Source organism: Ascaphus truei, chromosome 7 (assembly GCF_040206685.1).
Source record: "Ascaphus truei isolate aAscTru1 chromosome 7, aAscTru1.hap1, whole genome shotgun sequence".
Lineage (NCBI taxonomy): Eukaryota > Metazoa > Chordata > Amphibia > Anura > Ascaphidae > Ascaphus > Ascaphus truei.
Window position 1 is genome coordinate 14,393,002 of NC_134489.1, and position 144,179 is coordinate 14,537,180.

Here is a 144,179-nt window from a genome sequence, read left to right on the forward strand (position 1 = left end):
TGCATCATTTACAGTATACAATGTACTGTAAATGCAATGTACTGTGTGGATTGTAATGTTATGTTTTATACTGTATGCTATTCATTAACTTCATTGCTCTACACATCTAGGGATTTCATTCCACCTTACCACCTTTCCTACACATGATTTGTGCTGTAGGCATTGGTTATATTACTGTATGCTAATGCAGATGTGTGATGCTTTGAGACTGTCATTTATACTTTCACAAGTCTACCTTTTGGTGTGTAGTGTGCATTATCCTTAGCGTTGTATAGGTGCCTTTGAACCCAGTAACCTATTGTGATTCACTTTGATTCTCCCTAGTGTTTTTTGAGTCACTATCCTTTTCATGTTTAGGGTTGACAGTGTGTGTCGTTCCCTAGTGCTGTTCATTAGTGTTTAAGGGTCCATGCCTCTTTTTTAAGTGTTTTTAAATCATGTACTGTTTATTCATCCCTTTTTGCACTGTGTCAAATAAATAAACAAATATATCAATTGCATACCTGAGTGCTCCCATACGGGTTACTTTTTTCTCTTTTCACTCACATACAGTATGTATATATATATATATATATATATATATATATATATATATATATATATATATATATATATATATATATATACAAATATAGCTGTATGATATATATATATATATATATATATATATATATACACAGTGTATATATGTATACTGTATATATATATATATATATATATATATATATATATATATATATATATATACAGTGTATATATATATACAAAGTATATACTGTACAGTATATATTTATTTCTCTTCATGTCTTTATTTATTTAGATTTATTTATTAATTGTGGGGCTGCTGTGCGTGAATTTTTTTTTATTGGGGGTGAGGGGGGTGTTTGGCCCTTGGTGTGAGTTTACGACTTGCAGCAGCAGCACAATTAATAAATAAATCTAAATAAATAAATAAATAAATGACAATAAATACATTTGAAATACATTTTTATTGATAGTGTACATGTGCAGGGGGTCTCCGGAGCTGAAGCGCACAGGTTTCAGGTCTGGGGACCCCGTGCCCCCCGAGATACAGGCCCCTTTAGGGGGTGCCGGTATCCCTCTGCTCTGCTTGGTTTACAGGCCGCGATCACGTGATCGGGACCTTTAAACGCAGAGCACTCAGCACTCAGAAACACAGGCCAGGCAGATTTAACACACACACACAATAGGGGGAGGTTTTTTTACATAGCTTGCAGGGAAGCTTAACGCACACACACAATAGGGGGATAGGGGGAGGGGTTTTTACATAGATTAGAGAGAAGGCAGGGCGTTTTAAAAGCGAGAATAGGGGGAGGGGGTTTTACATAGATTTTATTTATTTATTTATTTAGATTTATTTATTAATTGTGGGGCTGCTGTGCGTGAATTTTTTTTATTGGGGGTGAGGGGGGTGTTTGGCCCTTGGTGTGAGTTTACGACTTGCAGCAGCAGCACAATTAATAAATAAATATAAATAAATAAATAAATAAATGACAATAAATACATTTGAAATACATTTTTATTGATAGTGTACATGTGCAGAGGGTCTCCAGAGCAGAAGCGCACAGGTTTCAGGTCTGGGGACCCCGTGCCCCCCGAGATACAGGCCCCTTTAGGGGGTGCCGGTATCCCTCTGCTCTGCTTGGTTTACAGGCCGCGGTCACGTGATCGGGACCTTTAAACGCAGAGGGATACCGGCACCCCCTAAAGGGGCCTGTATCTCGGGGGGCACGGGGTCCCCAGACCTAAAACCAACGCGGTTCAGCTCCGGAGACCCCCTGCACATCTACACTATCAATAAAAATGTATTTCAAATGTATTTATTGTCATTTATTTATTTATTTTTTGGCGGCTGCTGTGTGTATTTTATTGTTGTGGGTTGCGGGAGGGTGGGTGAATGGGGTATTCGCCCCAACGATGGTTGGGGAGGGCTTGCGGGGGGGGGGGGGGTAGCGGGAGGGCTTAACCCCTTCATGACCGTAGAGGTATTAACTGCTACGGTCGTGAAGGGGTTAAGTGCACCCGCAACCCCCCCCCCTCCCGCAAGTCCTAAACTCACACCAAGGGCCAAATACCCCCCTCACCCATCCCCACTACACACAATAAAGCGGGCACGGTGGGTTAACCCCTTCATTGCCTTAGCGGCTATCCGCTATGGTAATGACGCAGCATCATATTTTAATAATATTGATCAGGAGCAGGGGGGGGGGTTCCCTGAGCATTAATTTCTGGCTCAGGGAACCCCCTGCTCACTTTACAATATTATTAAAATAATGCTTCTTTACCATAGCGCATAGACGCTAAGGTAAAGAACGAGTGTTTATTTATACTGTATATTGTATGTGTTTTATTGATACTGTACATGTGCAGAGGGTCTCCAGAGCAGAAGCGCACAGGTTTCAGGTCTGGGGACCCCGTGCCCCCCGAGATACAGGCCCCTTTAGGGAGTGCCGGTATCCCTCTGCTCTGCTTGGTTTACAGGCCGCAGTCACGTGATCGGGACCTTTAAACGCAGAGGGATACCGGCACCCCCTAAAGGGGCCTGTATCTCGGGGGGCACGGGGTCCCCAGACCTAAAACCAACGCGGTTCAGCTCCGGAGACCCCCTGCACATCTACACTATCAATAAAAATGTATTTCAAATGTATTTATTGTCATTTATTTATTTATTTTTTGGCGGCTGCTGTGTGTATTTTTTTAATAATATTGATCAGGAGCAGGGGGGGGGGGGGGTTCCCTGAGCATTAATTTCTGGCTCAGGGAGCCCCCTGCTCACTGTACAATATTATTAAATCTCTCTCTGCTGCAAACACATCTCGCCCCCAGTATGTGCAGTAATTTACTGAACATGTACTGTAGAATAAATGCATAGTTTTATTTATTCGGGTTTATTACACAGTATACTGTTCGGCTGGAAAACATCAGCATACTGTACTGTACAGCACAATATTATCCATCGAAATCCCCCCATTAGCCGTTTTCTTTTCTGAGGAAAAACAAAATGAAAAGTTTTAATGTACAGTAATGGTCAGCCCCCTAAAGAAGTACCCAGCCAGCCCCACCAAAATAATAGTACTCACCATACTGTATTACTGAATTTCCCATTCAGCTTGCGCCGGCGCCGGCCCACTTCCAGTCCAGCTTTCATCATCACCCACGTCGATAGTTTGCAGATGGACTAGCCCACCTGTAGTCAGCGGGAAATCGCTTAGGTACATGCAAGCTTCATCAAAACTGGCTGCGAAATCCATCTCAGGGTTGTCACCGATGGCGAGGGCATCATGATAAGCTGGTGCTGCTGCTGGTTCTGGTTCTGGCGCATTGCTTGGCAGGGACTGTCGCTTCTTATTTCGTTTTAACACGACCCTTCGCCTTTTGCCGCCTCCATTTTCATAGATACGGGAAAAACCCTGTGATACACACCAATACCCTCCAACAAATTGGGGCTCAATACGGTGAAAACAGGGGTCACTACATAACCTTTTCCTTATTGCATGCTTCCACAAATGAGGAGTTGGCGAAAATCTGTAAAAGTCATAGTTTTCGATAAAATACTGATAAATTTGAACAACTGTTGCCATCTTATCCTCTGTTGCATTAATAGCGGCCCATATCAAATAAGCATAACTTCTGTCAAGTTTTTGGAAAGCGGGCTCCACTTGAACACTCATGTCTCTGTAGAATAGTGTAAGCGAAAATGATCTTTGTCTTTATTTAATACAGTACTGTATGTAAAGCCTAAATTGATACATTTTTTGCAACTCTTCCTTCAGTCTCAAGGACAAGTTACAATACTGTAGCATACTGTACTGGGATAAAGTAACTTTTTTTGTAAACGAAACAACTTGCAAAGCCCACACATTACTTAAGTCATGAGTTTATGCCATCTGGTGGACAAACGAAACATTGCAGCCTAGTAAATTATTCTCGTTATCATTTAACAGATCAGCCGCCCGTCAGCCAGGCATGAACCGTGGCTGGGAAGGCAAACGCAACGCAGCATGCAAGAGGTGAGCAGCGGCGTATTCCAGGTATCTGCCAGGTACAAACCGGGCATTTGCTCAAATAAAGTGTGTCGGTGCAGTATGAACTGTCTCTGTTAAGACATAGATCCGGAATGAAATAACAGGAAATAACAGGAAGAATTGACCATTTGTTAGTTAGAAAATAAGCATAGCATAAGCATAAAAATAAGGGAAGTAAAGCTTGGCATGGATTCACCTTTGTTTGCTCGCCTATAACACTGACTGTAACCTTTTAATAAACAGGAGAGATTTTTGGCAACGATCATTGGTGTCAGACTCAATTATTTCTCCTCCGAGCTGCTCATCTACTTTTCCAGCGCCATAACAGTGGGGAAAGTCCTCCGGAGGTGTAAAGAGAAATCTATCCGAGTACTGGAGAAGGTCCCTACGTATACCGAAGTAGAGGATAATTTATTAACAACATCATTCCCCATTTTCCCTAGCATCCCTATTATCTTCCCATTGTTCCCCATTTTCCCCAGTGTCCCCTATGATCTTCCCATCGTTCTCAATTTTCCCTAGCATCCAACATGATCTTCCATCGTTCCCCATTTTCCCCTGCATCCTCCATGATCTTCCCAACGTTCTCCATTTTCCCAAGCGTCACCCATGATATTCCCATCGTTCCCCATTTTCCCGAGCATCCCCCATAATTTCCCCATCGCTCCCCATTCTCCGCATTGTCCTCTATTATCTTCCAATCGTTCCCCATTTTACCCAGCATCCCCCATGATCTTCCCATTTTCCCCATTTCCCCATAGTCCCCCATAATCTTCCCATCGTTCCCCATTTTCTCCAGCATCCCCCATGATCTTCCCATCATTCCCCATTCTCCCAATCATCCCCCATGATCTTCCCATCATTCCCCATTTTCACTAGCGTCCCCTATGATCTTCCCATCGTTCCCCATTTTCCCCAATGTCCCCCATGATCTTCCCATCGTTCCCCATTCTCCCCATTGACCCCTATGATCTTTCCATCGTTCCCCATTTTCCCTAGCATCCAACATGATCTTCCAATCAATCCCCATTTTCCTCAGGGTCCCCCATGATCTTCCCAACGTTCCCCATTTTCCCAAGCGTCCCCCATGATCTTCCCATCATTCCCCATATTCCCCAGTGTCCCCCATGATCTTCCCATTGCTTCCCATTCTCCCCATCGTCCCCCATGATCTTCCCATCATTCCTCATTCTCCCCATCATCCCCCATAATATTCCCATCATTCCCCATTTGCCCCAGCATCCCCCATGATCTTCCCATTGTTCCTCATTTTCCCCAGCGTCCCTCATGATCTTCCCATCGTTCCTCATTCTCCCCATTTTCCCCTATGATCTTCCCATCATTCCCCATTTTACCTAGCGTTCCCTATTATCTTTCCATCATTCCCCATTTCCCCAGCGTCCCCCATGATCTTCCCATCGTTCCCCATACTCCCCATCGTCCCCCATGATATTCCCATCGTTCCTCATTTTCCCCAGCGTCCCCCATGATCTTCCCCATTTCCCCAGTGCCCACCATGATCTAGCCATCATTCTCCATTCTAGCCATGGTCCCCTTTGATCTTCCCATCGTTCTCCATTTTTCCCAGTATCCTCCATGATCTTCCCATCATTATTTTTTCCCCAGCGTCCTCCATGATATTCCCATCTTTCCCCATTTTCCCCAGCGTCCCCCATGATCTTCCCATCGTTCCCCGTCTCCCCATCGCCCCCATGATATTCTCCTATGATCTTTCCATCGTTCCCCATTTTCCCTAGCATCCAACATGATCTTCCAATCATTCCCCATTTTCCTCAGGGTCCCCCATGATCTTCCCAACGTTCCCCATTCTCCCCATCGTCCCCCTTGATCTTCCCATCGTTCCCCATTATCCCCAGCATCCTCCATTATCTTCCCATCATTCCCCATTTTCCCCAGCATCCCCCATGATCTTCCCATCGTTCCTCATTCTCCCCATTTTCCACTATGATCTTCCCATCATTCCCCATTTTACCTAGCGTTCCCTATTATCTTCCCATCATTCCCCATTTCCCCAGTGCCCACCATGATCTAGCCATCATTCTCCATTCTAGCCATGGTCCCCTTTGATCTTCCCATCGTTCTCCATTTTCCCCAGTATCCTCCATGATCTTCCCATCATTATTTTTTCCCCAGCGTCCTCCATGATATTCCCATCTTTCCCCATTTTCCCCAGCATCCCCCATGATCTTCCCATCGTTCCCCAGTCTCACCATCGCCCCCATGATATTCCCATCGTTCCTCATTTTCCCCAGCGTCCCCCATGATCTTACCATCGTTCCCCATTCTCCCCAGGGTCCCCTATGATCTTCCCATTGTTCCCCATTTTCAGCAGTCATCCCCATGATCTTCCCATCGTTCCCCATTCTCCCCATCGTCCCCCATGATCTTCCCATCATTCCCCATTTTCACAAACGTCCCCTATGATCTTCCCATTGTTCCCCATTTCCCCCAATATCCCCCATGATCTTCCCATCGTCCCCACTCTCCCCATTGTCTCCTATGATCTTTCCATTGTTCCCCATTTTCCCTAGCATCCAACATGATCTTCCCATCATTCCCCATTTTCCCCAGTGTCCTCCATGATCTTCCCAACGTTCCACATTTTCCCCTGTGTCCCCCATGATCTTCCCATTGTTCCCCATTCTCCCCAGCGTCCCTCATGATCTTCCCATCATTCCCCATTTTCCCCAGCGTCCCCATAATCTTCCCATCATTCCCCCTTTTCTCCAGCTTCCCCCATGATCTTCCCATCGTTCCCCAATTTCCCAAGCATCCCCCATGATCTTCCCATCATTCCCCATTCTCTCCATCATCCCCCATGATATTCCCATCAATCCCCATTTTCCCCAGCGTCCCCCATGATCTTCCAATCTTTCCCCAGAGTCCCCCATGATCTTCCCATTGTTCCCCTTTCTCCCCATCGTCCCCCATGATATTCCCATCATTCCCCATTTTCTGCAGCGTCCCTCATAATTTTCCAATCGTTCCCCATTCTCCCCATCGTCCCCTATGATCTTCCCATCATTCCCCATTTTCCCTAGCGTCTCCAATGATCTTCCCATCGTTCCCCATTTTCCCTAGCGTCCCCCATGATCTTCCCATCGTTACCCATTTTCCCTATGGTCCGCCATGATCTTCCCATCGTTTCCCATTTTCCCTAGCGTCCCCCATAATCTTCCCATCATTCCCCATTTTCCCCAGCGTCCCCCATGATCTTCCCATAATTTCCTATTTTCCCCAGTGTCCGCCATGATCTTCCCATTGTTCCCCATTCACCCCATCATCCCCTATGATCTTCCCATTATTCCCCATTTTCCCCAGCGTCCCCCATGATCTTCCCATCATTCCTCATTCTCCCCATCGTCCCCCATGATATTTCCATCGTTCCCCATTTACCCCAGCGTCCCCCATGATCTTCCCATCGTTCCCCATTTTCCCCAGTGTCCTCCATGATCTTCCCATCGTTCCCCATTTTCCCCTGTGTCCCCCATGATCTTTGCATCGTTCCCCATTTTCCCCAGCATCCCCCATGATCTTACCATCGTTCCCCATTCTCCCCATCGTCCCCTATAATCTTCCCATTGTTCCTCATTTGCCCCAGCATCCCTCATGATCTTCCCATAATTCCCCATTCTCCCCATTTTCCCATCTGATCTTCCCATCATTCCCCATTTTCCCTAGCGTCCCCTTTTATCTTCCCATTGTTCCCCATTTTCCCCAGTGTCCCCATGATCTTGACATCATTCCCCATTTTCCCCATTGTCCTTCATGATCTTTCCATTACTCCCCATTTCCCCAGCATCCCCTGTGATCTTCCCATCATTCCCCATTCTCCCCATCGTCCCCCATGATATTCCCATCGTTCACAATTTTCCCCAGCGTCCCCCATAATTTTCCCATCGTTCCCCATTCTCCCCAGTGTCCTCCATGATCTTTCCATCGTTCCCCATTTTCCCCATCATCCCCTATAATCTTCCCATTGTTCCTCATTTGCCCCAGCGTCCCTCATGATCTTCCCATTATTCCCTATTCTCACCATTTCCCCCTATGATCTTCCCATCATTCCCCATTTTCCCTAGCATCCCCTATTATCTTCCCATCGTTCCCCATTTTCCCCAGTGTCGCCATGATCTTTCCATCATTCCCCACTCTAGCCATTGTACCCTATGATCTTCCCATTGTTCTCCATTTTCCCTAGCATCCAACATGATCTTCCCATCATTCCCCATTTTCCCCAGCGTCCTTCATGATCTTCCCATCATTCCCCATTTCCCCAGCATCCCCCATGATCTTCCCATCGTTCCCCATTCTCCCCATCGTCCCCCATGATATTCCCATCGTTCCCAATTTTCCCCAGCGTCCCCCATAATCTTCCCATCGTTCCCCATTCTCCCCATCGTCCCTTATGATCTTCCAATTGTTCCCCATTTTCCCCAGCATCTCCCAAGATCTTCCCATCATTCCCCATTTTCCCCAGCGTCCCCCATGATCTTCCCATCATTCCCCCATTCTCGCAATTGTCCCCTATGATCTTTCCATCGTTCCCCATTTTCCCTAGCATCCAACATAATCTTCCCATCATTCCCCATTTTCCCCAGGGTCCCCCATGATCTTCCCATCGTTCCCCTTTTTTCCCATCATCCCCCATGATCTTCCCATCATTCCCCATTTTCCCCAGTTTCCCCCATGATCTTCCCATTACTCCCCATTTCCCCAGCATCCCCCATGATCTTCCCATCATTCCCCATTTTCCCCAGCGTCCTTCATGATTTTCCCATCATTCCCCATTTCCCCAGCATCCCCCATGATCTTCCCATCGTTCCCCATTCTCCCCATCGTCCCCCATGATATTCCCATCGTTCCCAATTTTCCCCAGCGTCCCCCATAATCTTCCCATCGTTCCCCATTCTCCCCATCGTCCCCTATGATCTTCCAATTGTTCCCCATTTTCCCCAGCATCTCCCAAGATCTTCCCATCATTCCCCATTTTCCCCAACGTCCCCCATGATCTTCCCATCGTTCCCCCATTCTCGCAATTGTCCCCTATGATCTTTCCATCGTTCCCCATTTTCCCTAGCATCCAACATAATCTTCCCATCATTCCCCATTTTCCCCATGATCTTCCCATCGTTCCCCTTTTTTTCCATCATCCCCCATGATCTTCCCATCGTTCCCCATTTTCCCCAGCATCCCCCATTATCTTCCCATCGTTCCCCATTTTCCATAGCGTCCCCCATGATGTTCCATTGTTCCCCATTTTCCCCAGAGTCCCCAATGATCTTCCCATCATTCCCCATTTTTCCCAGTGTCCCCTATGATCTTCCCATTGTTCCCCAATTTCCCCAGTGTCCCCCATGATCTTCCCATTGTTCCCCATTCTCCCCATCGTCCCCCATGATCTTCCCATCATTCCCCATTTTCACTAGCATCCCCTATGATATTCTTATCGTTCCCCATTTCCCCAATGTCCCCCATCTCCCATCGTTCCCCATTCTCGCCATTGTCCCCTATGATCTTTCCATCGTTTCCCATTTTCCCCAGCATCCCCCATGATCTTACCATCATTCCCCATTCTCCCCATCGTCCCCTATAATTTTCCCATTGTTCCTCATTTGCCCCAGCGTCCCTCATGATCTTCCCATTATTCCCCATTCTCCTCATTATCCCCTATGATCTTCCCATCGTTCCCCATTTTCCCTAGCGTCCCCTATTATCTTCCCATTGTTCCCCATTTTCCCCACTCTAGCCATTGTACCCTATGATCTTCCCATTGTTCTCCATTTTCCCTAGCATCCAATATGATCTTCCCATCATTCCCCATTTTCCCCAGCGTCCTTCATGATCTTCCCTTCATTCCCCATTTCCCCAGCATCCCCCATGATCTTCCCATCATTCCCCATTCTCCCCATCGTCCCCCCCGATATTCCCATCATTCCCAATTTTCCCCAGCGACCCCCATAATCTTCCCATCGTTCCTCATTCTCCCCAGTGTCCTCCATGATCTTTCCATCGTTCCCCATTCTCACAATTTTCCCCTATGATGTTCCCATCATTCCCCATTTTCCGCAGCGTCCCCCATAATTTTCCAATCGTTCCCCATTCTCCCCATCGTCCCCTATGATCTTCCCATCATTCCCCATTTTCCCTAGCATCTCCAATGATCTTCCCATCATTCCCCATTTTCCCTAGCATCCCCCATGATCTTCCCATCGTTACCCATTTTCCCTATGGTCCCCCATGATCTTCCCATCGTTTCCCATTTTCCCTAGCGTCCCCCATAATCTTCCCATCATTCCCCATTTTCCCCAGCGTCCCCCATGATCTTCCCATCATTTCCTATTTTCCCCAGTGTCCGCCATGATCTTCCCATTGTTCCCCATTCACCCCATCATCCCCTATGATCTTCCCATTATTCCCCATTTTCCCCAGCGTCCCCCATGATCTTCCCATCATTCCTCATTCTCCCCATCGTCCCCCATGATATTTCCATCGTTCCCCATTTACCCCAGCGTCCCCCATGATCTTCCCATCGTTCCCCATTTTCCCCAGTGTCCTCCATGATCTTCCCATCGTTCCCCATTTTCCCCTGAGTCCCCCATGATCTTTGCATCGTTCCCCATTTTCCCCAGCATCCCCCATGATCTTACCATCGTTCCCCATTCTCCCCATCGTCCCCTATAATCTTCCCATTGTTCCTCATTTGCCCCAGCGTCCCTCATGATCTTCCCATTATTCCCCATTCTCCCCATTTTCCCATCTGATCTTCCCATCATTCCCCATTTTCCCAAGCGTCCCCTTTTATCTTCCCATCGTTCCACATTTTCCCCAGTGTCCCCATTATCTTGACATCATTCCCCATTTTCCCCAGCGTCCTTCATGATCTTTCCATTATTCCTCATTTCCCCAGCATCCCCCATGATCTTCCCATCATTCCCCATTCTCCCCAGTGTCCTCCATGATCTTTCCATCGTTCACAATTTTCCCCAGCGTCCCCCATGATCTTCCCATCGCCCCCACTCTCCCCATTGTCTCCTATGATCTTTCCATTGTTCCCCATTTTCTCTAGCATCCAACATGATCTTCCCATCATTCCCCATTTTCCCCAGTGTCCTCCATGATCTTCCCAAAATTCCACATATTCCCTTGTGTCCCCCATGATCTTCCCATCGTTCCCCATTCTCCCCATCGTCCCCCATGATATTCCCATCGTTCCCAATTTTCCCCAGCGTCCCCCATAATCTTCCCATCGTTCCCCATTCTCCCCATCGTCTCCTATGATCTTCCAATTGTTCCCCATTTTCCCCAGCATCTCCCAAGATCTTCCCATCATTCCCCATTTTCCCCAACGTCCCCCATGATCTTCCCATCGTTCCCCCATTCTCGCAATTGTCCCCTATGATCTTTCCATCGTTCCCCATTTTCCCTAGCATCCAACATAATCTTCCCATCATTCCCCATTTTCCCCATGATCTTCCCATCGTTCCCCTTTTTTTCCATCATCCCCCATGATCTTCCCATCGTTCCCCATTTTCCCCAGCATCCCCCATTATCTTCTCATCGTTCCCCATTTTCCATAGCGTCCCCCATGATGTTCCATTGTTCCCCATTTTCCCCAGAGTCCCCAATGATCTTCCCATCATTCCCCATTTTTCCCAGTGTCCCCTTTGATCTTCCCATTGTTCCCCAATTTCCCCAGTGTCCCCCATGATCTTCCCATTGTTCCCCATTCTCCCCATCGTCCCCCATGATCTTCCCATCATTCCCCATTTTCACTAGCATCCCCTATGATATTCTTATCGTTCCCCATTTCCCCAATGTCCCCCATCTCCCATCGTTCCCCATTCTCGCCATTGTCCCCTATGATCTTTCCATCGTTTCCCATTTTCCCCAGCATCCCCCATGATCTTACCATCATTCCCCATTCTCCCCATCGTCCCCTATAATTTTCCCATTGTTCCTCATTTGCCCCAGCGTCCCTCATGATCTTCCCATTATTCCCCATTCTCCTCATTATCCCCTATGATCTTCCCATCGTTCCCCATTTTCCCTAGCGTCCCCTATTATCTTCCCATTGTTCCCCATTTTCCCCACTCTAGCCATTGTACCCTATGATCTTCCCATTGTTCTCCATTTTCCCTAGCATCCAATATGATCTTCCCATCATTCCCCATTTTCCCCAGCGTCCTTCATGATCTTCCCTTCATTCCCCATTTCCCCAGCATCCCCCATGATCTTCCCATCATTCCCCATTCTCCCCATCGTCCCCCCCGATATTCCCATCATTCCCAATTTTCCCCAGCGACCCCCATAATCTTCCCATCGTTCCTCATTCTCCCCAGTGTCCTCCATGATCTTTCCATCGTTCCCCATTCTCACAATTTTCCCCTATGATGTTCCCATCATTCCCCATTTTCCGCAGCGTCCCCCATAATTTTCCAATCGTTCCCCATTCTCCCCATCGTCCCCTATGATCTTCCCATCATTCCCCATTTTCCCTAGCATCTCCAATGATCTTCCCATCATTCCCCATTTTCCCTAGCATCCCCCATGATCTTCCCATCGTTACCCATTTTCCCTATGGTCCCCCATGATCTTCCCATCGTTTCCCATTTTCCCTAGCGTCCCCCATAATCTTCCCATCATTCCCCATTTTCCCCAGCGTCCCCCATGATCTTCCCATCATTTCCTATTTTCCCCAGTGTCCGCCATGATCTTCCCATTGTTCCCCATTCACCCCATCATCCCCTATGATCTTCCCATTATTCCCCATTTTCCCCAGCGTCCCCCATGATCTTCCCATCATTCCTCATTCTCCCCATCGTCCCCCATGATATTTCCATCGTTCCCCATTTACCCCAGCGTCCCCCATGATCTTCCCATCGTTCCCCATTTTCCCCAGTGTCCTCCATGATCTTCCCATCGTTCCCCATTTTCCCCTGAGTCCCCCATGATCTTTGCATCGTTCCCCATTTTCCCCAGCATCCCCCATGATCTTACCATCGTTCCCCATTCTCCCCATCGTCCCCTATAATCTTCCCATTGTTCCTCATTTGCCCCAGCGTCCCTCATGATCTTCCCATTATTCCCCATTCTCCCCATTTTCCCATCTGATCTTCCCATCATTCCCCATTTTCCCAAGCGTCCTCTTTTATCTTCCCATCGTTCCACATTTTCCCCAGTGTCCCCATTATCTTGACATCATTCCCCATTTTCCCCAGCGTCCTTCATGATCTTTCCATTATTCCTCATTTCCCCAGCATCCCCCATGATCTTCCCATTGTTCCCCATTCTCCCCATCGTCCCCCATGATCTTCCCATCATTCCCCATTTTCACTAGCATCCCCTATGATATTCTTATCGTTCCCCATTTCCCCAATGTCCCCCATCTCCCATCGTTCCCCATTCTCGCCATTGTCCCCTATGATCTTTCCATCGTTTCCCATTTTCCCCAGCATCCCCCATGATCTTACCATCATTCCCCATTCTCCCCATCGTCCCCTATAATTTTCCCATTGTTCCTCATTTGCCCCAGCGTCCCTCATGATCTTCCCATTATTCCCCATTCTCCTCATTATCCCCTATGATCTTCCCATCGTTCCCCATTTTCCCTAGCGTCCCCTATTATCTTCCCATTGTTCCCCATTTTCCCCACTCTAGCCATTGTACCCTATGATCTTCCCATTGTTCTCCATTTTCCCTAGCATCCAATATGATCTTCCCATCATTCCCCATTTTCCCCAGCGTCCTTCATGATCTTCCCTTCATTCCCCATTTCCCCAGCATCCCCCATGATCTTCCCATCATTCCCCATTCTCCCCATCGTCCCCCCCGATATTCCCATCATTCCCAATTTTCCCCAGCGACCCCCATAATCTTCCCATCGTTCCTCATTCTCCCCAGTGTCCTCCATGATCTTTCCATCGTTCCCCATTCTCACAATTTTCCCCTATGATGTTCCCATCATTCCCCATTTTCCGCAGCGTCCCCCATAATTTTCCAATCGTTCCCCATTCTCCCCATCGTCCCCTATGATCTTCCCATCATTCCCCATTTTCCCTAGCATCTCCAATGATCTTCCCATCATTCCCCATTTTCCCTAGCATCCCCCATGATCTTCCCATCGTTACCCATTTTCCCTATGGTCCCCCATGATCTTCCCATCGTTTCCCATTTTCCCTAGCGTCCCCCATAATCTTCCCATCATTCCCCATTTTCCCCAGCGTCCCCCATGATCTTCCCATCATTTCCTATTTTCCCCAGTGTCCGCCATGATCTTCCCATTGTTCCCCATTCACCCCATCATCCCCTATGATCTTCCCATTATTCCCCATTTTCCCCAGCGTCCCCCATGATCTTCCCATCATTCCTCATTCTCCCCATCGTCCCCCATGATATTTCCATCGTTCCCCATTTACCCCAGCGTCCCCCATGATCTTCCCATCGTTCCCCATTTTCCCCAGTGTCCTCCATGATCTTCCCATCGTTCCCCATTTTCCCCTGAGTCCCCCATGATCTTTGCATCGTTCCCCATTTTCCCCAGCATCCCCCATGATCTTACCATCGTTCCCCATTCTCCCCATCGTCCCCTATAATCTTCCCATTGTTCCTCATTTGCCCCAGCGTCCCTCATGATCTTCCCATTATTCCCCATTCTCCCCATTTTCCCATCTGATCTTCCCATCATTCCCCATTTTCCCAAGCGTCCTCTTTTATCTTCCCATCGTTCCACATTTTCCCCAGTGTCCCCATTATCTTGACATCATTCCCCATTTTCCCCAGCGTCCTTCATGATCTTTCCATTATTCCTCATTTCCCCAGCATCCCCCATGATCTTCCCATCATTCCCCATTCTCCCCAGTGTCCTCCATGATCTTTCCATCGTTCACAATTTTCCCCAGCGTCCCCCATGATCTTCCCATCGCCCCCACTCTCCCCATTGTCTCCTATGATCTTTCCATTGTTCCCCATTTTCCCTAGCATCCAACATGATCTTCCCATCATTCCCCATTTTCCCCAGTGTCCTCCATGATCTTCCCAAAATTCCACATATTCCCCTGTGTCCCCCATGATCTTCCCATTGTTCCCCATTCTCCCCAGCGTCCCTCATGATCTTCCCATCATTCCCCATTTTCTCCAGCATCCCCCATGATTTTCCCATCATTCCCCATTCTCCCAATCATCCCCCATGATCTTCCCATCATTCCCCATTTTCACTAGCGTCCCCTATGACCTTCCCATCGTTCCCCATTTTCCCCAATGTCCCCCATGATCTTCCCATCGTTCCCCATTCTCCCCATTGACCCCTATGATCTTTCCATCGTTCCCCATTTTCCCTAGCATCCAACATGATCTTCCAATCAATCCCCATTTTCCTCAGGGTCCCCCATGATCTTCCCAACGTTCCCCATTTTCCCAAGCGTCCCCCATGATCTTCCCATCATTCCCCATATTCCCCAGTGTCCCCCATGATCTTCCCATTGCTTCCCATTCTCCCCATCGTCCCCCATGATCTTCCCATCATTCCTCATTCTCCCCATCATCCCCCATAATATTCCCATCATTCCCCATTTGCCCCAGCATCCCCCATGATCTTCCCATTGTTCCTCATTTTCCCCAGCGTCCCTCATGATCTTCCCATCGTTCCTCATTCTCCCCATTTTCCCCTATGATCTTCCCATCATTCCCCATTTTACCTAGCGTTCCCTATTATCTTTCCATCATTCCCCATTTCCCCAGCGTCCCCCATGATCTTCCCATCGTTCCCCATACTCCCCATCGTCCCCCATGATATTCCCATCGTTCCTCATTTTCCCCAGCGTCCCCCATGATCTTCCCCATTTCCCCAGTGCCCACCATGATCTAGCCATCATTCTCCATTCTAGCCATGGTCCCCTTTGATCTTCCCATCGTTCTCCATTTTTCCCAGTATCCTCCATGATCTTCCCATCATTATTTTTTCCCCAGCGTCCTCCATGATATTCCCATCTTTCCCCATTTTCCCCAGCGTCCCCCATGATCTTCCCATCGTTCCCCGTCTCCCCATCGCCCCCATGATATTCTCCTATGATCTTTCCATCGTTCCCCATTTTCCCTAGCATCCAACATGATCTTCCAATCATTCCCCATTTTCCTCAGGGTCCCCCATGATCTTCCCAACGTTCCCCATTCTCCCCATCGTCCCCCTTGATCTTCCCATCGTTCCCCATTATCCCCAGCATCCTCCATTATCTTCCCATCATTCCCCATTTTCCCCAGCATCCCCCATGATCTTCCCATCGTTCCTCATTCTCCCCATTTTCCACTATGATCTTCCCATCATTCCCCATTTTACCTAGCGTTCCCTATTATCTTCCCATCATTCCCCATTTCCCCAGTGCCCACCATGATCTAGCCATCATTCTCCATTCTAGCCATGGTCCCCTTTGATCTTCCCATCGTTCTCCATTTTCCCCAGTATCCTCCATGATCTTCCCATCATTATTTTTTCCCCAGCGTCCTCCATGATATTCCCATCTTTCCCCATTTTCCCCAGCGTCCCCCATGATCTTCCCATCGTTCCCCAGTCTCCCCATCGCCCCCATGATATTCCCATCGTTCCTCATTTTCCCCAGCATCCCCCATGATCTTACCATCGTTCCCCATTCTCCCCAGGGTCCCCTATGATCTTCCCATTGTTCCCCATTTTCAGCAGTCATCCCCATGATCTTCCCATCGTACCCCATTCTCCCCATCGTCCCCCATGATCTTCCCATCATTCCCCATTTTCACAAACGTCCCCTATGATCTTCCCATTGTTCCCCATTTCCCCCAATATCCCCCATGATCTTCCCATCGTCCCCACTCTCCCCATTGTCTCCTATGATCTTTCCATTGTTCCCCATTTTCCCTAGCATCCAACATGATCTTCCCATCATTCCCCATTTTCCCCAGTGTCCTCCATGATCTTCCCAACGTTCCACATTTTCCCCTGTGTCCCCCATGATCTTCCCATTGTTCCCCATTCTCCCCAGCGTCCCTCATGATCTTCCCATCATTCCCCATTTTCCCCAGCGTCCCCATAATCTTCCCATCATTCCCCCTTTTCTCCAGCTTCCCCCATGATCTTCCCATCATTCCCCAATTTCCCAAGCATCCCCCATGATCTTCCCATCATTCCCCATTCTCTCCATCAGCCCCCATGATATTCCCATCAATCCCCATTTTCCCCAGCGTCCCCCATGATCTTCCAATCTTTCCCCAGAGTCCCCCATGATCTTCCCATTGTTCCCCATTCTCCCCATCGTCCCCCATGATATTCCCATCATTCCCCATTTTCTGCAGCGTCCCTCATAATTTTCCAATCGTTCCCCATTCTCCCCATCGTCCCCTATGATCTTCCCATCATTCCCCATTTTCCCTAGCGTCTCCAATGATCTTCCCATCGTTCCCCATTTTCCCTAGCGTCCCCCATGATCTTCCCATCGTTACCCATTTTCCCTATGGTCCGCCATGATCTTCCCATCGTTTCCCATTTTCCCTAGCGTCCCCCATAATCTTCCCATCATTCCCCATTTTCCCCAGCGTCCCCCATGATCTTCCCATAATTTCCTATTTTCCCCAGTGTCCGCCATGATCTTCCCATTGTTCCCCATTCACCCCATCATCCCCTATGATCTTCCCATTATTCCCCATTTTCCCCAGCGTCCCCCATGATCTTCCCATCATTCCTCATTCTCCCATCGTCCCCCATGATATTTCCATCGTTCCCCATTTACCCCAGCGTCCCCCATGATCTTCCCATCGTTCCCCATTTTCCCCAGTGTCCTCCATGATCTTCCCATCGTTCCCCATTTTCCCCTGTGTCCCCCATGATCTTTGCATCGTTCCCCATTTTCCCCAGCATCCCCCATGATCTTACCATCGTTCCCCATTCTCCCCATCGTCCCCTATAATCTTCCCATTGTTCCTCATTTGCCCCAGCATCCCTCATGATCTTCCCATTATTCCCCATTCTCCCCATTTTCCCATCTGATCTTCCCATCATTCCCCATTTTCCCTAGCGTCCCCTTTTATCTTCCCATTGTTCCCCATTTTCCCCAGTGTCCCCATGATCTTGACATCATTCCCCATTTTCCCCATTGTCCTTCATGATCTTTCCATTATTCCCCATTTCCCCAGCATCCCCTGTGATCTTCCCATCATTCCCCATTCTCCCCATCGTCCCCCATGATATTCCCATCGTTCACAATTTTCCCCAGCGTCCCCCATAATTTTCCCATCGTTCCCCATTCTCCCCAGTGTCCTCCATGATCTTTCCATCGTTCCCCATTTTCCCCATCATCCCCTATAATCTTCCCATTGTTCCTCATTTGCCCCAGCGTCCCTCATGATCTTCCCATTATTCCCTATTCTCACCATTTCCCCCTATGATCTTCCCATCATTCCCCATTTTCCCTAGCGTCCCCTATTATCTTCCCATCGTTCCCCATTTTCCCCAGTGTCGCCATGATCTTTCCATCATTCCCCACTCTAGCCATTGTACCCTATGATCTTCCCATTGTTCTCCATTTTCCCTAGCATCCAACATGATATTCCCATCATTCCCCATTTTCCCCAGCGTCCTTCATGATCTTCCCATCATTCCCCATTTCCCCAGCATCCCCCATGATCTTCCCATCGTTCCCCATTCTCCCCATCGTCCCCCATAATCTTCCCATCGTTCCCCATTCTCCCCATCGTCCCCTATGATATTCCAATTGTACCCCATTTTCCCCAGCATCTCCCAAGATCTTCCCATCATTCCCCATTTTCCCCAGCGTCCCCCATGATCTTCCCATCATTCCCCCATTCTCGCAATTGTCCCCTATGATCTTTCCATCGTTCCCCATTTTCCCTAGCATCCAACATAATCTTCCCATCATTCCCCATTTTCCCCAGGGTCCCCCATGATCTTCCCATCGTTCCCCTTTTTTCCCATCATCCCCCATGATCTTCCCATTACTCCCCAATTTTCCTAGCGTCCCCTATTATCTTCCCATCGTTCCCCATTTTCCCCAGTGTCGCCATGATCTTTCCATCATTCCCCACTCTAGCCATTGTACCCTATGATCTTCCCATTGTTCTCCATTTTCCCTAGCATCCAACATGATCTTCCCATCATTCCCCATTTTCCCCAGCGTCCTTCATGATCTTCCCATCATTCCCCATTTCCCCAGCATCCCCCATGATCTTCCCATCGTTCCCCATTCTCCCCATCGTCCCCCATGATATTCCCATCGTTCCCAATTTTCCCCAGCGTCCCCCATAATCTTCCCATCGTTCCCCATTCTCCCCATCGTCCCCTATGATCTTCCAATTGTTCCCCATTTTCCCCAGCATCTCCCAAGATCTTCCCATCATTCCCCATTTTCCCCAACGTCCCCCATGATCTTCCCATCGTTCCCCCATTCTCGCAATTGTCCCCTATGATCTTTCCATCGTTCCCCATTTTCCCTAGCATCCAACATAATCTTCCCATCATTCCCCATTTTCCCCATGATCTTCCCATCGTTCCCCTTTTTTTCCATCATCCCCCATGATCTTCCCATCGTTCCCCATTTTCCCCAGCATCCCCCATTATCTTCTCATCGTTCCCCATTTTCCATAGCGTCCCCCATGATGTTCCATTGTTCCCCATTTTCCCCAGAGTCCCCAATGATCTTCCCATCATTCCCCATTTTTCCCAGTGTCCCCTATGATCTTCCCATTGTTCCCCAATTTCCCCAGTGTCCCCCATGATCTTCCCATTGTTCCCCATTCTCCCCATCGTCCCCCATGATCTTCCCATCATTCCCCATTTTCACTAGCATCCCCTATGATATTCTTATCGTTCCCCATTTCCCCAATGTCCCCCATCTCCCATCGTTCCCCATTCTCGCCATTGTCCCCTATGATCTTTCCATCGTTTCCCATTTTCCCCAGCATCCCCCATGATCTTACCATCATTCCCCATTCTCCCCATCGATCCCTATAATTTTCCCATTGTTCCTCATTTGCCCCAGCGTCCCTCATGATCTTCCCATTATTCCCCATTCTCCTCATTATCCCCTATGATCTTCCCATCGTTCCCCATTTTCCCTAGCGTCCCCTATTATCTTCCCATTGTTCCCCATTTTCCCCACTCTAGCCATTGTACCCTATGATCTTCCCATTGTTCTCCATTTTCCCTAGCATCCAATATGATCTTCCCATCATTCCCCATTTTCCCCAGCGTCCTTCATGATCTTCCCTTCATTCCCCATTTCCCCAGCATCCCCCATGATCTTCCCATCATTCCCCATTCTCCCCATCGTCCCCCCCGATATTCCCATCATTCCCAATTTTCCCCAGCGACCCCCATAATCTTCCCATCGTTCCTCATTCTCCCCAGTGTCCTCCATGATCTTTCCATCGTTCCCCATTCTCACAATTTTCCCCTATGATGTTCCCATCATTCCCCATTTTCCGCAGCGTCCCCCATAATTTTCCAATCGTTCCCCATTCTCCCCATCGTCCCCTATGATCTTCCCATCATTCCCCATTTTCCCTAGCATCTCCAATGATCTTCCCATCATTCCCCATTTTCCCTAGCATCCCCCATGATCTTCCCATCGTTACCCATTTTCCCTATGGTCCCCCATGATCTTCCCATCGTTTCCCATTTTCCCTAGCGTCCCCCATAATCTTCCCATCATTCCCCATTTTCCCCAGCGTCCCCCATGATCTTCCCATCATTTCCTATTTTCCCCAGTGTCCGCCATGATCTTCCCATTGTTCCCCATTCACCCCATCATCCCCTATGATCTTCCCATTATTCCCCATTTTCCCCAGCGTCCCCCATGATCTTCCCATCATTCCTCATTCTCCCCATCGTCCCCCATGATATTTCCATCGTTCCCCATTTACCCCAGCGTCCCCCATGATCTTCCCATCGTTCCCCATTTTCCCCAGTGTCCTCCATGATCTTCCCATCGTTCCCCATTTTCCCCTGAGTCCCCCATGATCTTTGCATCGTTCCCCATTTTCCCCAGCATCCCCCATGATCTTACCATCGTTCCCCATTCTCCCCATCGTCCCCTATAATCTTCCCATTGTTCCTCATTTGCCCCAGCGTCCCTCATGATCTTCCCATTATTCCCCATTCTCCCCATTTTCCCATCTGATCTTCCCATCATTCCCCATTTTCCCAAGCGTCCCCTTTTATCTTCCCATCGTTCCACATTTTCCCCAGTGTCCCCATTATCTTGACATCATTCCCCATTTTCCCCAGCGTCCTTCATGATCTTTCCATTATTCCTCATTTCCCCAGCATCCCCCATGATCTTCCCATCATTCCCCATTCTCCCCAGTGTCCTCCATGATCTTTCCATCGTTCACAATTTTCCCCAGCGTCCCCCATGATCTTCCCATCGCCCCCACTCTCCCCATTGTCTCCTATGATCTTTCCATTGTTCCCCATTTTCCCTAGCATCCAACATGATCTTCCCATCATTCCCCATTTTCCCCAGTGTCCTCCATGATCTTCCCAAAATTCCACATATTCCCCTGTGTCCCCCATGATCTTCCCATTGTTCCCCATTCTCCCCAGCGTCCCTCATGATCTTCCCATCATTCCCCATTTTCCCCAGCGTCCCCATAATCTTCCCATCATTCCCCCTTTTCTCCAGCTTCCCCCATGATCTTCCCATCGTTCCCCAATTTCCCAAGCATCCCCCATGATCTTCCCATCATTCCCCATTCTCTCCATCATCCCCCATGATATTCCCATCAATCCCCATTTTCCCCAGCGTCCCCCATGATCTTCCAATCTTTCCCCAGAGTCCCCCATGATCTTCCCATCGTTCCCCATTCTCCCCATCGTCCCCCATGATATTCCCATCATTCCCCATTTTCCGCAGCGTCCCTCATAATTTTCCAATCGTTCCCCATTCTCCCCATCGTCCCCTATGATCTTCCCATCATTCCCCATTTTCCCTAGCGTCTCCAATGATCTTCCCATCGTTCCCCATTTTCCCTAGCGTCCCCCATGATCTTCCCATCGTTACCCATTTTCCCTATGGTCCCCCATGATCTTCCCATCGTTTCCCATTTTCCCTAGCGTCCCCCATAATCTTCCCATCATTCCCCATTTTCCCCAGCGTCCCCCATGATCTTCCCATAATTTCCTATTTTCCCCAGTGTCCGCCATGATCTTCCCATTGTTCCCCATTCACCCCATCATCCCCTATGATCTTCCCATTATTCCCCATTTTCCCCAGCGTCCCCTATGATCTTCCCATCATTCCTCATTCTCCCCATCGTCCCCCATGATATTTCCATCGTTCCCCATTTACCCCAGCGTCCCCCATGATCTTCCCATCGTTCCCCATTTTCCCCAGTGTCCTCCATGATCTTCCCATCGTTCCCCATTTTCCCCTGTGTCCCCCATGATCTTTGCATCGTTCCCCATTTTCCCCAGCATCCCCCATGATCTTACCATCGTTCCCCATTCTCCCCATCGTCCCCTATAATCTTCCCATTGTTCCTCATTTGCCCCAGCGTCCCTCATGATCTTCCCATTATTCCCCATTCTCCCCATTTTCCCATCTGATCTTCCCATCATTCCCCATTTTTCCTAGCGTCCCCTTTTATCTTCCCATTGTTCCCCATTTTCCCCAGTGTCCCCATGATCTTGACATCATTCCCCATTTTCCCCAGCGTCCTTCATGATCTTTCCATTATTCCCCATTTCCCCAGCATCCCCCGTGATCTTCCCATCATTCCCCATTCTCCCCATCGTCCCCCATGATATTCCAATCGTTCACAATTTTCCCCAGCGTCCCCCATAATCTTCCCATCGTTCCCCATTCTCCCCAGTGTCCTCCATGATCTTTCCATCGTTCCCCATTTTCCCCTGAGTCCCCCATGATCTTTGCATCGTTCCCAATTTTCCCCAGCATCCCCCATGATCTTACCATCGTTCCCCATTCTCCCCATCGTCCCCTATAATCTTCCCATTGTTCCTCATTTGCCCCAGCGTCCCTCATGATCTTCCCATTATTCCCCATTCTCCCCATTTTCCCATCTGATCTTCCCATCATTCCCCATTTTCCCTAGCGTCCCCTTTTATCTTCCCATTGTTCCCCATTTTCCCCAGTGTCCCCATGATCTTGACATCATTCCCCATTTTCCCCAGCGTCCTTCATGATCTTTCCATTATTCCCCATTTCCCCAGCATCCCCCGTGATCTTCCCATCATTCCCCATTCTCCCCATCGTCCCCCATGATATTCCCATCGTTCACAATTTTCCCCAGCGTCCCCCATAATCTTCCCATCGTTCCCCTTTCTCCCCAGTGTTCTCCATGATCTTTCCATCGTTCCCCATTTTTCCCATCATCCCCCATGATCTTCCCATCATTCCCCATTTTCCCCAGTTTCCCCCATGATCTTCCCATTACTCCCCATTTACCCAGCATCCCCCATGATCTTCCCATCATTCCCCATTTTCCCCAGCGTCCTTCATGATCTTCCCATCATTCCCCATTTCCCCAGCATCCCCCATGATCTTCCCATCGTTCCCCATTCTCCCCATCGTCCCCCATGATATTCCCATCGTTCCCAATTTTCCCCAGCGTCCCCCATAATCTTCCCATCGTTCCCCATTCTCCCCATCGTCCCCTATGATCTTCCAATTGTTCCCCATTTTCCCCAGCATCTCCCAAGATCTTCCCATCATTCCCCATTTTCCCCAACGTCCCCCATGATCTTCCCATCGTTCCCCCATTCTCGCAATTGTCCCCTATGATCTTTCCATCGTTCCCCATTTTCCCTAGCATCCAACATAATCTTCCCATCATTCCCCATTTTCCCCATGATCTTCCCATCGTTCCCCTTTTTTTCCATCATCCCCCATGATCTTCCCATCGTTCCCCATTTTCCCCAGCATCCCCCATTATCTTCTCATCGTTCCCCATTTTCCATAGCGTCCCCCATGATGTTCCATTGTTCCCCATTTTCCCCAGAGTCCCCAATGATCTTCCCATCATTCCCCATTTTTCCCAGTGTCCCCTATGATCTTCCCATTGTTCCCCAATTTCCCCAGTGTCCCCCATGATCTTCCCATTGTTCCCCATTCTCCCCATCGTCCCCCATGATCTTCCCATCATTCCCCATTTTCACTAGCATCCCCTATGATATTCTTATCGTTCCCCATTTCCCCAATGTCCCCCATCTCCCATCGTTCCCCATTCTCGCCATTGTCCCCTATGATCTTTCCATCGTTTCCCATTTTCCCCAGCATCCCCCATGATCTTACCATCATTCCCCATTCTCCCCATCGTCCCCTATAATTTTCCCATTGTTCCTCATTTGCCCCAGCGTCCCTCATGATCTTCCCATTATTCCCCATTCTCCTCATTATCCCCTATGATCTTCCCATCGTTCCCCATTTTCCCTAGCGTCCCCTATTATCTTCCCATTGTTCCCCATTTTCCCCACTCTAGCCATTGTACCCTATGATCTTCCCATTGTTCTCCATTTTCCCTAGCATCCAATATGATCTTCCCATCATTGCCCATTTTCCCCAGCGTCCTTCATGATCTTCCCTTCATTCCCCATTTCCCCAGCATCCCCCATGATCTTCCCATCATTCCCCATTCTCCCCATCGTCCCCCCCGATATTCCCATCATTCCCAATTTTCCCCAGCGACCCCCATAATCTTCCCATCGTTCCTCATTCTCCCCAGTGTCCTCCATGATCTTTCCATCGTTCCCCATTCTCACAATTTTCCCCTATGATGTTCCCATCATTCCCCATTTTCCGCAGCGTCCCCCATAATTTTCCAATCGTTCCCCATTCTCCCCATCGTCCCCTATGATCTTCCCATCATTCCCCATTTTCCCTAGCATCTCCAATGATCTTCCCATCATTCCCCATTTTCCCTAGCATCCCCCATGATCTTCCCATCGTTACCCATTTTCCCTATGGTCCCCCATGATCTTCCCATCGTTTCCCATTTTCCCTAGCGTCCCCCATAATCTTCCCATCATTCCCCATTTTCCCCAGCGTCCCCCATGATCTTCCCATCATTTCCTATTTTCCCCAGTGTCCGCCATGATCTTCCCATTGTTCCCCATTCACCACATCATCCCCTATGATCTTCCCATTATTCCCCATTTTCCCCAGCGTCCCCCATGATCTTCCCATCATTCCTCATTCTCCCCATCGTCCCCCATGATATTTCCATCGTTCCCCATTTACCCCAGCGTCCCCCATGATCTTCCCATCGTTCCCCATTTTCCCCAGTGTCCTCCATGATCTTCCCATCGTTCCCCATTTTCCCCTGAGTCCCCCATGATCTTTGCATCGTTCCCCATTTTCCCCAGCATCCCCCATGATCTTACCATCGTTCCCCATTCTCCCCATCGTCCCCTATAATCTTCCCATTGTTCCTCATTTGCCCCAGCGTCCCTCATGATCTTCCCATTATTCCCCATTCTCCCCATTTTCCCATCTGATCTTCCCATCATTCCCCATTTTCCCAAGCGTCCCCTTTTATCTTCCCATCGTTCCACATTTTCCCCAGTGTCCCCATTATCTTGACATCATTCCCCATTTTCCCCAGCGTCCTTCATGATCTTTCCATTATTCCTCATTTCCCCAGCATCCCCCATGATCTTCCCATCATTCCCCATTCTCCCCAGTGTCCTCCATGATCTTTCCATCGTTCACAATTTTCCCCAGCGTCCCCCATGATCTTCCCATCGCCCCCACTCTCCCCATTGTCTCCTATGATCTTTCCATTGTTCCCCATTTTCCCTAGCATCCAACATGATCTTCCCATCATTCCCCATTTTCCCCAGTGTCCTCCATGATCTTCCCAAAATTCCACATATTCCCCTGTGTCCCCCATGATCTTCCCATTGTTCCCCATTCTCCCCAGCGTCCCTCATGATCTTCCCATCATTCCCCATTTTCCCCAGCGTCCCCATAATCTTCCCATCATTCCCCCTTTTCTCCAGCTTCCCCCATGATCTTCCCATCGTTCCCCAATTTCCCAAGCATCCCCCATGATCTTCCCATCATTCCCCATTCTCTCCATCATCCCCCATGATATTCCCATCAATCCCCATTTTCCCCAGCGTCCCCCATGATCTTCCAATCTTTCCCCAGAGTCCCCCATGATCTTCCCATCGTTCCCCATTCTCCCCATCGTCCCCCATGATATTCCCATCATTCCCCATTTTCCGCAGCGTCCCTCATAATTTTCCAATCGTTCCCCATTCTCCCCATCGTCCCCTATGATCTTCCCATCATTCCCCATTTTCCCTAGCGTCTCCAATGATCTTCCCATCGTTCCCCATTTTCCCTAGCGTCCCCCATGATCTTCCCATCGTTACCCATTTTCCCTATGGTCCCCCATGATCTTCCCATCGTTTCCCATTTTCCCTAGCGTCCCCCATAATCTTCCCATCATTCCCCATTTTCCCCAGCGTCCCCCATGATCTTCCCATCGTTCCCCATTTTCCCCAGTGTCCTCCATGATCTTCCCATCGTTCCCCATTTTCCCCTGAGTCCCCCATGATCTTTGCATCGTTCCCCATTTTCCCCAGCATCCCCCATGATCTTACCATCGTTCCCCATTCTCCCCATCGTCCCCTATAATCTTCCCATTGTTCCTCATTTGCCCCAGCGTCCCTCATGATCTTCCCATTATTCCCCATTCTCCCCATTTTCCCATCTGATCTTCCCATCATTCCCCATTTTCCCAAGCGTCCCCTTTTATCTTCCCATCGTTCCACATTTTCCCCAGTGTCCCCATTATCTTGACATCATTCCCCATTTTCCCCAGCGTCCTTCATGATCTTTCCATTATTCCTCATTTCCCCAGCATCCCCCATGATCTTCCCATCATTCCCCATTCTCCCCAGTGTCCTCCATGATCTTTCCATCGTTCACAATTTTCCCCAGCGTCCCCCATGATCTTCCCATCGCCCCCACTCTCCCCATTGTCTCCTATGATCTTTCCATTGTTCCCCATTTTCCCTAGCATCCAACATGATCTTCCCATCATTCCCCATTTTCCCCAGTGTCCTCCATGATCTTCCCAAAATTCCACATATTCCCCTGTGTCCCCCATGATCTTCCCATTGTTCCCCATTCTCCCCAGCGTCCCTCATGATCTTCCCATCATTCCCCATTTTCCCCAGCGTCCCCATAATCTTCCCATCATTCCCCCTTTTCTCCAGCTTCCCCCATGATCTTCCCATCGTTCCCCAATTTCCCAAGCATCCCCCATGATCTTCCCATCATTCCCCATTCTCTCCATCATCCCCCATGATATTCCCATCAATCCCCATTTTCCCCAGCGTCCCCCATGATCTTCCAATCTTTCCCCAGAGTCCCCCATGATCTTCCCATCGTTCCCCATTCTCCCCATCGTCCCCCATGATATTCCCATCATTCCCCATTTTCCGCAGCGTCCCTCATAATTTTCCAATCGTTCCCCATTCTCCCCATCGTCCCCTATGATCTTCCCATCATTCCCCATTTTCCCTAGCGTCTCCAATGATCTTCCCATCGTTCCCCATTTTCCCTAGCGTCCCCCATGATCTTCCCATCGTTACCCATTTTCCCTATGGTCCCCCATGATCTTCCCATCGTTTCCCATTTTCCCTAGCGTCCCCCATAATCTTCCCATCATTCCCCATTTTCCCCAGCGTCCCCCATGATCTTCCCATAATTTCCTATTTTCCCCAGTGTCCGCCATGATCTTCCCATTGTTCCCCATTCACCCCATCATCCCCTATGATCTTCCCATTATTCCCCATTTTCCCCAGCGTCCCCTATGATCTTCCCATCATTCCTCATTCTCCCCATCGTCCCCCATGATATTTCCATCGTTCCCCATTTACCCCAGCGTCCCCCATGATCTTCCCATCGTTCCCCATTTTCCCCAGTGTCCTCCATGATCTTCCCATCGTTCCCCATTTTCCCCTGTGTCCCCCATGATCTTTGCATCGTTCCCCATTTTCCCCAGCATCCCCCATGATCTTACCATCGTTCCCCATTCTCCCCATCGTCCCCTATAATCTTCCCATTGTTCCTCATTTGCCCCAGCGTCCCTCATGATCTTCCCATTATTCCCCATTCTCCCCATTTTCCCATCTGATCTTCCCATCATTCCCCATTTTTCCTAGCGTCCCCTTTTATCTTCCCATTGTTCCCCATTTTCCCCAGTGTCCCCATGATCTTGACATCATTCCCCATTTTCCCCAGCGTCCTTCATGATCTTTCCATTATTCCCCATTTCCCCAGCATCCCCCGTGATCTTCCCATCATTCCCCATTCTCCCCATCGTCCCCCATGATATTCCAATCGTTCACAATTTTCCCCAGCGTCCCCCATAATCTTCCCATCGTTCCCCATTCTCCCCAGTGTCCTCCATGATCTTTCCATCGTTCCCCATTTTCCCCTGAGTCCCCCATGATCTTTGCATCGTTCCCAATTTTCCCCAGCATCCCCCATGATCTTACCATCGTTCCCCATTCTCCCCATCGTCCCCTATAATCTTCCCATTGTTCCTCATTTGCCCCAGCGTCCCTCATGATCTTCCCATTATTCCCCATTCTCCCCATTTTCCCATCTGATCTTCCCATCATTCCCCATTTTCCCTAGCGTCCCCTTTTATCTTCCCATTGTTCCCCATTTTCCCCAGTGTCCCCATGATCTTGACATCATTCCCCATTTTCCCCAGCGTCCTTCATGATCTTTCCATTATTCCCCATTTCCCCAGCATCCCCCGTGATCTTCCCATCATTCCCCATTCTCCCCATCGTCCCCCATGATATTCCCATCGTTCACAATTTTCCCCAGCGTCCCCCATAATCTTTCCATCGTTCCCCTTTCTCCCCAGTGTTCTCCATGATCTTTCCATCGTTCCCCATTTTCCCCAGCATCCCCCATGATCTTACCATCGTTCCCCATTCTCCCCATCATCCCCTATAATCTTCCCATTGTTCCTCATTTGCCCCAGCGTCCCTCATGATCTTCCCATTATTACCCATTCTCACCATTTCCCCCTATGATCTTCCCATCATTCCCCAATTTCCCTAGCGTCCCCTATTATCTTCCCATCGTTCCCCATTTTCCCCAGTGTCGCCATGATCTTTCCATCATTCCCCACTCTAGCCATTGTAACCTAAGATCTTCCCATTGTTCTCCATTTTCCCTAGCATCCAACATGATCTTCCCATCATTCCCCATTTTCCCCAGCGTCCTTCATGATCTTCCCATCATTCCCCATTTCCCCAGCATCCCCCATGATCTTCCCATCGTTCCCCATTCTCCCCATCGTCCCCCATGATATTCCCATCGTTCCCAATTTTCCCCAGCGTCCCCCATAATCTTCCCATCGTTCCCCATTCTCCCCATCGTCCCCTATGATCTTCCAATTGTTCCCCATTTTCCCCAGCATCTCCCAAGATCTTCCCATCATTCCCCATTTTCCCCAGCGTCCCCCATGAGCTTCCCATCATTCCCCCATTCTCGCAATTGTCCCCTATGATCTTTCCATCGTTCCCCATTTTCCCTAGCATCCAACATAATCTTCCCATCATTCCCCATTTTCCCCAGGGTCCCCCATGATCTTCCCATCGTTCCCCTTTTTTCCCATCATCCCCCATGATCTTCCCATCGTTCCCCATTTTCCCCAGCATCCCCCATTATCTTCCCATCGTTCCCCATTTTCCATAGCGTCCCCCATGATGTTCCATTGTTCCCCATTTTCCCCAGAGTCCCCAATGATCTTCCCATCATTCCCCATTTTTCCCAGTGTCCCCTATGATCTTCCCATTGTTCCCCAATTTCCCCAGTGTCCCCCATGATCTTCCCATTGTTCCCCATTCTCCCCATCGTCCCCCATGATCTTCCCATCATTCCCCATTTTCACTAGCATCCCCTATGATATTCTTATCGTTCCCCATTTCCCCAATGTCCCCCATCTCCCATCGTTCCCCATTCTCGCCATTGTCCCCTATGATCTTTCCATCGTTTCCCATTTTCCCCAGCATCCCCCATGATCTTACCATCATTCCCCATTCTCCCCATCGTCCCCTATAATTTTCCCATTGTTCCTCATTTGCCCCAGCGTCCCTCATGATCTTCCCATTATTCCCCATTCTCCTCATTATCCCCTATGATCTTCCCATCATTCCCCATTTTCCCTAGCGTCCCCTATTATCTTCCCATTGTTCCCCATTTTCCCCACTCTAGCCATTGTACCCTATGATCTTCCCATTGTTCTCCATTTTCCCTAGCATCCAACATGATCTTCCCATCATTCCCCATTTTCCCCAGCGTCCTTCATGATCTTCCCATCATTCCCCATTCTCCCCATCGTCCCCCCCGATATTCCCATCATTCCCAATTTTCCCCAGCGACCCCCATAATCTTCCCATCGTTCCTCATTCTCCCCAGTGTCCTCCATGATCTTTCCATCGTTCCCCATTCTCACAATTTTCCCCTATGATGTTCCCATCATTCCCCATTTTCCGCAGCGTCCCCCATAATTTTCCAATCGTTCCCCATTCTCCCCATCGTCCCCTATGATCTTCCCATCATTCCCCATTTTCCCTAGCATCTCCAATGATCTTCCCATCGTTCCCCATTTTCCCTAGCATCCCCCATGATCTTCCCATCGTTACCCATTTTCCCTATGGTCCCCCATGATCTTCCCATCGTTTCCCATTTTCCCTAGCGTCCCCCATAATCTTCCCATCATTCCCCATTTTCCCCAGCGTCCCCCATGATCTTCCCATCATTTCCTATTTTCCCCAGTGTCCGCCATGATCTTCCCATTGTTCCCCATTCACCCCATCATCCCCTATGATCTTCCCATTATTCCCCATTTTCCCCAGCGTCCCCCATGATCTTCCCATCATTCCTCATTCTCCCCATCGTCCCCCATGATATTTCCATCGTTCCCCATTTACCCCAGCGTCCCCCATGATCTTCCCATCGTTCCCCATTTTCCCCAGTGTCCTCCATGATCTTCCCATCGTTCCCCATTTTCCCCTGAGTCCCCCATGATCTTTGCATCGTTCCCCATTTTCCCCAGCATCCCCCATGATCTTACCATCGTTCCCCATTCTCCCCATCGTCCCCTATAATCTTCCCATTGTTCCTCATTTGCCCCAGCGTCCCTCATGATCTTCCCATTATTCCCCATTCTCCCCATTTTCCCATCTGATCTTCCCATCATTCCCCATTTTCCCTAGCGTCCCCTTTTATCTTCCCATCGTTCCACATTTTCCCCAGTGTCCCCATTATCTTGACATCATTCCCCATTTTCCCCAGCGTCCTTCATGATCTTTCCATTATTCCTCATTTCCCCAGCATCCCCCATGATCTTCCCATCATTCCCCATTCTCCCCATCGTCCCCCATGATATTCCCATCGTTCACAATTTTCCCCAGCGTCCCCCATAATCTTCCCATCGTTCCCCATTCTCCCCAGTGTCCTCCATGATCTTTCCATCGTTCACAATTTTCCCCAGCGTCCCCCATGATCTTCCCATCGTCCCCACTCTCCCCATTGTCTCCTATGATCTTTCCATTGTTCCCCATTTTCCCTAGCATCCAACATGATCTTCCCATCATTCCCCATTTTCCCCAGTGTCCTCCATGATCTTCCCAACGTTCCACATTTTCCCCTGTGTCCCCCATGATCTTCCCATTGTTCCCCATTCTCCCCAGCGTCCCTCATGATCTTCCCATCATTCCCCATTTTCCCCAGCATCCCCATAATCTTCCCATCATTCCCCCTTTTCTCCAGCTTCCCCCATGATCTTCCCATCGTTACACAATTTCCCAAGCATCCCCCATGATCTTCCCATCATTCCCCATTCTCTCCATCATCCCCCATGATATTCCCATCAATCCCCATTTTCCCCAGCGTTCCCAATGATCTTCCAATCTTTCCCCAGAGTCCTCCATGATTTTCCCATCGTTCCCCTTTCTCCCCAGTGTTCTCCATGATCTTTCCATCGTTCCCCATTTTCCCCAGCATCCCCCATGATCTTACCATCGTTCCCCATTCTCCCCATCATCCCCTATAATCTTCCCATTGTTCCTCATTTGCCCCAGCGTCCCTCATGATCTTCCCATTATTACCCATTCTCACCATTTCCCCCTATGATCTTCCCATCATTCCCCAATTTCCCTAGCGTCCCCTATTATCTTCCCATCGTTCCCCATTTTCCCCAGTGTCGCCATGATCTTTCCATCATTCCCCACTCTAGCCATTGTAACCTAAGATCTTCCCATTGTTCTCCATTTTCCCTAGCATCCAACATGATCTTCCCATCATTCCCCATTTTCCCCAGCGTCCTTCATGATCTTCCCATCATTCCCCATTTCCCCAGCATCCCCCATGATCTTCCCATCGTTCCCCATTCTCCCCATCGTCCCCCATGATATTCCCATCGTTCCCAATTTTCCCCAGCGTCCCCCATAATCTTCCCATCGTTCCCCATTCTCCCCATCGTCCCCTATGATCTTCCAATTGTTCCCCATTTTCCCCAGCATCTCCCAAGATCTTCCCATCATTCCCCATTTTCCCCAGCGTCCCCCATGAGCTTCCCATCATTCCCCCATTCTCGCAATTGTCCCCTATGATCTTTCCATCGTTCCCCATTTTCCCTAGCATCCAACATAATCTTCCCATCATTCCCCATTTTCCCCAGGGTCCCCCATGATCTTCCCATCGTTCCCCTTTTTTCCCATCATCCCCCATGATCTTCCCATCGTTCCCCATTTTCCCCAGCATCCCCCATTATCTTCCCATCGTTCCCCATTTTCCATAGCGTCCCCCATGATGTTCCATTGTTCCCCATTTTCCCCAGAGTCCCCAATGATCTTCCCATCATTCCCCATTTTTCCCAGTGTCCCCTATGATCTTCCCATTGTTCCCCAATTTCCCCAGTGTCCCCCATGATCTTCCCATTGTTCCCCATTCTCCCCATCGTCCCCCATGATCTTCCCATCATTCCCCATTTTCACTAGCATCCCCTATGATATTCTTATCGTTCCCCATTTCCCCAATGTCCCCCATCTCCCATCGTTCCCCATTCTCGCCATTGTCCCCTATGATCTTTCCATCGTTTCCCATTTTCCCCAGCATCCCCCATGATCTTACCATCATTCCCCATTCTCCCCATCGTCCCCTATAATTTTCCCATTGTTCCTCATTTGCCCCAGCGTCCCTCATGATCTTCCCATTATTCCCCATTCTCCTCATTATCCCCTATGATCTTCCCATCATTCCCCATTTTCCCTAGCGTCCCCTATTATCTTCCCATTGTTCCCCATTTTCCCCACTCTAGCCATTGTACCCTATGATCTTCCCATTGTTCTCCATTTTCCCTAGCATCCAACATGATCTTCCCATCATTCCCCATTTTCCCCAGCGTCCTTCATGATCTTCCCATCATTCCCCATTCTCCCCATCGTCCCCCCCGATATTCCCATCATTCCCAATTTTCCCCAGCGACCCCCATAATCTTCCCATCGTTCCTCATTCTCCCCAGTGTCCTCCATGATCTTTCCATCGTTCCCCATTCTCACAATTTTCCCCTATGATGTTCCCATCATTCCCCATTTTCCGCAGCGTCCCCCATAATTTTCCAATCGTTCCCCATTCTCCCCATCGTCCCCTATGATCTTCCCATCATTCCCCATTTTCCCTAGCATCTCCAATGATCTTCCCATCGTTCCCCATTTTCCCTAGCATCCCCCATGATCTTCCCATCGTTACCCATTTTCCCTATGGTCCCCCATGATCTTCCCATCGTTTCCCATTTTCCCTAGCGTCCCCCATAATCTTCCCATCATTCCCCATTTTCCCCAGCGTCCCCCATGATCTTCCCATCATTTCCTATTTTCCCCAGTGTCCGCCATGATCTTCCCATTGTTCCCCATTCACCCCATCATCCCCTATGATCTTCCCATTATTCCCCATTTTCCCCAGCGTCCCCCATGATCTTCCCATCATTCCTCATTCTCCCCATCGTCCCCCATGATATTTCCATCGTTCCCCATTTACCCCAGCGTCCCCCATGATCTTCCCATCGTTCCCCATTTTCCCCAGTGTCCTCCATGATCTTCCCATCGTTCCCCATTTTCCCCTGAGTCCCCCATGATCTTTGCATCGTTCCCCATTTTCCCCAGCATCCCCCATGATCTTACCATCGTTCCCCATTCTCCCCATCGTCCCCTATAATCTTCCCATTGTTCCTCATTTGCCCCAGCGTCCCTCATGATCTTCCCATTATTCCCCATTCTCCCCATTTTCCCATCTGATCTTCCCATCATTCCCCATTTTCCCTAGCGTCCCCTTTTATCTTCCCATCGTTCCACATTTTCCCCAGTGTCCCCATTATCTTGACATCATTCCCCATTTTCCCCAGCGTCCTTCATGATCTTTCCATTATTCCTCATTTCCCCAGCATCCCCCATGATCTTCCCATCATTCCCCATTCTCCCCATCGTCCCCCATGATATTCCCATCGTTCACAATTTTCCCCAGCGTCCCCCATAATCTTCCCATCGTTCCCCATTCTCCCCAGTGTCCTCCATGATCTTTCCATCGTTCACAATTTTCCCCAGCGTCCCCCATGATCTTCCCATCGTCCCCACTCTCCCCATTGTCTCCTATGATCTTTCCATTGTTCCCCATTTTCCCTAGCATCCAACATGATCTTCCCATCATTCCCCATTTTCCCCAGTGTCCTCCATGATCTTCCCAACGTTCCACATTTTCCCCTGTGTCCCCCATGATCTTCCCATTGTTCCCCATTCTCCCCAGCGTCCCTCATGATCTTCCCATCATTCCCCATTTTCCCCAGCATCCCCATAATCTTCCCATCATTCCCCCTTTTCTCCAGCTTCCCCCATGATCTTCCCATCGTTACACAATTTCCCAAGCATCCCCCATGATCTTCCCATCATTCCCCATTCTCTCCATCATCCCCCATGATATTCCCATCAATCCCCATTTTCCCCAGCGTTCCCAATGATCTTCCAATCTTTCCCCAGAGTCCTCCATGATTTTCCCATCGTTCCCCATTCTCCCCATCGTCCCCCATGATATTCCCATCATTCCCCATTTTCCGCAGCGTCCCCCATAATTTTCCAATCGTTCCCCATTCTCCCCATCGTCCCCTATGATCTTCCCATCATTCCCCATTTTCCCTAGCGTCTCCAATGATCTTCCCATCGTTCCCCATTTTCCCTAGCGTCCCCCATGATCTTCCCATCGTTACCCATTTTCCCTATGGTCCCCCATGATCTTCCCATCATTTCCTATTTTCCCCAGTGTCCGCCATGATCTTCCCATTGTTCCCCATTCACCCCATCATCCCCTATGATCTTCCCATTATTCCCCATTTTCCCCAGCGTCCCCCATGATCTTCCCATCATTCCTCATTCTCCCCATCGTCCCCCATGATATTTCCATCGTTCCCCATTTACCCCAGTGTCCTCCATGATCTTCCCATCATTCCCCATTTTCCCCAGCATCCCCCATGATCTTCCCATCGTTCCCCATTCTCCCCATCGTCCCCTATAATCTTCCCATTGTTCCTCATTTGCCCCAGCGTCCCTCATGATCTTCCCATTATTCCCCATTCTCCCCATTTTCCCATCTGATCTTCCCATCATTCCCCATTTTCCCTAGTGTCCCCTTTTATCTTCCCATTGTTCCCCATTTTCCCCAGTGTCCCCATGATCTTGACATCATTCCCCATTTTCCCCAGCGTCCTTCATGATCTATCCATTATTCCCCATTTCCCCAGCATCCCCCATGATCTTCCCATCATTCCCCATTCTCCCCATCGTCCCCCATGATATTCCCATCGTTCACAATTTTCCCCAGCATCCCCCATAATCTTCCCATCGTTCCCCATTCTCCCCAGTGTCCTCCATGATCTTTCCATCGTTCCCCATTTTCGACAGCATCCGCCACGATCTTACCATCGTTCCCCATTCTCCCCATCATCCCCTATAATCTTCCCATTGTTCCTCATTTGCCCCAGTGTCCCTCATGATCTTCCCATTATTCCCCATTCTCACCATTTCCCCCTATGATCTTCCCATCATTCCCCAATTTTCCTAGCGTCCCCTATTATCTTCCCATCGTTCCCCATTTTCCCCAGTGTCGCCATGATCTTTCCATCATTCCCCACTCTAGCCATTGTACCCTATGATCTTCCCATTGTTCTCCATTTTCCCTAGCATCCAACATGATCTTCCCATCATTCCCCATTTTCCCCAGCGTCCTTCATGATCTTCCCATCATTCCCCATTTCCCCAGCATCCCCCATGATCTTCCCATCGTTCCCCATTCTCCTCATCATCCCCCATGATATTCCCATCGTTCCCAATTTTCCCCAGCGTCCCCCATAATCTTCCCATCGTTCCCCATTCTCCCCATCATCCCCTATGATCTTCCAATTGTTCCCCATTTTCCCCAGCATCTCCCAAGATCTTCCCATCATTCCCCATTTTCCCCAGCGTCCCCCATGATCTTCCCATCGTTCCCCCATTCTCGCAATTGTCCCTTATGATCTTTCCATCGTTCCCCATTTTCCCTAGCATCCAACATAATCTTCCCATCATTCCCCATTTTCCCCATGATCTTCCCATCGTTCCCCTTTTTTCCCATCATCCCCCATGATCTTCCCATCGTTCCCCATTTTCCCCAGCATCCCCCATTATCTTCCCATCGTTCCCCATTTTCCATTGCGTCCCCCATGATGTTCCATTGTTCCACATTGTCCCCACTCTAGCCATTGTACCCTATGATCTTCCCATAGTTCTACATTTTCCCTAGCATCCAACATGATCTTCCCATCATTCCCCATTTTCCCCAGCGTCCTTCATGATCTTCCCTTCATTCCCCATTTCCCCAGCATCCCCCATGATCTTCCCATCATTCCCCATTCTCCCCATCGTCCCCCATGATATTCCCATCATTCCCAATTTTCCCCAGCGACCCCCATAATCTTCCCATCGTTCCTCATTCTCCCCAGTGTCCTCCATGATCTTTCCATCGTTCCCCATTTTCTCCAGCATCCCCCATGATCTTACCATCGTTCCCCATTCTCCCCATCATCCCCTATAATCTTCCCATTGTTCCTCATTTGCCCCAGCGTCCCTCATGATCTTCCCATTATTCCCCATTCTCACCATTTTCCCCTATGATGTTCCTATCATTCCCCATTTTCCGCAGCGTCCCCCATAATATTCCAATCGTTCCCCATTCTCCCCATCGTCCCCTATGATCTTCTCATCGTTCCCCATTTTCCCTAGCATCTCCAATGATCTTTCCATCGTTCCCCATTTATCCTAGCATCCAACATAATCTTCCCATCATTCCCCATTTTCCCCAGGGTCCCCCATGATCTTCCCATCATTCCCCTTTTTTCCCATCATCCCCCATGATCTTCCCATCGTTCCCCATTTTCCCCAGCATCCCCCATTATCTTCCCATCGTTCCCCATTTTCCATAGCGTCCCCCATGATGTTCCCATTTTCCCCATTTTCCCCAGAGTCCCCAATGATCTTCCCATCATTCCCCATTTTTCCCAGTGTCCCCTATGATCTTCCCATTGTTTCCCATTTTCCCCAGTGTCCCCCATGATCTTCCCATCGTTCCCCATTTTCACTAGCATCCCCTATGATATTCTTATCGTTCCCCATTTCCCCAATGTCCCCCATCTTCCCATCGTTCCCCATTCTCGCCATTGTCCCCTATGATCTTTCCATCGTTTCCCATTTTCCCCAGCATCCCCCATGATCTTACCATCGTTCCCCATTCTCCCCATCGTCCCCTATAATTTTCCCATTGTTCCTCATTTGCCCCAGCGTCCCTCATGATCTTCCCATTATTCCCCATTCTCCTCATTATCCCCTATGATCTTCCCATCATTCCCCATTTTCCCTAGCGTCCCCTATTATCTTCCCATTGTTCCCCATTTTCCCCACTCTAGCCATTGTACCCTATGATCTTCCCATTGTTCTCCATTTTCCCTAGCATCCAACATGATCTTCCCATCATTCCCCATTTTCCCCAGCGTCCTTCATGATCTTCCCATCATTCCCCATTTCCCCAGCATCCCCCATGATCTTCCCATCGTTCCCCATTCTCCCCATCGTCCCCCATGATATTCCCATCGTTCCCAATTTTCCCCAGCGACCCCAATAATCTTCCCATCGTTCCTCATTCTCCCCAGTGTCCTCCATGATCTTTCCATCATTCCCCATTCTCCCCATCATCCCCTATAATCTTCCCATTGTTCCTCATTTGCCCCAGCGTCCCTCATGATCTTCCCATTATTCCCCATTCTCACCATTTTCCCCTATGATGTTCCCATCATTCCCCATTTTCCCCAGTGTCCCCATGATCTTTCCATCATTCCCCACTCTAGCCATTGTACACTATGATCTTCCCATTGTTATCCATTTTCCCTAGCATCCAACATGATCTTCCCATCATTCCCCATTTTCCCCAGTGTCCTTCATGATCTTCCCATCATTCCCCATTTCCCCAGTATCCCCCATGATCTTCCCATCGTTCCCCATTCTCCCCATCATCCCCCATGATATTCCCATCGTTCACCACTTTCCCCAGCGTCCCCCATAATCTTCCCATCGTTTCCCATTCTCCCCATCGTCCCCTATGATATTCCAATTGTTCCCCATTTTCCCCAGCATCTCCCAAGATCTTCCCATCGTTCCCCATTTTCCCCAGCGTCCACCATGATCTTCCCATCGTTCCCCATTCTCCTCATCATCCCCTATGATCTTCCCATCGTTCCCCATTTTCCCCATCTTCCCCCATGATATTCCCATCGTTCCCCTTTTTCCCCAGCATCCCCATGATCTTCCCATCGTTCCCCATTTTCCCCAGCATCCCCCATGATCTTCCCATTGTTCTCCATTTTCCCCAGAGTCCCTCATGATCTTCCCATCGTTCCCCATTTCCCCCAGCATCCCCCATGATCTTTCCATCATTTGCCATTATCCCCATCATCCCCTACAGTATGATCTTCCCATTGTTCCTCATTTTCCCCAGCATCCCCCATGATCTTCCCATCGTTCCCCATTCTGTCCATCGTCCCCTATGATCTTCCCATCATTTCCCATTTTTCCTAGCGTCCCCTATAATCTTCCCTTTGTTCCCCATTTTCCATAGTGTCCCCCATGATCTTCCCATCGTTCCCCATTTTCCCTAGCATCCAACATGATCTTCCCAACATTCCCCATTTTCCCCAGAGTCCCCCATAATCTTCCAATCATTCCCCATTCTCCCCATCGTCCCCTATGTGTCACGATGACACCAACTTTTATCAACACATTTATATTTCTGGGTACTTGATTGAGCAGAACAAGTTGCAGAATAAATTGTGATTTATTTCCTTAGTAGACAAACACACGACATCTGCAGACTACACTTAAAACAACACTCACAGGGATAAGGGAACAATATAAATTGTCCTTGGAACGAAAGAAATTGTCCTTTGCTTTCCAGTGCAAGAAATGCAGCCTTGGTTTTAAAAGCCCTGTGGTTATGTTGTTGTTTACCCCTTCACTCCTGGACTGGTTGCTGCTGTGCTGGAACAAAGTCTTGCATCTATACATCATGGATTGAAATTCAGGAATCACACTGGGGATACCTGGGGAGCCACAGTTATAGACTGGCCAAAGCTATCTTTAACATGTGGATCCAATCCCCCTCGTGGGAACAAAACAACCCACAAATAGCCAAGTTACCCACAGTTCAAAAGACCGGTCAAAAGGGCTGTCAGGTGGACAGGGCGCATGGGTCAGGTTTACTCCCATGCCACTTAGCATACCTGGGCTACACCCATTTCTTGGCACCACTAAGTCTGATTTTTGACCCGGAGGGGTCACTAGCCTGACATCTGCTGTGCATCAGTATGTCAGTTTTGTATACATTATTTGGTATCTGCTGGGTCTTTTCATAACTGAAACTCTTTTAGACAGGAAGATGCTAATCAGCTCGATCTCTTTGAGGCTCCATCATAAAAATACCGAAGCTCATCCACCCATATCACAGCTGTATGTCCACGGAATTCCTGCTTGGACTTACAAGAAATAGCTCCTGCCTCACATTTAAGATCTGGAGTTTTTACCCACTTTATTAAACAACATGTTACGTTTGTGTTATAACTGAACCCCTACATGCGCATAAATATAATTTTTACACTGCATTTGCACCTCAAAAATCAGGTTTCTGGGTGCTTTCGTTCTACTGTAGAATTAGTATTTCTCATTGAAATGCCGGCTTCTAGACTGCCATCATATGTCGGTTAGAGGGTATGGCAAGCAATGCATCTTGTCTTTTACACTCGCAGGCAGGGAATGGACTGCAAATGGGGAATAAAAATGGCGGGGACAGGGAAACCACAGTAATGCATAGCAAATCAGGTATTAACCCCTTTCTCCCCGTCACACCTCCCCCACTCAAGATGCAGGGACTGCCCTGACCACCCCATCCGGTGGCTGGCCTGACCTGCCAACTCTTGAAGTTAGTAAGTCCTGAGGGCTGCCCTGGCAGGAAAGGCCATCAGCATTACAATGCTCACTTCCCTTCTTGTGCTGGAAGGTGAAGTTCCACTCCTGTAAGGCAAGACTCCAGCGCAAAAGTTTAGCATTTTCCCCCGACACCCTCTGTAACCAACTCAAAGGATTGTGATCAGTAATTACCGTGAAATGTCTGCCATACAAATAAGACTGTAACTTCTTTAGAGCCCACAATATGGCCAGACACTCTTTCTCAATGGTGGCATATGCCACCTCTCTGGGCAGCAGCTTGCGGCTTAGATATACTACTGGGTGCTCACCGGCCTCCTCCCCACTTGGCTGAGTACAGCCCCAATGCCAAAGTTTGAGGCACCAGGAACATTTTTGCATATTCTGGAGTGGCAAGTACTGTACTTAGGGTTGGGCAATAAAGCAATCAGGATCTGGATTTTCAATTCATCAGGCAATCATGTATCATTCAGATGTTGTAACGAAGACACAACGAAGACCAAAAACACAAAGACAATGGGTATAGGGTTTACACTGGTTTATATGGAATTCTAGCCCAATACCTTAACCTTGTGTGCCAGGCATTGGATATCAATTACCTCCACCCAATGAACCCTTGCCACCTCACGTGAGAAGCAAGGTAGTATCTGCCCACTGGGTGGGCATTATTCTAATCAGGGGCTCATTTTCCTAGCCCCCCTCCCACAAGACTGGCATCGCCTAGTCTGCTTGGGACAGGAAAACCTTTGTCCCAAGGTGTGAAACACAACACTTATCACAAGTACCCATGTCCTGCTCTGCTTTGTTCTAGCATACACAAGCAGGGTGGGGGAGCCTTTGATCAGGGGGTTTATTGTAGACCACTTGTCTCCCCCCTGCATTAACATACCATATGGGCTCTAGCCTTCCTGGGCTTTTACCCAGCCTTGCAAAACAGTGCATTCTTTAATATCTACACATATTAAAATAATCTGTTCGGCTGGGCCGAGCGGGATGAAACTTGCCAGACCCTAATGCCAGAGGGGAGTCTCCATGGTGTGACCCACTGAACCGGAGATACATAGTTACAGTTTTAAAAGCACATTTTCCAACGAGGCTTTTTTCCGCCATTCAAGTCAATGGCAGAAACCCAAAATTTACCATTACCCTGACTCCGTTCTGGTGCCCTGAGAGGGTCGCTATTTGCCATGCAATCCTGCTGGAACTAGGACTACATGGTGGCCGAATCTCAGCTCTCTAGGTTGAACAGAACCGGAGTTATGGGTTCCAGGTTTCTGCTTATTCTGACTTAGCCGTTTTTACTCACGGCTTTTACAGTACCTCCGCCATTAGAGTCTATGGTGCGACCCTTATAATGAGCGTGACCCTTTACTGGGGTCATTAACTCTCGGACCTGGTTGGGGTCATGTGAGGGGGTTCCTAGGGTCTAGGGGCAAAAATTATTTTATTCCTGGCTGCCCTAGAACCTAAGTTTCCCACGCCAATTGAACCTGACCTTGACCGGGGAGTGATCAAAGCTCTCTTCAAGATATTGTATCCACTTTTGCGGTCTGCGGTTTGGATGGCTGCCAACCCGTTCCTGGAGGTCGGCTTCGAGGAATCCCCATTGAAATGAATGGCTCCATTGACTTTCAATGGGGACCCGCCGCTCCTCCTCTCGGGCGCCACCTGCAGGTCTTCTATGATAACGGGCCCAAATCCCCAGAATCTCCATACGGTTACATGGGGATGTAATAGCGACCTATGGAGAGACTGCAAAATGGAGCCTGCAAAGGCGGGAAAAGGGACAAAGGGCCATAAACACCAAATTAACATTAACCCTTTCCCTCCAACCTGGATCCCAGTGTATGTGGTTGCTGCACACACTGCAAAGGTACAAACACCCATAATTGTACCAATATACACATCTAGCAGGGCTCCAACATGGCCGCCGGGCATTCTCCTTTGCCACCCTTTGCCCCCACTCAGTGCCTGGTGAACCAAGACCACCGTGAAGGGGTACCTCTGCAGACCAGGCTGCATGTTGCCCAGAGACTGGCATGTCTCTGTACAAGTGAGAGACCAGCTAACAAGCACAGACCGTCGCTTCTCCGTCAAACCAGTCTGGAAAAGGGCTAAGTCACTATCCTGTAGGGACCCTACCTGCCCTGGCCCTGTGCCCACCTGTAGCTGCTCCGTTATACCTATGCCTCTCCTCCGTGGCTCTAGGGCAGTCCCCACATCGGGTGGCATCACTTCTGAATTCCAGAAACCACCTGGGATGCTGACTACTACCCTCTCCTTTGGCTCCTGGGACAAGGCAATCCCCCAGTAACCTGTACTTGGTTCCTGGTACCCAGATGCGTTGCTCCTGCCCTCTCAAAACTGAAGGCCAGGAGATAAGCACCTGCTTCCACCACTGCTGCTAGGGCCAGAATCACTCCTATCCCCTCCACTATGCTGCCCTTCCTCTATGTAGCTACCTCTAGCTGACCTGGGGACAGAACCCTCTGCTGTATCCCCCTAGCCCTGGCTACTTCTCCGGGCTGCCTACTTACCCACAGCCCTATCTCTGGGAACCCTGGGGAATCTGTCATGGGGGTTGTTCCTGGTAAGTCAGAACAAGGGACCTCCTGCCTTCCTAGCCCATCCCTAGCTTCTATCAGCTGCCTGATATCCCACTGACCTCTATCTCCCCCTGCTCCACAGTGCCTCCCTGCCTAGCCTCCCCTAGGCTCAGCACCTCACCCACTGCTGATGACTCCTGCTGCCTACCTCCCTGCAGCCCATCTTCACTCTGCTCCCCACTAGTCAATCCTAACCTAAACACAGGGACTACCTGTGTACCTACCTGCCTGAACTTGTCTCCCCCTTACCAGGGATGAGCCCAGGGGCATCTCTTCAGATGCAACCGCCTTAGCTCTTGGCTGGCAGGTATCCCTGGGGTGGCACAAGCTTGCCACTGCCTATGATACCTCCAGCCCACAGCCAGGCTGCAACAGGGGGTTGCTTATCAGAGAGACCCCCTGAGGCTCCTCCAGGGTAATGGGGAACTCTAGCTCCCATACCTGCTGCTTTTCCTCCCCGGCTACCAGTAGCCTATCTTCTCTAACTGAGACCCCTTGCTGTCTACGTACCTGCAGCCTTCCCTCACTCCGCTTCCCCCTAGCTAATCCTAACCTGGATACTAAGGATACCTGAGTGAGGCCATCTCCTTGACACTTCCTCCCCATTACCGGAGGCCCAGGGACACTGGTGCAGAAGCACCTGCCTTGGCTTCTGGCTGGTAGGTATCCTGGGGTGGTCTAACTTTGCCACAGCCCCTGATACTTCCAGCCCATAGCCAGGCAACAACAGTGGGGCTCTTAACTGAGAGCCCTCCTGATGCTCCACCAGGGTAATGGGAAAGCCTAGCTGCCCTACAATCTGCCATTCCTTCCCTGGTAGCCCTATCTCCTGCCACGCACCGGTCACTCCTACAGGGGAACAACAGGGTACAGTCATAGGTAGCAATAAGTCAGGGTCAGTCTGCGACTGGGTCTGGCTCACCTCGCTGGTCTCCGCAGAGACCGCCGCTTTCGTAGGTCCCGATTGCAGGGGGACTGGAGTGGAAATCCAAATTGGAAACACCATTGCACACAGGGAAACATTCAATGTCAAATTGTCCGATGTGGAAGGGACTAAATATATTCATCCAGGCGGCCGGCATCATCTTGGCCGGTGAGCTCCGGGCAACTGCCGCAACAGCTCCCGGGTTCGGCACAGGGAAATTGGTGCAGGACACGGGTCCCAGGTCAGTGAGGAGAAACTCGGCTCTTTTCAAACCCTCCCACACACCCTGTCCCTCCCCCCACTCAGAAATGACTCCGGCACTTTGCCGGAATCATGGCTCTTCCACCGCCGCCGCCACGGGTGAGCTCCGGGTGACTGCTGTAGCAGCACCTGGCTTCGGCACAGGGTCACCGGCGTAGATTGTGGGGCTCTGGTCATCGCTGAGGATTGTCGACTCCTCCAAACCTGGCAAAACACCCACCTCCCGCACACCCCAACCCTCCCCCAAATCAAATCGGCTCCGGCAGCTTGCCGGAATCGCAGATTTTCCTTCGCCGACGCCTCCTGCATCCCGCGTCCTGGGAGCACTTCCACTGGCCGGACTATATCAGGTCGGGCCAGGGGTACAAAAGCATCTTGCTGCAGCAAGCCGAATGCTTGCCGAGCGCCGCTGCTGATGGCCGGAAAAGATCTGCTCCGGCCGCCACTTTGCTGTTTTCAGCCGGGTGCAGATGGCCGCCGCTGTTGCTGATGCAGCCCAGCCAGATTCTCCAGGGGACGTCCCGCTGAGGGTTGTCGCCCCGGCTGGGCGGGAGCCATCGGTGGGTGCTGTTAAACGGGTCGCCTTTTCCGCAGCTTGTGAGTGCTGGCCCTGAGGGGCTCCTTCGCCCGACCGCACACGGTCCGGGCATCAGGCTTTAATGTGGCCCGCTTGGTTACAGTGATAGCACCGCTGGTCTTGCCGGAACTTCTCCACCGCCGGTGGACTACCTCCCGCAAGAGGCCGCTGAGTCCCGGGCGAAGTCGCTCGAGCTCCGTGCTCATGGAGGGGGTAAGCTGGTCCGTTCATTACCAAAGCCAGGAACTGTGTCCGCTCCTCCGGGGTTCCTCGATCGCTCCACAGAGTAATCATTGCCATAATTTCAGGGGTAAACGGACTGGTTGCCGCAATGGCCAATGCCCCTACGGCTGCAATACTCCCGTGGATTCGGAGATCACCCACTCCCTCCGCAATTCTCTGCCGTCCCAGAACTGGGTCCATTCCCTGCTCTCCGGCGATTCGATGGTTACAGCGGCTGCAGCTGTGGATCTTAGCTCGGCCCACGGGTTTCGTGTTCTCCGATTGCCGACTCCATGTCAGCTCTACCAGCTGCAGGTTCCCGCTCGGACTTGATACATTCCTCGGTTTTGGTGCCTGGCTCCAGTCACACAGATGGCCGACACTTGCGCTCCAGAGGCAATGCTTCTCACAAGTAGGGGACCAGTGAGGTGGTGTAATATTCCCTGTTATATTTTGTACAACAGTGTGTTCAATATCATTAGCCTTAGGAACTCGCAATTCTCCCGAGTTCCTACTGTATTACAGAATCCCGCAGTAAACTGTAATACAGATTAAATTCAATCCCGCCGCTGCCATCAATTTATTATATGCCTGTCACGGTAACTTGTGAAGGGATATAATATACACCAAATCTCTGGGTTGAATTGAACAAGACTTAGATATAATAAATATAGTTTATTCCTTAAAGAAGGTTAACACACAGAATATAACACTTACTTAGGGTTGGGCAATGAAGCAATCAGGATCTGGATTGGCAATTCAACAGGCAATCATGTATCATTCAGATGTTGTAACGAAAAACATATTGCATCTGCCCGCGGTTATCAGAGTTGCGCCGCTATGGCCGCACTAGGATAAAGGCGGCCGCCACCGTAGGATAACCAAAGCCCATACCTTTTGGTTATGACGCAGGGGAACCTATGTATTATACGTACATTTCAGACACACCGGCCAATGAGAGCAGTGGGAGGGTGGGCGGACCGACATACCAATCAAATGGTCTCTAGACACTCACAACCAAGATTTTCAAATATATATATATATATATATATTTATGTATTTTTTATTTTATTGTGGGGCTGTTGTGTGTGTATTTTTTTATTGTTTGTAGCTGGGGTGGGCAAAGTGGGTATTAGCCCCAACGGTGGGTGTTAACCCCTTCACCCACCCAGCTACCCACAATAAACCTGGCATGGCTGGTTGACCCCTTTATTGCCTTAGCGGTTAGCCGCTAAGGTAAAGAAGTTGGCTGTAAATGCATTGTGCCTGCCTCGGATGCATGCCGGGGGGCTCCGGTGCTGGTATTAATGGGTATCAGCTCCTGAGACCCCCAGCATCAATCCCAGGCAGGAAAAACTTATTCGTACTCACGGTGACAGCGCCTCCATCTCTTGCAGGCTCCAGGGATGTGGTGGACAATCCCTCCAGGAGAACTTGCTTCCACTTCCCCTGTTAGATTGCAGTCACAGGCAGAAGTATAGTGAAACACTTTAACACTTTATTAGTACACTGGCAGATCTCACAGCATTCACAGCAGCAGGCAATTCTTGGGGCTTCACCCTCAGGATGTACCCTGGACCTCCACTCCAGGCCAAGGGTCCTGAAGCTGTCCTTGCTCTTCCCTTACTGCCTTGTGAAGTAAGAGGTAGAGTCTCCCACTCCACTCCCTTTGGGGAGGGAATACAAAATGACAGAGCCCTGCACAGTTGTTGGGGTAGACCAGCCTCTCCCAAAGGGTAGAGGCAACTGACTAACTTTAGCAGTGCAGCCCCTTAAGTAAAAGAAAAGCAGGAACCAGGTCTGAGTCCCTGATTGGACACATACTGTAGGCCTAGTTGCACCACCTCCCCTGTGACTCACTGAAGCTGCTGGATGTGGGGAAAACCCAGGATTAGTCCTGGCAGGCCTGCTCTTACCAGGGCTTACCGCCATGAGAAGGGCACACTGGTAGCCAGAAACCAGCCATGGCTACAAGACAAACCAGTTCCACTTTCCTATCTGCATTACAAAGACTTGACCACTAGTGGGTGCTGTAACCCTGTGTACATTTACTGAGCTGTCAGCAATAGATTTCTAGTACTTTCTAATAACTTCACTTTTTGTTCAATACTGTTACTACATGAATATTGCTACAAATAAACTTTGACATTAGAAAGAACAAAGGAGCCGCTGCCCCAAAGAGAGTACAATATACAATGAGCTTTACTGCTTCCTCTATAACTAAAACGTTTCTAGACTCGTTTCATTTTAATTACAACTCATTTTAACGGCTCCTTATAGATTGCTAGCTCTCAAGACCACAGACCTCTTTGTTATTCTGCATGCTGTCTTGCCACAATTATATATATATATATATATATATATATATATATATATATATATATATATATATATATATATATATATATATATATATAATGATATTTCGTTTTTATTTTTAATACAGTACTTCCATTGATTTTAGGATTACTTATTGTATCCGCACCCACCATTGAACTGCAAAATGCATTCCATTTTTTTATTAAATTACCCAATTACATAATAATTTCATTAACTAGTGATAAAATACTAAGAATAATAGCATTTATTAAAGAGCTTATAGTAATAAGTTTTATAGCAATAATAGGTGTTGGAATTATTAAATAATTGCTTTTTTGTGTACAGGGAGATATTGTAACATCTGGCACCAAGTTTAACACAGACGTCAGTAGTAATATTGTATTTTTGGATAGCATGAACAGAGTACACAACACTGTACGCAAAATTTTTAAGGCACAGTGAGTCGCTGCCGTGAAGAACTGATAAACAACTAATCTTGGTGCACGAGGCACAGGGAGATAAAGTTAACAAGGAGTGCTGACATTGGGATTTGAACTAGGTTTACCCACTTCAAAGGCAGTCACATTACCACCAAATTGCACTCAGAACTTCAGAAATTGACTGCAAGCCGTTCCAGCAGCAGAAGGATTAATATATACAGTTTATCACACAAGGACTGGCGTGATTGCAAAATATAGCGTTTGGGATTCTTGGCTTTCTAAATTGTGAAATATGTTGTCTGAGTGTTTATATTTTGATTCAGTCTCTGCCTCTTTTCCTTTCCCCACCTGTTTCCTGCATCGTCACCCAATTGCCCTTATTTAAACCCCAACTCACCACTTGCAGGAGAATCTTTTGCAACTGCGAGGTGGAGAGCTGTTGAAAAAATACCTGCATCCAGCAGTTGAGGTGTTTTCGGGGTAGGTGAGTGAATCTGCATGTTCCCTCTTGTAAGTACGTCTCTACCACAATTGTGTTACCTTACAGAGTAAAAATGCACATTTACATTAATGTGTGACACAGGCCTCCAATCACTTTTATTTTCGATGTCTATTGTCTTCCTATAACAGAAGCATTAGTCTTCCATCAATCTGTGCTGGGAAGACAAACCTCCCAAATCCATGGGTCCTTTCTGTCTGTGTCACTTTATCACCCTGCGGGGGGAGGCACAGGTAACATCTGAGGGCTGTTCTATAGTGGGCGCGCTTGCTGCACCGTGCGCGCGCCCGGCAGTTATAGTTGGCTGTGGTTAGTCAGCCTTTCTATAATAGGGCTGCGTGCGCGCACGGCGTGGAGACGACCGTCAGTGGGGAAGACTGGGAAAAGAACATTTTTGCGCCGCTGTAATGTATGTATTTGTGGGTATGTGTGTGAGTATGTGTGTATGTATGTGTGGGTATGTATATGTGTATGTGTGTATGTGTGAATGTGTGTATGTGTGTGTGGGTATGTATGTGTGTATGTGTGAATGTGTGTATGTGTGTATGAATGTGTGTATGTGTGTGGGTATGTATGTGTGTATGTGTGAATGTGTGTATGTGTGTATGAATGTGTGTATGTGTGTGTGGGTGTGTATGTGTGAATGTGTGTATGTGTGTATGAATGTGTGTATGTGTGTGTGGGTATGTATGTGTGTATGTGTGAATGTGTGTATGTGTGTATGAATGTGTGTATGTGTGTGTGTGTGTGGGTATGTATGTGTGTATGTGTGAATGTGTGTATGTGTGTATGAATGTGTGTATGTGTGTGTGTGTGGGTATGTATGTGTGTATGTGTGAATGTGTGTATGTGTGTATGAATGTGTGTATGTGTGTGGTGTTTAGAAAAGTTTTCTGTATGATTTCTAAAGAAAAAATAATAAAATACATCCTAATTCATGCTGGGTAAAAACACATTTACATACAATATATATATATATATATATATATATATATATATATATATATATATATATATATATATATATATATATATATATACAGTGGTTGACAAATCACCAAAAAATCTACTCGCCACACAAAAAAATCTACTCGCCACCTAGTACCAAACGTGTGCTGCTTGGGCCAATATTTACTCGCCCGTGGGTTAAATCCACTCGCCAGGGGCGAGCAAATGTATAGGTTTGTCGAACACTGTATATATATACATACATACATACATACATACATACATACACACACACACAAACACACAAACACACACACACACAGTTACCCAGTGACACACACACACAAACACACAGTACCTTCCAAGACTGTCACTCACAGCATACACACAAAAAGTGTGTGTCACGTGAATGCGCGTTCGCACAGGTGCGCACACTATATTACGGGCCTGATAGCGAGTTGAGAAAAAGCGCTAGCAAAGGAGATGTCTAACCTTGCATTTTTCATGCATATATCATTCTTAATAAATATGTCGAAAACAACAGATATTGATCACATTAATTCAAATGCAGTTTTGGACAATTTTGCATCGGAAATACTTTATTGCAGGTCAATGAATAAGCGCATTAATGTCAATGTACCAAGGTACTTCAGCAAGAGCAGAAGTTTATACCGAAAGCAAAAATCTGCAATGTGCCCAATTCATTATGTTAAGGGCATTAATTTATTGTTCTGCTTTCATTTTTTATCTCTGAAGTCGAGGGGTTATTTCTGTGCTTAGTGACTTCTGTGTCGTCGTCCACCCCACCTGGTAGTCTGCTTACAAAATGGACTTCTCCTCGATGTCAATACTACTGCTGGTGTTCCTTGTCTCCTGCCTGTCGATGTTGTATATGAGGATGTGCAGAGAGAAGGCCAGCCTCCCTCCAGGTCCACTCCCACTGCCCATCATAGGCACCCTATGGAGGATGGACTTAAAAAACATTGCAATTTCACTAATGGAGGTGAGATCTGTCAGCTCACTGAGAAAGTCACATACCCCATGTAGGACAAAAGTTACCTAATGACAGTGACATGTTTAATAGATTTAAGGGATTAAGGGTCCTTTATCGGATCAAAGTGACCAAATTACAGTGAAATGTTTAATGGGTTAAAGAGTAATGTCCTAAGAGGAGCAGTCACGATACTGAAAGGGTATCTGCCATGGGTGCACATTCAGTCAGGCCCACACACCAGGAGGGATTCATATAGTAGTAACAAAACTTTGGCACTACGGAGGTCTTTCTGGATAAATATAATACGATTTAATGAAGAAAAGGATCAACGTTTCGGTCCAAATCTTGACAAACGTCCAAAAAGTGGACTACAATGTTGATCCTTTTCTTCATTAAACTGTTTTATATTTTTTCACAAAGATCTCTGAAGTGTCAAGTTTTTGGGACTTGTAATGGGTTAAAGAGTCAGACTGCTGTAGGACCAAAGTGATAAAATGACACGTTAAATGGATTAAAGGGTCAGTCCTTTGTAGGACCAACGTGGCCTAATTACAGTGCCATGTCCAGTGGGTTAAAGGGTGGCCCCATGTAAAATCAAAGTGACCTAATGACTGATGTGAAAAGTTTTTCTTAAATTGAAGGGATTGCATAAATGCAAGTAATTATCCAGGATTCCACCTTGGTGGTGGCTTCATGAATTCCACTACATTGTAATTGTAAAGTGCCTTAGGGCTGAAAAGCTCTGTGTAAACACAGGATATTCTATGTATCCTTCTTACAGCTGCATAAGAAGTATGGAGATATATACACAATATATCAAGGGCACCAGCCTTATGTCATTCTCTGTGGGTACAAGGCTGTGAAGGAGACTCTGATTGACAAAGCAGAGGAATTCAGTGGCCGAGGTACTTACCCAGTGTTCTATAACTTCACCAGAGGAGATGGTAAGTCCCTGACCATGGACAGGAAAGTCTGTGATGTTGATTGGTTGGTTGATTTTGATTGGTTGGTTAATATGGAATCAAACAGTTTAGTGCAATATCTTTATATTGTGCAATATGTTTATTTTCACATCTCTGTAAGTGTATAACAATACCTAGTATAATTATTTAAGCATCTTCATTTTAAGAGGGATATGAGTGTACAGTATAATGATACAGTATCATTATGCAGTTCAGTATGTTCATTATCAGAAAGAAGTGCACAGAGATACTAAACACCATTATACAGCTGAGTGTGTTCGTTTTCTGGAGATACAGTAGAAGTGTACAGTATAGAGACACACAGCATCATTATACAGTGCAGCATGTTCATTACCAGTGTTGGAAATGTATAGAGATACTCACATTATTATACAGTACAGTGCAGCATGTTCATTATCAGGAGATGGAAGTGTATATATAAACTTTGTTTTATTATAGAGTGCAACATGTTCATTGTCAGAAAACTATGTTAAACTCTCTGCATCTGTCACAGGAATTGCCTTTAGCGACGGGGAGAAGTGGAAGGAACTCCGACGTTTTGCTATATCAGCCCTGAGGAATTTCGGGATGGGAAAGAGGAGCATTGAGGAGCGAATTACTGAGGAGGCCCAGTACCTGCTCCATGATTTAAGGAAGATAAATGGTGCTTGAAATGAACCAGCTCCCCTAATTACTCACTTATACCATTAACCCCTTAATGCATTGCTTTGCAGACCAGTACATTCTCACTGTTTTGGATTCAGACTCACTGATTTCTCGCATCAGTGCCTCATAGATTTCAATAGAGTCTCACTGATAATACAAAAAATTGCACTTTTCCATTCAAATGCTTTTTTTGTTTGATCAAATATCACTGGGTTACATCCTTGGAAGTAACATTTCTGTGGAAATTGCAAGTCACTATGGCAATGAATAGGTTAAAACATACATTTATTCCAAGTTCATTAAAGTACTGTTCCACATAATAAACACTTGGGGGCCTATGCAGAGAGCAGCGCTGTAAATAATTGGCGAGGGTAATAAAATATACCTGTAATGGCGAGATTTTTTCTCTATATGCAGAAAGGTCCGAAATCTGCAATTAATATCATGAATGAGTGTGGCGAGTATAAAACGGAGAGATGCGCGATGTTGAAATGTGTTAGGAAAAAATCGCGTTTTTTTTTTTCCTTGTCCCTGTGGCCGGCGAGCTCCAGCTTCTTGCCAACTTTTGTTGGCGGAGCTAATTGTAGAATATCGCGCCATTTTATTGGCGCGAATAGCCGCTAGATGGCGATCGTGCCTTCCTGAATACGGACCTTTTCAAACCTGGCGAGATTTAGGTTCTCGCCAACCGCGCGGCAAGATTTACAAACAAACAAAAAAAAAAAGGCGCCTTTTTCTTAACTCGCCACTACCTGCCTTTATACAGTATAGGCATATTTCGCTAAAAAATGCCGATATTTACGTTTGCGCTGCTCTCTGCATAGGCCCCTTGATCAGGCCAGTCTTATATGTATAATCTGATAAACCACCTTGTATGTGCATTTGTATTTACAGTACATAACGTACAGTACATAACAATATACACAGTGCTGTACAAAACAGATATAAGAATGCAGGGAATTATAATGCAATACGTGCATCAAACATGCAGGCACATGATAGGAAAGGAAATTCCTGCCCCGCAGAGCTTGTAATCAAAATGGGATGTTACAGAGACAGAAGGGGAAGTGCAGTGGATGGCAGTATCTGGCCTTAATGATGTAAGTAAGTAGGTAAGTGCCTCTGTAGATATGGGGAGAAGTGGTAATGAGTTCAGGCTTTTTAAATGCTTTACAAAGCTTTATGTGAGTTGTATTGTATTTTATGTCTTTATTTATATAGCGCCAAAAGTTTTCTCGGCGCTTCACAAAGAATACAGTACAGGGATTTATAATAATACAATAAGTGCAGCAAGATCAGACAATAGGAAAGGAAATCGCTGCCCCGAAAAGCTTGCAATCTAAGTGCTATGATGGGAGACTTACAGAGACAGAAGGTGAGGGAATAAGTGCAGTGGATGGCAGTGCTTGGCCACAATGGGTGGTAGGAGTGACTGTGGGTGTGTAGCCCTCTCCTTGATAAAGGCAATCTATTTGCCGAAACCTGGGCCTTTGGTGGCACAATAAACTGCACCTTTAGAAAGACCGTGTGCCTGCTTCCATTCCTTTGCTTAAGTACCTCTGGGATGTCTGGACCTCCCGGGATACAGCGCACCGGCAGATAAGTACCCCCCTCCAGCACCTACCAGCGGTGTGCATGTGTTTCTACATATGACAATAGCCATGAGATCAGGCTATTGGGATTCTTGATTTATGGGGTGAGTTTTAAGGTTAGTCAGTAGTAAATCAGAAGGTTAACACCATTTACAGGGGAAGAGATGGCAGGGAGGCATGGGTGAGAGCAGGTGTGTGTGTCTGGGTTTAACCCTTTTACTTCCCGGGGGAACTTCAATGCATGTGCAGGCAACTTGGACAGTGAAATAGTTATGAAGGCAGTTCCACATTATGGGGCCTATGCAGTAAGCGCCGATAAGCCACTTATCAGGCCTTTTTGCCAAAAAGGCCTACTGTTATTCAGTATGCACCGATAGAAGCCCTTTTCAGCTTTTTTTTTTTCCCCTAGAAAAAAAAGCGCCAAACGAGCGGCAAGAGGCCACTTATCAGCAGGTTTTCAAACTCATGCTAATCGCGGCTTTAGAATAGAGATTTCCTCTCAAAATCCCCCAACAAGGAAAAGTTGGCAGGAAGTTGGTGAGAAGCTGCCGAGAAGCGACGAGAGGGGACATAGGAAAAAAATTCATTTTTCCTGCATAGGATTGATGCCGGGAGTCTACGGAGCTGATACATATTAATATCAGGACCAGAGACCCCCGGCATCAATCCCATGCAATAAAAATTCATTTACAGGCAACTTCATTACCTTAGTGGCTAACCGCTAAGGCAATGAAGGGGTTAAGGAACATAGTGGTTAGTACATATTGTAATGTTTATTGGGGCAGAGGGGGTGAGTGTAGTGGGACTTTGCCCTTCACTAACCCCCAATAAACCCTACAATATTAACTAACCACCAATACGCAAACCACATAAAAGCATTTTTAATTTTTTTATACACAGGATTGATACCAAAGGCGTGGTTCCCGCAAGTGTAGTGGGCCTCCAAGTGGTCCCCACGGGTGACTGGGGGCACCCAGGGGGTCCCCACTGGTGTCTGGCGCCCTGGGGTAGTCCCTGCAGGTGTCTGAGGGCCCTCAGGTCATCCCTTAAAGTGATATCACAGCCATTTGAACTAATGTAACCTATCTTCAATACCATTGGCTGTAATACCATGTAATATAGCCAAGTGGTTTTAAGGATGTGACGTAACTCCCTTGGAGATGATGTCACATTCTTAACAAAAAGAAAGCAGGCGGACACACAATACAGTGTCTAATCAGATTGGAGCTGTACCATCTGACTTGAAAATGTGATGTCGCAGTCCCTATATAAGGCCTTGACACCTCATTTAACAGGAATAATACGACGAGAGAACATCCTGTTCTGGATTTAACATTGGGTTTTGGATTGACAGATGAAGATAGAAGATTAAAGAAAAGAAAGAAATAATGACAGATGAAGGAAGAAGACAGTGATAGAAGATAAAAGAAAGACAAATTGTGTTACCTGTTCCGAATCTTCAACGTGGATGGCGTTGGATTGACTTTGATGACGTCGCGGTACAAGAGCTTGCAGAATTGCCGGTATTCGGAGAGTCAACGCTTCTAAAGGTTAGAAAAATATTGAATGTATGTAATTTTATTTTTACAGGTTTTTTGATTGTATGTTTTTATTTTCATGTTTTCATTGCCATTGACTGATAATGTATTAATCTGTGCCTGTTTAGGGTACAGATCATTACAGTGACAGCCAATGAATTTTTTACCAAAATTCTTTTTTTTAATTGATTGTTGTTTTTTAGTTTTCTGTTTATTGTTTGGCTTAAATTGTTTGTAATTTGGATGGCTTGTTTTTATTTCATTTTCTGATTGTTTAGCGTTTTAAATTAATTATTTCTTTTGTTGGCTACTGATTTTAATTGACGTGTTGGCTAGTGGTTTTATTAATTAATTGATTTGTTGGCTAGTGGTTTTATTAATTAATTGATTTGTTGGCTAATGTTTAAAATGAATTAATTGTTGTGTTGGTTAGTGCTTTGATTTATTAAATTGATTGGTTGGTTAGTACTTTTATTTATGTATTTAATTGGGTGTTTAGGTGCTTGTGTATATCTTTTATTATTGTGTATTTTTGACCTTCATGCTTTTTTATTAGTGTGACCATTGAGTGATATAGTGACTTATCATGCCCATATTATATTGGTATGATGTACCACTATGCCAATCAATGGGTACAGGGTGGGTATAGTGGTCCTGGGGTGGGTGGCTAGGCCCCCTGGTTGGGTAGCAGGGGAGGGTAGGTTAACCCCTTAATTACTATAGTGGTTATTAACCGCTAATGTGATTAAGGGGTTAGGGACATTAGATTGTATTTTTCATGTATTCTTGTTGGCATCGGAGGACATGAACCGGGAGTATGCTGAAGAGGATGCCCTTCATGATGGCAGGGGGAAGTAGAAATGTTTATTTACTTTATTTATGCTGGCTGGCTAATGTTTTATTTTATAATGGGCACATGAGCTATTATCCATATCTGGATAATAGTAATTTTGCCCATTACTGTACTGAAGGTATTGGGGAGGGAGGGATGCATTTATTTGAATGTATGCATATTTGTTAGGCACATGATTTGTACCACAGGCCAGCGGGGACCCAGACACCTGCAGGGACCACCGAGGACCCCCGGGCACCCATAAGAACAATTTGAGTGCCCTTGGACACCCGCAGGGACCACCTGAGGGCCCTCATCACCCTGTGGTATCATTCCTGTGCATAAAAAACAAAAATTGCTTTTATGTGTGTTAGGGGGGTATAGGGAATGTTGGGGGCACCAGTTTGAGTATTGGTGGGTAGTACATATTGCAATGTTTATTGGGGGCAATTGCCCCCAATAAACCTGCTAGTGTGCCTTAACCCCTTCATTGTCTTAGCAGCTAGCTGCTAAGGTAATGAAGCTGCTTTAATGTAAATGTTATTAATAGTGTGCGGGAGCAGGGGGTCTCTTGAGCTTGACTGCTTTGATTTCTGCCTCAGGGACCACCTGTTTCCCGAGTTACAGGCCCCAGTACGGGGCATCGGGTGCCGATATCGCCGCCATTTTTAAATTGTCTGCGTCACGTGACCTTGGGATTTAAATACTAGAGGCGATACCAGTACCCCATAACTGGGCCTGTAACTCGGGATGCAGGGGGTCCCAAGGCTGAAATCAATGCAGTTCATCTCAGGAGACCCCCTGTTCCGAACACTATTAATAAAAATTACATTAAAGCAGCTTATTATTATTATAGCAGATAGCCGCAATGGTAACAAATTTGTTACATTTTTTATTTGGGTTTTAATACTAGTGTATTGTAGCAGGGAGTCTCCGGAGCAGAAAATCGTTTATTAAAGGTCCGGGACCCCCTTCTTTCCGAGATAAAGGCCCTGTTATGGACGTGACCGTGGGAATAAAATGCATAGGAGATACCGGCACCCCATAATGCGGCCTATATCTCAGGAAGCAGGGGGTCCCCGGACCTCAAATCAACGAGTTTCTGCTCCGGAGACTCCCTGCTATAATACACTAGTATCACAATTTATATTAAAAAAAATTGATTTCTAGCGAGATTTGCGAAAAGAGTGGTGGGTCTTTCTCTGCAGCAGAAAAAAATCCCCAGGTGAGCCCTTTTCAGAGAGACAATCATCAACTCGCCGGTGTAACAGGGGACTTATCCCATTCACAAATGTGCCTCTAATCCAGCAGTGTGGTGGTTAACTGCTGGTAGGCAATTAACTAACCCCACCTACCTGATTGCTTAGAAAAGCCTGTCTTGTCAGACAGGAAGTAACTCCTTAGCTCTGACTGAGAGCTGAACTTTGGAGACAGAGTAGTGGTTCTTGAGTCTCCCAGGAGAGACTGACCAAGAGAACACAGATCTCTGGAGCTGACAAATAAGACTTCTAAACCTGGATGCTGACATTTTCTGTGCACACACGGGTGCGGATCCTGGAGAGCAGAGAAGCTTACTCTACAGCAGCTAAGGCCGTGTCCATAGATGGACAGGCCGTGCTGAGGCATGCAGACGCTCCGCGCTGAGCCCCTGCATCCTCAATGAGGATGCCTTGAGAGGGGGCTCACGTGAGCGTCCGCAGGCGTGCGGAGGAGTTGGAGGTTTCAGCCGAGCGCCAAGCTGTTTTTCAGCGTGCTGTCGGCTGAAAACCTCCGATGAGAGTGGGGCTGCGTCAACGTCACGGCGCCGTGACGTCGGCGCCGTGACGTCGACGTCAGTGCATCGCGGGCGATTGGCCCACCGACGTCACTGCCCCGCCTCCCTCAGTCTCCCCCCACCTCCGATCGCGGACGCTGGCTCGCCTGTATGTGCGTGGAATCACACAGCTTCTGCAGGCGAGCCTCAGCGTCAGCACGGTGCAGCCCGGCTCCCCCCCTCTATGGCCCGGGCCTAACAGATAAGACTTTCATTCTTAAGAGACTTCTTATATCTGCATATTTCATGCTATGTGTTTGGGGCTGGGAGAAATACTTAACTAAGGGAGATGTGAATTAATTGCATAGTTTTTCACTAGAAATACTCCCAAGTGAATAGAAGCTTTGTTCCCCCCCTGTGTTTGGATGATTTCCTGATGAAAAGGAAAAGGCACAATAAAGCCTTATTATAATTTCACCTTATAAAGTCTCCAATTCTGTACCTCTGTGAACGTCCGTCTACACCGGCTACTCGCCAGTTTTGCAAATGTTGCTACTGTATCACAGGTATTCTGGACTTTCTGCACCGTGATGGCAACGCTGTCAAAACTGGCGATTTTAAACAGCCCAGCAATGTTTTTTTCCCCCTGAGCTTAGTGCACAGGCCCCTATGTCTATAGGGAAGTTTAGTGCACAATTTATGTCATTTTGGTAACAGGCTAAGGCACAACATGAGCTTATCCTTATATACCTGCATTGCATGTACGCTACTAAAATGGTGCATGGTCTGTATCATATAACATAGAAAAGACCAAATATACTAATTCAGTTTGTAGGAGAGAAGAGAGAGGGGGGATATGATTGACATTTTTAAAATATATCAGGGGTTTCAACAAGGTGCAAAAGGGTGGCATATTTCAGAGGAAGAAATGTCCAAGAATAAGAATCTATGCTCTGAAGTTTGGGGGGGGGGAGAAGTTCAAAGGTAATGTAAGGATGTTCTACACTAAAATGGTAGTAGATTTGTGGAACAGCCTCCCAACAGAGGCGTGGGAGATTAATATAGCAAGGGTCTATGGGATAGAAACAAGGAGATCCTAAATAGAATTAAAACAATGGATTTAATTGGATCTGAGGTTTTACAAAAGGTAGGAAAATGGGCAGACTAGGTGGGCTAAGTTGGTTTTATCTGTCCGCAATGTCTTTATCTCTGTTAGGATCCCCTGTTAATCCTATTTACTGTATGAGCAGAACGGTGTCTAACATCATCTGCTCCGTGGTATTCGGTCATCGGTTCAAATACACAGATGAGAAGTTCCAAAACCTTGTGCAGTTTATCCAGGATAACTTCAAGATCATGAGCACTCCCTGGGGAGCGGTGAGTATCCCCAACCTGAGTCGGGTAATAATATTAAATAAGTATGTATAAGGTTGACAATGTATGCAGCTCTACATATAGAGTTTTGCAGGCCACAGATTCTCTGCCACAGTTTTTAATCTAAGTGTGGTTCCTGAGGAACAGAGATGCTGAGATGCTCCTTCAGCCCAAGGTCACAAGAAGAGTTTATAACTAGGTTCCTGAGACAAAAAGAAAGAGGTCCAGTCAGCAGTCTCCTAGGTGAGGAAATTACAGGAAAGACCCCAAATTGCATGCACTCAGACTACTAACCAGTAGTGGTTCTGAGATAGATATTACAGTAGATGGTTTAGTAGAGGAAATAACCTCCTTGAGTAGTAGTACAGTGTTGTATGATTGAGGCTAGTGCATGTACAGCACAAATATGGGCTGATTGCCCGGAGAGTGATCAGCTATCCCCGTGAGGACAGCACCAATACGTTTACACTCATTTTATTACATATTTTATTATATATTTTTTAGTATACATGTGTTCTCTTTCTGCGTATATATATTCCATCCATACTCCCTCCCGCTTGGTTTTACCCAGAACTATACCAGGGATTTCCTCCTATACAGTACATCTACCGTATAGCAATTCTAATTTTTAACCAAAGGATGTATCTATGTGTATTTATATATTTGATGACAAACATGGATTCTATGTATATTCTGATACACCATTAATAATAGTGGGCAACCCTCCAAGTGTTTACTTGAAATACATATGGCTAAATACTGGTATTGGCACCTGGAAGATTAATGCCTGGCACTATGCTGATAAAATGTATTATTTCAGTCTAGACCTATTGTGAGGATTCGTCATCCTGGTTGTCGCAGACCGTCTCCTCACCCTAACAAGCCTTCTGTGATGGATACCCAGGATGCGTGGTTTCATGGTCCCAGTACGTGCGCACGGACCCTGTACACTCTGTTCTACAGCCCACGGCTTCAGACCCCACCCCCATCACTGTCACACAACGTGGATGTTCGGCCAGACCCCCTGCTTACACGCGAGTCAGGCCACGCCCCTTGATCTCTGTGACACACGCGGGTCGGCGCGCAACTTGTCCCGCCCCCTCGGGCCCCAGGATTCGGTGTGGGAGTGACGTGCTCTTTAATCCCCGCCCCCTGGCCTCTGTGACGCGCGCGGGATGGTGCGTGAACAGCTCCACTCTCAACACTGATTTGGCTGCATCATAGGGCACACCTGTGTGCACCAGTAGCCAATCAACTCTCACTTCCTGGTTCCACCCTGGCTGGCTATTGGAGGACCCTCCTATATATACCCTCAGTCTACTATCATTCCTTGCTGAGCATAGTCATTGTGACGCTGTGCCTTGCCCCATCCTTGCCTTGCCTAGTATGCTGATTAACCTCTTGTTTCCTGAACCCTGATAGCACCTTGGACTCCGCTTCTCTCCACTCCTGATCCGGCTTTCACGACTATTCTCCTGTCTCCTGTCCTGATCTTGGCTAAGTACTCCAACGATCCGACATTCTCCTATCCTGAACCTGGCAACGTACCCAAACTATCCTATACTCTCCAATCCTGAACCTGGCTACGAACTACGACAATCTGAAACTCTCCGCTCCTGAACTTGGCAAGTACCTTAACCATTCTCCAATCTATAACCCTGACCTGGCTTGAATGACTACTCTACATCCTAGGCGCGCCGGCGTGGCTGCGGGTCGGCGTTATTCAATCCCCTACCTCAGTACCGCGGTCGTACTTCGTTTGTGGTGAGCTACGCGTTACACATATAGATACATTGTTATGAAGCAATTTCTAAAGAGCCTATATATATATATAAAACAAGATAAAATCAGCGCAAATCTCAACAAATTGTTAATGCAGTAATAATCAAAACCACACCTGGCCAAATCAGTCAAAACGAGAGGTATTAACCCTTTAAAATAAACTAACCCTACAATATGCTGCCACTTAGGTCCACGGCTCCACACTTGCTGCTAGTAATTTGTATAGAAAAGAACGACCTAGGTGCAAATATGCAGGGAGAGAGAAAAAAAGAAGAACATCATAGGGCAGTATATCTGAGCAATTCAGGTGTTAGATGGTAAGGTATGCCCTTACACTTAGTACAGCAAATATCAGCCTTTAATCCACTCTGGGATTCAGGAACTCTGCTTCCAACGTTGGTCTGTCTCTCTCTGTGGTCTTTGTGTCCTCAGGATCATTGGTTACACAGCAATCACAATGTATCTGTTACCGGATGGTACATGCTGTGTATTGAATACAAGCAGTTGAGAGAAAAAGCGAGTCTCTCACACTCGATATTGGAGAACGCCGGTTACCAGCACTGTTCGCTCGTGCGGTTACTTCCGCATCACGTGGCCCGGCTCACGCGAGATTTTGTCTCTGAAATTCGATCATACATGACCCTGAGGAAGGTTCCGTTTGTAGGAACCGAAACGTTGGTTTTTGTGTTTTAATACACTTTTGCATTTCTACACGTGTGTGCTGTCTCTGCTTACTGGACCATCATCTGGTAGGGATCAGTTAGTGACAGAATCCCCTGACGAAGCCGAAGTGGAGAAACGCGTAGGGCAAGCGCTTTCAGGAGCAGTTGGAGACACGCTGGTGAGCAAGTCTTCTACCTACAGGCGCATCCAGCGCCTATTGATTTAAGCAGGAATCAAGTGGCTTAGCCCTATGGCTCCCAATCAATGATCCATATACTTATATAAGGCACGAGTGGCATTCCGATGTTCTAGTTATCAGTTAATCCAAAGTCAACAATTGTGTTTAAAGCTTTTCTCTAGTGGTTTATCAGGTTTACTGATCGCTAATTGGGTTTTATTTAATGTCATTGTTATCAACAGTTTACCTCCTATATTTTATATTTTTGTACTATTAAAAATCTGGTTTTAACCACATTTACTCTATCTGTACTTCACGGGAATAGCTGATCTCTCTCCGGACAATCAGCCCATATTTGTGCTGTACATGCACTATCCTCAATCATACAACACTTGGAGGTTATTTCCTCTACTCAACCATCTTATATCTATCTCACTACCACTGCTGGTTAGTAGTCTGAGTGCATGCAATTTGGGGTCTTTCTTGTCATTTCCTCACCTAGGAGACTGCTGGTAGCACCTTTTTCTTTTTGTCTTAGTGTGTAACGGATGTGCTCGCCACAAACCAGGACAGGACCGCAGTGCCAAGGTGGGGATATAAAAGCACCGATCTGGGGCCGCGAGGCTGAGTTCAGATTGCGGGTTTCGTAGTCGTGGGTAGCCAGGTAAGGGTAAGCGAGAGCAGCGTAGCCGTGATCCAAGCTGGGGTCGGCACCCGGGAAGCCAAAGAAACAGGGAAGGCTTCAGCAACAGGGTAGGCAGGGTACAGTAGGTCTCAGGAAACAGGGTAGGCCTCAGTAAACAGAGAAGGCGTTAGCACAGGGAAGGCTAGGCAAGACACAGGACTTGTGACTACCACAGGTTACAAAGGATTATACTCAGCCCCTTTCTCGTGGAAGAGGCTGACCCTAAATAGAAATACTTCAGCCATGTAAAGGCAAGTTCCAGTCAAACCCCGGACTGGAACCCTTACAGTATGCCCCCCTTCATGAGAGACCTCTGTGCGATCAGAACCTGGCTAGCTCATTGATCTTGGCGACTTCAAATTATTTCGGAAGCGTATCCGTCAGGTAGTACCTTGAGGCAAACCCATTTAGTGAGTACCATCTCTGGGGTAGAAAGCAGCGGTCCTGGTAGTCTTGACACGCAGAATGCATTATAGGAAGACTCAGGCACCGCAAGGAAATCCAAAAGGAGTGTGTCTGTCTTTGAAGGGGGCGCCATAGAATAAGCAAAGAGTACATCAGGCGCTGCACAGTAATCAGTGAGCAGCGGCATCTTAAAAGTGGGATCCTTAGAATCAGTAAAGATATCAGGTACTGCAGGAAAATGAATGAGAGATAAACCTGACTTTGAAGTAGAAGTATTTGAGTCAGTAATAAGTACCTTAGACGCTGCCGAAAAATTAGTGGTACTTAAACTTGTCCTTGAAATGGGCGTTCCCGAGTCATCCATGGCTATAACAGCCACGGCAGAGGAATCAGTGAAAGATATGTTAGTCTCTGAAGTGGGTGTCTGAGAATCAGCAGTGGTTAAACTAGGTACTGCAAAGGGATCAGAGAAAGATACTGTACGCCTGTCTCTGAAGTGAGAATCTGAGAATCAACAATAGCCATACCAAATACTGTGGAGAATTTAAAGGGAATAGGCTTAGAATTAAGGATAGGTGTTTCCAACACAGCAGGGAACTCTGAGAAAGAGCAACTTGACTTAAACAGGATCCTTAGATTCCGGAATAGGGAACTCAGACATTGCAGGGAAATGGAAGAATAAGAAACTTGACTTATAAACAGGAGCCGTGGAGAATTTATCTTTTGACTCCTGGAATGCAACATTAGCTTGGGGCTCCCAAGAAAACCGAAGGGGTGCCCCAAGGGGTTGCAAAATAGCAGAGACGGTGGTTGGTTCCAGAACTACCGCTGTGGTGGGGGCAGGGTCCGCTGATGAACGCTGTACCTGTGCCGATGCTGACTGGTCCATCTGTTTCATGTTCCGGTCTAGGTATAGGTCCAGTTTATGTAGCAGGCTTGCATGCAGCGCCAGGTCTCGACCACCTCAGCGGGGTCCGTGTTTGTGGGGCTGATCATACTGTAACGGATGTGCTTGCCACAAACCAGGACGGGGCCGCAGAGCCCGAGGTGGGGATATAAAAGCATCGACCTGGAGCCGCGAGGCCGATTCCAGATTGCGAGTTTCGTAGTCGTGGGTAGCCAGATCAGGGTAGGCGAGAGTAGCGTAGTCATGATCCAGGCTGGGGTCGGCAATAGGTAAGCCACAGTAGCGGGGAAGGCTTCAGCAACAGGGTAGGCAGGGTAGGCCTCAGGAAACCGAGAAGGCTTCAGCAGAGGGAAGGCTAGGCAAGACAAGGCACTTGTGACTAGCACAGGTTACAAATGATTATGCTCATCCCCTTCCTCGAAGGGGCTGATCCTAAATAGCAAGGAGTGGTTTGCTAGGAACCAAGATGCTACATCAGCCATGTAAGGGCAACTTCCAGCCAAACCCCGGACTGGAACCCTTACATAGTGTTCCTTTTCCTAGTGCACCGACTCCCTATTAACTTCACATTGTCCTAGGTTGAGTGGGTATCACACTTCTCTCTTGTCAGATTCCTGAGGCTGACAGACAATTATGGGACACTGACAGAACAAAAAGGTACTCACTGTATGATGACCACAGGGAAAGGATACAGGAGAGCTATAGAACTGAGTTGCAATATGTAATTAAACGTAGTCCAGTTTTGTAATGAAGATTTAAAGGATGCTACAGATGTCTCTCTCTCTCCCTCCCTCTCTCTCTCTCTCTCTCTCTCTCTCTCTCTCTCTCTCTCTCTCTCTCTCTCTCTCCTCAGCTGTACAACATCTACCCTGACATCATGGATTACATACCAGGACCTCACAAGGACATCATGAAGAACTTCACGTATCTGGCAGACTTTGTGAGAGAGAGGATTGAGGAGAACAGGGAAACCCTGGACCACAACTGTCCCCGCGATTATATTGACTGCTTCCTCATCAAAATGGAGCAGGTACAAGCATTATCTTAAAATAGTATATGTAGCCCTTGTACCCCCACCCTAAGTGATATTGGGGGGGTCTGCTTCTTATCTAGCTACTTTCTAGGTGTTGGGCTGTACCTGTTGGTAAACAGGAGGGCTGAGTGCTCCGTGATGGTGTGGGGAGAACCAGGATAGGGGTGCAGATTACCTTGATCTTTCTCGGTGCAGCGCCTCCAGACAGTATGGATCCTCTGAGTTGAGCAGGGGATGGCCCATACTGACACCTTTGTTCTTCTTTCAGCAGCAAGACAGTGAATCACACTTGTTCTGGTACAACTGGCTCTTTATTGCATGCAGATGATATAAACAGCACATATGTATCCTTTTCTATCTTCCCATTCTGTCAGTGCCCTGCCTGGTGGTCCTCTCCTCCATCTCTTTAGGAGGTGGAGGTTGATGCTCCTCACTCCACAGTGGAGGAGAAAGAATGAAATCAGCACCCTGAATTTAGGAGAGTGCCCATACTTATAACCTGAGATTAGTGGGTGTAACCCCGCCCCTTAACAGAGCAGGTTGAATACTGATTGGTTCATCTAAAGCGAGTGATCAACAATCAGGCTGACACTCTCTGGTAGTTGCTACGTCCCGCCCTTGGATACTGATGACACAATCCAAAGATGCAAAACACACACAGACCTTATTGAAGGAATTAACCCCCCCACTGCCTGCATCTAACAGGACTTACCCTGGAAAGGTCCAGGTAGAAGTAGTGGCCGAGAGGCTAGGCTACATGATCCCCCTGGTGGAACTCCAACATCCCCTCTTGGACTACAGTAGGATAACACCGCCTACTGCGCAACACCTGAAAATTGCAAATAACCATTATAATATTTATCACATTATAATAACATCTGCATAACATAACAGTACAATACAATAGATGGACATGGCTTCCTCAATAGTAGTGGGCCAGATCAGGTTTCTTAACCATATTGCCCTTTCCATCCGACACTCTAACAGAGTAGCACCTCTGTTCCCCAACTCTGAAATATACTCAACTATGTCTATATGAATGTTACGGCCTACTACTCATACTTTAATTAGCTGTTTAGCCCGGTCGTGATCTCTGTAGTAGGGTCTCTAGCAGTAGCATCTAAATGAGCTATGATAGCTTCCTCCACCCACTCCATCCTGTGCTCTTCTGCACTCTGCATAAGTTTCTCAGGGAAATAGGAATATTTGTAGCCCATCTTCCTAAAGCGTTGCACTAATAACCTTTCGGCCCTATTAAATTTCATCAGGCTCTTCTCCATAGCAGTACCTGGCAACACCCAGCTCCCATAAAGCAACTTCTATGGTTTCCTCCCTCACTGGAGATAATTGTGACAACTCAGGAGATTCCCTGTACCTCTCTCCCATCTCCTGTGACTCCCCCTGCCCTTCTCCCATTGCCGCAGTGCGTTCCTTGTAGGTCCCGTGTACCCACACATTCCCTGTGCCCCGGCTCTAACCCTCCCCGCTCCCTTGCTCCCACGGTCACGGCATTACCTGTTCCTGTAGCGCAACCTGACCCGTTGCCTCCTCCTGGCCTGGTGACGTGGCCGGTGCGTGCACTCCCCCAATCCTCAGAGGGCACGTGCACTCCCTGACTCACCTGTCTCCTCCGATATGCCGCTATGCGCCATCGCGCAGTCTAACGTCGCACGCCTGTTCCCCTTCGTTGAACTCCGTCCGCCCCCTGCGGTCTTCCCTTGCTCCATGCAATCCCTTGCTGGGTTGCAACCAGTGCACGAGCACTCCCACCTTACAGAGAGCGCACGCACAGGTTCCTCTTGTCCTGTTTCCCAGGTCTCCGCCTCCCAATCCCTTCAGGCCTTTCCCCTGTCCACCCCTTATGTCTCCTCCTCTTCTCTTCCTGTCCTATCCTTGTCTTCTCCCACTTATTACTCTACTCCTCCCCTCTCTCCCATTGGTAACTCCTCCTTTATAATCCCTGTCTGTCCACTTCTTCCCCGCTCTGCATAGTTCCTGTTTCCCTGTGTGTACCTTACCTATGCTTTGCTCTCTCCATGTACTCCCTGTATCCTGCTCCTGTGATTTATTGGATCTCCCTGGTTTTGACCCCTGCTCGTCCTGGACTACTCTGCTATATGGTATCCCTGTGAACACTGCTATGCCCTCTACTACGTTAACCTCTGGACTCCTGGAACTGGCACACGGACATGACTATTCTCTCGGACAATCCCTAGAGTTGCAAGTATATGCTAACAGCTCTTTCTACAGGCCCAGCAACGCTATACCACACTCCGGGCTTGCTCCCACTGCTGTGGGTGTGTGGTATCATACCGTTCCCACCTCGGTACTGGGGTCTAGCCAGGTCTGCAGGCATGCAGGCGTGACAATAATCCAGTCACAGATCTAACTGCATACTTCTCCTCCTCGTTCTCTACACGATCCCCCCCAAGGCACAAACTTCCCCACATTTGACACAGGCATAACAGACATAACATCACCTTTCTCATTACCATTTGGGGCCACAGGACTCCCTGACGATAAGGGCCTGGGGGTCAGTGATCTCACCGTGGAACTGGTGATGGAAGGGGAAGGCGGGACAGAAGGGATAGGTGAAACAGAGACATGGGCCACTGATGACAAAGGGGCCACACCAAAGTCTCTGGAGGGAAAATCGGTACAAATCACCCCAGGAGGAGCAATGGCACTGTCCACAGTCCCAGCTAAATTCAGGATGCTCCGACCTTTAGATTTCATGTAACGGATTCAGCCAGAGCTTTGGCCTGGAGAGCATCTTTGGCTTCCTTCCACTCCCAACAACGAAGGAGAAAAAGGTCAAGCTTAGGCGTATCACTCAACTGAGCGGCAGCTGTGTTAAGTAAGCCCACCCGGCCGGGCGGCTCTGTGGCCTCTTTCATTCCCGGTGTTGGAGCAACAACAGGTGTCGCTGTGTGGTCATCTAGGGTAGCAAGTACTGGATCAGTGGAGGCACCCACCGCACATTATGGTGGTGGGGCGTCTCCGCAGGGTTCAAACGGCAAGCTACTTGTTACACCGGTGCTGCCCGCAGACCAGACTCGTCCCTTATACTGAGGTGGGGATGTAAATGTGCACGCACCTGCAGCAGAAGGAGCGTGTCCAGAGTGTGGTGTTTTGGCATTGCCAGGCCAGGTGGGAATAGGTGTAGCAATACTTGCCGGTACCGGTACTGAAGAGATGTAGTCGTTGCCGTTAGCCAAGGTCAGGGAGAGAGAAGATCCGGGAGGTGGAGGTCCAAGTTGTGGTCGAGGGATGAGAGAAGCAGCAAGGTCAAGTGGGAGCCGGGGTCCAGATCCAGACAGGGACGTCCGCCAACCTGAATAAACGAAGAGCAAAGGGAGAGCCAGAATAGACGTCCGCAAGTGCAGACTATGTCGAGCAATGTGAGAGAGGCAAGACAGGTACTATATATTGCGGCTGACCAATAGGGAATGGAGGCAGTCCTGGAGGAACATGAGGAGCTGTCCTGGATTGGTTCCTATGATAGGCAGCCAGGTGGGGAGCTTTAGGATTAAGCAGCAGCCTGTGTGAGAGTTGGGGGAGTGGTTTCACTGCTAGTGCAGTGAATAAATTATCCTTGCCCGGTGCACGCTCTGTAAAGTCAGACAGTGCGCGCACAGGACCAGAGGAGACGCCAGAGCCCTTAGAGACCACAGGGAAGTGATGGTCTGTCGGAAACAAGGGGGGCGCCCCCGCACAGCAGGAGCAGGTTGAGGGAGGTGAGGAAGCCGTCTCACGACAGCGGGGGAATTTTGAGGTAAGGAGGGGTCGCGCTGTGAGTGCCGCGATCCCCGCATCCTTACAGTACCCCCCCTTCAGGGTCGGCCTCAGGATAATCCTCCCATTGTTTGGACAGAAACTTTTTTCAGAAACGTTTGAGAAGCCCAGGTGAGTGAATGTCTTTAAGAGATACTCATGATCTCTCTTCGGGTCCAAAGCCCTTCCAATGGAGCAAGAATTGAACCTTACCTCTCGAGAGGCGGGAATCCAGTATGGCTTGGACATCATACTCTTCGTTGCCCTGTATGATAACTGGGTCTGGTCTCAGAGTGTGGTCTGGAAAGAGAGGACTGGAAATGAACGGTTTGAGAAGAGATGTGTGAAAAACATTAGGAATTTTCATGCTTTGAGGTAATTGAAGACGGAAGGCCACCGGGTTTACCTGCTCCATGATAGGAAATGGCCCCAGAAACCTAGGTGCCAATTTAGGGGAAGGGGTTTTGAGGTGGATATTTTTGGTGGACAGCCAAACCTTATCCCCTGGTTTGTAGTTGGGTGCAGGTTGGTGACGGCGGTCAGCCTGGATTTTAGAAGTCAGGGAGGAATTTTAAAGTGCCGATTGAATTCTAGCCCAAGAGTCCTGTAGGAGGGAGATGTGTTCATCCACAGCTGGAAATTTGGATATTGGAAATAGGTAGGCGAGCCGGGTGAAATCCGTAATGAATAAAGAAAAGAGTCTCAAGAGTGGATTCATTCTTGGACAAATTAAAGGCATACTCAGCCCAGGGAAGTAATTCCGCCCAGTCATCCTGGGAGTCAGAGACGAATCACCTTAAATACTTCTCGAGAGATTGATTAACCCTCTCGGTCTGTCCATTAGATTGAGGGTGATATCCCGAAGAAAAGGAGGAAGAAATGCCCAGTCTTCTGGTGAAGGTCCTCCAGAATCTGGAGACCAATTAAGAGCCACGATCCGATACGATGGATGTGGGAAATCCATGAATCCGGAATGCCATCTTGGAAAACCGATCCACCACCACTAGAATGGTGTTCATGCCATTTGACCTAGGCAATTCGACAATAAAGTCCATGCATATGTGGGACATGGGGCGCTCCGAGATGGGTAAAGGCAAAAGTAGACCATGGGGTCTCTGACGAGGAATCTTATTGCGTGCACATACCGGACAGGCCCAAGTGAATTCAAGGATGGATTTGGCCATATTGGGCCACCAGAAGTTGCAACGGATGAGATCCAAAGTTTTCTTGAAACCCGGATGTCCTGCCAAACGGGAAGCGTGCCCCCATTCCAGAATCTCAGGAATAAACTTGGGCTCCACATATAAGGTGTCCTTCGGGATCTCAAGATCACTAGGAAGGTGTTTTTGAGACTTGATCATCTTCTCAAGATTCTTGAATGCAGCGACCGTGAGGATCTTTTGCTTGGGAAGGATAGACTCGGTAGTTTTCTTTGGTCTCTCTTCAGAAGAATATTGTCTAGAGAGAGCAACCGCCTTGACGTTCTTGGTGCCGGGAATGTAGGACAAAATAAAATTAAACCTGGAGAAAAATAGCGACCAGCGGGCTTGTCGGGGCCCTAAGTGGCGGGCATTCTCGATGTATAAAAGATTTTTATGGTCCGTGAGAATAGTGAACGGCTCTTTTTACCCTTCCAACAGATGCCTCCATTACTGAAGGGCCAACTTGACAGCCAAAAGTTCCCTATTGCCCAGGTCATAGTTCCTCTCAGCTGGGGAAAACTTCTTAAAGAAAAAAACGCAAGGGTGAAGTTTATCCTGGGGAGAAAATCTCTGGGATAGGACTGCGCCGGCCCCGCTGTCCGAAGCGTCTACCTCTAGAGTGAATGAAAAATTGGTGTTCGGTGTCGGAGGATGGGAGCTGAGACAAATGCTTGTTTCAATGTTTCGAAAGCCGTGACTGCCTCAGGAGACCAAGACGAAGGATCAGCTCCTTTTTGGGTCAGTGCCGTGATCGGAGCGATGATGGTGGAAAAGTTACGAATAAACTTCCGATAATAATTGGAAAACCTTAGAAACCGCTGAATAGCCTTGAGGGAGTCAGGTTGCGGCCAATCCACTACGGCTTTAAGTTTCTCAGGGTCCATGGCCAATCCCCTGTTGGAAATAATATACCCAAGAAAGGAGGTGGTAGACTGGTGAAAGAGACACTTCTCCATCTTGGCAAACAATCGGTTCTCTCGGAGGCGGGAGAGTACAAACTTAGTATGGATGATATGATCCTGTAGATTCTTGGAAAAAATAACGATGTCATCCAGATAAAGAATTACAAAATGGTTAAGGACATCCCGAAAGATGTCACTGATAAAGTCCTGAAAAACCGCCGGGGCGTTGCATATGCCGAAGGGCATCACGATATATTCGTAATGGCCGCTACGGGTGTTGAAGGCGGTCTTCCATTCATCGCCTCCCGGATGCGAATAAGATTATACGCCCCGCGAAGGTCAAGCTTGGAGAACAGGTTAGCACCTTGAAGTCTGTCGAAGAGTTCAGAGATGAGTGGAAGTGGGTAATGGTTCTTCACCGTAATGCAGTTCAGTCCCCGGTAGTCTATACACGGCCTGAGAGTACCGTCTTTTTTCTTAACGAAAAAGAATCCAGACCACGCGGGCGAATTGGAATACCGTATAAAGCCCTGCTTCAAGTTCTCACAGATGTACTGCACCGACACACTTTATTCGAGCAAATACCCAGTATGTACCTGGCAGATACCTGGAATGCGCCGCTCCTCACCTCTGACAAGCCCCGTTGCGTTTGCCTTCCCAGCCTGGGTTCATGCCTGGCTGACGGGCGGCTGATCTGTTAAATGATAATGATTAGGATTTAATAGGCTGCAATGCTTCGCGTGTCTACCAGATGGCATAAATTCATGATTTGTAATGCAGTATATATATATATACTGTGCAGTATTTCAGCCAGCGGGAATAAAATGCTTCAATCCCTGCCTGGAAAATACCTCAATGCACTCGGGCAGAAAACAGTCACAAACCTCAATACACCCGGGTATACCCGAATTCGTGGGACTAGCCGAGCTCGAATAAAGTGTGTCTCCAGTGTATCCGTTCATGGCTTCTGTCTCAGGCAGAGAGAGGGGATAGGATTTGGATTTGGGCAATGTGTATCCAGGTACCAAGTCTATCGGACAATCGTATGATCTGTGAGGGGTTATTAGTTCGAATTGAGTTTTGCAGAAGACATCCAGAAAATCTGCATACAGGGCGGGTAAATCTCCCTTAGGGTTGGATGTATTGGCCACCAGTTGAGGTGGGAGTACAGCTGGTAGAGGTGAGTCCTCTGACCTTGACCTCCAGATAATGGGATCTTGGGATGTCCAGTTGATGTGAGGATTGTGCTTCTGCAACCAAGGTAAGCAAGGGTGACTGGTGTTCCAGGAGCATGGATTACATCAAAGGCCAGGGTCTCCTTGTGGGAATGAGAGGAAAGGGTGAGGGGGCAAGTCTCCAAGGAAATGTATGCCGGGGTGAGCGGACGGCCATCGATCCCAAACAAGGCAACGGGAGACTTCTTCCTAACGAGTGGAATCTGGTTCTGTTCAGAGAAGGTCTGGTCCATGAAATTTCCTCCTGCGCCGGAATCGATAAATGCCGCAGTGGATGTGCGGAAGGAAGGACCAGAGAGGGAGACGGGAATGGTCAACTTTTTGGGAAGATTTAGCACCCAGGAGAGCCCCTTCGTACTAACTGGGTTTGGTCGTTTCCCGGGTGTAGTGGACATTCACGGACCAGATGCTCAGAGGATCCGCAGTAGTAACATAACCCACCGGCTTGGCGAACTTGTCGTATTGGTGCCCGAGGACGCTGGACTCTAAGTTGCATCGGATCCAGAGCGGGCAGCGGGGAGACGGCAGGTCCTGTGGTTGAAGAGAACCTGGGAAAAGGAGCACGAAAGGGCATAAATCGGGGGTGCTGGCGCTTAGCGTGGCATACCTGAAGGCGCTGATCCACTCGAATGGCTTGGGAGATGAGTTCCTCCTGAAGCCCGGGCATAGGTTGTGAGGCGAGCTCGTCCTGCACAGAGTCCGCAAAGCCCCGCCAGAAGACTGAGACTAAAGGCCTCCTGGTCCCATCGTGTCTCAGCTGCTACGGTCCTGAACTGCAAGGCATACTGGGCCACGAGACGACGTCCCTGAGAAATCTCAAGCAAAGAAACAGAGGCAGTTTCTTGGCGTGCGGGGGTATCGAAGACCTGTCGAAAGTCTCATCTAAAGGCCGTGTAATTTTGGGTGATTTCGGGACGTAGTTCCCAAATCGGGGAGGCCCATGCCAGAGCATTCCCTGTGTGTAGGCTGTACACATATGCCACTTTCTTATGACCAGTGGAATACTGCTGCGGGGCCATCTCAACCTGGATCTCGCATTGATTGAGAAAACCGCGACAGGCGTGCGGATCCCCACAAATGGCTTAGGTGCCAGGATCTTCGGGCCTGAGGTCGCTGCGGATACCGATTCTGCTGGCACCGGCGGTGCGGCCACAGGTGATGCCTGAAATGAAAGGTCCTGTACCTGTTGGACTTGTTGATACATAGCCGTCATCATGGAGGCCATATCAGTCTGGTCTGGGTCTGGTCTGCGTCTTGTGGGCTCGACATAATGTTACGCCGGTGCTGCCCGCAGACCAGACTCGTCCCTTATACTGAGGTGGGGACGTATATGTGCACGCACCCGCAGCAGAAGGAGCGTGTCCGGAGTTTGGTGTTTTGGCGTTGCCAGGCCAGATGGGAATAGGTGTAGCAATACTTGCCGGTCCCGATACAGAAGAGATGTAGTTGTTGCCGTTAGCAAACGTCAGGGAGAGAGAAGATCCGGGAGGTTGAGGTCTAAGCTGTGGTCGAGGGATGAGAGAAGCAGCAAGGTCAAGTGGGAGCCGGGGAACAGAGACAGAGAGGGACGTCCGCCAAGCCGGGTCGCAACCTGAATAAATGAAGAGCAAAGGGAGAGCCAGAATAGACGTCCGCAAGCAATGCGAGAGAGGCAAGACAGGTACTATATATTGTGGCTGACCAATAGGGAATGGAGGCAGTCCTGGAGGAACATGAGGAGCTGTCCTGGATTGGTTCCTATGATAGGCAGCCAGGTGGGGAGCTTTAGGGTTAAGCAGCAGCCTGTGTGAGAGTTGGGGGCGTGGTTTCACTGCTAGTGCAGTGAATAAATTATCCTTCCCCGGCGCGCGCTCTGTAAAGTCGGAGAGTGCGTGCTCGTGACTAGAGGAGACCGCCAGAGCCCTGAGAGACCGCGGGGCTGGTCCGTCGGAAACAAGGGGGGCGCACCCGCACAGCGGGAGCAGGTTGAGGGAGGTGAGGAAGCCATCTCACGGCAGCAGGAGCATTCGGAGGTAAGAATGGGTCGCGCTGTGAGCGCCGCAATCCCCGCATCCTTACACTTCTATCCACAAATGTCACGCTGGACACAGGGAGGGATGGCTCCGGAGGTGGAGAGGCACCAGGTACCTTCTTGAAGGCAGTCACCCAGGCAGTGGAACCAAGTAGAGAGCCTTCTTTCTGGCCGCCATGTTTCACAGAGGAGAGCTCCATACTCGCTACGGAAGCAGGTAAGTGGCCACTACTGGCAGGTCTGGGTAGAATAGCTCGTAGACCATCGCAAGATAGTGACAAGCAGCATCATCTGCAGAACCCTGAACCAACAGCGACAGCTTACATTCCAGCTGTTATAAAGTGTGCAGCTCCGTAGTGCTCAAAGCGATATCAACAGGTTGGGGTTCTTCAGGCCTAGTCCTGAGATTGGGTAAACGGCAAGCTAGGCAGCTCCCCAGCAATTGTAGTTGCCGGTCCGGGTAGTCGCACAGCGGACAGACCCCTAGAAGTACAGAAGGGTCTCATGGAAGTCTCTGATGACTAGAACTCCTGCGGTGAATTCGTAGACTTGACCACGATTATCCATACTGGAACAATTGGAGGCAATTAGAGCCAGCACAACTGGTGTGTCTGAACTACAAGCATATTTGGCTCCTCACATCCTGTGTGCTTTGTCAGGGCACACCCAGCTCCTCCCCCTGGTGAACAGTTTAATCCAAACAGGAGCAAGGAAGGGGGAGGGGTTTTGGAAGTTCGCTCTGTTTCTTGCAAACTGGAGTTCAATTTGGTGCAACTTTTACAAAACAGCACGCAGCTTCCCTGGTGTCGGTGGGAACCGCCATTTTGAGGTAGTTTGAGTACATGCGGCTCCCAGTTCTCTGGAACCGCCATTTTAAAAGCACAAAGTCCAGCAACCATGCGGTTCTCCTTGAAAGTAAAACCACTATTTTGTGAGGACTTGAGAACACGTGTAACACAAAATAAAACATATTTTCTTTTCTTTGAGTTCCACGCACCCTGGTAGAGCCTCAGGGAATGCCTCACGAATTACTGTAATAGTCCATTATTGCTTGAGTACACAGGGGTCCCTGGTGACGCCTCAGAGGCCCTGTCCCCTTGCTGCTTATCTCTGTGGTGGTTTACAGAAAGGTGCCCACTCCTCCCTGGTGAAGCCTCAGGTAGTTGCCCCAACTGCAGTGCCAGGTAATAGGCTGCAGGCTCCCTGGTGTCGCCTCAGGAACCTGCTCCCTATTATCTTCCTGGTAACTGATATGCAGGGTACCCACTCCTCCCTGGTGAAGCCTCAAGTAGTCACCCCAAATCATATTTTTAGAAGTTGTATGTGGGTGTCCATGCTCCTTTGTGGAGCCTCATGGAATTGCCCCACAGAGTAGCAGTGAATATATGAGGGTATCCACACTGCCTGGCACAATGACCAGGGGGTCACCCCAACATATTTCTTTAGTGAGGAAGCATGAAAAAGCCTCTCTGTGCACACACAAAGTCCCAATCCTGCTGCTGCAAAAACCTGTCCTGTTGCATAGGGAGCCATGATCTCAGCAGTGCCTCCAAATGTAGCCCTTGTACCCCACCTTAAGTGATATTGGGGGGGTCTGCTTCTTATCTAGCTACTTTCTAGGTGTTGGGCTGTATCTGTTGGTAAACAGGAGGGCTGAGTGCTCTGCGATGGTGTGGGGAAAACCAGGATAGGGGTGCAGATTACCTTGATCTTTCTCGGTGCAGCGCTTCCAGACAGTATGGATCCTCTGAGTTGAGCAGGGGATGGCCCATACTGACACCTTTGTTCTTCTTTCAGCAGCAAGACAGTGAATCACACTTGTTCTGGTACAACTGGCTCTTTATTGCATGCAGATGATATAAACAGCACATAGGTATCATTTTCCATCTTCCCATTGTCAGTGCCCTGACTCCAACTTTAGTCCCGTGTTAGGCCTGGTGGTCCTCTCCTCCATCTCTTTAGGAGGCGGAGGTTGATGCTCTTCACGCCATTCACGCCACAGGGGAGGAGATAGAATGAAATCCGCACCCTGAATTTAGGAGTGTGCCGATACTTACAACCTGAGATTAGTGGCTGTAATCCTGCCCCTTAACAGAGCAGGTTGAACACTGATTGGTTCATCTAAAGTGAGTGATAACCAATCAGTATCCTTCTTTCAGGCTGACACTCTCTAGTAGTTGCTAAGGCCCGCCCTTGGATACGGATGACACAATTCAAGGATGCAAAACACACACAGACCTTATTGAATGAATTAACCCCTCCACTGCCTGCACCTAACAGGCCTTACACTGGAAAGGTCCAGACAGAGAAGTACAGTGGCGGCTGCCTTTAATCTCCTGCGGCCATTTCCCCGCGATTTTTGAAATCGAGGGCAGATGCGGGACGTTTTTGGCACCGCGAGCGCTTTCAATGTTAAGCGCCATTAGCGTTATCTATGCAATGCGTCCGACGCGCAGGGAAACACACCAGAAACGGAAAACATCCCCGAATTTTTTCGGGGATGTTGGAGGTTTAAAGGGGCCGCGACAGTAGCGGACGGGAGGCCAGGCTACATATATAATGACACTGAGGTCTGTTTATAAATGCAAGAAACAGTTTCTATTTGCAGTTGTATGACATGTAAGAAACTTGTTTAGCAAGTTGATTATGTGTAATGCAGATCACTAGGCAGGTAGATTTATATAAACAGACACAGTGGGGATAGGCACAGGGCTGCAGAGTTTGGGTTAATTTGTGAACATGTAACTTTTCTCCTACTATTGCTTCATATAACTGCTCCATAACTCTTCCTATTTCTCTATTTAACCACTCCCCATAATGCCTCTGTGAGTTTCATATGACTATTCTATTTTACCCATTTGCTGCAAGGCCCGGGCTTGTACAACAGTAAACGAGTGGCCCCCCAAAAATATTTTGCATCTGGGAAGTTGGTTTTATTTTATATTATTTATAACCTTTTAATTTATAATTTTTCATCAGTATAGGCACTTTTATATTTGCTGACACAGAATAAAGGGGTGGGAAAGACAGGGGACTGAGAGGAACCGAGAGAGTAAAGTCATAGCACAGCAACAGTAATAAATGTCTTTAATACAACTTCCTGTGTCCTTCAACAGGAAAAAAAGAATCTCTCTTCTTTCTTCAATGACAACTCTTTGGTGATGAGCACGATGATTCTATTCTTTGGTGGGACAGAGACTGTCAGTACAACACTGAGATTTGGTTTCTTGTTAATTATGAAATACCCTAAAGTTGCAGGTAAGTGCTGGAAGCAAGAAAGATGGAGTGTGGCAGTTGAACAGAAAACTATAGCAAGCCTCTTTGTTCTCAAAGACTTTAGTGTGAACCACCTCTACAAACAGTTATTTCTTCCCATAGACTTTCATTTGTATGCCACTCAACTGAAATAATTTGTCCCCACCTCCAATGATTTGATCCCAATGATTTGGGATCCACGTTTAAAAATATATATATTTGTCCTCATAGACTTTCATGGGATTCATGAGGGTATTTGTCCCCATGCATGCAGGTGTGATACTTTAATGTCTTCACAGAGAAACTCTACAAAGAGATTGATGCTGTTATTGGTCCTCACCGTTGTCCAAGCTATGAGGACAGGACTCGGATGCCTTACATGCAAGCCTTTATCCTTGAGGTCCTGAGATTTACTAATGTTATCCCTCTCGCTCTCCCACATAAGCTGACCAAGGCCACCCAGATCAGAGAGTACAAATTCCCTAAGGTATGAACAAGCAGAAATAATATAACAACAAACATTTTTTTCCACTACTACTGTATTTTGAATTTTTACACTGCTAAAAAACACTACTTTTTTTATATTTAGAGCCCCAGTGTATTACTACTGTTTAGTTACAATCCTTGAAAATCACAACTATTTTTTTATTTTAATACCCACAGTAACAATATTTTTAAAATGTACAAACCCACTAGTTTTTATTTACTAACCAATGCATCACTTCTTTTTTTACATTTCTGTTTAACAAACCCAGACTACCACTTGTTTTTTTTTTTTGGAGGACAGCCCTTAAATACAAATATAAAACTTCAGTTTATTTTTAGAGTATTTATTGCAGAAAACCACTCACCCTTACTATATGTACTGCATATATCTTGCTTAAAACTTTCTATGCCACTTCATTATTACTACTGTATACTAACCAGAGACATGACTTTCCTGTTCCAATACCGTACTCAAATGAACACACTGGACTGCTGAGTGGTAGACACATGGCCACAGGTTTATTGACCCCAGAACATACCTACATGACAAGCAAAACATTCCTGATGACCATGACAGCTTGATTATCCATGCCCAAACACAGAGCCAAGGGGATACACATAGCAAAACTCCAAATTGCCAGCAGCTGTCTCAAGCCTGGTTGACTATATAACACACACAACCGGAGAGTACACTCCAATACAAACCGTAAAGGCAGAATATGACACTGCCTCCCCCCATAACACACCTCAAGAGGTCTACCAACCTACAAATAATGGAGTCAAACCTACAAAGTCCTCAGGCCAATACACCACCCCTCCACCCACAACCAATAGCCCTTTCAGGCTCACCTGCAAGTCTAAGTTGAAAATATCAGAACTTATTTCTGATAGGTTGACCCTATTCTCCTCCCAAAAAAGCCCAAACAGGCCCCCCTCAAAATCCTTGTGCCAAACTACAAACCCACCCAACTAAGTAAGAAACATCTACATAGCCTTGTTCACCTTCCTATAAAACATTTACAGCTCTCTCAAACTGCTAGCTTAATGCCAGACCACCATGGGTGTACTGTAATCAAAGACCAAACTAAAAGTGGGTCACTTAATAGCCACATCAGCTTAGTCTAGTCCTTAAGGATCACCCCACATCAGCTCTAGAGACTGCACATGTGCAATGGTCTAGGATATTTGGCCACGGTCGCTTTGCCGTGACCAAATGACCACTGATGCTTTGCCGCGACACCCCGCTGCCGGAATCTGCCACTGCCGGCCATTTCGCTGCTAAAATAAGTGCTTTACCCTAATCCCCTCTAACCTAATGTCTTACCCTAAAACCCCTAGCCTAAGAGCTTACTCTAGCACACCTTAAATTATCCCCCTACCCACTAAAACCCTTAAATTAACCCCGTACCCTAACCACTAAAACTCCTTAAATTAACCCGCCTTACATTAACCCCCTACCCTAATGGCTTAAACCCTTTTAATTAACTTCCTACCCTACACAGTAATTAAACTTACCTTAGAAGTAGAGTCATCGTAATACTTGCCAAGGTTAGGGTAGGAGAAGTCCGGAACGTAGAAGATACTTGTCGCTGAGGTCGGTGCTGGAGAAGGTAGAATGGTCGAGGTCCAAGAGCCGAGTTCAGGGTAGGAGAGTTGCGGAGGGTCGAGGATAGCCAAGGTCAGTATTCCATAGAAGCGGTGGTCCAAAAGCAAGCTGGGGTCGGTACACGGAAGATTAAACGAGGCAAGGCAGGATAACTAGGAGACAGGAGGGGTAAGCACAGGAACAGGAAGCTTATGCTCAGCCAAAGTGCCAGTGGCACAGCTGAGCCTAAATAGGTGAAGCAGTCCAATCCCAAGAGGAGGCGGAAACGGGGAGTGCCAGCGTGGAGCCTTCAAAAGGCTAAGGTGAGGAAGCCAGATGGAGGTGTTTGGGAGCAATCAGACTCTGTTGCCACGGAGCTCGGGTGCATCGCGCGCGTGTAATGCGCGTGTGCCACATGCAGATGACGCCTGCCGCGTTCGAGAGGCGGGGACTCCTGCTGCGGCATTAGCATGCATGCGCCCGCGTGAGTGCGCTGCCTGCCGTGAGGAAGAGACACGCGTATATGCGGGGGAAGCGGGAGCGCACGTGAGACTGCGCGAGTCCAGGGTTTCGGCAGCAGACGCAGGAGCAGGTAGGGGAGCCGTGCGCCTGTGTGTGGTAGTGTGCGGCACCTGGCTCCTGAGAACTGCATCGCCTTAACACTTCACTTATGGTAACAATTATGCCAATGTAACCCCCTCTTACCCAGTCTGGAAACCTTTACATTATCCCCTGTAAACCTAACTACATCAAAATATTCAATCAACTCAAAAACTAATAAACCATACCAGTCCTGGTATAACCCTTAAACCTGCTCAAGGTGTACCTGCCCTAATACAAAATGAACCATATATCTAATATAGCCGGCTCCCATCTACTGTAACTGCCCATCTAGCTTGTCTCCTCCAACCGAAAACTATCCTATGGACCAGAAAATACTTAGTAGAATCCTGAACACCACCCAAACTTAAAGAAAAAGCAAACCCCTACAAGAGCATACTCCATGCTACCCCTGATGAGTAGGCAGTTACCACGATGAAGGAGGGGGGAAGTGGTTAAAAGATAAAACTGCATGTGAGAGAAAGAGCAAGCATTAAGACAAGCTAGAGGGATTTTAAATCTAGTCTGACATAGCTACAATGTATCCCGTTATAGTACCCAGCTTTCAGTGTGTCACCTTAAAGCTGAGTTCATGTAGTTTAGCTGCCAGAGCACCTAGCCATTATTGACTATATGTACCACTCATATTTGTTCTGGAGAGGTTGGGGTACAGTATATAGTATACCCATGCAATTTTGAGAGCTGTCAATTAATATTCTGGAGTCACACTAGAACTAAGGACCCTCTCCATATTCAATACAGCTGTATGTGGTTATAGTTTGTATCCACACAGGAGTTGCTCCTGATACAAGTACAGTACCTTGTACTATTGATTTAATTTGAGATTACTTTTGTTTGAATAAGCAAAACTTGGCTACTCATTTTGTTGCTCGGATCCAATTTTGATACTATATATAATTGACTTGGCAGCCTGTTTCTGTAAATTAATTCAGTATTTTATTGGCTGAATAATCACTTCACCAATCAAAGTCCTTTTGAAGGTTAATTACAAATCTCACTGCTGAGGTCACCCAGCTGCACTCTCGCCCTGATGAACTTTTTAATTTCAATAGAATTTTATTATTAGTTTAGATTATATTTTTTCTTGAATAGTTTTGTGCATATGTATATATTTTAATTCAGTTATTAAACATAAAGTTGTATTAATTGGTGTGCTCCCTGAGTGAACTGTTTGAGAGCTCAATTTTTATGTTGCCTTCTTCTCTGCTTCCTAAAATAAGTCACCAATACGACTTGTGAAGTGCCCCCTTCCTGCTCACCACTTCTGCAACTATACATTTTTACACAATCCCTCAAATCAAAGGTTTATGCCTCCCACGTACCAGGGGCAACAGACTTGCACATCAGCTTGCTCACTCCATCAAGACCTGCTGGACCCAAAGAACTTGCAGGCATGGATCTCCATGCAGACTCACCCTCAGTGCTACTGTAGGTCTTGGAAACCTGCAAACTGAAATCGAAAAAGTGAATCCGCCTCTTTGCTCTTAATACCTGGTACATGCTTAGTTCTGAACCAGATGTTCCTATCAAAGCACTGCAAAATAAAGACCCTTAAAAACAGTCATATCTGGTGGTAAAGCTAATCCTGATTAGCCCCTGATGAAGACTTTGCAGTGGAAACGCGCGTTGGGTGAATCAGTGATTACTAAGAAGCCCTTGTTGATGACATCCAGAGTGGAGGACAACTTTAATCAGCCCAGTACCTGCTGTGACGGCCGTGGAGCAGATGCTGCTGCTGTGAATATCCTTGTCTGACCATATGACCCAGGGTGGTCTGAATGCTCTCAAACAAAGGCACTTATGCAAGTGGAATACTTGGTGTTTTTAACATTAAAAACAGTACTATACTATTTTTGCTTTCCCTTTGTTGTATATGGATTTTCCCCCCCTCTATATGGATCTGGAGTACCTGTCTGGAGACATAAGTTGGTAACTTTGAATAACCACAATGCTTTCATTTCACGTTAAACACGTGAGTGCAAATTTTATAGAACTTCCAGCATTGAAATTATCTGTTGGAGTAGACACTATTGCACTATTTTGTGTTTTCACTTTCTTTTCCATATCCTGATGTGATTTGCATACAATGTAAATACAAATATGTTTAAATACTTACATATTTCAACAGCTCGCGCTTGCAAAATTAGACTGCGTCCACGGTGCCTCCGAGAGCGGTGACTTCACCAACTCTCCAAGCATGAGCACAGGGTGTCCTGCATAATTTTGAAAGCACAAGCAGGGGAAGTGTTTTCAAAAAAATTTTTTTTTATTATTTCTGTGATTGATATAGTGGCAGCCTACCGTTTCACTCGCAGAGGATCGCAGCAAAGCTGGTCGCCAGCGGAGGAGAGGAGGAACCCAGCGCTATTGCAGGGCAGACACCGGAAGGAGGGGCGTTTGACTTCACGCGCTCGGACGTGCTCCTCCCCGTACCTCCAAAGCCCTCGCGCATGCGCACACACACCATCACATGGCTGCCACCTGCACTATCCTGTTAGGCCGCCCGTGCACATCTTCGGCTGCCCGCTCGCGCACATCTTCTTGGCTGCCCGCCCACGTACATCTTCTTGGTCGCCCACGCAGAGCTATTTCACCCTCCCACGCACAGCGTCTGCCAGCCTGCACACCCAGGTTTCCAATCAGAACCTACACAATCACAACACACACAATCAATCACAACACACAATCACAACCAACACAGACAATACACACACACATAATCACAACACCCACACACCCTCAACCACAACACACACAAAACACGCTCAATCACAACCAACACAACACACACACACACACAGACACAACACACAAACACAATCATAATCATGTCACAGAATTTCACCTAGGGGGAGGCATGCTCCAATCCCCCAATCCTCCAATCCCCCAATCCCCCGTGCTGCTGAAAACTGGGGAAGCAAACAGACAGCAAGAGAAGGAAGGCTTGTCAGTGTGCAGAGAGAACCAATGTAATATCCAGTTTGAATTTATGCCATCACACTTTCCCAGTGGTCCAAGGTGGCAATATCATATCACTGCTAGTGGACGACACCTTCGCCTGGGCTTCATCCATCTGTGAGCAAAGACTGGACCTCACAGGTGACGTAGCCCATTTCATCACGGAATTCCGCAGAGTATTCGAAACACCCGGGCGCAAGGTAACAACTGCTTCTTCTCTGTTTCATATATCCGAAGGCAGCCATCCCATGGCCGATACGTGGTTAAATCTCGTACCATAGCTGCTGAGTCCGGCTGAAATGATCAGGCATTGGCGGCAGTATTCTGGCAAGGCCTCTCTGAGAATCTTAAAAATGAACTCGCTGCACAGGAGCATCCCACGAAGCTTTCAGACTATGCATTCGAGTGGACTTAAGGCTACAGGAGTGAAGAGCCGAGAGAAATCGACGCAAGCCAGGAACGCAGTCATCCCACACTCTCTACCAGGGTTCCCTAAACCTCCGATTCTTGATCCGGAGGAACCCATGCAGCTCGCAGGCAACAAATTGTCATTCGGACAGAAACAGCGCAGATGGGATGCCGGACTCTGCCTGTATTGCGGAAATGCTGGGCACCAGGCACTCGCCTGCCTGTTAAAGCTGGAAAAATGCAAAATACCAGTAAGAGCCGGGAGGACCTCACTGAGAACATTGTCTGCTTTTCCTCCCCAAACACCAACCAGGCTTTTGGTATCCATCACCCTAACCGGTGATACCTTCAAGGCCACCACTCGGGCCTTTCTGGACTCCAGGTCAGGTGGGAATTTTATCGACCAGGGCTTTGCAAAGAAGAAGAAAATTCCTTTGGTGTGCAAAAGTCATCAAGTTCGTCTGGAGGCTATTGATTGCCAACCTTTACAACCAGCTTTAATGACTCTACAAACTATCCCCTTTCAATTACAGATCTGAAAGTACCACACCGAGTCAATCCTATTGGACATTATTCCAACGCCTACAGTGGACAATATTCTAGGACTACCGTTGCTCCAGCAACACAACCCTCGGATCCACTGGACCGAGGCACAACCATTTCAATGGAGTCCTTACTGCTCCCAGAATTGCTCCTCACCATCCAAAGCCCTATGCGGGGCCTCTGTACCTGAACAGATAACCTCTCTTCTACCTAAAATGTATTCAGAATTTCTGGACGTCTTCAGCAAGGCTTAATCCGAGGAATTACCACCCCACTGGTCTTTTGATTGCACCATCAACCTTCTACCTGGCTCTGTGCCCTTGCAAGGATGTTCCTACCCACTATCCCCTCCCGAGATCAAAGTCATGAAGGAGTATATCCAGGAGAATCTACATGTCATGCTTGAGCTCCTACACACAAGCCAGAGAATGGAAAGGGACCGGATAGCGAGGTGGGGAATCCGCAGGAGACGAAAGGGAGTGAGTTGCCACGCAGCTGGGGATCGGCCATGCGCAGGAGAATGTGCGACGCGTCCGGAGGTGCAGGTCCAAGCTCAGAGATATGACTGATCCAGCTGCATGTGTGCGCATGCTCTGACAGCAGAGCGGGAGTGCGTGCGTTCTCAGGCACCAACGCGGGGGTTGTGGGTAAGCCACAAGTGAGGAGCAGGGGAGGTAGAGTCCAGAGCACAAGGTAACATCCACAAGGGAATTGCTTCTTGGAGGACGTCCAGCCTGCTTAAAGGCATAGTGCCAGAAACAGCAAGGTGCAGCGAAACTAAATATAACATAAGGGTTCTTAGTCTAATCCATTGGCCAAGGAATTATGAGCCTGCTATCACGTCAAGGTGAACCCTACTAAGCAGGTCCTACACTACCCGATGGTAAACTAACCTCAGTAGTAAATGAGTGACTGTCCCAGTCTTCCGGAATCCAAAGGAGATGAGTAAAGATCCCAAGGAGGTCCAGGCAGGAACAGCATGCGATGGTAGTACTAGCAGGCACCTGGGTAGGCAGCAAATGACTAATAGCAATGAGAAAGTCAAAGAGAGGCCTACTTTCTGTCAGGAGGATGAGGGCAGGGTTTGCCAGGAAGTAAGATGGCGTCATTTGCTTCAGAATCCTTAAAGACACAGGATCTTGACTCGCAGCTAGAGGGCGGCGATCAGAAGAAAAAAGGTAAGGAAGGAACACGACACAGGGGGTGTGTTCCACGCATCGTTACACTGCAGAGGTTTTATTCGGAAGTCCTTGTCTCCGGCAGATCCAGGGATTTTCTATGTTAAGAAGAAGGACGGATCTCTCAGGCTGTGTATTGGCTTAATAAAATTACAATCTAAAAACGGTATCCGTTACCCCTTATTACCAAACTTTTTGACAGGCTACAGGGTTCCACCAATTTTTACCAAATTAGATTTACAGGGAGCTTACAGCCTGGTAAGAATCCCACAAGGGGATGAGTGGAAGACGGCCTTTAATACACGGCACAGCCACTATTAATACCTGGTCATGCAGTTTAGAAGGTGCAGCTCTCCCGCAGTATTCCAGGATTTTGTCAACAACATTTTTAGGGATCTTCTTGACCAATTCGTCATTTTATATTTGGATGACATACTTATCTTCCCCAAAACCATCCGTGATCATCCTGACCATGTCAAACAGGCTCTCCAATGTCTTCGACAGAATCACCTCTTAGCAAAATTGGAGAAATGTCAGTTTCACCAGACCATGACATCCTTCCTAGGCTACATAATCTCCGACACCAGCCTACCAATGGATTCAGCCAAGGTTTAAGCGGTATTGAATTGGCCTTGGCTCACAACCCTGAAAGTCGTACAACGGTTCCTGGGATTCGCCAACTATTATCGTAGGTTCGTTCAGAACTTCTCTTCAGTAGCGGTGCCCATTACAGCAATGATGCAGAAGGGAGCCAATGCGGAGCTGTGGCCTCAGGCGGCCATCCACGCTTTCAAGAAGTTGAAAATGCCTTTTTCTAAGCTCTGTGCACCTCGATCCAGGATTACCCTTTACCCTTGAGGTGGATGCTTCAGATGTCGGAGCTGGAGCCGTCTTGTCCCACAGGAATTCTCCGCAAGCCAAACTGCACCCTGATGCTTTCTTCTCCAAAAATTCTCATCTGCCAAACAGAACTACGACATAGGCAATTTTGGCCATTTAGATGGCTTTGGAAGAATGGCAACATTTACTCGAGGGCACTGAAAATCCGGTTACTATTCTCACAGATCACAACAACCTCCACTACATTGAATATGCTCGCCGCTTGGGATCATGACATGCACAGTGGTCCCTTTTCTTCTCCCACTTTAATTTCATAATTTCTTACATACCCGGCTCCAAAAATGTGAATGCAGATGCCCTCTCATCAATTGCTAGTAGAACACAAGGTTGAAGATCGTGAGGAAACCATTCTCCCTCCATCATGTATAATCTCTGCCAAAACTTTTGACTCGTTGGAAGACATCGCATAGGGCCAGACTGAGGTTTCGGAGGGTCTCCAAATTCTAGAGGGACGTCTCTTTACCACACATGCATATCATAGAAAGGTACTAGAATGGGGCCACTCTTCTAAAAGTTCCAGACACCCGGGTACCAAGAGAACCATCGATCTCCTGGAATTGACCTTTTGGTGGTCAGGCATGCGTAAAGACATAAAAGGATTTGTCTCCGCATGTCCCACCTGTGCCCAGACCAAAACTCCCTGTATCAGGCCTCCTGGTTTGCTACAACCGCTCCCAATCCCGGATCGCCCATGGACTCACCTCTCCATGGATTTCATCGTGGAACTACCTGTGTCCAAAGGTAGGAACAACATTCTGGTTGTAGTCGATCGATTTTTGAAACATGTCCACTTCATACTTCTCAAAGGCCTACCTAATGCCCTTAAACTGTCCGAAGTCTTTATTAAGGTGGTATTCCCCCTTCATGTGGTTCCCCAGATCATTGTGTCTGATCGAGGCTCCCAATTTGTCTCAAAGTTTTGGTGGACCTTCTGCAAGCAACTAGGGATCTCTCTGTTCTTTTCTTCTGGCTATCATACTCAGACTAACGGTCAGAAAGAGCTAACTAATCAATCACTGGAACAGTTGTATTGTATTTCTTTATTTATATAGCGCCATAAATGTACATAGCGCTTCACAGTAGTAATACACAATGTAATCTATAAATAACAAATAATATAAATAACAGTTCATGGGAATAAGTGATTCAGACATAAAAGTAACATTAAGGAAGAGGAGTCCCTGCTCCGAGGAGCTTACAATCTAATTGGTAGGTAGGGGAACATATAGAGACAGTAGGAGGGAATTCTAGTAAGTGCGTCTGCAGGGGGCCAAGCTTTATGTATCATTTGACCAGGATTATCCACAGTGCTATTCTTTAAGCAAATGTGTCTTAAGGTGGGTCTTAAAGGTAGATAGAGAGGGTTTGTTGAGTATTGAGGGGATGGGCATTCCATAGATGTGGGGCAGTCAGTGAGAAAGCTTTAAGGTGGAAGAGGGCTTTAGATACAAAGGGGGTAGAGAGAAGACATCCTCGAGCAGAACGCAATAGTCGGGATGGTGCATAGCAAGAAATTAGGGCTGAGATGTAAGGAGGGGCAGAAGAGTGTAAAGCTTTAAAAGCGAGGAAGGAAATTGAGTGTGAGATGCATGATTTGATCGGAAGCCAGGAGAGTGGTTTCAGGAGGGGAGACGCGGAGACAGATTTAGGAATGAGTAGAGTGATTCTGGCAGCAGCTTTTAGGATAGATTGTAGGGGAGACAGGTGAGACGCAGGAAGGCCAGACAGCAGGAGGTTGCAGTAATCAAGACGGGAGAGAATGAGGGTGTCATGGGAGAGGGGGTTTTGCCCAGTATTAAAGGATTTACACCCCATTTGGCCACCCCCTGCTCTCACTTGGGAAGCAAGGGGTTAACTGGACTGCGGTCCAGTAATGTGTTTTTACCCTGCTTCAGTACCCAAATGTGTATTCCCCTGTAAATATGTATTGTTCCCATTCCAGTGTCTGCAGCAACACATACACTGGGGTTGATGCGGGAGGGAAGGGGTTAATAGTTAAGGAGTGATTATAGCCCTTTGTTCACTTTTCCCGCCTTTGCAGGCTCCATTTTGCAGTTTCTCCATAGGTCGCCGTTGGGGCTCAATACAACCCTATGGAGATTCTGGCGATTTGGGCCCATTTCCGTAGAAGACCTGCAGGTGGCGCCCGAGAGGAGGAGCGGCGGTTCCCCATTGTAAGTCAATGGAGCCATTCATTTCAATGGGGATTCCTCGATGCCGACCTCCAGGAACGGGTTGGCAGCCATCCAAACCGCAGACCGCAGAAGCGGATACAATATCTGAAAGAGAGCTTTGATCACACTGAGTTCAAGTTCAAACACAATTAGCGTGGGAAACTTAGGTTCTAGGGCACCCTGAAATAAAATTATTTTTGCCCCTAGACCCTAGGAACTCCCACACACGACCACCACCGGGTCCGAGAATGAGGGACCCCCATAAAGGGTCGAGCGCGCCACGAGGGTCGCGCCATTGACTCCAATGGGAGCGGAGATACCATTGAATCCTATGGCGGCGCCGGACCATGCATTTACTATGGCGGCACCGGCCATATTAATTCCAATGGGGGAAAAGCCGCGTGGCGTTAAACCGACTTGACTTCAATGGCTCCATTGAAAGCCTATAGCCCATTGACTTCAACGGCGGAGTTGCTCCATTGAAAGCCTATAGCGGCAGAGCCATTGATTTCAATGGGAGAGTGAAAAGCAGAGATTTCTTTTAGCTAGAAGTGAAGAATCCTGCATTAAAGTTAATAGGGGAATTAAACTTGTTTTTTGTATCTCCGGTTCTGGGGGTTGTGCAAGGCTGAAACTTAGCCACTTTGGCAAAGGTTTTCCAGCATGAGGACCTGGCAAATTTCAGCCCGCTCAGACCCACAGAACGGATTATTTTAATATGGGAAGATATTAAAGATTGTATTGTATTTTGGGTCTGGTAGAAAAAGCCAGAGCCCATATGGTATGTTAATGCTCAGGGGGGGAGACAAGTGGTCTACAATAAACCCCTGATCAAAGGCGTCCCCATCCTGCTTGTGTATGCTAGCACAAAAGAAAGCAGGACGTGGGTACTTGACGATAAGTGTTGTGTTTCACACCCTGGGACAAAGGGTTTCCTGGCCTAAACAGACATTCAGACGCCAGACTTGTGGGAGGGGGGCTAGGGAAATAAGCCCCTGATTAGAATAATATCCACCCAGTGGGCAGGTATTACGGTGCCTCCCAGGTGAGGTGGAAAGGAGGGATTGGGTGCAGATAATGGTTCTCCAATGACTTGCACTCAATGCCATATAAACGAGTGTAAGCTCTATACTCAGGGTCTTTCCTGTCTTTTCGTGATGTCTTCTTCTGAACCTGTATTGCTAAATGAAGTGCCAATCCTGTATCCTGATGGCTTCATTGTTCAACACTTAAGTAAGTGCTAATTCTTGTCTGTTATTTGTATATCTTGTGTGTTCACCTTCTTTAAGGAATAAACTATATTTCTTATATCTAAGTCGTGTTCAATTCAACCCAGATATATTTTGGTGTGTTTTATAAACCTATTACTAGCTACCGTGACAGAGGGCCTGAGTCAGAGTTTTAGCAGACGAGTAACAGAGGAAAGGGCATATCTTTGTGATATTGCGGAGGAAAAAGTGACAAGTTTTAGAAACATGTTGAATGTGAGAGAAGAATGTGAGAGAGGAATAGAGTGTGACCCCTAAGCAGCGTGCTTTGGCTACTGTGTGAATGATCGGATTTCCAACAGTAATGTGGAAGCAGGTAGTAAGGCCAGGTTTGGGAGGAAGTATAAGGAGCTCTGTTTTTGCCATGTTAAGATTCAGTCGGCGGGTGGCCATCCAAGATGATATTCCAGAGAGATATTCAGAAACTTTGGTCTGTATAGCAGGTGTAAGGTAAGGGGTTGAAAGGTAAATTTGTGTGTCGTCAGCATAGAGGGGATATTTAAACCCAAAAGATGTGATTAGGTCACCTAGAGAGAGTGTGTAAAGAGAAAAGAGAAGGGGTCCCAGGACAGGGCCCTGGGGTACCCCCACAGAGAGATCGATAGAGTCCATCCGTTGCTTCATCTCTGATACCCAGGACAACTGGACAGATCTTTTACCCTGGGCCGAGTTCTCTCATAATCTTCACAACGAGTCAACCCACGACTCGCTGTTCTTTACCTACTTGGGCTTTCATCCCTCAGCTCTTCTTACAGCAGGACCCTGGTCCAGGGTATCAGCATCAGATAACCGGATTCTGCATCTCCATGAGCCCTGGGCTAAGATTCAGGAAAATCTCCGTAAGGCAGTCTCTTTGCAGAAAAAACAGGCTGACCGACATCGTCGTGAGACTCCTACATACAACCCGGAAGAAATTGTATGGTTGTCCACAAAACAGGAGGGTAATGCTGCACTCCCACAAGGAGAACAAAATCAAATAAATACCGGTGCGCCTGGTTCAGGAATCTCTGGGTGGTACTCCAATATCTTACAGGAAGGAAAAAACCTGGGAACTGCGGATTTCTGCTCAGAAAATTTATTGTGAGCCAATGATATGACGTTTGCATTTGAGAAAAGCCCATGAGGCCAAAACGTCAAATCATTGGCTCACAATACATTTTCTGAGCAGAAATCCGCAGTGACCAGGTTTTTTCCTTCCTGATCGTTGTCCACAAAAACATCCGTTTGAAGGTTCCCATAGCTAAATTGGTGCCGAGGTACATTGGCCCTTTTACAATTATCGAGAAAGTAAATCCAGTGGCCTACAGGCTACGGTTGCCAGCTTCTAAGAAGATTCCATCTGTGTTCCATACGTCACTGCTCAAACCCATCATACAGGACCCTCAGTCTCCTGCTTCTGTCTCCCTGCCAGAACCCCGCTTGGTTGAGGGACAACAGGAGTTCGAAGTACAAACCATCTTGGACTCCAGGTCAACCGTGGCAAAATCCAGAACCTGGTTCATTGGAGGGGCTTCGGCCTCGAAGAGCGTTCTTGAGTCCCTAAGGACCAACTTCACACCCGTAGGCTTGTTCGGGCCTTTCTCAAAGGTTTCCCTCCAAACCATCCCTTGTATGTCCAGAGGTTGCCCCTGAAGGGGGGCGGAGGTACTGTGAGGATTGGACTTCGGCCCTGCCTCCGTGACGCGACCATTGACGAGTCGGGTGACGCACGCCGTGCAACCAGGCTGGGGACACCGCACGCACACCAAACTTAAGCCCTACCCCCGTGATGCACCCCATGACATGATGGGTGCCGCACTACAAGCTAAGAGACACCGCACGGACCATGCTCAGGCTCCTCCCCCATGATGTCATGAGTGATGCGAACCGCACGCAAGCTACGCGCAGGCGCCACGTTGCAATGGGTACACGAGGGGTTTATTCCATCTCCAATTATTCTTACATGCACACATCCCGGCCCCTAACTATCTGTGGACTAAATATGTCTAAGGGGCGGGTTTCATTCTTTTCCCTGCATCTGTCTGCTATCCTACCATTGGCTGCCTGTTCCTTAAATGCTCAGCCAGCCATGCTGCAAACTGGCTGAGCATAAACTTCGATTTGTGTAACTAGTGTTTGCCTCAAACATCCTGCTGCCCTGCTATTGCCTTGTCTGACCTTGTCTTGCTTTTCTTGCTCCTGTTTGACCTTGGCTTGTACCTATACCTCCGCCTTCTCTGACCCCTTGACTTGGCTTGCATTTGGACTTCTATCTTCTATATTCCTGGACCTTGGCACCGCCCAACGACTATCCAATCTCTCCAACCCTTGACCACGGCAAGTACCATGACCATCCTGTCTTCTCCTACCCTGACCTGGCTATGCAACCTTCACTCTGCACTCCAGACTTGGTTGATCGGTTGCAGGTCGGTGGTTACATCCCCACCTCAACCTCACGGTCCTGTTTGTGGTGAGCACACATTACAGTCCCTCATTCATGTCCCTTGCCAAAAGAACTCAAACGTTCCCATGAACTACTGAAAAACCCATCCGAATATTTTGTAAATCCCCGGCTTAGCCCTCCCCACAAAAAGGAATTCATCAATGTAGTGCAGCACATTAGCCACTCTTGTGACATCATGCATTGCCCAAAAAAGCTAGATATCAAGCAGTCTACTGTAAGACATAGAGTCAGCTATGTAGCCTCCAATTGGGCTGATCCAACTTTGCTACTGTATAATATTATATATTATAAACCTATATACACTATTCACGGTAAGTTCCCTCCCCTGTGATTCCTCCCAGGATCTAACCTTCTACAACCCTCTCCCTACTATATATATCCTGCGATTTTATCACTGTCATTAGGCAGAAGTGACCGAGGTTATGATTCTGCCTTGTCACCCAGCATCATGTGATGGGGAAAGGGGTGTTACTCTGTGTTGGCCCACACAGTTAACCCCTTAAGGCCATAGCATTTCCAAAGGGGGGTTACAGTAAGATAAACCCTAAAAGATTTTTCAAGTACCTTAATAAAATAAGGATTTGAAATGAGAATATATGACCTTTTCAGTGTGAAATGGGCAGACAAATTATTGGCAATAAGGTAAAGGTGGATGTATTAAATAAATTATTTGCCTCTCTGTTTACCAAGGAGGAGTTAATTTAAAAAATATTGGCACAGGAGGAAGCCACAATCTATAAACGAACAATTGGTTAACTTTGGGAGGAGTGCATAGATGGCTTGGTAAAATGAAAATAAATAAAGCACCCTGCCCCGATAGCATACACCCAAGGGTTTTTAAGGAGCAAAGTTGAGTAATAGCCAAACCATTAAATGTAATATTCAAGGATTCCATTTCCACAGGATCAGTACCACAAGATTGGAGTAAAGCAGACCTGGTGCCTATATTTATAAAGGGAGCTAGATCACAATCAGGGAATTACAGACCTGTATGCCTGAAATTAATAGTGGGGAAGCTACTTGAAGATTTAGTATGGGACAATATTCAGGAATACTTAATAGAAAACATAATTATTAGTAATAATCGACATGGATTTAGGAAGGATAGGTTGGGACAAACTAACCTTTTTCATTTCTTTGGGTAGGTAAGTAGGAATTTATACCAGTCCACCTAGAGAACAAGTGGCACAAGCTCTATTAAAGCATGTGAGACCACATACAATGGGGCCTAGTCAGTCTGCCCCTTCTCTGTAAGAGATGATTGTTGCATTATGCATTTTTTTGCAAATGTCAAAGTGATGCTTTTCTTTATATGCTTGCACTGTGTGTGTGAACAAATGTTAACTTCACTCTTTCTGTGTATTTGTATTTATTCTAAGAAATAGTTGTAATGTAATTGTACACATATCCTTCAGTAAGTAAACAATATATAACATATCATGGTAACTCTTACAAACATATCCTACATTCAATTTAATCAATCGATAACATTATACAGTTTATAACATTAACTAAAGGTCCCTTTATCAGATGTATCTGTTCATGTGATTCTAACTGTTATATTATTCATAATATATATCTTGGTCTGACACATAACTATTTCAATGGAAAGTTCTAAGGGCCATATCGAAAGAATATATAGGGTACCACTTTACACTTGCCTTTGTGATTATACGTAATTCACAGAAATAACGTTGGGATAATCATGGTCTGTCTGTGATTATTGGTTACGTTTGGTGTGACCTTTTTATCGTAATATTATTTTCCTGTGCTAACATTAACGGAGTTTAGCGGATCTGCGATGTTAGGCTAATGGTTTATTAACATCTGATTTACATATGAGTAAGCCTAACGTCCGTCAAAATGTATTGATACACTATTTGAGTGGTTGACTCTAGATTTTTGTTATGTTATTCTCTTTAGTGGATAGGTGTTAGGATCATTGTACTGTAATTATAATTTAGGTTAATGTGATGATAATTAGCCTAACAGAGCTTTGTAGATCTAGCCCTTAATTGATAACCTATAATGTGGGGTTGTGTGTGATTTCTCCTCTAGGGAACTGTTTTCATACCGTTTCTGACATCGGTGCATTATGATGAAAGAGAGTTCAAGAACCCTGAACAATTCGACCCGTGCAATTTCTTGGATGAAAATGGGCAGTTTAAGAAGAATGAAGCACTGATGGCATTCTCAGCGGGTGAGGCCACATACACCCCAGAGGTGGCTGCATGAAAGTATCATTTTAAAACACTTTGGAACTGGAAGGCGAAGTTTATAAATACTGTTTGGGATTCAGGATTCCATTAAAGTAGTTGCTACATGAAAGTATACAGTATTTTGAAATCACTTTTGAATAGGAAGGCTCTGTATAAATACAAAATGTGATTCAGGATTTCCAGAGGTGGAAACGTAAATGTGTTTGAGTTAATCAGTAAAATGTTTTGGAATTTGAACTAAAGGGGTCAATGATGCAGCCTGTATTATGAATGTTTGATTAATCATTTCTTTGTTTGCCTGAGAGAGTGAACCTGTTCCTCCCTCTCAAGGCTGCATTTAAGATTTGAACTGTGTAATCTAGTTCGCAATATGACACTTTAGTGCAATATTCCGTAACCGTTTCCTCAAAGGAATTCTAATTAGAACCAGACCAGACCAGATCGTATGGTTTACCAATGATATACCAAACCCACACGTGCATTTATCTTGTATGGTCGGGCTGTGCTGGGTCATTCTGAAAACTTGGAAACCCTGCTATGCGAAGATTGCTATTTAAAAATATCTGTGAAAGCTGAGAACTGCCATACCCTGTGGATTCTCTGGTCAAAATAATTAAGTACTGCAGAATACTGAGTATACCTACATTTATATTTTTATATCCAGTGTGCCGATACTTTTTTATTCACACATCTAGAGTAGCACTACTTTTTTTATTTACACGTTCAGAGTACTGTACAACTATTTTTATATTTTCTTGCTCCCTTTTACCATTGAATAATCAATGAATTCCACAAACAAACATGTATACATTTGGATGTTACATAGTTATTTAGTAGATGAGGTTGAAAAAAGACACAGTACGTCCATCAAATCCAACCTATGCTAAATATATAGACGACAGATACTTTATTCTATATTTGTATTGGTAATCAGAATACTCCCTCGATCAACATCCTTACCATATTTACTTATTAGGTATATCCCTATATACCTTTTCTTTCTAAAAATATGTCCAAACTATTTTTGAACAAATCTATTGTACAGCTGTGGCCGCCTTTATCCTAATGCGGCCGGATCCGCGGCGCTCTGATAACCGTGGCCATATGCGGTATATTTTCTTTTTTTCCGTAGCGCATTTCGGTATTTTAGCGCTCGGATTTTTAGCGCTGTCTGCGTATACTGCAATACCATCTAAAAACAAAGATGGGCTTTCGCGAGCTGTTGTCTTAAAAGTCTAATAAGTCTAATGCATGTCTAATGCATGAATAATGCATTATGTCTGTGTGTCCGCACGCAGTATTTGTAAAATGGAGGATTTATAGTATACAGTATTACAAAAATATAGCGTTGCGTCTTCTTCGAATATAAAATTATCATATTTCTATACAGTACTGTATGTACTGTATTACAGTATTTTGTAATCAGTACTTCTACTTTTACTTGTTTTCATACTCTTTTTATATTATGCGTGTACCGTACAGTACTGTATGTCTCATTTGAACATTGTTGAAACACATAGGCGTGTTACAGTATCACATTTAGGCGCATAAAGCGCTCTCCCTCTCGCCCAGGCACACACACAGCTAAAGTACTATTTCAACTTCTTATCTACAGTTCAGTACACCTCTCCCAGCCAGATGGCTTTCAGGCTTCAATCATCCCAAAACTGTCATCACAGTCCTGCGTGTATAACGTACAGAGCCTGGTGTCACATTTCAGCGCCTGCATGTAAGCCTCTTTGGGAAGGGACCTAGTTGATGATTAATGCACATGCGTATATAACTTCGCAATCATGTGGAAGTTCAAGTCTGGAAAAAAAAATATTCATTGGTGCACTGTAGGGGTGGCTGTCAATGATTATGATTCGCAATAAAGTGAATAAATATTTATTTTATTTTATCAGGAACCAAAAAATACAAATATAAAAATAATCAGGAATAATACATAATGCAGTCTTTATTAAGTTCTTTTGGCAGCTTGAAATTGGATAACCATTTGGAAAACATTTGGGGAAACATGAGTAATGCACATTTATAAGAATATTATTTAATACTACAGTATATACAGTACTGTAATGTACTGTATAATATATATACTATATACTGTATAGTAATATTATTTTTTCCGTCTTTATCTTTTCCTCATTCTGTTTGCAGTACAGTAGTTCATTGAGAGAGGAGAGGTTTTGTGTAAATCATTACTGCTGTTTACTGCACCGACACACTTTATTCGAGCAAATACCCAGTATGTACCTGGCAGATACCTGGAATGCGCCGCTCCTCACCTCTGACAAGCCCCGTTGCGTTTGCCTTCCCAGCCTGGGTTCATGCCTGGCTGACGGGCGGCTGATCTGTTAAATGATAATGATTAGGATTTAATAGGCTGCAATGCTTCGCGTGTCTACCAGATGGCATAAATTCATGAATTGTAATGCAGTATATATATATACTGTGCAGTATTGCAGCCAGCGGGAATAAAATGCTTCAATCCCTGCCTGGAAAATAACCCAATGCACTCGGGCAGAAAACAGTCACAAACCTCAATACACCCGGGTATACCCGAATTCGTGGGACTAGCCGAGCTCGAATAAAGTGTGTCGCCAGTGTATATACTGTACATTTGACTGTACAAGCAGATTTGACTGTACACAACACCCCCACCTCCCCCTAGGCCACCATTTTTCCTGAAATGACAAGGAAACCAAAAATTAGTGCAGTTACTGTACTGTACTGTATTATGGCATTGTGTGATGTGTAGAACTACTGTAGGTGGCTGGTGCAGCTTTCTCTGGAAAGAAAAAATGGAGCAGTTTGTAGGCAGTTACTGTACTGTAGTACTGTCAAACTAGTCTACTGTATACTGTAACTACTGTATACTCTGACTACTGTTAAAATCTATGTACTTTACTGTAACCTGATGGCTGGTGTGGTGCTGCTCTCTCTGTAAAGAAAAAACTAACTACTGTACTGTATACTCTTACTATCTGGAAAGAAAAAATCTGTGCCATACTTACCTGTATCATACTGTACTTACAATACTACAGCACAGTACTACTTTCCTGATGCTTGCCCATTACGCACGATGACAATGGGCAACACAGTGGCAATATGGTCTATATATTTATTGCAGCGTTCCACAGTGAGTACATTGTTTCAAAAACTCATTATGCCTTTCAACAACTCGTCCTTTTTGGAGGGTTTCGCCACTTTCCGGATATGGTCCTTCAGCTGATGCCAGACCATTTCGATCAGATTGAAGTCTGGCGATCTGTCATTAGAAAGAAAGGACAATTGGTTTAAGAGCTAAAAACAGTGGGGAACAAAAATGGGACACGGTCTACTGCACTTACTCCGCTGGCGTCTTCACCCAGTTGATGCCGCGCTTAAGGATATGCGCCGTTGACGCGGTGTGCTTGGGATCGTTGTCCTGGTAGAAGCGGTGACCATTGGGGAACTCGCGTGTGATGTATTGCACAATGTTGTCTTGGAAGAAAGCTTTATTCATGATTCCTATAGCAAGAAAAGAAAAGTGCTCAAAAAACTGCAAAATAGTACAGTACAGTACATACGGTAAGGCAACACTAGTCAAGTACAGTGCATTAGGCGACATTATATTTGATAAATTTTACCTTCAAAGATGACAATGCATCCCGGTCCATGCCTAGAGATGGCACCCCACACATGCAGCTTCACAGGGTGTTTTGGCCGCGGCTTCATAGATATGCAGCCTTTTTTGTGGAACGCAAAACTTGCAAATCTCTCCAGCGACACAGTAGACTCATCAGTGAAGATGCAATCCTGGAAAGTCTCCCCGCTGTCGATCCATGCCTGGGCCTGGAGCACTCTTTTGATTTTGTTTGCGTCCCGTATCATGGGGTACGCTCTGTAATGACAAGGAATAAAAAATTTTAGCGGCACAGTGCAGTACAGTACAGTTTGCTAAACAACACTTTTACCTCCTGTACTGTCCAGTACTAACCTCACACGTCCATATTTCCATCCAATGCTACGTCTCATCTTCTTTATGCTGCTCTTGGATACAGTCAGATTGTGCTTTTCCTGCAGAGTGTTTTTAACCCTTAATGCACTCCTCTCATCATTCTCCTCACTTATTTTGTCCACCAGAAGAGTTGTCTCCCTACAATGTAAAGAAAATATATTGTTTTATTAATATGTTGTAATATACAGTAAATATAAATATACAAAAAATGTACTGCACCGACACACTTTATTCGAGCAAATACCCGGTATGTACCTGGCAGATACCTGGAATGCGCCGCTCCTCACCTCTGACAAGCCCCGTTGCATTTGCCTTCCCAGCCTGGGTTCATGCCTGGCTGATGGGCGGCTGATCTGTTAAATGATAATGATTAGGATTTAATAGGCTGCAATGCTTCGCGTGTCTACCAGATGGCATAAATTCATGAATTGTAATGCAGTATATATATATATACTGTGCAGTATTGCAGCCAGAGGGAATAAAATGCTTCAATCCCTGCCTTGAAAATAACTCAATACACTCGGGCAGAAAACAGTCACAAACCTCAATACACCCGGGTATACCCGAATTCGTGGGACTAGCCAAGCTCGAATAAAGTGTGTCGCCAGTGTATACTGCTGTACTATAAATATAAATAGACAAAATATATATACTGTTGTACTATAAATATAAATATACAAAATAAATATACTGTTGTAATATAAATATAAATATACATCCTATATATACCGTTGTAAGATAAATAGAAATATACAAAAAATGTATACTGCTGTACTATAAATATAAATAGACAAAATATATATACTGTTGTGCTATAAATATAAGTATACAAAATAAATATACTGTTGTAATATAAATATAAATATACATCCTATATATACCGTTGTAAGATAAATAGAAATATACAAAAAATTTATACTGCTATACTATAAATATAAATAGACAAAATATATATATTGTTGTACTATAAATATAAATATACAAAATAAATATACTGTTATAATATAAATATAAATATGAAAACAAAGAAAAACCTGGCGCCAAAAGTTCATTGGATAATCCTGTACTCCTCAGGGGATCAGCACACTTGCTTGACAGGCCATGTAGGGGAAAAAATACAAACAGACACAGATCATAGTGCAACACTGTAGGGTTAAAACAGGTCTACACTAATACACACACTGCACATATAACATAGAGACTCCTATTGACTATAAAAACTATTTATTAAATAAAAAGAACTATGCCATAAAATGGTATGGACAAATGAGAACACCGCTGGTCATCCAGATGGGAAAAATCAGAGCCCTACTTAAAAGCAGCAAGGCAAATACAGGCAATGCAACAAAGAGTCCTCTGGGTGCTGCTGATGTCTTTGCAGAGATGTGATTCCTGCTGCACCGCGACTCTCGTGCTGAGTCTCCCTCCAGGGGTTAACAGGAACAGTGGCAGTGTCGGAGGCCCGCTTGTGGGGCTCACAGCTCTACTCCATGTGAGGCTGCTCTCCTCACTTCCTCCTCCGGTTACACAGGCTGTCTCAGAGTGCCCGTGCCCTTAAAGGGACAGTACAAGCGTCCTGTATGCCAAGAACTGACGGCTGCAATGGGGCTCAAATGTGACCAAGTGTCCCAAAAAGTCCAATACCAAGCTCAAAGTGACTGTGTCACCTGCCCTACGCATTTCGTGGATGTTACTCCACTTCCTCAGGGGCTACAAAGACTGACACTGAATGACATATACATATACACTAACCAATTAAAAATTAATTGCCCAATTAGGCTGTATAGCCTGCATGTCATTAATATCAAATCACTACGTCTCTAACAACATAATATACATACAATACATTAAACAACATTAAAAACATTCAGATATCAACTGATAACCGTATATCCCAAAATTGAGGCCAGATGTAATATCATGATAGGCATTGATATATACCAAAATGCCAAATTGTGGCCAAAGGATAAACAAACCTGCTTAAGCCACTTAATATGCTGCTGCTGGTACAGAGTCAAATGGATAAGGTGTCATCCATTAAGTAATGGTTGCACTTAACTTAATGTTTGTTTGAACCATCTCATCTACCTAAAAAGGAGCCCAGTTCAAAATCAATATTGAGCCCATATGGGGATAAAGTCTTAAGTTCATAGATCCAAAAGGCCTCCCTCCTATTGATGTGTTGAATGTTATTACAACCTCTCCAATTGGGTGTACACAATTCAATAGGTTGACAGATAAGGCCCTTTGGATTTTTGCCATGATGTACCAAAAAGTGGTGGGACACACTGTGTGATGTTAAACCCTTTTTGATGTTGTAGATATGTTCATATATACGTCTTTGAAACGTACGACCAGTGCGACCCACATATTGCAGACCACAAGGACACTGCAACATATAAATGACAAACTCCGACTTACATGAAATATGTGACATGATTTTGTAGTTTATGGCGGTGACATTAGATTTGAATTCTGTGCTATAACAGCTGTACTTATAGGCTATACATTTACTGCATGGTTTAAACCCATTTTTAACCTGATTGATGTTCATTTTTATTTCACCTTGGTTTAAAGGGTAACTAGGTGCCAGTTTGTTCCTAAAGTTACCAGCTTTCTTAAAAACAATAGATGGCTGTGGTGTTAGTATCTGTGACAAAGTTGCATCCTGCAACAATGTAGGCCAATGTTTGGCAAAAATATTCCTTATTTTGGGGGCCATAGCATTATATTGTGTTATAAAGGAAATATTATTTTTCCCTTGGCTGTCCCCTTTGTCCTTATATTCCAGGAGTTTGTTCCTGTCCATATATTGAACTAAAGAGATAGTATTCTCTAGTTCGTCTATGGGATAATTCTGATCTAGAAACTTATTTTTGAGTTCATCCGCCTGCTCTACAAAAGATTCCAACCTGGAGCAGTTGCGCCTAAATCGGATGAATTGTCCTTTCGGAATATTCCTAATCCATTGCGGATTGTGATGGCTGTTGGCCATAACATAATTGTTGGCCTGTACAGGCTTAAAAATGTTTGTGTATGAATGTGGTCATCAACAATACTAATATTTAAATCCAAAAAGTTAATGGTGGTTTTATCATATTGGCATATTAGTTTCAAATTTCTGTTATTGTCATTAAGGTACAAAATGAATTGATCTAATAGATCCAGTTCCCCATCCCAAATAAAAATAACGTCATCTATGTAGCGCCGCCATAGCACGAGCAATTAATTTTTAATTGGTTAGGGTATATGTATATGTCATTCAGTGTCAGTCTTTGTAGCCCCTGAGGAAGTGGAGTAACATCCACGAAACGCGTAGGGCAGGTGACACAGTCACTTTGAGTTTGGTATTGGACTTTTTGGGACACTTGGTCACATTTGAGCCCCATTGCAGCCGTCAGTTCTTGGCATACAGGACGCTTGTACTGTCCCTTTAAGGGCACGGGCACTCTCTGAGACAGCCTGTGTAACCGGAGGAGGAAGTGAGGAGAGCAGCCTCACGTGGAGTAGAGCTGTGAGCCCCATGAGCGGGCCTCTGACACTGCCACTGTTCCTGTTAACCCCTGGAGGTAGAGTCAGCATGAGAGTCGCGGTGCAGCAGGAATCACATCTCTGCAAAGACATCAGCAGCACCCAGAGGACTCTTTGTTGCATTGCCTGTATTTGCCTTGCTGCTTGTAAGTAGGGCTCTGATTTTTCCCATCTGGATGACCAGCGGTGTTCTCATTTGTCCATACCATTTTATGGCATAGTTCTTTTTATTTAATAAATAGTTTTTATAGTCACTAGGAGTCTCTATGTTATATGTGCAGTGTGTGTATTAGTGTAGACCTGTTTTAACCCTACAGTGTTGCACTATGATTTGTGTCTGTTTGTATTTTTTCCCCTACATGGCCTGTCAAGCAAGTGTGCTGATCCCCTGAGAAGTACAGGATTATCCAATGAACTTTTGGCACCAGGTTTTTCTTTGTTTTCACTTTTTCTGTTAGTACTGACAGTATTACTAGGCAGCCTTTATATATATATATATATATATATATATATATATATATATATATATATATATATATATATATATATATATATATATATATATATATATATATATATATATATATATATATATATATATTGTACTTGTCACACTGGTGTTTTAGTCTTTAGCGCTTGTTCACATTTTTTCTTTTTCACATAAATATAAATATACATCCTATATATACCGTTGTAAGATAAATAGAAATATCCAAAAAATGTATACTGCTGTACTATACATATAAATAGACAAAATATATATACTGTTGTACTATAAATATAAATATACAAAATAAATATACTGTTGTAATATAAATATAAATATACATCCTATGTATACCGTTGTAAGATAAATAGAAATATACAAAAAATGTATACTGCTGTACTATACATATAAATAGTCAAACTATGTTGTAATATAAATCAACAGAAATAACAACAGTATTACATTAGATACAGAACTGTACTGTAGATGTACTGTACTGTATGAACAGTACAGTACGTACAGTTTTCTATATTTTTTTTGTTGTTAAGTTTTATAAATATACTTACGCGTTTGTTACCCTTGGTGCCCTTTTGGGGTCTCTGTTTTTTCCGTATGCATGATAACACACGGTGGTTAATGGCACAACGAGGTCAGAAGTACTGCTGCGGCAGAGTTTATTCGAGCATTTGCCCGTTCTCTGCCGCAGCAATAGCCTGGCGCGCGCCCGAGAGTGACGGGCGCGCGCCGAAGCAGCGGAAGAGCGCCCTCCGATCGGGGCGCTCTCCCTACCGCTGCCGGGTCCGCCGGGTCCCCCGGAACCCCCTGCCGCTGTCCCGCGATCGCGGGACACCAGGGCTCCCTCGGGGAGCCCCTGGACGCGCGTGCAGGGGGCGCACGCTCCCGATGACGCGTGACCGCGCGTCTATGACGCGCGGCACGCCGAGGGGCGGCCACTAGCAAGCCGGGAGATTTCCCGGCTTGCGGTACCGACCACACTCGGATAAAGTGTGTCGGTACTGTAGCTAACCAACGCTGGATAGCAGCAATTCGGTGTCCGCTCGTGTACATCTCCTTCATTCGCATGCTGAGCTCCTTTGAAATCTTTTTAACAGGCATTGCTGCGAGTAGAAAGAAATACAAACACAAGAATGTATATTCGATGTTTAGTCGATGTGTATTCTATGTGCAGTCAATACACAAAATGGATGGTGTATTTATACGGTAATGACTCACATTATAGTACGCCCACTTTCAACACCTGTACCTGGTCGCCATGCATAAAAGGTTACACACTTTGCATAGCCCACCACTCGATGATCTTTATCTGAACTTGCCCTTGTCCAGATACTGCATTGTGCAACCTGCTTCCATGGAGCAGCCCCGATTCTATGGACGCAAGAACCCACTAACCTCTGCCGTGCCTGTCAAGCTGAAAAAGCGAAAGGCGGTTGACGTTTCCACGCCAAGGGCAAAGCGACAGGCTAAGGCCAATAAAGAAAACCTTCTGCTGACCCCAAAGGTTAAGGGTTTTCTTAGACGTCAGCCTCATTATGTGAAGAAGATATACGGTGATGTACTCTCGACACAAAACGAATGGGAGCCAACCCATCGAATCTGCAGACAACTTCCTCCCATATGCTTCGACGACTCTGCTGCAGCTGTCCCGGAAATCTTCAGCCCGTCTTCTCCACCCCCATATTCTCTGGTTCCATCTGATGACGCTGCCGCCTCTGAAATCCACGGGTCACTGTCTCCTTTACTCTTGGACGACTCTGCTTCTCGCCCGGAAATCCAAAGGTCACTTTCTCCATCCCTCTTCGATGACGCTGCCGCTTCTCCTCTACCGGGTACCCACAGGTCACCTCCTCCACTCTCCATCGATGCCGCTTCTGTCCATGGAACCCCCATCTCATCCTCCGTTGCACCCATCCCCCCAGATGTCCTGACGCCACGCAAAAGAAGCAGCTCGTTAGACCGGATGCTGAATGGGATAAGTGTGGATCTCCCCGGGAATTCTATTTTTCTAGCAAAGATAGATCTGCTTCTGGAGACCATGCTAAATGTGGAGCAACAGATGCAACAAATGGAACAACGGATGGATCGACGGATGGAGAAGATAGAGGCTGACATAGCGGGCATACATTATTTGCTCGGTGCTAATGCCTCTGTTTCCCCGACGCCGGAGCAGGGGGGTGACATGGATGTGATGAATGGGACCTTTGACCCCCTTCCATCACCAAGCGCACCCCCTCCACCAGAAGATGTAGTGTACATGTATGCCGTTGAGGAGGACATGACAACCCCGTCAAGACCACGCCAGGAGACAACACGGCGACCACGACCGGAGGAAAGCTTCCTCCCAGATAACCTACCATCGCCCGCCGCCTCAAGCACACCCGTTCCCAAAAGACCTACACCCGCTTGCATCGAAACGGTGCCCGACATCACCCTGTGCGATCTGCCACCGAAGCTCCGGGAGAATTATAGGGTGAAGAGTGCTGGTGCACCCCATAAGTATGCCTTGTTCATTTTTAAGCACCATGTTCCCTACTCGTTGTACTGCGAGTGGGTGCTCAAAGTGAACTACAATGGGAATCGCGTAAAAAAGGCGCTTCCTGTCAATTTAAGGAAAAACATTGTGGAAGAAATGCGTCGCTTTTATGCAGTTACAGATCCTGTATTGAAAGGCATTAGAGACTGCATTAATGGCGTTTTGCGCCATGCAAGGAATCGGCCATGGATGGACAATGTGGAAGACTTTCAGTGAGACCATACTGTTGTGCTGAACTGTATTGTACTGTACATGTTTTGCCCTACAGTACCCGCTGTACTTAAAAAAGGAGATGTTGTTGTGTGTTTTTTTACACAGGACATGCACAACTCCAGTCCCTGAGGGCCGAAAACAGGCACGGTTTTCAAGGTTGCCCTGAAAACCTGCCCTGTTTGCTGCCCTCTAGGACTGAACTGGTGCAGGTCTGACTGACAGTGTTGCGCACCATCCCACTGCAGAGTACTGTATACAGTACTGTGTTTCTTTAATAAAGGAGATGTTACTTAAAATGCTTCAACATTGTATTTGTAAATAAATGTTTTTGAACTGACTGCACCAAGAAAAGAACATGTTAATTTGTCTTACTGTACTGTACATTGTTTCCATTTGCTCCTTTGATAGTACTGTACTGTATAACAAAATACAGTGTTTCTAGAATGTCAATGCTTGCTGCACTGTTTTTTTACTGCCAGACCGCAAAGCCACAAGATCGGCAACATTGTAAAAAAAGAGCAATGAGCGCGCAATTGGCGTGGGAACTAGGGCTATTGGCGTGGGAACTAGGGCAATTGGCGTGGTAACTTCTGTTCTAGGGCACCTACTGCTGCGGCCAAGTTTATTCGAGCATTTGCCCGTTCTTGGCCGCAGCAGTAGCCTGGCGCGCGCCCGAGGGTGACGGGCGCGCGCCGAAGCAGAGGAAGAGCGCCCTCCGATCGGGGCGCTCTCCCTACCGCTGCCGGGTCCGCCGGGTCCCCCGGAACCCCCTGCCGCCGTCCCGCGATCGCGGGACACCAGGGCTCCCTCGGGGAGCCCTGGATGCGCGTGCAGGGGGCGCAGGCTCCCGAAGACGCGTGACCGCACGTCTATGACGCGCGGCACGCCGAGGGGCGGCCACTAGCAAGCCGGGAAATCTCCTGGCTTGCGGATCTGGCCGCAGTGTAATAAACTGTGTCGCCACTGTAGAGATAAAATTCATTTTGCCCCTAGATGTTAGGAACCCCCTCACTTGACCCCAACAGGGTCCGAGCAGTAATGGCGGCGAGAAAGGGTCACGCCGGTGTGGATGGTCCTACCATTGAGCGTAATGGCAGAGAAAGCTTTGAAACGGCTAAGTCAGAATGAGCAGAAACCCGGAACCCACAACTCCGGTTCTGTACAACCTAGAGGGCTCAGATTCAGTCACCATGTAGTCCTAGTTGCGGCAGGATTGCATGGCAAATTGTGACCCTCTCGTGGCAACAGAACGGAGTCAGGGTAATGTTAAAATTTAGGTTTCTGCCATTGACTTGCATGGCAGAAAAAAAAGCCACTTTGATAATGTGCTTTTAAACTGTCTTTTGGTATCTCCGGTTCCGGGGGTCGTGGAAGGCTGATATTTAGCTACTATGGCAAGGGTCCTTCCGCAAGAGGACCAGGCGAATTTCAACCCGCTCAGACCCACAGAACGGATTATTTTAAATTATATTCGCGCAATTGGCGTTGGAACTACTTAGGGCCTCGGTCAAGTTCACGGATAATTGGCATGGGAACTTCTGTTCTAGGGCACCTAGAAATAAAATTCATTTTGCCCCCAGATGTTAGGAACTCCCTCACTTCACCCCAACAGGGTCCGAGCATGTACTGTACTTTAAAATAAATTAAATATGCAATTTTACTATTACTGCGCGCGCACGCACAGACTGTGTACTGATGTAGGTTGAACCACGAAGGTATTAGACTTCAAAGACAACAGCTCGCAAACGCCCCCATGAGTTTTTACATGGCATTGCAGAATTGCAGACAGCGGGAATAAAATGCTTAAATCACGGGCACGAAAATAACGCAATACACTCCAGGCGAAAATGACACAAAACCGCACATAACCGGGATAATCTGAAATTCGCAGAGCTAGCCTAGTTAGAATAAAGTGTGTCGCCACTGTAAATCTGCTTTGCACAGCATTGTGAGAATTGAGAGTTAAAAAAACATTAACTGATTCATGTTGTTTTGTCATTCATTCTTTTTCTTTGGTGTGGTGTAGGTGTGTGGGGGGGGGGGTGGTTGTTGTCAATGATTATGTTTATCACGAATGTAAATAAATATTTATTTTATTTTATCAGGAACCAAAAAAAACAGATATAAAAATAATCATGAATAAAACATAACGCATTCTTCTGTCAGATAGAAATTGAGGGCCGGTGGATAAACATGAATAATGCACATTGATAATAATATTAATTAATAATATATAATATATAATTTATATATATATAGTAATATAATTTTTTCCGTCTTTATCTTCTTCCTCATTCTGTGTACAGTACAGTAGTTAATTGAGAGAGGAGTGGTTTTGTGTACATCATTACTGCAGTTTAGATACTGTACACTTAATTGTACAAACAGTTCACAGACTGTACATGACACCCCCCCCCCTCTCTCCCAGTCCATCCTTTTTTCCTCAAAAGACAAGAAAACAAAAAAATAGTGCAGTTATGTGCATACTGTATTATGGCATTGTGTGCTGTGTAGTACTGTTAAACTAGTCTATACTGGAACTACTGTATACTGTGACTTCTGTTATATAGTTTGGAACCAGATGGCTGGTGCTGCTATCTCTGGAAAGAAAGAAATTGAGCAGTTAGGTGCATACTGTACAGTATTATGGCATTGTGTACTGTATACTGTAGCTACTCCATATTGGACTACAGTACGCTGTTAGCACTGTCAAACAAGTGCATACTGGAACTACTGTATACTCTGACTACTGTTAAATACTTTGTAACCAGATGGCTGGTGCTGCTCTCTCTGGAAATAAATAAATTGAGCAGTTACTGTACTGTAGGTGCATACTGTATTATGGCATTGTGTACTGTACAGCTACTCCATATTGGATTACAGTATGCAGTTACCGTAGTACTGTCAAACTAGTCTATACTGGAACTACTGTATACTCTGACTACTAGGAAAGAAAAAAATCTGTGCCATACTTACCTGTATCATACTGTACTTACAATACTACAGTACTTCAGTATACCATACTACCTTCCTGATGCTTGCCCATTACGCGCGATCACAATGGGCAACACAGTCGCAATATGGTCAATATATTTATTGCAGCGTTCCACAGTGAGTACATCGTTCCAAAAACTCAGTATGCCTTGCGCCAACTCATCCTTTTTGGAGGGTTTCATGACTTTTCGGATATGGTCCTTCAGCTGATGCCAGACCATTTCGATCGGATTGAAGTCTGGCGATCTGTCATTGGAAAAAATGGACAAGTAGTTTAAGAGATACAGAACACAGTAAAAACAGTGGTAAAAATGAGACACGGTTACCGCACTTACTCCGCTGGCGTCTTCACCCAGTTGATCCCGCGCTCAAGGATATGCACTGTTGACACGTGTTCTGGTAGAAACGTTGTTCTGGTAGATCGGATCATTGTTCTGGTTGAAACGGTGACCATCCGGGAACTCACGTGTGATATATGCCACAATCTCAGGTGCAATTTTGTCTTGGAAGAAAGCTTTATTCATGATTCCTATAATAAGAAAAGAAAAGTGCTCAAAAAACTGCACACTAGTACAGTACAGTGCATAAGGCAAAAGCGTGTGACTTATTTTACCTTCAAAGATGACAATACATCCTGGTCCACGCCTAGAGATGGCACCCCACAGATGCATCTTCACTGGGTGTTTTGGAACCGGCTTCATAGATATACAACCTTTTTTGTGGAATGCAAAGGTGGCAAATCTCTCCAGCGAAACAGTAGACTCGTCAGTGAAGATGCAATCCTGGAACGTTTCTCCACTGTCGATCCATTCCTGGGCCTGGACCACTCTCTTGATTTTGTTAACGTCCCTTATCATGGGGTACGCTCTGTAATGACAAGGAATAAATAATTTTAGAGGTACAGTACAGTTTCTTAAACAACACTTTTACCTCCTGTACTGTCCAGTACTAACCTCACACGTCCATATTTCCATCCAATTCTGCGTCTCATCTTCTTTATGCTGGTCTCAGATACAGTGAGATTGTGATTTTCCTGCAGAGTGTATTTGACCCTTAATGCACTCTTCTCATCATTCTCCTAACTTATTTTGTCGACGAGAAGAGTTGTCTCCCTACAATGTACAGAAAAACAACAATCCGGTATTAATTAATTAATTAATATGCAGCAATATAAACAATATATATACTGTTGTTATAAAAATATACAGAAATAACTATAAAATTAGATAGATCTACACAATATATTGTTCTATAAATATGCAGCAATATAAACAATATATATACAGTTGTTATATAAATATACCGAAATAACTATAAAATTAGATACAGTAGATCTACACAATATATTGTTCTATTAAAATACAGCTATATAAAAAATATATATACTGTGGTTATATAAATATACCGAAATAACTATAAAATTAGAAACAGTAGATCTACACAATATATTGTTCTATTAATATGCAGCAATATAAACAATATATATACTGTGGTTATATAAATATAACGAAATAACTATAAAATTAGAAACAGTAGATCTACACAATATATTGTTCTATAAATATGCAGCAATATAAACAATATATATACTGTGGTTATATAAATATACCGAAATAACTATACAATTAGATACAGTAGATCTACACAATATATTATTAAGTTCTATTAATATGCAGCAATATAAACAATGATAGATTTACTGTATTATATAGTTATTTAAATATACTTATGCGTTAGTTACCGTTGGTGTCCTCGTGCGTTGTTTGGTTTTTCCATGTGCATGATAGCACACAGTGGTTGATGGCACAACGGGGCCAAAAGCAGCTAACCAGCATTGGATATCTGCAATTGGGTGTCCGCTCCTTAATTCTCATGCTGAGATCCTTTGAAATCTTTTTAACAGGGATTGCTGCGAGTAGAAAGAAATACAAACACAAGAATGTATATTCAATGTTTAGTCGACGTGTATTCAATGTGCAGTGAATCCACAAAATGTATGGTGTATTTATACGTTAATGACTCACATTTGAGTACGCCCACTTACAAAACCTGTACCTCGTCGCCGTGCATAAAAGGTTACACACTTTGCATAGCCCACCACTTGATGATCTCTATTTGAACTTGCCCTTGTCCAGATACTGCATTGTGCCATCTGCTTCCATGGATCAACCCCGATTCTACGGACGCAGGAACCCACTCACCTCTCATGCAGAAAAAGCGAAAGTCGGCAGCCGTTTCCACGCCAAGGCCAAAGCGACAGGCTAGGGCCAATAAAGAAAACCTTCTGCTAACCCCAAAGGCTAAGAGTTTTAATAGACGTAAGCCATATTATGTCAAGAAGAAATACGGTTCTGTACACTCAACGCAAAACAAATGGCAGCCAACCCATCAAACCCGCAGACCACTTCCTCCAATACACTTCGACGATTCTGCCTCCGCTCTCCCGGATATCTTCAGCCCGTCTTCTCCACTACTCATCCTCGATGCTGCCTCCGCCCTCCCGGAAACCCACAGGCCATATTCGCCACTGCTCTTCGAAGACGCTGCCGCTGGTGCCCCTGAAATCCATGGGTCGCTTTCTCCTTTGAGCTTAGACGACTCTGCCGCTCCTCGCCCGGAAATCCAGAGGTCACTTTCTCCATCCCTCTTCGACGACGCTGCCCCATCTCATCCTCCGTAGCACCCACCCACCCAGATGTCCACAGCACAAGAAGCAGCTCGTTAGACCAGATGCTGAATGGGATAAGTGTGGATATCCAAGGGAACTCTAGATCTGGCAAATATAGATCTGCTTCTGGAGACCATGCTAAATATTGATCAACAGATGCAGAAGATGGATCAACGGATAGAGAAGATGGATTGACGGATGGAGAAGATAGAGACTGACATAGCGGGGATAAATAATTTGCTCAGAGTTCATGTCCCTGTATCCCCAACGCCGGAGCAGGAGGGTGGCATGGATGTGATGAATGGGACCTTCGACCACCTTTCATCACCAAGCGCACCCCCTCCACCAGAAGATTTTGTGTACATGTATGCCGTTGAGGAGGAGGATAACATGACAACCCCATCAAGACCATGCCAGGAGACAACACGGCGACCAAGACAGGAGGAATGTTTCCTCCCATACAACCTACCCTCACCCGCTGCCACAAGCACACCCGCTCACAGAAGAACACCCGCTTCCAGAAACCAACCTACATTCGCTTACATCGATACGGTGCCCGACATAATCCTGCGCGATCTGCCACCGGCACTCAGGGAGAAGTATAGGGTGATGAGTGCTTGTGTACCCTACAAGTATGCCTTGTTAAAAAAAAATTTAACTTAAATTTTTATTGCATTGTAACAGCAAAAAATACATTATCGAATACTTTTTTTGTCTTGTATGAAAACAATATTTTAACAACTGAGAAAATAGTAGTGAGATCCTTCTAAAGAGGACAAACCGACACTTATAACCAAACTTAAAGGGGGAGACAAGACTCACTCACAAAAAAAAATATGAGGGGGGGAGTGGGAAGGTCTTGGTGGGGTGGGGAAGGTTGGGGGTGAGGTATGAAGAGTGAGGTGGTAGTGGATGCATCTGAGGCCCGACCCCGAACATGTGTGGACTGGGTCGCTTCTCTAATTGCTAATATTATAATGCTGCTATATAGGATCTTAGGGATATAGAATACGACCCATAAGCCCCTCCCAAGGAGAACGCATCTACAACTATCATAGCCAGATTGAGGTCCTCTCTATCCCCGGGACATCTGTCTGTTCCAGCCAGGGTGTCCAGACTTTTAGGAAATTGTCACCAGTGTCGTTAACTAAACTCGTTAACTTTTCCATCTGGCAAATGAACCAAATTCGATTTCGAACTTTGGGATGGTTGGAATATCAGATTGTTTCCATAATGCTGCGATCTCACACCGCGTTGCAATTGCAAAATGGGCAATTAGTTTGGCCTTGTTAATTTTTAAGCACCACGTCTCCTACTTGATGTACTGCGAGTGGGCCTTCAAAGTGAACCATGAAGGAAATCGTGAAAAACAGGCGCTTCCAGACAATTTAAGAAAGACTATTCTGGAGGAATTGCGGCCCTTTTTTTCAATTACAGATCCTTTAATGAAAGGCGTTCGAGACTGCAATTATGGCATTTTGCGCCATACAAGGCATCGGCCATGGAAGGACAATCTGGTGGGGTACACATTTGCGCGAGTGTTCAACTTTTGTTTATTTTTTGTAAATGTTTTGTTCCAGTCCCCGAGAGCCGCAAACAGGCCCGGTTTTCAAGGTTATCCTGAAAACCGGGCCTGTTTGCGGGCCTTGAGGACTGGAGTTGTGCAGGCCCGACTGACTGTTCTGCTCACCATCCTACTGTAAATGTTTTGACTTGCTGTACTTTAATAAAGGAGATGTTGCGTTTTGTATATTTTATGAATAAAGATTTTTTTTAAAAACAGGTAACACCATACTGTTGTGCTGTACTGTACTGTACATGTTTTGACCTGCTGTACTTAAATAAAGGAGATGTTGTATGTTTTAACTTGTATTAATAAATAAATGTTTTTATTTACTGTGCACAAGACCTGCACAATCCCAGTCCCCGAGGACAGTAAACAGGCCCAGTTTTCAAGGTTATCCTGAAAACCGGGCCTGTTTGCGGCCCTCGAGGACTGGAGTTGTGCAGGCCTGACTGACTGTTCTGCTCACTATCCTACTGTAAATGTTTTGACTTGCTGTACTTTAATAAAGGAGATGTTGCGTTTTGTATATTTTATGAATAAAGAATTTTTTTTTATAACATGTGACTGTAAACCATACTGACTGACTGTAAATGTTTTTACTTTCTGTATATAAATGTTTTCACTAGCAGTAAACCATACACCTGTTGATGTTTTGAATTGCGGTGCACTTAAAATGTTTTTACATTGAACAGTATTTGTAAATAAATGTTTTTGTACTTACTCCACCAATAAAAGAAAATGTTGATTTGTTTTAAATTGTTCCATTGTCTCCTTTGATACTGAAACAAAATACAGTGTTTCTAGAATGTACAGTACTGTCCAGGCATACTGTACTATATGGTGAAAAAATTAAACTAAAACATATAATCAGCGCTCAACCTATTAACCTAACTTATACACTAATTGAAATGAATAAGTGCTCTAAAATACAAGAGAGAATCCCCTTTGGGGGAAACCCTATAGGTGATGCCCCACAAACTAACTTGGTAGACTGGGGAATGGCTGCCTCAGGAATAAAAAAACAAGCCTATCCACAAGGCATGTACAACAAAGCATACACAATAGATAACAAAGAACAGATAATAACAAAACAGTAATTCCTTGGCGCACTGTCAGATATTAAACCTGGCAAAATGAATGCAGTCCCATGGCTTTGATGATGGTAAAATATTATGTCCACAGTCCACAGTGCTCGATTCCTTTGGATTAAAGACTGATCTGGGAATACAAAGACAGAACAACCATTGCGCAGTACCCTATGGTCAGTTCAGCTCTCCCCCACCGTTGCCAGCTACTTACTTAAAAGTAGATACAAATGGGCCTCAAAAGGTATCTTTGCTTTCTTCATGGTTGGCTCTGACAGGTGTAGACGACTTGGGGAAGTTCAAAGAATATCTGAACAATACCAATATGAATCTTAAATTCACATTTAATACCAGCCCATCCACCATAGACTTTTTAGATTTAACATTGTTCATTGAGAAAGGGTCCATTGAGACCAAGACATTTTACAAAAAGGTCGATGCAAACATCTACCTCTTGGCATCTAGCCATCATAAGTATAGATGGATTAACAATATTCCCAAGGGCCAGTTTTTAAGAACAAAAAGGAATTACTCTCAACCAGAAGTATTTGAGATGCAGGCCAATGAACTTAAAAATAAATTCTTTCATAGGGAATATAACCACAATAAGGTTATGAGGGCCTTAGAGGCAGTCAAAAATACAAATAGAGATGACCTTATCAGTATGGATAATAAGAGACCAAAACAATCAGATGGAGTTGAGTTTATTCCCTTCATTACCAAATACAATGGAATGTCTAATAAAATAACACAAATAATTAAAAAACACTGGGGTATTTTACGGGGTGATGCAATACTAAAAACAATACTACCTAAGTATCCTCAGATAGTTTTTAAAAAAGCTGATAATTTAAAACTAAAACTATCCCCTAGTTGTCCATTTAATTCCATGAAAGCACAAAATACCATATGGTTAAAAGAATTGGATGGATTCTTTACATGTGGTAAGTGCATCAGTTGTAGCTACAGCTCCAAATGCAATAACTTTAAATCCAATGTTACAGGGAATAAATTCCCCATTAAGTCATTCATTTCTTGCAAGACTCCTTTTGTGGTCTACCTGTTAGAGTGCCCGTGTGTACTACAATATGTAGGGCGAACAGGTAGACCATTGAAACGACGTCTTGCAGAACATGTTTATAATATCAAAAAGGGTCTGGAGACACACAGTGTCTCCAGCCACTTTAAAACTAAGCATGGTCAAAACCCTGAAGGGTTAATCTGCAAAGGGATTGAATGCCCTAAGCAGAATTGGAGAGGGGGTGATAAAATAAACCTTATATCCAGACGCGAAAGCTACTGGATATATACCCTCAAAACCATGACCCCGAGAGGTCTCAACATAGAATTTGACCTGGCAGCATTTTTAAAGGATAGCTAGGTTCATACCCTATTGTTAAAAGATACTGCTAACCATTTTTTAATTCTACCAAATCTGCATTTTTTCACTTTCCACCTCTGGGTCCTCTATTTAGGCAATAGTTAGGAGATAGCTTACCAGTCGCTTATTAGTTCATATTCAATTAACCACCGCAACATTGTGAGCTACTTTTTATTGATTTTTTATATTCATTTTGATTTTTATTGATGTATTTTTTATTGATAATTGTATTGTAACAGAGTGTATTAATTATGGTCTGTACGGTTATACTGACATGAATTAGTCACAAATTGTATTATAGCAGAATGTATAAGATATTGTCTTGTCACTGTCCAGACATGAAATAGTTAAGTCAGCTGTATACCAGATTGTCTTCTATTATTCATGTGAGGGCAATCAGTAGGAGTTCCCAGTGTGGATAATTATCCAATGGGAATCCCACGGACATTATGCACATGTGTATAAATTAACATCTAGTGCCCCCACGGCTCCATTACCCCTGAAGAAGTGACGTCAGCAGTCACGAAATGCGCGTAGGGTGGAGCCTTCAGTGCGTGGTACAACGTGCATACGTTTGGAGAGGAGAAGGGGTCGATCAGCGGTGACGTCATCAGAGGAAGGACGAGGCGCTCCGAGTCGCGGCCACGAAGCGGGGATTCACGCCAACTCCAGCCTCCTCCTGCATCACCCCGGCATCCTCCCATGTGAGCTTACGGCACGTTGTATGCTGCTTATAGGGCATAACGGCATGTGAGTGCATTGTTGTTTACCCTGTTGTTTTTAGCAATAAATGTACGGTATCACACTATTGGTGCCTATCTTTCTTTCTATACGGTTTGTGGTGTCGCTGACGTGGGCTTGGAGTGAGGCTTTCGTTGTCAGCCACAACATCCAGTCGGAGCCAACCGTGAAGAAAGCAAAGATACCTTTTGAGGCCCATTTTTATCTACTTTTAAGTAAGTAGCTGGCAACGGTGGGGGAGAGCTGAACTGACCATAGGGTACTGCGCAATGGTTGTTCTGTCTTTGTATTCCCAGATCAGTCTTTAATCCAAAAGAATCGAGCACTGTGGACTGTGGACATAATATTTTACCATCATCAAAGCCATGGGACTGCATTCATTTTGCCAGGTTTAATATCTGACAGTGCGCCAAGGAATTACTGTTTTGTTATTATCTGTTCTTTGTTATCTATTGTGTATACTGTACTATATACTGTACGCATGCTCAGTACTGTACATCACAAGAGTATTAAAAAAAAATACAAGATACATACTGTATGTACTGATGAAGACACATACTGTATGTACTGAAATACATGTAGAATAAATGCATACTTTTTATTTTCTCGGGTTTATTATACAGTTACCGTATATTAAAAAAAGCATTGTATACAGTACGGTCTGAAAACATCAGCATACCGTTTCAGGTATTCTATCTCAATTAATAACAACGGCCACTAAACTGTAGACTCCGGTACATGTTTTTTTAAATCCGATTCTGCAATGTGCAGGCATTGTTACACGAAGCGATAGTATCCATCGAAATCCCTCCATTTGCCGTTCTCCGCATAAGATGAAAAAGTTTTCTTTTCCGAGGAAAAAATAAATAAAAGTTTTACTGTGATGGTCAGTCCCCCAAAGAAGTTCCCAGTCAGTCCCACCAATAATTTTCTCGGGGGGCGTCTCCTGTTCACATGCGCATGCGCCAACCGTCGATGTGATGACACGTATATGCGTTCCAAGAAGGTTCCAATGCGCATGCGCATGCGCCTAGCGTTCCACCAATTGTTCAGTATCTACTGTACAGTACTGTAGAAGCCGCTCAGCCAATGATATTGCTTACAGTAGAATCGCTTGACTTTTGAATCGCACTGATATTTTCAAAATAAAAAAAACAGAATAAAATACGGCAACATTACTCACCATAGAATTTCCCAATCAGCTTGCGCCGGGCCACTGCCAGTCCAGTATTCTTGATCATACACGTCGTTGACAGGGACTACTACACCTGTAGTCAGCTGACGAGGCTGGAAATCGCTTAGGTACATGCAAGCTTGCTCGAAACTTTACGCGAAATCCGTCTCAGGCTGCAGGTATCCGTGCGCGGACAGACAGCAAGGATTGTCACTGACGGTTGGACCGTTATTGTAAGCCGGTGCTGGGGCTGGTGCATTGCTTGCCAGCGACTGTCGTTTCTTAGTTGGTTTTAACACAACCTTTCGCCTTTTGCAGTATGCATGATCATAGATACAGGAAAAACCCGGTGATACACACCAATACCCTCCAATAAATTCGGGATCAACATGCTAAAATCATGGATCGCTACATAACTTTTTCCTTATTGCACGCTTCCACACATGAGGAGCTGGCGAAAATTTGTAAAAGTCATAGTTTTTGATAAAATACTGATAAATTTGAACAACTGTTGCCATCTTATCATCTGTTGCATTAATCGTGGCCCATATTAAATAAGCGTACGTTCTGTCGGGTTTTTGTAACACGGGCTGCACTTGTAAACTCATGGCGGCGGGACTGACTCTGGAGAATAACAGAAACTGGTGTTTGTCTTTCTTTAATATGAAAAGCCTAAATTGATACATTATTGTAACCTCTTCCTTCAGTCCCAAGGCCAATTTAGAATAGCCCACTGTGGTATCTTTTTTAAACGAAACACCTGCATGTCGACACATTACTGAAGCGCATGCGCATTACAATTCATGAATATCTGCCATCTGGCGACACGCAAAGAATTGCAACCTATTAAATCCGAACCATTCTCAATAAACGCATCAACCGCGCATCAACCGCGCATCAACCGCGGCATGAATGCGGCATGAACGCGGTGAAGTGCGTAGCATTCGAAAAAAAATCCCGGAAAAATGCGTTGATGTTGGAGAATAAAAGGGGTCGCAACAGTAGATTGTTGCTGTAGCCTTTAGTATCAGGTCCATAAGCTGTTTACATGTGGATCCTTTGGGTATGCCTTGTTTACGCCACTTCTCTCTAGCTCTATCTATTTATTTTGGATATAGTGCACCTTATATACATAGCAGGCATTGTCACACTGTTTTTATATTATTTCTGATGTGTTGTTTTGTTCTCTTGTATGATATAGAATAAAGTGATATATTTTTAGCTCCAGAGCCCCCTGTTTTAGAAGATTCATCCCCATATTTTGGGGTATTTGTTGTTACAAAGCACCACATGCATTTTTAATATCATACAGTGTTCATTATTATGACTGTGTACACAAATTCTTTGATTATTCAGTTTATGATTTTCATTATTAGGTACAGTATGCATTTTCCATTACAGTTGTATTCCTAAAAAATTGCCCGGGAAAGCTTAGAGATGCAATGTTTTATGGAAATTGCAGTTTAAGGAAAATAGTGTGATATAAAATCTGAGTTTATTTGCCATAATCGGAGTGTCTGCAGTTTAAACATTGTGATAGTCTACATATCAGAACATGCTTGGCTGTTCATTTACATGTCCTTACCAATAATCCTCTGTAGCTTATCCACTGCATGAGATGTTACAATGTAGTAAATGAAGTACAGTATATTAGCATTGGGGACTTGTGGAAGACATGCAGACACACGCATGTCTTGCATGTTTGCTTAGCACACTGAGGGGCATTTGTCACTTTTACTTACTCACCATACTGTAACCTTATTTTCTCTCTGTCCAGGTAAGAGGATCTGCCCTGGTGAGATTTTAGCCATGATGGAACTTTTCATTTTCTTCACTATCATCTTGCAGAACTTCACTTTGAGATCCCTTGTGGCACCAGAGAAGATCAGCACTGCTCCTATTGGGGTTGGTTTAGGAAATGTCCCTCCCACGTATGAGCTCTGCCTAATACCCCGCTAGTAGTACGCAAAATTAATAAACCCGCCTGCTTCTGTGTGGATTTTAATTATGTGATTATAACATTATTTGGCACATGGGTTTAGCCTAAGGAGTGCACAGTTATTGCATAATATTAATCTTTGTTTTGAAAGGGGAAGCAATACCTCATTTTTATGGGCGATCCCATTAAGTCTATTGAGGCAACTGATGTGTTAGAGGGTAATATTGTTGAAGTCTATGGGGAAACTGATCATGTATAAGAGGATGATTCTATTAATATCTATGAAGTCAATAGATGTATGTTAATGGTTGACTTCATTAATGTAATTTTAATAGAATGCTACAGTTAAAGTCTATAGAGGGTGATTTAACTAATTTAAAGATACCCTGCTTGAAAATCACTGTCTTTTTTAGCATTTAGCTTTTTTACTTTCTGCCTTTATTGTCATTCTTATATTGAATGGGACTGTATATCACTATATTGTGACATAATATTGTATACAACATTAAATATGTGAAATTACATCTGGGTCGAGTCCTGTCTATAAGGGAACATGTGTTTGCCTTTTAGTAATATACAGATGTAGCAAGACTCAGGGGGCTATGCACTAAGCAGTGATAAGTCGTTTTAAGAGCGCAAAGTGCTCTTAGAACGTGAAGTTCTGCCGAGCGCTATTCACTAAGCCGCGCAAACAAGCACTTTGCGCTCTAAAACTGACTTTTTCTTGAAATTTTTTCAAAGTCCAACTTTGCTCGTACGATCAGCTGTTTGCGCTGAATTCTGCCCTTCTGCGGGATTTACTAAGCAATGCAAACTGATCATACGTGAAAGTTGCGCTGAATAAAGCTCACCAGCTAAAGGCTGGTGATAAAAAAAGCAGGACTTAGAAAAATTTCTTTGTTTACATTTTTGCATGCGCAAAACCCATTCAACAGGCCGGTGGGTGTCCACGGCTAACCGCGTGGGTGTCCCCGGCTGACCCCGCGGGGGCCCCCGACAGAGGCCGGGTGTCCCGCAGGTGTCCGTGGGTCAAGCGAGTATTCGGGGGTCCCGGCTGGCATGCGGTAGCAATCGTGTGCCACCCCCAAAATGAACTATCCATAAAAATTCTAACAACCGCATAACACATACAGTACAGTATAGTGCAAAATTACTATTCTCCACATATGGATAATACTGCATTTCACTTTTTAACATACATTAAGTTGTCAAAAGAAAGTACATTTAATTAGCACTCAGAGGTGTCCAGGGGTGGTCCTCGCTGCTGTCTAGGGGTCCACAGATGTTGGCGTGAATATATTTGTGTCACCCGTAGCTGATTAACAATCTTTGTAATTGAAGGAGAACACATGATTGAATTACAATTAATATCATTGCATGAATGGCCCTAACTTTAGAGTGTACCAGCAAATGATAGCAGGGGGTTAATTTAAAGGGCAATACTTCCGACAACCAAAAACAACCATCCTGACAAGAATCCAAACTTAAGACACAACTTTACAGAAATAAAAGATGAATTCTTTGATGTAACACCTTCATGACTGAACATGTAACATACAAATGTCATGATTGAGTAATTGTTTTTGAGCAATTAATCATATTGTTTCTCAGCGTGGCTTTCACTGTGGATTCAGGAATGTTGTATATTTGATGATTACATCACATTTCATAATGTGTGTACCACATCTGAATTTAAATTGTCTGAATTGTTGAATTAATACAATTCATATGTTCACTATAGTATAAAACACACATGTCATCATTTACAATCATGTGACTAATTAGTCTGCCTATTTAAACGATAGAAGGAACGACTTACCTTACAGGCTGAAATGGATGTGGCACAAGGTTACGCTTTTGTGTTGTTATTTGCGAGGAGGGGGGAGATTATTTTGCAGAGGAGAGAGAGGAGAGAGAGGAGAGAGAGGAGAGAGAGGAGAGAGAGGAGAGAGAGGAGAGAGAGGAGAGAGAGGAGAGAGAGGAGAGAGAGGAGAGAGAGGAGAGAGAGGAGAGAGAGGAGAGAGAGTGAGATGCATGTTGTCAGACATATAGCCCCCCGCAATTTAGACAAAGAAGCTCCCTAGAGGGCTTGAGTGAGGCAGAGATTATCTGCCGCTATCGATTGAGCTCAGCGGCTATCTTCGAACTGTATGAAGTGTTAAGAGAAGATTTAGAGCCAACAACAGACAGGAGTCATGCAGTGCCTGGCCTTGTTAAAATGCTGAGCTCCTTACATTTGCTTGCTTCTGGGTCATTTCAAACAACTGTGGGCATAGTAGGCGGGGTATCGCATGCTGCATTCTCGTGGGCCTATAGCCAGTTTCTATTTGCACTGACTCAAAGCGCTAGTGATTATATACATTTTCCTAGCGAGCAGACAGAGTGGCAGGCACAGAAGACTGCATTTTATAATGTAGCTGGGCTACCCAATGTGATGGGTGCTATAGATTGCAAACATGTTGCGCTGACCCCGCTACGTGAAGAGGAGAGGGATTTCAGAAACAGGAAACATTACCACCCGCTCAATGTGCAGGTCGTATGTGATGCACACATGAAAATTCTGAGTGTGGTAGCCCAATTCCCAGGTGTCTGCCACGATTCCCATATTATGAGGAGCTCATTATTGTTCCATAAATTTGAAGTGGGGGAATTCGAGGACGGTTGGCTATTGGGTCAGTCAATGTTACAAAAAGTGCACTTCAAAGTACATAACCTTTATAGTTAAATGTTTCATTATGTGTTGCAAATATTGTAATTAACCACAAAATAGTAACATTTGTGAAGTTCGATATGTAATCCATGTCATGCTGCATCATCTTAGATAATGAGGATTTGATTGTTAGGGCATGTGTTGTATATTCTTCCCTCTCATGTAGTAGGAAATGCCAGTAGCCAATGTTTATAATATTGATATATATTATATTAACATTCATGTGATTTGACTGTGTTATAGGGGACTCAGGAAATGGAAGCCGGCCTTGGCTTCTGACCCCACTGGGTAATACGCAAACCCCTGCAGAGGAACGATATAATGCCGCACACATATCCACACGCTCGGTGATTGAGAGGACATTTGGAGTGTTGAAAAGTCGTTTTAGATGTCTTGATAGATCTGGTGGTGCGCTACAGTATTCGCCAGCGAAGGTTGGCGACATAGTGATTGCTTGTTGCATTCTGCACAACATTGCCATTCGTCACAATCTTCAAGGCAACATTCGTGAGGATTTAGAGGAGGATCCTCCCGTGCCTCCTGCAGGGGTTAGGGAACATACAGCCAGTGGGGTTGAGTTTCGACGGACGTTAATAGCTAATTTTTTCACATGTAAAATTTCATATGACATATAATATAATCTATAATCATCTTGTGATGTGTGTCACATTGCATTGTGTATCTAATCATAGGATCCATCTCTCTCTAATGACCTTCCAATTTTGTACTGAATGATTCTAAGTTCGTCTGCCAACGGTATGTCAATCTTTAACACATTTGTTCTTGTGTAAATCATGTTTATTCCCACCTGTCAAATGTGTGCATCGTTAAGTGCATAATGTTGTGCATGAAGTGAAGAGATAGTGATGTATATCTGAATATGCATAGTGTTATATTATATCTGAAGTACTGTACATGATTATATCTAATATTTCTAACAACTTAACTAATTATTATTTAGTTAGCCATTATGTTATAATAGTCTGCTGAAATACTTTGACAAAAGTTATGGTTCACTTTGGTGAAATATTATTATTGCCACCATGAAGCTATTACTACCTACATAGTTTTAATTTCTGCAGGAGAATGAGCAGATGACCTGGGGATTTCTTCTATCACTAACCTGGAATGTATCCCTAACCTAATTAATTGTATGATTATAACACACATTACCAAAATATTTTTTATATCAATGCGTGGTGCGATTAGTCAGGTTCAAATGAAAGCTATACATTACAGTGACAGTCTCCAGAAATGTGTATTTCTTCACACGACATATTAAAACTATTGTAGTACAGTCATGTGAAAGTGTCATCAGCATGACATTGACAAAAATGTAGCAAAAACAAAAAATGTTATAAAACTTTTTATTTTAATGTTTACACCTATTTCAAAGTTATCGAAAAAATTAAAAATTTCTATATTATTTCACCTAATCTAATATCATCTAAAAAAAATTTTTTCGAGAGAAATTTTCATGTTCACTTTCATGTGTGTCATAGCATGAGTGCCCATGTGCTGTTTTTGGACATGAAATAAAAGGTCGCAGTTGGTCGGTGTTTGGAAACATCCATTCACATTATCTTCTTTCTGGAACGGAGATGTTCACATCTGTGAAAGAAGTAGATATGTAATATTAATTACAGCAATGTACAGCTTAAATGAAATATTTATGACGCATCTAAACACGTATTTTTCTACTGTAACTGTATTACACGTGAATTATGACGTGATATTACAGTACATCTTACCAAAAAAAAAAATTATCAAATAATTTTTTTAGGATAGAGATAGATATATATATATATATATGTAGCCCCGGTAAGAAATGGGGGCTATATATCTTTCTCCTACTGGTGTAAGTCCTGTTAAGGGCAGGCCACCAGTAGTTATCATGGGTTTTTCCCCCACATCAAGCCCTGCCTTGAGTGATAGAGGCAGGCCCCTGACTCTGTCTGCTGGCCTGAGATAGAGGGGGAGGTCCTGCAGACATCATGAGGGTTGGGGCTGTCTAAATTTAGTGGGCTGTTCCTGTAAGTCAGCAGTGCGCAAAGTGAGGGGCGCACCCCCCTGGGGGGTGCAAGATTGTTTAGGGGGGGCGCAGGCAGGGCGGCGATTTTGCCAGGAGCAGAGAAAAAAAGCCATCTGTAGCTGCAATTTCACTTTTGGCCATTAGGTGGCACTGTGCTGTGCTGTGCTACACAGCATTATTGCTTCCTGCATCAGCGTGGTGAGTGGGTGTGAGACTGGGACATGGGGAGGGAGTGTGAGACTGGGACATGGGGAGGGAGTGTGAGACTGGGACATGGGGAGGGGGTGAGTGTGCGTGAGAGTGACATGGGGAGGGGGGTGAATGGGACATGTGGGGGGGGGTGAGTGTGGGGGTGAGACTGAGATTGTGGGGGGGGTTGAGATGGGGAGGGGGGTGAGTGTGACATGAGGGGGTGTGAGATGGGGAGGGGGCTGAGAGTGGGGGGTGAGTGTGAGATGGAGAGGGGGTGAGTGTGACATGAGGGGGTGAGAGATGGGGAGGGGGTGAGAGTGTGGGGGGTGAGTGTGACATGAGGGGTTGTGAGATGGGGAGGGGGTGGGTGAGTGAGAGTGTGACATGGGGAGGGGGGTGAAAGAGCTACATGGGGAGGGGGGTGAAAGAGCTACATGGGGAGGGGGGGTGAAAGAGACATAGGGATGAGAGAGACACTGGAGGGGATGATAGAGACACTGGAGGGAAGGAGAGAGACAATGGAGGGAAGGACAGAGACACTGGCGGGAGGGAGGGAGAGAGAGAGAGACACTGGCGGGAGGGAGACAGACACACAATGGCTAGAGGGAGAGTGTGAGAGAGACACTGGGGGGAGGGAGAGACAATGGCTGGAGGGAGAGAGAGAGACACTGGCGGGAGGGAGACAGACACACAATGGCTGGAGGGAGAGTGTGAGAGAGACACTGGGGGGAGGGAGAGAGACACTAGGGAGAGAGAGACACTGGGGGGGAGAGAGAGTGGGGGAGGGAGGGGGAGATACTGAGGGGAGGGAGGGGGAGACACTGAGGGGAGGGAGGGGGAGACACTGAGGGGAGGGAGGGGGAGTGAGAAAGACAGGGAGAGGGAGAGACTGGGAGAGGAGTGTGAGACTGGAAGAGGGCAGAGAGGTCCTGATGTGGCGGGTAGAGAGAGATTAATAATACAGCATAAATGGGGACACTATTAGACAAATACATAATATTTATTTTTAAGTGATGTCATTTGTGTTATAAATCCTTTTTTTGTAGACGCGTGGCGGGGGCATTACAAAGCTGGTTCGCCCTTATTGGCTGAACCAGCTCACGTGCGCTGATGTCATGTGATTTTGATTACATCAGGCAGGGGGGGCCCGAGAAATTTCATGGATGAAAAGGGGGGCTCGGCATAAAAAGTTTGCTCACCCCTGCGTGTAAGTGACAGTGAGTAGTTCAGTTGAGTTCTGTCCTGAGAGCAGAGAGTGCTGGAGCAGAGAGGAGATGGTCTTGGAGTTTGAAGGAGGCAGGAGAGGAGACGCTCAGCACCTTTAGTAGAGCTGATAGCACTATAGTGCTGTGGACCAATGCCCCTCACCCTGCTGAGGGATGAGGGCGGGGAAGATCTACCCTCACCATGAGAGTACATACTGGAGGTGGGGGTTGGGGTATTGAAGCCCCAAACAGCCCATCCTGCTAGGGTACAGCCTGGAGGAGAGGAGTGGAGGAATAGTCCAGTTACATTTGGAAGCACTGCTGTATATGAAATGCGGCGGTGCATATGAACTGCTGCTGTGTGCTGTATCCCTGTTAAAAGGACAATAAAGACATTGCTGCTTTAATACAAACGAGACTGTGTGTGAGATTGGAATCTCTCGCCCTGGGATCGGGGCTTCACTGGGAGGATTACTGCCTAATCCCTAGGTGTTTGCCAGAGATGGAGGCGCTGCACTACCACCACTAAAGATGAAGGCATATACCCCAGAAGCCTGTCCCTGTTATCCCCAATACCAACGCGGGAGACTCAGGCCCTCCTGTTTCTCACAGGTACGCACCACCAACATGCACGTAACCAGCCCTCCCTACACCCTAGAGGTCCAATCTGCGACCGGGGGGGGAGGGGGAACATGGGTTACATATATATTTATTTTTGCTTTTTTTTTTAATAATCCACGTAACATGCTACAAATGCATGTACTACACAAGGTTTTGTTTGTCCACATGCTATCACTACAAACATGTTATATACAGAATGCAAAACAACATTAACTATTCTGCATAACGTGATATTCATGATATTTATCTAAGGGACAAAGCTGAATCAGACACATAAGATTATAATGTTGACATATGCAAAGTACACATACACTGGCGACACACTTTATTGAAGTGTGGCCAGTTCCGCAAGCCGGGAGATTTCCCGGCTTGCAAGTGGCAGCCCCTCGGCGTGCCGCGCGTCACCGATGCGCGGTCACGCGTCATCGGGTGCCTGCGCCCCCTGCACGCGCGTCCAGGGCTCCCCGAGGGAGCCCTGGTGTCCCGCGATGTGGGGGACGGCGGCAGGGGGTTCCGGGGGACCCGGCGGACCCGGAGAGGAGAGGGGGAAGCCGCGATCGGCGGGCCTCTCCTCCGCTGCTTCGGCGCGCGCCCGGCACCCTCCGGCGCGCGCCAGGTAACTGCTGCGGCCGAGAACGGGCAAATGCTCGAATAAACTCGGCCGCAGCAGTATTCGTAATATATGTACTGCAATTCTGCACATAACATATGAATGTAATTGTGCTAATGGATTATTTTTTCACAGAGGGGCGGATCCGTAGTGGCCTGACATTTAAGGGCTGCGCAGGAATATCTGTGATTTCATCCGCCATTGCACAGCACTTTCTAAAGTTTGGCACGTACTGTATATCGTTAACTAAAGCTACCTTGTTTCAGAAATGTGTTCCGGCATATTGTGATCTTCACACCGCGATCTGTTATATAATCAGAAGAAGGGGAAAAAGGTAAAAGACACACGTTAATGTATTTGTAAAAAAAGTTTTCCCGTATGGTGCGCACATGCGCCATGAAACGAACGTATATGCCTGTCATTCGGGAATAAGCGATTCACACATTGTATAAAGTACTACACTTATAGTTACCTGCATTATATTGCATTCATATTCGGTGCACGCATACAAGGGGTGTTTGCGAGGTAGCCGCTGTAGTCAATCAATTCCTTGTTCGAGGTGTTCAGCTGGGTAGGTTTGTAGCTGACTCCATACCAGTTTGAATCTTGTGGAATGTACTGAGGCGGATACAGATGGTAACTTTGTGCTATTTCAGCGGGTCGTGCAAACTCTGTATTATGCATGTTATCGTAATAACTTGTCCGTTAGGTTGCTGGTATTGGTTGGGCAACTCCGGTTGAAAAGAATAGCAATTTTGCTGAACATTTAAGTCACCACAGCGGGCACCTATATCCTGGAATAGTAGTTGTGGCCGACAATTGTCTGTCTTCTGATATTTGCATTCACAGACATACGCATACCAGATTCATAAACTGACCAACAGCCACCCCTGTTTCCGAGAGACGGTGGGTTTCGAAATAAAAGAATGATTGGTTGATAAAGTGCGGCATATCGAATTCCTCCATACTTTAGGTTTTGTATGATTTTGATAATAAGGGTAGTTATCCGTAATATATTCATACATCTGTGAGACAGTAGCTTTTTTGTGGATCCTGTTTTCAATAGCGCTATATATTAGACTAGCTGAGAGACCCGGCGTTGCCCGGGATTGAATGGTCCCGCTCCCCCTCTCTGTCCACTCACCCCTTATCTCTGCTCCCCATTGCCCTCTCTCTGTGGGTGGGTGAGTTAGTGACTGGGTGAGTTAGTGACTGGGCGGGTGAGTTAGTCAGTTAGTGATTGGGTGGGTGAGTTTGTGAGCGGGCTGGTTAGTGAGGGCGGGTAAGTGAGTTAGTGAGCGGGGTCTCAGCTAGTGACTGGGTGGGTGGGTGAGTGAGTTAGTGACTGGGTGACTGTGTGGGTGGGTGAGTTAGTGAGTGGGTGGGTGAGTTAGTGACTGGGTGGGTGAGTGAGTTAGTGACTGGGTGAGATAGTGAGTGGGTGAGTTAGTGAGTGGGTGAGTTAGTGACTGGGTGGGTGAGTGAGTTAGTGACTGGGTGGGTGAGTGAGTTAGTGACTGGGTGGGTGAGTGAGTTAGTGAGTGTGTGAGTTAGTGACTGGGTGGGTGGGTGAGTTAGTGACTGGGTGGGTGAGTGAGTTAGTGACTGGGTGGGTGGGTGATTGAGTTAGTGAGTCGGTGGGTGAGTTAGTGACTGGGTGGGTGAGTTAGTGAGTGGGTGGGTGAGTGGGTGGGTGAGTTAGTGACTGGGTGGGTGAGTGAGTTAGTGACTGGGTGTGTGAGTTAGTGGCTGGGCTGGTGAGTTAGTGACTGGGTGGGTGGGCGAGTGAGTGAGTTAGTGACTGGGTGGGGGGTGAGCTAGTGACTGGGTGGGTGGGTGAGTTAGTGACTGGGTGGGTGGGTGAGTTAGTGACTGGGTGGGTGGGTGAGTTAGTGGGTGGGTGAGTGAGTTAGTGACTGGGTGGGTGGGTAAGTGAGTTATTGACTGGGTAGTTGAGTTAGTGACTGGGTGGGTGGGTGGGTGAGTTAGTGACTGGGTGGGTGGGTGAGTTAGTGACTGGGTGGGATGTTTGAGTTAGTGACTGGGTGGGTGGGTGAGTTAGTGACTGGGTGGGTGGGTGAGTTAGTGACATGAGTTAGTGACTGGGTGGTTGAGTTAGTGAGTCGGTGCGTGAGTTAGTGACTGGGTGGGTGAGTTAGTGAGTGGGTGGGTGAGTGGGTGGGTGAGTTAGTGACTGGGTAGGTGGGTGAGTGAGTTAGTGACTGGGTGGGTGGGCGAGTGAGTGAGTTAGTGTCTGGGTGGGTGAGTTAGTGACTGGGTGGGTGGTGAGTTAGTGACTGGGTGGGTGGGTGAGTTAGTGACTTTTGAGTTAGTGATTGGGTGGGTGGGTGGGTGAGTTAGTGGGTGGGTGAGTTAGTGACTGGGTGGGTGGGTAAGTTAGTGACTGGGTGGGTGAGTGAGTTAGTGACTGGGTGGGTGAGTGAGTTAGTGAGTGTGTGAGTTAGTGACTGGGTGGGTGAGTGAGTTAGTGACTGGGTGGGTGAGTGAGTTAGTGACTGGGTGGGTGGGTGATTGAGTTAGTGAGTCGGTGGGTGAGTTAGTGACTGGGTGGGTGAGTTAGTGAGTGGGTGGGTGAGTGGGTGGGAGAGTTAGTGACTGGGTGGGTGAGTGAGTTAGTGACTGGGTGTGTGAGTTAGTGGCTGGGCTGGTGAGTTAGTGACTGGGTGGGTGGGCGAGTGAGTGAGTTAGTGTCTGGGTGGGTGAGTTAGTGACTGGGTGGGTGGTGAATTAGTGACTGGGTGGGTGGGTGAGTTAGTGAGTGGGTGGGTGAGTTAGTGAGTGGGTGGGTGAGTTAGTGACTGGGTGGGTGAGTTAGTGACTGGGTGGGTGAGTTAGTGACTGGGTGTGTGGGTGAGTTATTGACTGTGGGTGGGTGAGTTTGTGACTGGGTGGGTCAGTGAGTTAGTGACTGGGTGGGTGGGTGGGTAAGTGAGTTAGTGACTGGGTGGTTGAGTTAGTGACTGGGTGGGTGAGTTAGTGACTGGGTGGGTGGATGAGTTAGTGACATGAGTTAGTGACTGGGTGGGTGAGTTAGTGAGTCGGTGGGTGAGTTAGTGACTGGGTGGGTGAGTTAGTGAGTGGGTGGGTGAGTGGGTGGGTGAGTTAGTGACTGGGTGGGTGAGTGAGTTAGTGACTGGGTGTGTGAGTTAGTGGCTGGGCTGGTGAGTTAGTGACTGGGTGGGTGGGCGAGTGAGTGAGTTAGTGTCTGGGTGGGTGAGTTAGTGACTGGGTGGGTGGTGAATTAGTGACTGGGTGGGTGGGTGAGTTAGTGACTGGGTGGGTGGGTGAGTTAGTGACTGAGTGGGTGGGTGAGTTAGTGGGTGGGTGAGTGAGTTAGTGACTGGGTGGGTGGGTAAGTGAGTTATTGACTGGGTGGTTGAGTTAGTGACTTGAGTTAGTGACTGGGTGGGTGGGTGAGTTAGTGACTGGGTGGGATGATTGAGTTAGTGACTGGGTGGGTGGGTGAGTTAGTGACTGGGTGGGTGGGTGAGTTAGTGACATGAGTTAGTGACTGGGTGGTGAGTTAGTGAGTCGGTGGGTGAGTTAGTGACTGGGTGGGTGAGTTAGTGAGTGGGTGGGTGAGTAGGTGGGTGAGTTAGTGACTGGGTGGGTGAGTGAGTTAGTGACTGGGTGGGTGGGTGGGCGAGTGAGTGAGTTAGTGTCAGGGTGGGTGAGTTAGTGACTGGGTGGGTGGTGAGTTAGTGACTGGGTGGGTGGGTGAGTTAGTGACTGGGTGGGTGGGTGGGTGGGTGAGTTAGTGACTTTGAGTTAGTTGAGTTAGTGACTGGGTGGGTGGGTAAGTGAGTTATTGACTGGGTGGTTCAGTTAGTGACTGGGTGGGTGGGTGACTTAGTGACTGGGTGGGTGGGTGAGTTAGTGACTGGGTGGGATGATTGAGTTAGTGACTGGGTGGGTGGGAGAGTTAGTGACTGGGTGTGTGGGTGAGTTATTGACGGTGGGTGGGTGAGTTAGTGACTGGGTGGGTGAGTGAGTTAGTGACTGGGCGGTTGAGTTAGTGACTGGGTGGGTGAGTTAGTGACTGGGTGGGTGAGTTAGTGACTGGGTGGGTGAGTTAGTGGGGTGAGTTATTGACGGTGGGTGGGTGAGTTAGTGACTGGGTGGGTGAGTAAGTGAGTTAGTGACTGAGTGGTTGAGTTAGTGACTGGGTGGGTGAGTTAGTGACTGGGTGGGTGAGTTAGTGACTGGGTGGGTGAGTTAGTGGCTGGATGGGTGAGTTAGTGAGTGGGTGGGTGAGTTAGTGAGTGGGTGGGTGAGTTAGTGACTGGGTGAGTGAGTTAGTGACTGGGTGTGTGAGATAGTGGCTGGGTGGGTGAGTAAGTGACTGGGTGGGTGGGTGGGCGAGTGAGTGAGTTAGTGACTGGGTGGATGGGTGGGTGAGTTAGTGACTGGGTGGATGGGTGGGTGAGTTAGTGACTGGGTGGGATGATTGAGTTAGTGACTGGGTGGGTGTGTGTGTGTTAGTGACATGAGTTAGTGATTGGGTGGGTGGGTGAGTTAGTGACTGGGTGGGTCAGTTAGTGACTGGGTGGGTGAGTTATTGACTGTGTGGGTGAGTGAGTTAGTGACTGGGTGGGTGAGTTAGTGACTGGGTGGGTGGGTGTGTTAGTGACTGGGTTGGTGAGTTAGTGACTGGGTGGGTGAGTGAGTTAGTGACTGGGTGGCTGAGTTAGTGACTGGGTGAGTTATTGACTGGGTGAATGAGTGAGTTAGTGACTGGGTGAGTGAGTGAGTTAGTGACTGGGTGGGTTGGTGAGTTAGTGACTGGGTTGGTGACTGGGTGGGTGGGTGAGTAGTGATTGAGTGGGTGGGTGAGTTAGTGACTGGGTGGGTGGGTGAGTGCGTTAGTGACTGGGTGAGTGGGTGAGTGCGTTAGTGAATGGGTGGGTGAGTTAGTGACTGGGTGGGAGTTAGTGACTGGGTGGGAGTTAGTGACTGGGTGGGAGTTAGTGACTGGGTTGGTGAGTGCGTTAGTGACTGGGTGTGTGAGATAGTGGCTGGGTGGGTGAGTTAGTGACTGGGTGGGTGGGTGGGCGAGTGAGTGAGTTAGTGACTTGAGTTAGTGACTGGGTGGATGGGTGGGTGAGTTAGTGACTGGGTGGGTGAGTTAGTGACTGGGTGGGTGAGTTAGTGGGGTGAGTTATTGACGGTGGGTGGGTGAGTTAGTGACTGGGTGGGTGAGTGAGTGAGTTAGTGACTGGGTGGTTGAGTTAGTGACTGGGTGGGTGAGTTAGTGACTGGGTGGGTGAGTTAGTGACTGGGTGGGTGAGTTAGTGGCTGGGTGGGTGAGTTAGTGAGTGGGTGGGTGAGTTAGTGAGTGGGTGGGTGAGTTAGTGACTGGGTGGGTGGGTGAGTGAGTTAGTGACTGGGTGTGTGAGATAGTGGCTGGGTGGGTGAGTTAGTGACTGGGTGGGTGGGTGGGCGAGTGAGTGAGTTAGTGACTGGGTGGATGGGTGGGTGAGTTAGTGACTGGGTGGATGGGTGGGTGAGTTAGTGACTGGGTGGGATGATTGAGTTAGTGACTGGGTGGGTGTGAGTTAGTGACATGAGTTAGTGATTGGGTGGGTGGGTGAGTTAGTGACTGGGTGGGTCAGTTAGTGACTGGGTGGGTGAGTTATTGACTGGGTGGGTGGGTGAGTTAGTGACTGGGTGGGTGAGTTAGTGACTGGGTGGGTGAGTTAGTGGGGTGAGTTATTGACGGTGGGTGGGTGAGTTAGTGACTGGGTGGGTGAGTGAGTGAGTTAGTGACTGGGTGGTTGAGTTAGTGACTGGGTGGGTGAGTTAGTGACTGGGTGGGTGAGTTAGTGACTGGGTGGGTGAGTTAGTGGCTGGGTGGGTGAGTTAGTGAGTGGGTTGGTGAGTTAGTGAGTGGGTGGGTGAGTTAGTGACTGGGTGGGTGGGTGAGTGAGTTAGTGACTGGGTGTGTGAGATAGTGGCTGGGTGGGTGAGTTAGTGACTGGGTGGGTGGGTGGGCGAGTGAGTGAGTTAGTTAGTGACTGGGTGGATGGGTGGGTGAGTTAGTGACTGGGTGGATAGGTGGGTGAGTTAGTGACTGGGTGGGATGATTGAGTTAGTGACTGGGTGGGTGTGTGAGTTAGTGACATGAGTTAGTGATTGGGTGGGTGGGTGAGTTAGTGACTGGGTGGGTCAGTTAGTGACTGGGTGGGTGAGTTATTGACTGGGTGGGTGAGTGAGTTAGTGACTGGGTGGGTGAGTTAGTGACTGGGTGGGTGGGTGTGTTAGTGACTGGGTGGGTGAGTTAGTGACTGGGTGGGTGAGTGAGTTAGTGACTGGGTGGCTGAGTTAGTGACTGGGTGAGTTTTTGACTGGGTGAATGAGTGAGTTAGTGACTGGGTGAGTGAGTGAGTTAGTGACTGGGTGGGTGGGTGAGTTAGTGACTGGGTTGGTGACTGGGTGGGTGGGTGAGTAGTGATTGAGTGGGTGGGTGAGTTAGTGACTGGGTGGGTGGGTGAGTGCGTTAGTAACTGGGTGAGTGGGTGAGTGCGTTAGTGAATGGGTGGGTGAGTTAGTGATTGGGTGGGAGTTAGTGACTGGGTGGGAGTTAGTGACTGGGTGGGTTGGTGAGTGGGTGAGGAGTGAGTGACTGGGTGACACATTTCCCCCTCCCCCCCCCCCCATACCGGAGGTGGCGGCATGAAGCTAGAGGGCAGGCCGGCATCCCCCCGGCATGCAAATAGTTAGCGTCCCAGCATCCCCCACACCTCAGGCGGCATGAAGATAGCGGTTAGGGGCCAAAGGGCAGGGAGGGGCGGGGGGGCCAAAGGGCAGGGAGGGGCAGGGGGGCCAAAGGGCAGGGAGGGGCGGGGGGCCAAAGGGCAGCGGAGGGCCAAAGGGCAGGGAGGGGCGGGAGGGGCAGGGAGGGACGGGGGGGGGTGCAAAGGGCAGGGAGGAACGGGGGGGCCAAAGGGCAGGGAGGGACGGGGGGGGCAGGGAGGGACGGGGGGGGCAAAGGGCAGGGAGAGATGGGGGGGGCCAAAGGGCAGGGAGGGGCAGGGGGGCCAAAGGGCAGGGAGGGGCAGGGGGGCCAAAGGGCAGGGAGGGGCGGGGGGGGGGGCAAAGGGCAGGGAGGGACGGGGGGGGCAAAGGGCAGGGAGAGATGGGGGGGCCAAAGGGCAGGGAGGGGCGGGGGGGGGCAAAGGGCAGGGAGGGACGGGGGGGGGGGCAAAGGGCAGGGAGAGATGGGGGGGGCCAAAGGGCAGGGAGGGGCAGGGGGGCCAAAGGGCAGGGAGGGGCAGGGTGGCCAAAGGGCAGGGAGGGGCGGGGCGGCCAAAGGGCAGGGAGGGGCGGGGGGGCCAAAGGGCAGGGAGGGGCGGGGGGGCTACGGGCAGGGAGGGGCGGGGGGCTAAGGGCAGGGAGGGCAAGAGGGCAGGAGGGCAAGAGGGCAGGGGGAAAGAGGGCAGGGAGGGGGGCAAAGGGGAGGGGGGCAAAGGGCAGGGGGGCAAGAGGGCAGGGGGCAAGAGGGCAGGGGGGGCAATAGGGCAGGGAGGGAGGGGGGTAAAGGGCAGGGGGGCAAGAGGGCAGGGAGGGAGGGGTGTAAAGGGCAGGGGGGGGCAAGAGGGGAGGGAGGGGGGCAAGAGGGCAGGGAGGGGGGCAAGAGGGCAGAGAGGGAGGGGGGCAAGAGGGAAGGGGGATCAAGAAGGCAGGGAGGGAGGGGATCAAGAGGGCAGGGAGGGAGGGGGCAAGAGGGCAGGGATGGGGGCAAGAGGGCAGGGAGAGAGGGGGCAAGAGGCCAAAGGGCAGGGTGGCAAAGGGCAGGGGGGGCAAAGGGCATTGGGAGGGAGGGCAGGGGGGCAAAGGGCATTGGGAGGGAGGGCAGGGGGGGCAAAAGGCATTGGGAGAGAGGGCAGGGGGGGAAAAGGGCAGGGGGAGTGAGGGCAGGGGGGGGGCAAAGGGCAGGTGAAGGGAGGGCAGGGGGGGGCAAAGGGCAGAGGGGCAAAGGGCAGGGGGAGGGAGGGCAGGTGAGGGCGGGCAGGGGGGGGCGGAGGGCAGAGAGGGCAGGGGGAGGGAGGGCAGGTAGGGCAGGGGGAGGGAGGGCAGGGGGGGCATGGGGAGGGGGGGCAGGGGGAGGGAGGGCAGGCAGGGAGAGGGAGGGCAGGGGGGGCAGAGGGAGTCAGGGACGCAGTAAATAAGGCATTTCCCTGCATGTACTCACCTTGCACATGGCGTGCGGGTCCCGGCCGCCCTCCTCCTCCACCTCGGGCTCCTCCGCGGAGAGGCGGAGACAGCCGGAGGAGCGGCCTGGCCGGGTGAGAGAGCGGCCTGTGTGAGGGGAGAGCTGCGTGCTCTCTGTGTGTGTGTGAGGGGGGGTAAGGGGTGTGAGCACCGAGTGAGAGAGCGGCCTCGCCAGGTGAGAGAGTGGCCTGTGTGAGGGGAGAGCCGCGTGCTCTCTGTGTGTGTGTGGGGGGGGTGAGCGCCGGGTGAGAGAGCGGCCTCGCCGGGTGAGAGAGCGGCCTGTGTGAGGGGAGAGCCGTGTGCTCTCTGTCTGTGTGTGTGTGGGGGGGGAGGGGGAGGTGAGTGCCGGGTGAGAGCGGCCTGTGTGAGGGGAGAGCCGCATGCTCTCTGTGTGTGTGTGGGGGGGAGGGAGAGTGCCGGGTGAGGGAGAGCGCCGGGTGAGGGAGAGCCAGAGCCGCGTGCTGTGTGGGGAAGGGGGGGGTAAGCACCGGGTGAGAGTCCCCCGCTGTGTCCCGGGCGCTCGCTCCGCTCCCCCGCTGACTGTAGCGGCACCGGGGGGGGGGGAGAATGGAGGGAGGAGGAGGAAAAAGCGTGGGAAGGCTGGAGACCCGGGGAGAGGAGGAGGTGGTAGGTGGTGTGTGGTGTGTGGTGTGTGGTGTGTGGTGTGTCCCCTTCACTCCGCCTCAGGCCAATGAGAGGGGGGCGTGCGGGGGGACCAAGGGAGCAATCTCATTGGCCTGGCCCAAGGCCTAAGGTCCATTGAGATTGCCGCTAGGGACACAGGGAGGGACACAGGGAGGGACATACAGACCCGGACACATAGGACACTTTCAGAAATATATAGTAGATTAGCGTAAGAGAACGGAGGCTTTTCTTAAGAACACATCTCAAATAGCATGTTTTTTCAAGGAATGGAGTACAGTAACCAAAACTATCCCTTACATGAATCTTCTTACAAAGTATCAAACTTTCATGATGTGCACAACACTGTCCAAGGTCATTATACAAAGGAAGAAGTGTCCATGTATTATTCTCCCACATACAGGTGGGCAGTATAATTTTTTTGCCTGCCTTGCGTATTAAACATGATTCAGTGGCAAAACGCATAAACAACCATAAATTGGAACGAATCTTGTTTGCAAAGAACATGTGAAAGTGTTCAACAATGAGTGATTATTTTTCACTGTTAATACAAAATAACTATATCTATTTGTGATGTTAGCATCAGATAGATTATTCACACATGAAAATTCATATGATGTTTAGTTCACATGTATGCACATGAAATCTGGTATTATACACACTTGATTATTGCACATTGTTCAGCATGTTTCATGAACATTAGTGAATGTAAAGCATTTAATATGAAAAACAAATGGACTACTTCTTTTGGGTATTTCTTTGTGATGACCGTGTGGCAGGCCTTGCTGTGGGATCAGGTGAACGGTGATGTGAACGTTGCCTTGTTCTTGCAGTTGGTGGTTGTGCCAATGGCAATGGTTGGGCCAGTGCCTGGGGTTGGGCCAGTGCCTGGGGTTGGGCCAGTCCTGGGGTTGGGCCAGTGCCTGGGGTTGGGCCAGTGCCTGGGGTTGGGCCAGTGCCTGGGGTTGGGCCAGTCCTGGGGTTGGGCCAGTGCCTGAGGTTGGACCAGTGCCAAATCTTGGGTCAGTGCATGAGGGTGGGCCAGTGCCAATGCCAATACCAGCTGATGTTGCTGTGGCTGTGCCAGTGCCAGGATTTGTGCCAGGGGAATAGCCTGTGCCATTGGATCCTGCTGTGCCATCGGCTGTGCCTCTGGCTCTCTTTGTGGCTCTGGCTCTCTTTGTGGCTCTGGCTCTCTTTGTGGCTCTGGCTCTCTTTCTGGCTCTGATTCTAGCTCTGGGTCAGATAGTGGCTCTGGATGTGATTTTGCCTGTGGGTCTGTTTGGGTCTGAGATTGTGTCTCTGATTGTGCCAGTGGGTCTGGCGGGGGCTGTGCCTGGACATGTGCCACAACCTGTGCCATACATTTCGCAATGATAGTGAGGCTATTTGCCATGTTTTGGAGAGTCTCCTGTTGTTGTGTCATTATGACAGTCAAGTTTTTCATTTCCTTATACACAGGCGGCACATTTTATTTGAGTGCGGCTAGCTCCGCAAGCCTGGGGATGCCCCGGCATGCTAGCCGCACTCCCTCGGCGTGCCGCGCGTCATCGACGCGTGGTCACGCGTCATCGGGTGCCTGCGCCCCCTGCACGCACGTCCCGAGGGAGCCCTGGTGTCCCGCGATGTGGGGGACGGCGGCAGGCGGTTCCGGGGGACCCGGCGGACCCGGCAGCGGGGAGGAGAAAGCCCCGATCGGAGGGCACTCCTCCATGTCTACGGCGTGCGCCCTGCACCCTCTGGTGCGCGCCAGGTTACTGCTGCGGCCGAGAACGGGCAAATGCTCGAATAAACTCGGCCGCAGCAGTACATGTTTTCATTTATTTTAGACTGTCTGTCTGCTTGATCTTGTTGGTGTTTGAAAAACCTGCCCTCTAGGCTGGTTAAATTAGACAATGCATCCGCACAAACCTGGTCTCCCTGTCCCGCTTGGATCTGATCATTGTTTTCATCTGTTTTAGGATGTTGTGCATCCTATAGTGCACGAAAATCTGGTCCGGAATCTTCAGGGTCTGTGCCAAGAATATGTGGTGTATCCACTACCATCTCATCATCACTTCTAACATCTTCATGCTGTTGTGTTGCTGACACATCTGATTCCGTGTCCTCAGCAATAACTATATAATAAATAACAACATGTTACAATCAACATAATGGCTGTTATTATGTGCTCCTCTTTATTTGCCTGTACAGACATCATGAATGCACATATTGTGATTCTATGTAAATTATCCGTGCATCAGTTAAATAACAAGCATGCTTTTACTACAATCAACAGTGACATGTAATTTTGACATTACATGATCACATCATCAAAACAGATGATTGTAGTTTAATGTATGGATAAGTTCTTGCATTGAACACTATTGATGACTTAAAGATTGACGTAATTGCATCCGACTCACCAGGTGTCGAATGAGAGGTAGATGGCCCAATATCTCGGTTCCCTCCAATGCCAAAAATTAGTCGTGGATTCATTATTGAATACATTTTTTCCTCATAGGAATGTAAATGCAACGAGGCTGGAGGACCGCTTCCTGTCCCACATGCATGTCTGCCGGCATCTGCCATCTTCCTCTTCAGTCTGAGTTTAATATCACCAAAGCGTTTCTTACACGTCTCGGGTGTTCTTTTAAATACGCCTGATGCTGACACAGATCGGCATATCTTTGCCCACAGTTTCGACTTCTGACTTGTCTCCGTTTTACCTGTGTGTATATATAGAAGTGTTTTTTTACATGCCTGTAGGTTAATATACATTTAAGTTGTGTGATGTAATTCTCTATGGTAATATCTGAAACTGTTTGACAACATGTACATATAATTAACGACACTTATTAGGCTATGTAATGCGCGCATTAGTGACACATTACATGTGCCCAATCATCAGCACACATCCGTGATAGCAGACATGTTGACATGCTCAATGTTACGTTACTCATGTATTGATTAAACATGGATGCCATATTTGTTGCATTTGTTTAAAGAATGGGATGAATTTAGTGTGAGGGAGTCGTAAAGTACCATAGTCCCACTTTGTAGTGAATGAGAATGGGCCCGTAGAAGGGGTAAGTGAGCACGAAACGTAATGTTTCCCCTGCGTCTCATCACAACAACTTCCTTCCCTGTTAGTGATTTGGTTATCATATCCCTCACTTTAGTGATGTCACATATCCCCCTTCCCTCACCATCCCTCCTGTTAATTGTATGTGAGTACAGTTTTGTTAACAATTGTCAATTAATGTTCTTCTGTTTAACTCATTCAGTTATCAGCATTTCAAGGATCATTGTGTCACGGGAGACTCCTGTGGCGGGTAGGATCTCGGTGGCCGGAACAGCACGAGCGTAGTAGGGGTCACAAGCAGGGGTCCGAGGCAGGCGGCAGGTAGCGAAGTCAGGTAACAAGCAGAGGTCGGCAATGAGGAAACTGGAACAGGACAGGGGAGCAAGGACAGGGGAGCAAGGACAGGTCTGGGGGCAGGGACTGAGAACAGGAACAAACAGGGACAAGCCAGATTAACAGCAAGGGCTTTTACTGTGAACAGACTTCATGGTACAAGTACAGAAAACAGATCAGGATCAGAAGCATGTGCATTAGGAATCTGACTTCAAGCAAAGTTAAAAACAACAGACGTGAAGCAAGCTATAAGGACAGAGACAGGAGTAACAAGAAGACAGACAGACAGAGGAACCCAGAGCCAACAGAAGGCAGCAGCACACCCAGTGTACAAGGAAGCTATGGCTAGGCAGGAGGTCTAGGCGACCCTGACACATTGATTGTTTCTTATTAATTATGAGTGCATGGAAAACTTTCTGTTGTATATGTCTTTATGAGATTATAGGTCTCCTCCTTGCTCCCCATCAAACAACAATTCAATATGCCAAATATAGTTCATACATTAGGTAGAGCGGTCTATCCAACATACTTTGGATATTATAATACATTTGATAAAAAATACTTACATGATAAGGATCCATATAGTTGATCATACGATGACATGACACCTTCAACAAGGATGTCATTTTGTCAAAGGGTAAATCGTGGGTTTCTTATGCCCTCGTACGCGCCTGGTTTGGTGCTGGCCCCTCATCACTTCCATCCTCATCACTGTTCGTATGGTGGACAGTGTCCCTCTCTCCCTGTCCACTACTCCCGCTACCCTCACCCACCTGCATTCCCCCACCTGGAGTATCATCACGGGACGTACCTGCCCTGGTAGGACGAACCATACCTGTACGTCCCACTCCTCTCCCACGCTCTACCACTCTCCCACTCCCACAAGCCACTGCACCACCTCCACTCCCACGCTCCACCACTCCACCAGCCACCACACCACCTCCACTCCCACGCTCCACCACTCCACCAGCCACCGCACTACCTCAACTTCCACGCTCCACCACTCCACCAGCCACTGCCCCACTCCCACATCCACTCACACATCGACTCACACGTCCACTCACACATCCACTCCCACATCCACTACCATGTCCACTCCCACTCATCCTCTCTATTTCACTCAGTCACAAGAAACAAATATAAACAAAAAGGACACACTCACAAAGTTCTTTCACAACAACAAGACAAAAATGTAGTGAACAAAAAAGAAATACAATTCAACTCACTCAATAATCAACAACAAATCACCAACTCTCTCCTACTACCAACAACTCCACTCAACTCCCCTCTATCTCTCCTCTCCTCACAACTGCACCCACACACATTGCAGAAAATGTTATGTTTTTATAGGGTGACCCACAGAAATTTTGGCTCCAAAGTGTGATTACAATTGGTGTCATGTGCTTGCCTAATTTCCTAACTTCATCTTGTCACCACTTAACCCCCACAGAACCATGTCCATACAAATATATCTATCTATATATATATATATATCTATGACACACAGAGTAATTTACTACAATATTATAGTGAATGGATTCACTCGTTTCATAGACTCTCCCACAGACCCCCATGAAAGTCAGGGGACATACACGAACCTCAGAGGAGCATAATTGTGTTTGCGTGTAGATGACCTAAATGATTTTATATATATATATATATATATATATATATATATTTTTTTTTATTTTTTTTTGTAGTGTAACAGGGGAGTTATCCCTGTTCAGGTAATGTGCCTCTAATCCAGCAGTGTGGTGGTTAACTGCTGGTAGTCAATTAACAAACACCACCTGCCTGATTAGATTGCTTAGAAAAGCCTGTCTTTTGAGACAGGATGAGAGACTCCTTAGCTCACACCTGAGCTGAACTTGGAGACAGAGCAGAGATTGTCCTTGACTCTCACAACTTGTCTTGAGCCCTGCCAGAAGAAACACAAAGCTGCTTTCAAGACACAGGGGAAACTTCTAAACCTGAATGCTTGCAAAACCTGAGGAAAGGTAGCAACGCAGGAACAGAGCAGATTTCCCCTCCAAACCACAAGGAACAGATAAGACTTTCATTTATGAGACTTTATATATCTGCTTATTTCATGCTATATGTATGGGGCTGGGAGACATGCTTCACCCCTTGTTTGGATGGTTTCCTGATGTTAAGGAAACAGGCACAATAAAAGCCTTATTTAATTTCACTATAACCAGACTCGCTTGCATACCTCTGTGAGCGTCCGCCTACATGTAACTTAAATTTTTATTGATTAATAACAGCATTTAATACATTGTAGAAAACATTTTTTGTCTGACATATAAACAATATGTTAACAAGTGAGATAGTAATAATTATATTTTTTAATATGTTTTTATAACATACTGTAAATGAGCATGGGGTCTCCGGAGATGATTCGCATTTTTTGGAGGTCTGGGGACCCCCTACTTCAAGAGAAACAGGCCCCATTATGGGGTGCCTGTATCCCCTGTACTTTTTACACGTCCGCGTCACGTGACCGGGACTTTCAATTCCGGCACAACATATCAGGGCCTGTATCTCATGAAGTAGTGGGTCCCCGAGGCAGAACTCAATGCGGTTCAGCTCAGGAGACCCCCTGCTCCCGCACACTATTATTAAAATGTACATTAATGCTGCTTCATTACCATAGCAGATAGCCGCTACAGTAAGGAATTATTGTTTAATGTTATGTGTGTTTTGACAGTAGTGTAGATGTGTAGGGGGTCTCCAGAGCTGAACCACATTGGTTTCAGCCTCGGGGACCCCCTACTTAAGGAGATACAGGCCCCTTTATGGGGTGCCGGTATCCCCTGCAGAATGTAAATAACCCGGTCACGTGACGCGGAAGCTTTAAAGTGCAGGGCATACCGGCAACCCATAACGGGGCCTGTATATCCTGAAGGAGGGGGACCTCGGACCTGAAACCAATGAGGTTCAGCTCCGGAAACTCCCTGCTCATGTACACTATAATTAAAATGTATTTATTTAGTGTACGATCGCCTATAACAGCCTTGCGTGGAGATGGCAAATCTCCATGCAAATGTAGCATGCAGCTTTTTTTCCTATCAGGTAGCATATGGGAACTTTCAGTGTGATAGTAGAGGGAAAAAACCTTGCACGCACGATATGCCAGTTTTGGGCACGTCCGATAGAAAATGGGCTGAGGGCCTTAGTGAACCACGCCGCCGGCTTAATTTTTTATCGGACGTGCTAATTTTTTTCAGGCCAGTGCGAAAGCTCGGAGCTTAGTGCATAGCCCCTATGACTGTGTAGCCCCTCTTCCTGGGGCCAATCACAGATTGCCTCTGTACTAGGGTCTGGCTACGTGTGTCTGGGTGGTGCATACGTGCTGGCAACAGGAGGGCCTGAGTCTCCCGCGATGGTATGGAGGATGACAGGACCAAGTTACTGGGGTGAATGCCTCCATTTCACTTAAGGGTGAAGCTCCTCCATCTCTGGTAAGCCCTAGCAAAGTAGGGTGAAATCCTTCCAGAGAGCCCCCACTCAGGGGCAAGAAATTTCAGTCTCACATAGTCTCTTACTTAAAAGTAGCAGCAGCTCTTTATTCAGTGCAGCACAGCAGAATAGCAGCAGGAATACAGGCAGGTACAGTTGTCTCTCTCCTCCAACTGTTCTCCTACAGGATGGTCCCTTCTTCCTGCCTCCACCCCAGGCCACAGGCACCCAGGGTGGGGCTAGCTCTTCCCTCACCCCCTATGCAGGGTGAGAGGTATGGGTCCACCTATCCACTGTCTCACTAGGCCCTACTTCTCAGGAACCTAGCTCTAACTTCTCTCACACTGTGCTGACAGTACAGTCAGACACTCTAACACCAACTCGCCAGGACTGAACCCATGACTCAACTACTGTCACTGACAGGAACAGGCACACTAAATAGAGACAGCCCTCCCCTTCATGACATCAGCAGGTACCGCCCCTGTGTCTATGCCTTCCACACAGGGTAAGGTGACCTACTTCCACTACTCAGAGCAGGGCTTGATGTGGGGGAAACCCATGATAACTACTGACAGCCTGCCCTTACCAGGGCTTATACCAGTAGGAGGAAAGACATATAGCCCCATTTCTTACCAGGGCTACAACTGCTAACACCATTAATAATGTTTCTTCGATATTCAAGAAACAAAGCACAAAGAGGACGTGTGGTGCGGCCCACATATTGTTTGCCGCAACCACACGTCAGCATGTAAATAACATACATGCTTAGACACGTAATGGACCCTACGACTCTGTGTACATTACCCCTAACAAAAGAAACAAATTGGTCAGATGTAGACAGATGCCCACAGGTGATGCAGCGAGACCTGCCACACCTGTGGTTTCCAGACAACCTTTAGTTAGATAAGGCAGATGAATTGTTTTTCTTAATTTTAGTCGGTGCCAGTATGCTTTTAACATTTCTGGCTTTCCGAAATATTACTGAAGCCTTGTTCGGTAGAAGTGACCCAAATGGGGGTCACATTTCAAAATATCCCAGTGTTTATTTAGGATTCTACCGATAGTGCCCGAGGACTGATTAAAACCTGTTATAAATTTCGAGGATTATAAAACATACAGAACACCTACAAGCTCAAATTGAACCCCCAAAATACCCACAACATATATATAAGCATATAAGTTTCACAGAGGAGTGCTACTGAGCATGGCAATTTATATTTAAAACCAGAGACATAACATAAAACACAGACAAAGCTCAGTGCACATCCAGAAAAACTTATATACGGTACAGTGCCTAAATATACATGTATAAATAACTAATAAATAAAATGGTCTTTTAGTTTAACATTTTGGCCAAATTGTTGTAAGCCCTTGAGCCAAACTTCACGGCAGACCACGTTCAAGGTTTTTAACATTTTGGCCAAATTGTTGTAAGCCCTTGAGCCAAACTTCACGGCAGACCACAACAACAGGGCTTACAACAATTTGGCCAAAATGTTAAACTAAAAGACCATTTTATTTATTAGTTATTTATACATGTATATTTAGGCACTGTACCGTATATAAGTTTTTCTGGATGTGCACTGAGCTTTGTCTATAAATTTCGAGGACATAGATGTATCTACAATGTGACTCTTAATATGTTTGATTGTACTTTCTCTCTTTTGTCTCGACTTTACTAAAAGTGAAGATCTCTCTAGAGTCAAAACTTTATCAAATGATTGTTTGATAAGTTTAGAGTCAAATCCTTTGTCCTTGAACTTAGTCTCAAGCAGTTGTGATTGGGATATGAAGTCATCGTCCCTTGTGCAATTTCTCTTCATTCTATGAAATTGACCTAACGGAATATTATTAAGCCAGTGTGCAGCATGATTGCTGTTTGCATGAACGTACAGTGGCGGCCGCCTTTATCCTAATGCGGCCGGATCCGCGGCGCTCTGATAATCGCGGGCAGATGCGTTTTTTTTTTTTGGTCCGGAGTGAATTGCGTTATTTTAGCGCTCGTAATATTAGCATTTTATTATCGCTGTCTGCAATACTGCAATACCGTCTAAAAACTCAGGGGGGCGTTCGCGAGCTGTTGTCTTGGAAGTCTAATACTTTAGCAGTTCAACCTACGCTAGTACACAGTCTGCGTGTGCGCGCGCAGTAATTGTAAATTTGCATATTTACTGTATACATGCACTTGCAGTGCTGTATGTCTCATTTGAAAATTGTTGAAACGCATAGGCATGTACAGTACTGTAAAAGTATCACATTTCGGCATATACAGCGCTCTCCCCTTGCTCGCCCCCGCACACAACAGGATAATGTACTGCACTTCAGGGTATTTCAACTTCTTATCTTCTCTACTGTGCAGTACACCTCTCCCACACCATTCCTTTGAATGTGTCTTTCTGGTTTCAATCCCATTTCTGCTTGACAGCTGATGATTACTGTGCATGCGTCTGAAAGTTCACCACCGCTTGCTTGAGTGAGTGACCAAAAAAAAAAAAAAAATGTTCTCCTCATTTTTTATTTTTATTTTCTCCACAAGCCTGCAAAACCATCTTGATATTACGATATTCAATCTGTGCTGTAGCTTTTGACTGCCTGTGCATTTGAACTGCACATGGTTGATTTGTGTGCTTTTTATGTACTGTATTTGGGGGTGTAGGGATCATATTATTATGATGAACTGCCTTTTGAAATTATGTCATTTCTTTGAACTGCTGCACATCTAATCCTTCATGCAGCTGTACCCTGTACCCCCTCCCCCACGCATACACA

General features: G+C 46.8%; 1 protein-coding gene and 1 long non-coding RNA gene across 6 annotated transcripts; both read left to right on the top strand.

Moving 5' to 3' along the window:
• The first annotated feature begins 48,333 nt into the window (after nt 1-48,333).
• LOC142498725 (cytochrome P450 2F2-like) lies at nt 48,334-118,832 on the top strand. 5 transcript variants are annotated; one of them, XM_075607049.1, is made up of 10 exons: nt 48,334-48,490; nt 50,210-50,456; nt 51,229-51,391; nt 51,924-52,073; nt 59,007-59,167; nt 64,638-64,814; nt 77,058-77,199; nt 77,496-77,683; nt 93,819-93,960; nt 118,149-118,832. In XM_075607049.1, the coding sequence occupies exons 2-10, from the start codon at nt 50,280-50,282 to the stop codon at nt 118,328-118,330; spliced, it is 1,482 nt and encodes a 493-aa protein (XP_075463164.1). In that variant the 5' UTR covers nt 48,334-48,490; nt 50,210-50,279; the 3' UTR covers nt 118,331-118,832. The 5 variants fall into 5 exon arrangements, with proteins under 5 accessions (XP_075463164.1, XP_075463169.1, XP_075463165.1 ...); XM_075607054.1 differs by having other exon boundaries at nt 51,229-51,352; XM_075607050.1 differs by having other exon boundaries at nt 48,405-48,486.
• Nucleotides 118,833-124,147: 5,315 nt separating this feature from the next.
• Nucleotides 124,148-136,683, top strand: LOC142498484 (uncharacterized). The gene is made up of 3 exons (XR_012802434.1): nt 124,148-125,061; nt 125,947-126,014; nt 136,516-136,683. It is a non-coding gene; the product is annotated as an uncharacterized LOC142498484 (long non-coding RNA).
• Nucleotides 136,684-144,179: the final 7,496 nt, after the last annotated feature.

Excerpts from the sequence above, each read along its gene's own strand:
- LOC142498725 (XM_075607049.1), top strand. The coding sequence starts at position 50,280 with ATGGACTTCTCCTCGATGTCAATACTACTGCTGGTGTTCCTTGTCTCC. Across the intron at positions 64,815-77,057 it reads TCCTCATCAAAATGGAGCAG|GAAAAAAAGAATCTCTCTTC; the intron begins GTACAAGCATTA and ends GTCCTTCAACAG. Across the intron at positions 77,200-77,495 it reads GAAATACCCTAAAGTTGCAG|AGAAACTCTACAAAGAGATT; the intron begins GTAAGTGCTGGA and ends ATGTCTTCACAG.